A 144,179-nucleotide genomic window follows, 5' to 3' on the forward strand; every position below is an offset into this window, starting at 1 on the left:
CCCGAGTTAAAAAAGAGACCGCCTTCCCAGCCGAAAATTCAAGGGTCAAGATGCAATGTCCATTTAGTCTCGTATCAGAAACACACAGATTATCAAAGTTATAAAGATAATATTCATCAGCTACAAAAGATTGTGTCAATAAACATTTAATCGAGCTCAGGTTACAGCAGCCGATATTCAGGCCTTGTCTTCTTGATAGGACGGTAGCTAGCATACTTTTCGACGAGAACGCCATTCTCGTCGCATTGCATAATACCGGGGATGCCGTAGCCAAACTTTTAATCATCATATTTGTCATCATAATTGAGCGTTTCTTGGGGATAAGGTACATCAAAAGGTCCCCAGTCTTGTGGTCACCCAAAGGGAGTTGGCCATCACCTTGCTCGGCGTGGAGCTCGGTGATGTTTACATTCCTTCACCACTTTGAGGTGCGTTAGCAGACTTCCTATGCAGCCTTGGGACCAAGAGTCAAGCCTCATTGCCTGGATGCCCACCACCGCCGTGGAAATTTCCAGGCTCAGCTACCCCTTTGCTCCCACTTAGAATCAGTAATAGGCTTCAGAAGGCTTATAATATCAGCCATATGCACACGGCTACACGCCACACGGATTTACGCGGAACGTGCGAGCAGGGAATGGCCATTCACTTCTTCTTTCCAGCCTTCTCAGCGGCCTTGGTGACTTTGCCACCAGCAGTAGGTAGATCCTTGAAGTTGACCGACTTGATGACAAACGACAACCGTAGGATAGAAGAAAAAGATGGATTTGATAGTTCTAGCATACCACATTGGTTAAGACTTTAGGTCTACAAAAAATTAAACAAGAAAAACGGGTTTTAATTTCTATAAAGCAGTGAATACATGCTTTATAGACACTGCTTTATAGAATTTTATGTATTCACTGCTTTATAGAAATTAAAACCCGATTTTCTAGTTTAATTTTTTATAAATGGAAAAGCTGTGGGGTCTAAGAAATTATTTAAAACTTTAGGTCCTATTCGGTTGATAAATGGTGCTTGCGAAGGGCACAAAAACATCTAAAAAAATCCCCAAGCCGTTACCAAAGCTTAAAAGTAAAGTACAAATTAAAAAAAAGTAAAAAAAAAAGAATAAAATAAAGACATTTGATTTTTGATTTTAAAAATGCCCGAAAAGTGTCCTTTATTTCAAAAAGCTGCCTTTTTTGATCCAATAGTGTCCCGGTGTCCTTCAGAGTGAAAAAGTGTCCAAAAGGCACTAAAAGTGTCCATTTGGCATCCCAGCCCCAGGGCACAACTTGCAAGGGCTGCCCCCGGGCCCTGGGTTGTTGTGTCGAAAACGGATTTTTTTTTTATCTGACCTTTGAACTATTTTTAACAAAATTTATTTCTGAAAATTTTTATTGATCACTTTTGACTTATTAAAATTGAACTAGAACTTTCAATTCCCAATCAAATCACACTCTTTGAAGTTTACACGAACATCCCTTCCATAAGAACCTTATATCCCCCCACGGCATAACTTACAATGCCTGCCCTCGGCCCTGTGGGGCTGGGTCGACACCGGAATTTTTTTGTTATCTGAACTTTGAACTATTTTTAACAAAATTTTTATCTCAAAATCTTTATCTGATTCATTTGGGAAATGGGGTGGGGGGGGGGCTAGCTGCCCTCCGATAACTTTTAATTTGCAAAAAGTGAAATAGAACTTTCAATTGCTAATCAAATGAGCCCTATTTGAAGTTTACGAGCATCCCTTCCATACGAACCTTATATGCCCCCAGGTCATAACTTACAACCCCTTTCCCTAGACCTTGGAGGGTTGTGTCAACATCAGAGTTTTGTTATCTGACCTTTGAAGTATTTTTTAACAAAATGGCTATCTCAAAACTTTTATCTGATGCAATGGATACCTCAAATTTTCCATCGAATATATTTGGTGAAAAGGGGCTGGGGGGGGCTAGTTGCCCTCCGATCACCTTTGACTCTTAAAAAGGGCCCTAGAACTCTCGATTTCCAATCATATGAGCCCCTTTTGAAGTTTATACGACGACCCCTTCTATATGAAGTGCCCCTGAGAAAAAATAAATGGAGTGTCGGGGGAGGCTAGCTGCCCTCCAGTCACTTTTTAATCTTAAAAAGTGAATTAAAAATTTCAATTTACAGTCCAATGAGCCCTCTATGACGTTTATACGAGCATTCCTTCCAATACCACCATATATGCCCATAGGGCATAATTTACAACGCCTACCCCCGAGCCCTGGTGGGCTGTGTTGACACCGGAGTTTTTGATATCTGAACTTTGAACTATTTTTAACAGTATGTCTATATAAAATTTTGATCTGATGCATTTAAGGCTTAGAACAAAGGGCTAGTTGCCCTCCGATCTCTTTTGACTCTTAAAAAGTGAACATGAACTTTCAATTTCCAATCAAATAAGTCCTCTGTAAATTTTATACGAGCATCCCTTTTCTAAGAACCATATATGCCCCAGGGCATAACTTACAACGCCTGCCCTCGTGCCCTGGTCGGCTGTGTCGACCCCGGGCTTTTTGTTATCTGACTTTTGAACAATATTTAACATAGTGGCTATCTCAAAATTAGTATTGGATGCATTCAAGAAATACGGGCGTTGGGGGGGGGGAGGGGGGCTAGTTGCCCTCCAATCTCTTTTGACTCTCAAAACTGAACTATACCTTACAATTTTTAATCAAATGAACCCTCTCTGAAGTTTTTACGAGCATCCCTTCCATAAGAACCATATATTCCCCCAGGGCATAACTTACAACGCCTGCCCTGGGGCCCTGGTGAGCTGTGTCGACCCCAGGGTTTTTGTTATATAGTCTTGAAACTATTTTTTTAAAGGGTTATCTCAAAGTTCTTATCAGATTGGGGCCTGGGGGGGGTTGTGTCAACAACGGAGTTTCTGTCATATGATATTTGAACTATGATTAACAAAATAGCAATCTCAAATTTTTATCCGATGCATTTGGGAAAAAAGGGCGTTGGGAGGGCTGGTTACCCTCCGATATCTTTTGACGTTTAAAAAGTGAACTAGAACTTTCAATTTATAATCAAATGAGCCCTCTCTGAAGCTTATACGAGCATTCCTTCCAACAGAACCATACATGACCCCAAGGCATAACATATAACCCTTGCCCTGTAGACTGTGGGAGGAGTGCCCTGCTCAAAATTATATTTTCCAGAACTTTCAACTACGTTGAAAAAAATGGCTATCTCAAAATTTTTATTGGATGTGTTTGGGGAAATAGTGGTCGTGGAAGGGGTGTTAGTTGTCTTCCAATCACTTTCGACTATTTAATGGGGCACTAGTCATTTTAATTTCCAATCGAATGAGTCCTTTTTGAAGATTCTACGACAACACTTTCTATAAAAACCTTATATTCCCCCAGGGCATAACTTACAACCCTTGACCTGATGACTGTGGGCGGGGGGAGGGGGTTGTAATCCTCAAAGACCTAATTACCAAAATTTTAAACTACGTTGAACAAAATGGCTATCTTAACATTTTGATTGGATATTTTTGGGGGAAAGGTGGGCGTGGAGATGGGGGTTAGGTGCCCTCCAATCACTTTAGACTATTAAAAAGGGCACTTGCCCTTTGAATTTCCAACCGAATGAGCCCTTTTTGAAGTTTCTACGACAAAGCTTTCTACAAAAACCTTATATGTCCCGAGGATATAACTTAAAACCCTTGCCCTGAGGGCTGTAGGGGGAGTGTTCTCCTCAAAAACATAATTTCTATCTGGACATCCACTACGTAGAATAAAATGGCTGTCACAAAATTTTGATTGGATGGGTTTGGGGAAATGGTGGGCGTAGAAGGGGTAGTAGTTGCCTTCCAATCACCTTTGACCCTTAAAAAGAGCACTAGAGCTCTTGATTTCCAATCGAATAAGCCCACTTTGAAGTTTATACAACGGCCCATTCCATATAAAGTGCTTCTGGGAAAAAATTAATAAATAATAAAACATTGGAGCCGTATGGCTTTACTATAGGCAACTCTATAGCGTTGCCATGAATCTGATAATATATTAAATAAAAAGAACAAGTTGTTTAAACTGAAAGTAAGGAGCGACATTAAAACTTAAAAATGACAGAAATTTTTCCATATATGAAAGGGGCTGTCCCCTCCTCAGCACCTTGCTCTTTACGCTAAAGTTTTTTATTTTTTTTTAAAAATAAAGTTGTGAGACAGAGTCAAACTTTAGCGTAAAGAGCAAGGAGTTGAGGAGGGGACAGCCCCTTTCATATACGGAATAATTTCTGTTCGTTTTAAGTTTTAATGTCGCTCCTTACTTTCAGTTTAAAAAACTTGTTTTTTTTATTTAATTTCTGGTCGTTTTTAGTTAATGCAGCTTTTATTTTGGCTCACCGTCATTGAATAAGTAAACAAAATTTGCATGAAATTTTACTTTTCGTTTGCTAAATGGCTGTCTATAAATTTGGTTCTGATGTAATTTACAAATTAACTTACGTAACCCTAGTCAATACCTTGCTCTTTAAGCTAAAGTTCGAATTTTGTTCCAATTCTTTAAAAAGTATCCCTTAATCACAAAGGCCATTAATTAGAATAAATAGCACTTATGAAAGTACTAAAAAATCTTTGGCTTAAAGAGCGAGGCATTGACTAGAAGGTGAACCCAATCATATAGCTAATATTTTTTGTTCGTTTTAAGTTTTGATGTTGCTCCTTACTTTCAGTTGAAAAACTTGTTTTTTTATATTTAATTTCTGATTTTTTTAAAATAATGATGGGAAATCCGACGCCCCCTTTATAGCAACATCTTCAACATACCAGAAAAAATTCTCCCTGAAAACGTCTGTATACTTCCCAATAACCAATACTATATGTGAACATTGGGTAAAGTTCATAATTTTCAGCCCTCCCCCTGGAGGCTTCGAGGGATTAAGTCATCCTAAAAGACATAGTTATAATATTTTCGACAATGCTGAACAAAATGGTTATCTCAAAATTTTGATCGGGTGACTTTGGGAAAAAATGAGCGTGGGAGGTGGCCTAGTTGTCCTCCATTTTTTTTGGTCTCTTGGAAAAAGTACTATAAATTTTAATTTACGCTCCAATGTACCCTCCAACGATATTATAGGACCACTGGGTCGATAAGATCATCCCTGGGAAAGAAAAAAAAAAACAAATAAACACGCATCCATGATCTTTCTCGTGGCAAAAAATTGCAAAATTCCACATTTTTGCAGATAGGAGCTTGAAACCTCTACAGTAGGGTTCTCTGATACGCTGAATATGATGGTGTGATTTTCATTAAGGTTCTATAGCTTTTAGATGGGTAACTTTTGATGGTTAAAATTAAACTTGATGAAACTTATATATTTGAAATCAGAATTAAAACTTGATTCTTTTGATGTATCTATTGGTATCAAAATTCCGTTTTTTAGAGTTTCGGTTACCATTGAGCTGGGTCGCTCCTTACTTACAGTTTGTTACCACGAACTGTTTAATGAGCTTGAAACCTATGTAATAGGGTTTTCTGATATGCTGAATCTGACGGTGTGATTTTCATAAAAATTCTTTCACTTGTAGGGGATGTTTCCCCCCTCTTTGAAAAATCAGGTAAATTTTCTCAGGCTCGTAGCCTTTGATGAGTAATACTAAACTTAATAAAATTTATATATTTAGAATCAGCATTATAAGCCCATTCTTTTGATGCATTTATTGACATCAAACTTCCGTTTTTAAAAGTTTCGATTGCTATTGAGCCGTATCGCTTGTTTTTTTTTTTATTATTGTTTTTTTTTATTAAGTATATGTTAGTAAGTATATGAGGGGGTTAAGTCATCCTAAAGAAACATCCTCCACGGAAAGATTCTCTCAAGTAACCCCCTCCTCCAGCCCCCCCCTCCACAAGAAAAAAATCCTTCCTCAAAATGTCTGTATACTTCCCAATAACCAATACAATATGTAAGCAATGGGCAAAGTTCATAACTTGCAGCCCTTCCCCTGGGAACTTTGGGGTATTAAGTCATCCTAAAAGACATATTTATTAGATTTTCGACTATGTTGAACAAAATGGCAATCTCAACATTTTAATTGGGTGATTTTGAGAAAAATATGAGCGTGGGAGGGGGCCTAGTTGCCCTCCATTTTTTTTGGTCACTAGAAGAGAGCACTAGAAATTTTAATTTCCGTTCTAATAAGCCCTTCTAAGATATTTTAGGAACACTGGTTCAATACAATTATCCCTGGGAAAAAGAAAAAAAAACAAATTAAAACGCATCTCTGACCTTTCTTCTGGCAAAAAATTAAAAATTAAATATTTTTGTAGATAGGAGCTTGAAACCTCTACAGTAGGGTCTCTAATACGCTGAATATGATGGTGTGATTTTCATCAAGGTTCTATAACTTTTAGGGGGTCTTTCCCCCTTTTTTAGAAAATCAGCCAAATGTTCTCAGGCGCGTAACTTTTGATAGGTAAGATTAAACTTGATAAAACTTATATATTTGAAATCAGAATTAAAATATGATTCTTTTGATGTATCTATTGGTATCAAAATCCGTTTTTTGAGTTTCGGTTACCATTGAGTTTGGTCGCTCCTTACTTACAGTTCGTTACCACAACCTGTTTGATGAGCTTGAAACCTATGTAATAGAGTTTTCTGATACGCTGAATCTGACGGTATGATTTTCATTAAAATTCTTTCACTTGTAGGGGATGTTTCCCCCCTCTTTAAAAAATCAGGTAAATTTTCTCAGACTCGTAGCCTTCGATGAGTAATAATAAACTTAATAAAATGTATATATTTAGTGTCAACATTATAAGCGCATTTTTTTGATACATTTATTGACATCAAAATCCCATTTTTAAAACTTTCGATAACTATTGAGCCGTATCGCTTTTTTTTGTTGTTATTTTAATTCTATATGTGATATTACGTATATAAGGGGGTTCTCCCCTTAGTCAATACCACGTTCTTTACGTTAAAAGTTAAAAAAAAATTTAATTCACAAACCCCTGAATCACAAAGGCCGTTTAATTAGAATAGATAGCTCTTTTGAAAGCACTAAAAAAAAACTGTAGCGTAAAGAGCGAAGTATTGACTGTGGGGAGAACCCCTCATATAAGTAATAATTTCTGTTCGTTTTAAGTTCTAATGTTGCTTCTTACTTTCAGTTTAAAAAACTTGTTTTTTTTTTAATTTAATTTCTGATCGTTTTTTAATTAATGCTTGGAAATCCGGCGTCCCCTTCATAGAAATGTCCCCTACCCCAAAGAAACATCCTCCACAGAAAGATTATCCCGAGTAACCCCCTCCTCCATCCCCCCAACCAGAAAAAATCCTTCCTGAAAATGTCTGTATACTTCCCAATAACCAATACAATATGAAAGCAATGGGCAAAGTTCATAACTTGCAACCCTTCCCCTGGGAGCTGTGGGGTATTAAGTCATCCTAAAAGACATATTTATTAGATTTTCGACTATGCTGAACAACATGGCAATCTAAAAATTTCAATTGGGTGTTTTTGAGAAAAAAATGAGCGTAGGAGGGGGCCTAGTTTCCCTCCATTTTTTTTGGTCACTTAAAAAGGGCACTAGAACTTTTAATTTCAGTTCCAATGAGCCCTCCTACGATATTCTAGGACCACTGGGTAAATACGATTACCCCTGGGGAAAAGAAAAAAAAAACAAAAAAAACAAATAAACACGCATCCGTGATCTTTCTTCCGGCAAAAAATAGAAAATTCCACATTTTTGTAGATAGGAGCTTGAAACCTTTACAGTAGGGTTCTCTGGTACGTTGAATATGATGGTGTGATTTTCATTAAGATTCTATAACTTTTAGGGGGTCTTTCCCCTTTTTTCGAAAATCAGCCAAATTTTCTCAGGCGCGTAATTTTTGATGGGTAAGATTAAACTTGATGAAACTTATATATTTGAAATCGAAATTAAAATCTGATTTTTTTTATGTATCTATTGGTATCAAATTTCCGTTTTTTAGAGTTTCAGTTACCATTGAGCCGGGTCGCTCCTTACTTACAGTTCGTTACCACGAACTGTTTGATTCCTTCAAGATTCTCCAAGGTTTCACCTTAACGCTCTTAGCCTTTTCGGATGCGCCCAGAATCGAATATTTCTCCTTTTCCTAATGATAAGTCCTGCATGTAAACAATGGGAAAATAACATAATTTACAATCCTTGCCCTGGGACTATAGGGGTATGGCGTTCCTAGAAGTATAGCTATTTGAATTTTTCGTTAGTTTGAACAAAATGAAAGTCTTGAATTTTCGATCAGTACTGAGCAAAGGAGGCACATAAAAAGAGCAACCAATATCTCCTTAACTAACCTTGAATTTTCTACTCACTACCCTCTGTTGTTGTTAAGATATTGCTGATACTCCCTTTTCACAACCAGAAAGCACATGGAGCGTTTTGATTGTGCCCGAAGTCCTTCTCAACTTTTCAACAACCTCAGAAGCAAAGTTATTTGGACTATCTTGATAAAAAAACTATGTTAAAATTTTGACCAGAAACGTTTGCGGAAAAGGAAACGGATAAGGTGCTAGTTGCCCTTTGATCACTTCAGACCCTTAAAAAAGGAACTAGAACTTTTGACTTTAAATTGAAGGAGCCCCCTCTAAAGTTTTTACAACCAAACCTTCCACAAAAACCTTACATGTTGACAATGGGCAGCTTGCATAAGGGACAGCCCTTACCACGGGGGCTGAGGGGGATTTGTCGACGACTATACGGTTATAATTATTTGATTTTTGGATAATGACAACAAAATTACTATCTCAAAATTCTGATCGGATGCATTTAGGCGAAAACGGGATAAGGGTGGGCGGAGGAGGGCTGGTTACCCTCCGATCACTTTTGAATCATAAAAAAGGGCATTAGAACTTTCAATTTAAAATCAAATGCGAACCCTTCAGAGTTTTTACAACCAACCCTTTCATAAAAAACCTTATATATTAACAATGGGCAACCAGCATAACTTATAGCCCTTGCCAGGAGGACTGAGGGGTTTTTAAATCTGGAACTGTAGTTTTTTGACCTTCGAACTATTTTCGAACAAAATCACTATCTCAAAATTTTCATCGGAAATATTTTGGGAAAAAAGGGTGCGGAAAGGAGACTGGTTCCCTCCGATAATTTTTGACCCTTCAAAAGAGAACTAGAACTTTCGATTTTAAATCTAATGAACCTCCTACGAAGTTTGTACGACCACTCCCTCCATAAAAACCCTATGTGCTGACAATGGATAACTAGCAGTACATACAACCCTTGTCCTAGGGACTTTGGGGGGTTTTGTCGACCTCGGAGACATAACTATTTGACCTTTGGACTATTTTGAACGAAATGGCTATCTAAAATTTTATCAGATGCATTTGAGGAATAGAGGGCGTGGGGTGGGGAGCTAGTTTTTGAAAATAATGCATCCCATCTCGAGTACCTGGTTTTATATTGATGATAGATCCCCATACTTCGATAAAATTTAGTTTTAACTAGTCTTAGCTTCCAGGAATTCAACAAGTTTCGGCAACACTTATCTAATAAGAGTCGGCAATGCGGACAACAGCGCATGCCACCTAGAGTACACGGACAATAATATTAGCTGCAGGTGCCCCCTCCCCTAGTTTTCTGACGTCTGGCATTAAATTCCTTTTATTTTATAATTTTACACCCCTATTAAGGTACCTTAATAGGGGTGTACCTTAATAGTAGTTACCTTAATAGTAGCTAGCTAATATTAGCTAGCTACTATTGTGTGGTGACCACTGGAACTACGTTCCCGCTCATGGTTTAATATTGATGATGTGTAACCAAGCTTCATTGAATTTGAGTCTTTAAACAGGGGCGGATCCAGGATTTTTTTTTAGGGGGGGGGGCGCAAAAAAGTTTGATCCGAAAAATTTTTTTAAGGGGGGGACAAAATAGGTTTATCCGATAAAGTTGCGTTAGGAGCAAGTTTAATTAACGCAAACTTGAGTTAATTAAGTAAATTACGCTAATTTAAACTATGCTAAGGGGGGGGCACGTGCCCCTCACCCCCCTCTGGATCCGCCACTGTCTTTAACTAGACTGACTTAACAGGAATTCAACAAGTTTCGGCAAGACTTACCTAATAAGAGTCTGCAAGAGTCTGCTTCCACCTAGGACCAAAAACCGGGTAATTATTAATAAATTTCTTATTCCTAATATTACTGAAAAACTGGAAGCACTACACAGAAAACTTTCAAATACTGCTTGTATCCGTTTTTCTCCGCACCATCACCTTATCAGGTTTTTTCAGTCGTAAATTATTTTTCTTTTATATGTTTAGTTGTTATTCTCTGTTTGGTCATTCTACATTTTTTAGTATTGTAAAAAGTGAGTAAAAATCAAATAATGATAGTAATAATGACAGCTTGTGTCCATATTTCTGCATATTACTGCTTATTAGACTCTGCAAGTTGTCAGTTTTTTTCTCTCTTCCTCTTTTCTTCCTCCTTTCATGCTATTTCTTTTTTGTTTTAGTTTCTTTTAAATTATTATGTGTTACACTGTAAGTGGTAATCTTTGATTTATATATTGATTTGTTTTGCATTTTATGTGTTTTTTCTCGTGATACTCCACGTATTGTACCTCTGTACAGTGTCGGTTAGAAATAAATAATAATAATAATTGCGGAAATATTGACAACAATGCATCTGACCTAAAGTATGTGGACAATAATATTAGTGGACTTGTCAATAATATTGTGAGTGTGATGGCAACTGAATATGACATTCCCGCTGATAGTTAAATTTTGGTGATAGACACCCAAGCTTGAACGAAACTGAGTTTTTAACCAGTCTGAGTTGCCAGGAATTCAACCAATTTCGGAAAGAACCACCTAATAAGAGTCAGGAATGCGGAAGTATTGACTATAATGCATCCCACTTGACTGACAAAAAAAATAAGATCATCTAGCTATTATTGTCAATAATATTATCAGCGTGGGGATTATTGAATCTTTGTTTCATCCAATGGTTTTAGGGTCGTCAAAGACATACACGCTTGAATAAAATTAAGTTTCAAACCGATCTGAGGCAAGGGAATTCAATAAGAATCGGCAAAGTTTTTGTTATTTACCTTTTCTTTTGGCAGATGACAAGCGTTTTAAATTAAAATGTAAGGGTAATTCATGGAAGATTTTTATAACAGACCTGAGTTTTCAAAAGCAATAGACTATATTCTTCCATTTTAGCTTGAATTGAATGAGAAACTGCGTTTATAGCATTTTTGTTTTTGTTCACCATTGCGTGAATGACCATCTTATGCGTACTCGGCTGATTGCCAGTCGTCAATATTTGGAAGATATTGAAAATTTTTTGAATTGTTTTTGAGCCCTGAAAAAGACACGATTTTGTTTTTTTATGTGATCAGTTTGCAACTCACTTGGCCCGTAGAGTGGGCTAAACCCTGTAAAAACTTAAACAGTCACGAACGCAAAAATCTTTCAGGGAGGCGTGTTTCGTGACTCTCGCCCCCCCCTGTGAACGTCCCTGTTCAGCTGTTTAGTTCCCTTATTATATATACTCTGTTTGTTATATTATTATCACCCTATTGTTATTCATAATTGTTATGTTGACTTTCTTATTGTACTCCACATGATGATTTTATTTTATTTTATTTATTGTCTAATTTTAAAAGTGTCTTCATGCTGTTTTTCGTGGTGTTTAATAAATGAAGATATCCAAAGGATGTATCTGACATTTTTACACTTCTGGGATAGTTGCCAGAACTGTTTGCTAAGCAACTCTAATAGGGAGGATCACTAAGATCCTATATGTTTCCTTGAACCAGTCCTTGAACGAAGGCAAGTTTGGCCTTGAACATGTATTACCTATTTATTCTATAACTACCCACAGTTTCTTATGCTAATTTTTTCATATTCATTTTTTTTTAGGCTCCTGAATATAAGTTTTAAGCAGGATTTGTGTGCATTAATAAATGAGCGAGAAGAACGCACGCTTTTGTATTGGAGAATTACTCAATCACCACACAACTCCTTCATATACATTTCCTATTCATACAAATCCTACTTCGCAGCTGCAAATTCAGAAGATTTGCCACCACACTACTTCTCGCTCACATAACTCCACAGTTCATATAATTATCCAGTATGATCATTCCCTATCTCACCCATTATAAAAACCCGGACCGGGGTGCGAGTGCTCCAGAGAACGTAGAAACATAAGCGTCATCAGATCTTTTCACGGGTAGACCAGTCAGACGCGAAACAGTCGGAAACAAGTGGAAACCCGCTATTACGAATAATGCACTTTACGCGAAACAATCGGAAACAAGTGGAAACCCGCTATTAATAACTGAACGAAGAAGTGGGAGGAGCTTTTTGTTCGCACCGAGAACGAAGACCAGAAATGATCTGCGATAAGCTTACTGGATAATTATATGAACAGTGCATAACTCCCTACCGTACTTCGAAGCCCCATCACTTTTAATATGTTTCTACAAATTCTTATAAGTTTGAACCATAATATAAATATATTTATATTGTGTTTGCAACACTGCATAAATACATTAGCAGTGGCGAAAAGTCCTATACTCTCCATTAATGGTTTTTGACACACATCAGACTAAACCTCTCTTCATGACTCCGCCTTCACGCACGCAAAATGATAAACTTTAATATATTTATACTGTATTCGCAACATGATCACCGTTGAATAATTTATAGTTTTTCGGTAAGGAGAAGTCCCAAGAGAAACACTGCAATTTAAAGTTTTTGCACTAGCGTGTTTCACATCACCAGCCTCGTCAAGAGTTCTCAATATACTGAAACTGGTTCCATTGTAACTGAAACCCCGTGTAACTGAACCCCAAGCAACTGAACCCCCGTGCAACTGATCCCCCGTATAACCGAACCCCTGTGCAACTGAGCCCCTGTGCAATTGAACACCCGTGCAACTGAACCCTCGTACTACTGAACCCTCATGGAACTGAACCCCCTTTAACTGAACCCTCGTGCACCTCAACACCAGTGCAACTCAACCCCATTTAACTATACCCCCGTGTAACTGAGCCCCCCCCCCATGTAACTGAACCCCCATGTAACTGAACCCCCTGCATTTCAACCCCCGTATAACCGAATCCCCATGCAACTGAACCGTCGTGCAACTGAGCCCTCGTGCTACTGAACCCTCATGCACCTGAACCCCCTTTAACTGAACCCTCGTGCAACTCAACACCAATGCAACTCAACCCTATTTAACTAAACCCGCGTGTAACTGAACCCCCATGTAACTGTAACTGTGTGTAACCATGTAAACATGTAACTGTATGTTAACAGAACACAACTGATGAGCGAAAAGTGATGAAAGAGAGGGATAATACCGAACTCTCAGCTACCATTCTTGGGAGACATCTGACAGTTTATAAGTGATCATGGAATTCCTGTGTTGTTTTAAAGTCACTTTTCTTTGAATAGGCAGCGTGGCGGCAGAGTGCAGCTGGGGACGCTAATCACATCAGTCCAGTTTTGTCAGGAAAAAGAGCTCTTTTAGCAGAGGTCGTAGTAGGAGCAGTAGAAGTAATAATAGTGTTGAATTAGTAGTAATAGTAGTAGTATCAGCAGTATTAATAGCAGTAGTAGCAGGTAGATGCCCCAGAAGTTTCATCTTGATACGCTAAGCTGTTCCAAAAAAAATTGCTGATACACCTTTATCAGCAATCTCTATGTTATTGCAAGTTACCAATTGTTCAAATTTAAGGTTTTTATAGAAGGGATGATCGTAAAAACTTTGAAGGAGGCTCATTGGATTGGAAATTGAAAGTTCAAGTTCAATTTCTAAGTTTCAAAGGTAATAACTGGGCAATCATCCTTTCCCTCTTAACCGACACCCCCCCCCCCCCACAAATAAATCCGATCTAAATTTTAGGACGGCCATTTTATTTAAAACAGTTTAAAGGTTAAATAACTATACCATAGTTAAATAACTATGGTTCATAACCTTATTGTGTTTTGCCCAATGATAGTACGGTGGTTGAGTTGCACGAGGGTTCAGTAGCACGAGGGTTCAGTTGCACGGGGGTTCAGTTGCACCGGGTTCGGTTATACGGGGGTGCAGTTGCACGGGGGTTCAGTTACATGGGGGGTCAGTTACACGGGGGTTTAGTTAAATGGGGTTGAGTTGCACGCGGGTTGAGTTGCACGAGGGTTCAGTTGCACGAGGGGTTCAGTTGTATGAGGGTTCAGTTGCACGGGGCGTTCAGTTGCACGGGGGCTCAGTTGCACAGGGGTTCAGTTGCACGGGGGCTCGGTTATACGGTGGCTCAGTATCACGGTGGTTCGATTATACGGGGGTTTAGTTACACGGTGGTTCAGTTACACGGGGGTTCAGTTACAGGGGCTCAGTTGCTTGGGATTCAGTCACACGGGGGTTAAGTTACATGCACACCACTGGAACTTCCTAATCTAGTTTTAACGCTGGTTTCCTGAGTCTGTTAAACTTTTGCTCGGCAAAATTAATAAACAGCTTTAAGATACAGCCCTCTCAGGGTTCTTGGAGAAACCTTTTATTTTAGCGTACGTCGTGCCACCAGTCTCGCCACGAGTTCTAAATTTGCTGAAACTTCTTTTTCAAGTTTTGAAACTGGTTTTCCTTAAGTCTGTTAAACTTTCACTCAATGAAATCGACAGACTGCTTTAAGATATAGCCCTCTCAGGGTTCTTGGAGAAACACTACAGTTTATACTTTTTATATTGGCGTACTTCGTGTCATCAGCCTCGTCGCGAGTTTTCAATCTGCTAAAACTTATTTATCAGGTTCTAACGCTGATGTTCCTGAGTCTGTTAAATTTTTGCTGGACTAAATCGACAAATAGCTTTGAAAATATGGCCCTCTAGGACAAAAAGTCTCAAACAGATATGAGTAATATAGCTATATGTAATACTGGGGGCACATCGTATAAACCTACCAGAATATGATATAAACCGACCAAAATGATATACAATACAGATGAAAATTATTCAAATGAGATACCTTTTGATACTTGTATTTATATAGGTCAATGACCCAAGTTATGGTGTTCGCCCAGTATAGCATAGCCATGCCATAGCAATCATCCATAGCAACCAGATTCAGTCTTAACTCAGGATATCCAGATAAAACCAAAAGATAATAATAAGAAAACATTTTTTTTTTTATTTGCATAGAATGAAACTGGTAAAGGATTGAAATTTTAATCGCTTATCAACTAAAGGTAAGTCTGAGGGAATGGTGACTCCCACGTAACATTATATGGAAATTAGAATATGATTAGAATGTATTTATTCTTTCACAATTCGATTGACCAATCGAAGTGATTCGATTGACCTAGCTTCACTTCTTGCCTGTGGTGGCTATAATACACAAGTACCAAATGAGAAATCCTGCTAATATAAAATACTGTTTGTTATTGGAGTATGCATAAATTAAAACCAATAAAGTCGTAGGCATCGAGAAAAGAATTTCTATATAGAAATCCAGAACAATCCCTAGTAATATCGTACAATCCTTAGAAATCAAGTTGTGAGGTGGTTATTGATTTAAACCACCAATACCACAATTATCAACGACCTCAACCACCAAGGACCCCAACCACCTGACTTGAAATTTTCTGACCTGGAAAATTATTCAAGTTTTTTAGTATTTTTATTTATGCGGCTGTATGAGTGGTACTCTATGGCTACTCATCGACACTACATAGTTTATTATATATTTTCAATCAGTGGTTTTTTACATAGAAAGGATGAAGACTTGAATCATATTTAAAAAAAAATAAAGATGGCTATCTTTTGTCCTGATATTAATTGCTATGTTGCTACTGTTGGTCCAAGACAAATGGCTCATGGAATGGACTATTACAAAGGTCATTTATCAATGGCAGGCTATGATTTTTGCAGTTGATTTGGAAAGATGTGGGAAAGCCATAGTTATGGCCTATTTACTACAACCAGGACTTAATTTATTCATCGCTATATGCGACAATACGTCCTGAATACACTTCATTTATTCGCTGTCCCAGAGATATTCTATGGGTGCTCATCGACCCTACCTAGTTTATTGTATATTTTCAATCAGTATTTCTTGAACAATGGTAGGATAAAAACTTGCATCATATCTTTAAAAAAATGAAGATGAAAAAATTGAAGTGAAAGAACGGTTGTGCCCATGTTAAAGTCATTGTTGCGCTGAATGCTGACAAAGAAAAATATCTGAATTACAAAACAAGATCTATTGGAGATCGCACTAATGTCAAAAACCATATCTTGTCTACGTGCCAGAACTGCTACCTGTGTAAACAGGGTAATAGATAATATTACCAAAATAATGTGGTAATAGACAGTGAAATCGGAAGCAGAATAAGAAGAGCAATGGTATACCATATAACAACGGAGTATAATGATGAATTAATGGAAAAAAGTATATGTGAATACTATTGCTACCTTTGATCATATACCAACTGATAAAGTCAATGAACCGTATAAGATGAATTTCAAAACGTATATTGAGCCTATAGCTGACACCCCAGTAAAAATTGTGTATGATTCAAAATCAGCTAATGGTTATTCTACTGGTCACGAACTAAGTGAAGAGAGTAGACCATGTCAACTTTAATTAATCTTTTCAAACTTTATATTCAACAGGGTCAAACCTTTTAATCCTAATGAAAGTTCAAGGAAGAAACCAGATCAAATTTAATTCATCTCTTCATTTTTGGGGAAATTCACTGAATAAACCACATCAAATTTAATTCATTAGTTCAAATTTTATAATCAACAGAGTTAAACCTTTTAGTCCTTAGGTAAATTTAATGATAATACCATGTCAAATTTAACTCATCAGTTCAAAATTTATACTCAACAGACTTAACCTTTTAGATCTTAGGAAAATTGAATGAATAAATTGTGTCAAGTTTAATTCATCTACTCAAACTTTATATTCAATAGGGTTAAAGCTATTCATTCTTGCGAAAATTCAAGCCTTTGAGTCCTTAGAAACATTCAATGCATAAAAATTGTAAAATTTAATTCATTTATTAAAACTATGTAATCACCAGAGTAAAAGCTCTTCAATCTTAAGAAAATTCATTAAATAAACCACGTCAAATTCAATTCATCAGTTCAAAGTTTATACACAACAGAGTTATATCTTTTTGTCCTTAGGAAACTTCATTGAATAAACCATTTCAAATTTGATTCATCTTTTCAAAATTTATGATCAACAAAATTAAACCTTTTAGTCCTTATGAAAACTCAAGGAATAAACCACGTCAAATTTAATTCATCTTTTCAAACTTTGTAATATACAGATTTAATACTATTCATTCTTGTGAAAATTCACTGAATAAACCACATCAAATTTAATTCATCAGTTCAAACTTTATACACAACAAAGTTAAACCTTTTAGACCTAAAAAAAAATTCAAGGAATAAACCATGTCAAATTTCATTCATCTGTTCAGACTTTGTAATATACAGAGTTAATACTATTCATTCTTGGGGTATTCACTGAATGAACCATATCAAATTAATCAACAGTTCATACTTTATACTCAACAGAATTAAACCTTTTAGTCCTTATGAAAATTCAAGGACTAAACCATGTCAAATTTAATTCATCTTTTCAGACTTTGTAATATACAGAGTTAATACTATTCATTCTTTGGGTATTTACTGAATGAACCATATCAAATTAATCAACAGTTCATACTTTATACTCAACAGAATTAAACCTTTTAGTCCTTATGAAAATTCAAGGACTAAACCATGTCAAATTTAATTCATCTTTTCAAACTTTGTAATATACAGAGTTAATACTAATCATTCTTGGGGTATTCACTGAATGAACCATATCAAATAAATCATCAGTTCATACTTTATACTCAACATAATTAGACCTTTTAGTCCTTAGGAAAATTCAAGGAATAAACCATGTCAAATTTAATTCATCTTTTCAAACTTTGTAATATACAGAGTTAATACTATTCCTTCTTGGGGTATTCACTGAATGAACCATATCAAATAAATCATCAGTTCAAACTTTATACTCAACAGAATTAAACCTTTTAGTCCTTAGGGAAATTCAAGGAATAAACAAAGTCAAATTGAATTAATTTTTTCAAACTTTGTAATATACAGAGTTAATACTATTCATTCTTGGGGTATTCACTGAATGAACCATATCAAATAAATCATCAGTTCAAATTTTATACTCAACAGAATTAAACCTTTTAGTCCTTAGGGAAATTCAAGGACTAAACAATATCAAATTTAATTCATCTTTTCAAACTTTGTAATATACAGAGTTAATACTATTCATTCTTGGGGTATTCACTGAATGAACCATATCAAATTAATCATCAGTTCATACTTTATACTCAACAGAATTAAACCTTTTAGTCCTTAGAAAAATTCAAGGACTAAACCATGTCAAATTTAATTCATCTTTTCAGACTTTGTAATATACAGAGTTAATACTATTCATTCTTGGGGTATTCACTGAATGAACCATATCAAATAAATCATCTGTTCATACTTTATATTCAACAGAATTAAACCTTTTAGTACTTATGACAATTCAAGGAATAAACCATTTCAAGTTTATTTCCTCTGTTCAAACTTTGTAATATACAGAGTTAATACTATTCATTCTTGGGGTATTTACTGAATGAACCATATCAAATAAATCATCAGTTCAAACTTTATACTCAACAGAGTTAAACCTTTTAGTCCTTAGGAAAATTCAAGGACTAAACTGTGTAAAATTTAATTCATCCGTTCAAACTTTGTAGTCAACAGAGTTAATACTCTTTTTTAAACAGAGTCATATTTGGGAAAATCCACTTAATAACCCATGTTTAAGATAATTAATCTGTTAAGACTTTATATTCAACAGAGTTAAATCTTTTAGTTTTTAAGAAACGTCAAGGAATAAAATATGTCAAATTTGATTCATCTGTTCAAACTTTGTAATCAAAAAAGTTAATGCTATTTATTCTTGTGAAAATTCAATGAATAAATCACATCAAATTTAATTCATCAGTTCAAACTTTATGCTTAACAGAGTTTAGCCTTTTAATTCTTATACAAAATTCAAGGAATAAACCTCGTTAACTTTAATTCATCTGTTCAAACTTTGTAATCAACAGAATTAAATCTATTCACCCATGGGGAAATTTATTAAATAAAGCATGCCAAATTCAATTCTTCTGTTCATGCTTTATATTCAACAAAGTTAAAACTTTTAATCATTGGGAAAATACAAGGAATAAACCAAGTTAAATTTAATATATCAGTTCAAGCTTTATACTCAACGGAGTTAAACCTTTTGGTCCTTAGGAAAATTCAATGAATAAAATGTGTCAAATTTAATTCCTGTATTTAAACTTTGTAAAGCAACAGAGTTGAAGCTATTTATACTTGGGAAGAGTCACTGAATAAACCATGTTCAGTTTAATTCATTTGTTCAAAATTTGTAATCAGCAGATGTTAACCTTTTAGTATTTCTGAAAATTCAAGTCAAAATTTAATTCATCTCTTCAAACTTTGTAATCCATATAGTAAAAACTATTCATGCTTGGGAAAATTCAAGGAATAAACTTGTCACGATTTATTTATTGAATTTCCCTAAGATCTAAAAGGTTTAACTCTGTTGAGTATAAAGTTTGAACTGATGAATTAAATTTGACATAGTATTGTCATTCAATTTTTCTAAGGAGTAAAAGGTTTAACTTTGTTGCGTATAAAGTTTGAACTGATGAATTAAATTTGATATGGTTTATTCAGGGAATTTCCTCAAAAATTAACGCATGAATTAAATTTGATATGGTTTGTTCCTTAAAAGTTACTTAGGACTATAAAGTTTAATTCTGTTCAATATAAATTTTGAACTGCTAAACTAAATTTGAGACGGTCTATTCTCATCTTTTTTCTTAGTTCGTGACCAGTAGAATAATCATTATTTGATTTTGGAGTGATACACAATTTTTACTACGGTTTCCTCTGTAGGCTCAATATACGTTTTGATATTGATTTTATATGGTTCATTGATTATATCTGTTGGTATACGGCCAAAGGTAGTAATAGTGTTCACATGCGCTTTGTTTTCCATCAATTCATCATTATACACCGTTGTTATATTGTATGCCAACGCTCTTTTTATTCTGGTTTCGATTTCACTGTCTATTACCAAATTATTTTTACAGTGGTAACAGTTCTGGCACGTAGACAATATATGGTTTATGACATTAGTAAAGCAGCATGCCTTTCTTCTTTTGACCTTCCTTTGAATGCTAATATCTGAAAGCTGTCGATAGAGTTTATCACTGGGTAACGTGTTGCCGCAAGCACTAGCAAGAAGATGCCCCTTCTTATCAACCATTATTTTTATGTTTCCATTCTCTTTGAACACTATCATCTCTGGAAATGATCCTCTCGCATATCCACCATCATTATTTGTCCATTTCGAACAATTCGTCTTCACTTTTTTTAAATATGATACAAGTGTTCATCCTTCAAATATACAAAAAAATACTTATTGAAAATATACAATAAACTATCTAGTGTCGATGAGCAGCCATAGAGCATCACTAGGACAGCGAATAAGTAAAAAATTTTCAGGACGTTTTGTAGCCTATAGCGATGAATAAATTACGTCCTGTTTGTAGTTATTAGGCCTCCCCTATGGCGTTCCCACACCTTGGCAAACCAACTGCCAAGACCACAGCCTGACAATAATGAAAGACCTTTGCAATAGTCCTTTTCCATGAACCATTGGTCTTGGATCAAGAGTAGCAACATAGCAATCAATATTGGGATAAACGAATGCCATCTTCATTTTTTTTAATATGATGCAAGTGTTTATCCTTCTAATGTCCAAAAATACTGATTGAAAATATATAATAAACTATGTGTTGTCGATTAGTAGCCATAGAGTACCACTGATACAGCCAAATAAATAAAATAATAATAAAAAAGTTGAATAATTTTCTAAGTCCAAGAAATTCCAGGTAAAAAAAATTAAAGTGTTACTACAAACATTATTTTTCTAGTGGTAAAAATCACGAGTAACATATCTATATCATTTTCATTTTGTATTTCAAAAATACTAAATGCATTATTTTGTTTTAAGCATATTTCATGTCATTTTTAAGACATGTAAAACATTTGAAAGAAAATTTATATGTTAAAAAATATAAAAAATTAATGTTAAAAAAAGGTAAAAAATACAATTGGACTTAAAAAAAATGTGTAAAAAATAGGGGGGCCAGAAAGTTGGAGGTGGGGGTATTGGGGTCCTTGGAGGTGGGGTCCTTGATGACTGTGCTCCTTGATGGCTGAGGTCCTTGGCGGTTAGGGTCCTTGAGGGTTGTGGTCATTGGTGGTTTAAATCCATAACCACCTCCCTACTTTATTTCTAAGGATTTTACTTGATTTCTAAGGATTGGTCTGGATTTCTATATTAAAATTCTTTTCTAGGCGCCTAAGACTTTATTACTTGTGTATTATACTTATGTATTATGACAGTAGTTAGGCCATAATACATTTAAGGACATGCCCTCCCTTTTTCCCAGGACATGCCCTCCCTTTTCCCTTAGAATTTCTAGGATATGCCCTCTGACGTCAAGACAGCCATAGGCAAAATAGCATTGGATTTCTAGGACTTTCCATCTGACGTCACAGCACCCCTATCAAGATTTCTACGACAGCCCAGGCAAGATTCCCGTCAGAGCCCTTCTTCCAGGCTGGATTTCTACCGGAGTCCTCTGACGTCACAGTATGCATAGGAAAAAAGGATTAGATTTCTATGACAACCCTTTGATGTCACGGCAAACTTGTTTCTAGCTGGCAAGATTCTTACCCCTGGCAAAATTCCTATCCCTGACAAGAGTCCTGGGTTTTTCAATTACTTGTAATGTGGTTGGTATAATACACATGTAATAATAACAGGGAGATTAATAGAGGATTTCTGGAAGTCGGATAAGTGAAGTTCCTAGCCCCTTGCACCTGTACAATGCGGTCAGCTGTTTCTACCAGAGCCCTCTGAGGTCACGGCAGCAATATGGGAAATAGTATTGGATTTCTGTGACATGCATTTTGACTTGAAGATACACACTCCTTTTCCGAGCACGCCTTGTTTCTAGGCACTATTACACGTCCAAACATGCCCTCCCCAGGTGGTAAAAGCCATTTTATTGATCGAAAGTCAGTTTCTTTTTACAGGTGAAAGAGGAGTGTCAGGATTAAAATGAATAAATTGGACAGACTGAAACTTTTAGGTAATCTTGTTACTTTCGAGAAATGGTTAATTTTAGATGATAATTTTCAAAGATTTTTGGTGCAGAAGAAAATCCTCACTAAGAGGATGATTGATAATATAATGAGAAATGAGTCTCCATCGCTGGACTATTGCCTGAGACTTATGTGTCGTAGTCCCCAGGCTTTTACTCAATTTATAGGTATATTGATTGAGAAAAAAAACAAAATGATATTGCATATCGGTTTGAAGATTACACAGAGTTTCAGTTACTCCTCCCATTCCTCTAGTGACTCGATAAGTTAAAACCGATAGCAAAGAACATTCATTGACGTCGAGTCAGTGTATTTTTGGAAGTGACATAGTCAACATCGAAAAATGTTCTACTCATGCCCATTATGCTTGTATACTTTGGGCAGCTGGTCTTCGTATGAGAATTGTAGTTTTGCTGATGACTATAATGAAAAGTGTAAATTATGCAATCCGTATAAATTACATAGAGGATATGCAGTGCAAATTAAAGAATGTAATTCATGTCTTGAAGAGATTTGTGACTCTCATTATAGACGATTATTATGTTCCAACTGTCACTATGATAAATGCGATCAATAGGAAAGCACTTACCCTGGTCTAATTGTGAAAATATTGTTACTGCTTTAAACTGTTTTGGGAAGAAGAACCAGGTCTACGCTTCAATTGCTGGATTAACAAAAGAGTCTGATTTTTACGAAACCGCTCTGAAGATACTGGCTACTTTGATTATAAACCTACAGACTTTTATTTTGCTGTTAAAGAAAGTGATTCTTCATATGAGAATTTTGTATGCGATATTGCTTCAAATAAGCAAATTGGAACTTTATATATATATATATATATATATATATATATATATATATATATATATATATATATATATATATATATATATATATATATATATATATATATATATATATATATATATATATATATATATATATATATATATATATATATATATATATATATATATATATATATATATATATATATATATATATATATATATATATATATATATATATATATATATATATATATATATCTCTCTCTATCACTCTCTCTCTCTCTCTATATATATATATATATATATATATATATATATATATATATATATATATATATATATATATATATATATATATATATATATTTATATATATATATATATATATATATATATATATATATATATATATATGCAATTTTATAATATGAATCAAAGTAGTATTATTGACTTTAAAAAGAGAATAAATGAAGATGAAGTTACACTATATTGTAGAAAATGTGACCCTGATTTTGCACATCAAGATGAATACAATTTGAATCCTGATGAGCTGTCACCACTTACTGGTAGAAGAATAAATCTAAAAGGGACACAGTGTTTTGTATATATACAAATTTTATAAACAAATTTACATACATTTTTAAAGCATTTAAATTTTAGGACACCGAAATTTATATTATAGAGGTAGGAAATGGTATTTACAACTAGAAAGTCGTTCAACCGAGGATTGTCTCCACAAATTTTGAGGAATTCCATGTAAGTATCCACGACTTATAAAAATACATAATAAAGCATGAAATAAAATATATAATAGAGCATGAAAACCACAGCTATTCGTTGATAGATCTTGTATCTGCTTCCAATTTGGAATAATATATTTTCCACTCTGCTGAAGAAAATTTTACTATGAGGTATATAGAATGTATACGGTAGTCCAAGCGGGTCGAAAAATTCTGTATTGCTTCTTATTTGAAAGATGCATAGCCAATGCCCCGTCTTTACCGTTGATGGACTGCTATTACAATAATAATGGTATTGTCAACATGTTAAATAGGCTGTAAGAAATATGAATGTATGCAATAGGATTTATGTTTCGACATATATGGGTCCATATTGTACACCCTGATTATTTGATTCGTGTTCATAGCACCAAGTCTAATAAAAAACTGCCGTCAGGTGTAATTTCCCACTAGGTTTTAAATTTATTTAGCGAGATTAATGTAATACTTTCCTCCAATGGTTTGGCAAAGGTACACTCTAATCGCATATTTCTCGACCGGACAATACTCATATCTTGAGTACCAGACAAATCCAATACAATAATGCCATGAGTTTTCGCAAACATTTCATCGGTTATACTATTTTCGAATAATTGAGAATCTTGATTTAGGAATTGCATTGTCCATTCATAGAGGGTCTCGTAGGATTTATCAAAGAATCAATCTTAGAACGGGATTCCATTTACTTTACACACAAGTGATGAAAGTCCAAACAGTTCAAATTTATGCGGGGAATTTGTCCATGATCCAACAGCACTAGAACTTTTTACAAACAACAATACTAATTTTGAAGTAATTTTCCTATTGATAAATGACGATTCTGTATAGATACGCGTACCTGTACAATATGACGTTGATTCGCAATTGTATGGTTGTTGAATAACTTTCTAAGTCCAAGATATTCCAAGTAAAACAAAATTAAAGTGTTACTATAAACATTACTTTTTTAATAGAAAAAATCACGAGATACATATCTATATCATTTTCAGTTTGTATTTCGAAAATATTAAATGCATTTTTTTTGTTTTAAGCATATTTCATGTCATTTTAATACATGTAAAAAAAAGTTGGAAAAAAATTTCTATGTTAAAAAAATAAAAAATAAATGTTAAAAAGAAGTAAAAAAAGAATTGGACTTCTAAAAGAGTGAAAATAGGGGGGCCAAAAAGTTGGAGGTGGGGGTATTGGGGCCCTTGAAGGTGGGGTCCTTGATGGTTGTGGTCCTTGATGTTTGAGGTCATTGGTGGTTTAAATCCATAAATACCTCACTGCTTGATTTCTAAGGATTTTACTTGATTTCTAAGGATTATTCAGGATTTCTATATTAAAATTCTTTTCTGGGCGCCTACGACTTTATTACTTTTGTACTTGTGAATTATACTTATAATTATGGCAGTAGTGAGGCAATAATACATTTAAGGAAATGCCCTCCCTTTTTCCCTGAACATGCCCTCCCTCTTCTCATAGACTTTTTAGGAAATGCCCTCTGATGTCACGGCAGCCATAGGCAAAATAGTACTGGATTTCTAGGAATTGCCCTCCGAGATCACAAAACCCTATCAAAATTTCTATGACAGCCTTGGCAAGATTCTCGTTAGAGCCCTTTTTCTTCGCTGGATTTCTACCGGAGCCCTCTGAAGTCACAGCATGCATAAAAAAAATAGGATTGGATTTCTATGACAGCCCTCTGGCGTCACGGCACACTTGTTTCTAGCTGGTAAGATTCCCACCCCTGGCAAAAATCCTACCCCTGACAAGAGTCCTGGGTTTTTCAATTACTTGGAATATGGTCGGTATAATACACATGTAGTAATAACAGGGAGATTAATAGGGGATTTCTGGAAGTCAGATAAGTGAAGTTCCTAGTCCCTCGCACCTGTACAATGCGGTCAGCTGTTTCTACCGGAGCCCTCTGATGTCACGGCAGCAATAAGGAAATAGTGTTGGATTTCTGTGACATGCCCTATGACGTGACGGTACACACCCCTTTTCCGAGCACGCCTTGTTTCTAGGCACTTGTACATGTCCAAATATGCCCTCCCCAGGTGGTATAATCCATTCGAGAGTCAATCTCTTTTTACTGGTGAGAGAGGAGTGTCAGAAATGAATGAAGTGGACAGACTGAAAATTTTAGGTAATCTTGTTACTTTGGAGAAATGGTTAATTTTGGATGATAATTTTCAAAGAACATCGTTACAGAAGAAAATCTTCACTAAGAGGATGATTGGTAATATAATGAGAAATGAGTCTCCACCACTGAACTATTGCCTGAGACTTAGGTGCTGTGGTCCCCAGGCTTTCACTTAATTTATTGATATATTGATTGAGATAAAACAAAATGATATTACACATCTGTTTGAATATTGCACAGAGTTTCAGTTACTCCTCCCATTCCTCTAGTGACTCGATAAGTTAAAACCGATAGCAAAGAACATTATTGACCCCGAGTCAGTAGGTTTTTGGAAGTGACATAGTCAACATCGAAAAATGTTTTACACACGCCCATTATCCTTGTATACTTTGGGCAGCTGGTATTCCTGTGATTATTGTACTTTTGCTGATGACTATAATGAAAAGCGTAAATTATGCAATCTGGGTAAATTGCATAGAGCATATGCAGTGCAAATTAAAGACTGTAATTCCTGTCTTGAAGAGATTTGTGACTCTCATAATAGAGGAGTCTTATGCTCCAATTGTCACTAAGATAAAAGAGATCAATGGGAAAATACTTACCCTGGTCTGATTGCGAAAAAACCTAAAAGAGATTTCAGTTTTTTTTTTAAGAGACTGGTATCGTCACGGCTTTAAGCTGTTTTGGGAAGAAGAACCTGGTCTACCTTTCATTTGCTGGAATAATAAAAGAGTCCGGTTCTTACGACACCGCTGTGAACATACTGGCTACTTTGATTTTAAACCTACAGACATTTATTTGGCTGTTACAAAAAGTGATTCTTCATATGAGAATTTTCTATGCGATATTGCTTCAAATAAGCAAATTCAAACTTTAAATATATATATATATATATATATATATATATATATATATATATATATATATATATATATATATATATATATATATATATATATATATATATATATATATATATATATATATATATATATATATATATATATATATATATATATATATATATATATATATATATATATATATATATATATATATATATATATATATATATATATATATCAATTTTATAATATGAATCATAGTGTAATTGACTTTAAAAAGAGAGTAAATGAAGATGAAGTTACACTATATTGTAGAAAATGAGACCCTGATTTTGCACATCAAGATGAATACAAGTTTAATCCTGACGATCTACTGCCACTTATTGTTTCTTATGATTACCCATATGTAGAAGAAGAAATCTAAAGAGGACACAGTGTTTTGTATATATATAAATTTTATTAATAAACCAACTTATATACATTTTTAACGAATTTCACTTTTAGGGCACCAAAATTTATTTTATAAAGGTAGTAAAGAGTATTTTCAAATAGAAAGTCGTTCATTCGAGGATTGTCGCCATAAATCTTGAGGGTTTCCATGTCAGTATATCCACGACTTAGAAAAATGAAATATATAGGGCATGAAAACCAAAAGCTTTTTGTTTATAGATCTTGTACTTGCTTCCGATTTTGAATAATAGATTTTCCGCTCTGCTTAAGAAAATTTTTAGTATGAGGTGTCTAAAATGTATACGGTAGTCCAAACGGGTCAAACAATTCTATATTGCTTCTTGTTTGAAAGATGCATAACCAATGCCCCGTCTGTACCGTTTAGGAACTGCTATTAAAAATAATAATGGTATTGTCAACGTAATGAATATGCTCTAAGAAATATGTAGGTATGTAATAGGATTTATACTTGGACATGTAAGGGTCAATATTGAATAGCCTGATTATTTGATTTCCCAATAGGTTTCAAATTGATTTAGCGAGATTAATGCAATACTTTCCTCCAAGGGTTTGGCAAATGTACACTCTAACAGCCTATTCCCCGACCGGACAATGCTCATATCTTGAGTACCAGACAAATCCAATAAAATAATGCCATGAGTTTTCGAAAACATTTCTCCGGTTATGCCATGTTCGAATAATTGAGAATCTCGATTTAGGGATTGCATTGTCAATTCATAGAGGGTCTTGTAGGATTTATCAAAGGACAAATTGTAGACAAGAATTCCATTTACTTTACATACAAGCAATGAAAGTCCGAACAGTTCAAATTTATGTGGGAAATCTGTCCATGATCCAATAGCACTAGCACTTTTTACAAATGCCAAAGCTAATTATGAAGGAATAAATGACGATTCGGTATAGATACGTGTACCTGTAGCAATATGATGTTGATTCGTGATTGTATGAGGCACGAGCAATTTGATACTATTTCCAGCAGCTCTTAACTTTTTAATTGCCAAAGCAGGAAAACCCATAACTTGTTGTTTTCGTACAGGAAGTATTGCCCATGGGGGTTACATCGGATGCAGCGCCCAATACTTTTCACATAATATGGTTGGATGGTGCAAGTTGTAAATTTATATCAATCTTTATATTAGGAGGCAATCATTGAGGTATATTAAATATCTCATGATTTAGTTTCCACACTAAATATAAATCTTCAGTTGTCGCCTCTCTAAGAATATTGGTAGTGTCAGTATCTTTTTATACTCATAACGCAATGCTTGTCCCCTCAACTACTTATAGAAAACTGGAGTCATCAACATGATTTGTATATTACTTGCATAATTTGAAAGATTATTGCTCGTGCTCACCAGTGTTCCATTTATGTAGACATTTATTTGTCAAAATAAATTTATTAGTACACAATTTTCGTAGGATAACCCCTCAGCTGCAAATGATTTTTCAATGTTAGATTTTTTAGCGATGACATTTAAATCTATAAAGGCCGAATTCAAATCGATAAAGTAATATTCACTGGAATAAAAATGACCGTGAACATTTTAAGAGAGAGGTTGTTCTGGATAAAATTGTTCATAGTATCCATGTTTTACACTGACATCTACATTTTCCGCATTGAAAAGATTTAGAGATGAGGTGACTAAAGGGTTAGAAACTGTATCTGATAGATATGCCATTTTTTCTAGGAAAAGAAATCCTTTTAGGATCTTTTTGTTTTCTTTGATGCTTTACGCTTCCGGACTTACTTGAGACTAATGAGTGGTGTGGTAGCCTTTTTAAACCTTTTCCACGTTGTTTAAATCGATCACCAAGGGATTGCGTGCTCAATCTGAGGTTTAGCGAAACACTTTCTTGAATATCTGTCCCAGAGCCCCAATCATGTAATGTAGAGGACGCAAAGTCCACTGCAACCGGTGCAGTATATTTTCTAGCCAAGGATAGTACAGAGCAAAAAAGCTTAGCAAACAGACGGCCAAGACAGTACCCGGACACTGACGAAGGGCCCCTATAACAGTCCATTCAATGGCCCAACTACCGTGGTCCAAGAATAGCAACATAGCAATCATTATCAGGACATACAAACTGAGTTCTATTATCCAGTTCACTGAATGGGTCAGAAATGACATGTAATTACAGCCAAACCTTTTGTTATTGCTAGAGGATCACCCGATTCCCTTCTTAATGTTAACTGACTGAGCTCCAAATACGAAGTAATGACTGGAGCAAATAACATGCGAAGTAATGACTGGAATTGAAGGTGCTTTATATTGTAGTGATGAATATGGTCATTAGATGTTTTTCGTTCAAGAACACGTAAGAGGGGAACATTGGTATTACCAACTCTTGACCTCTCGACAAAGGAAGGGTTAAGAAATATACAAATGTCCGAGAAGAAGGCGGGTGGATACTCTGCGAAAATGACACGATTCAAACCACTAGCATTTTCTGCACTTTTACCTTTGAATACATTATGTTTAAAACCAAGAACTTCTCTTAGATTATCGTTGCGAATAACCTTTTCATTTTCAATGGTTGAACTAATGTAGATTTTGCCCTCTTCCTTTGAATAGTTGAATCGAAAGGCACCATTTTTACGATATAATTTTTTTTTGTTGATACCACAGCACAAATTGCTCATAGTCCCAAACTCCTTATATGATTGTTTGACAAAGCGGTATTCAAATAAATTCCTATTCTCAATTGCATATTGATTGTTAACGATTGGCCAATCGAATGGTCTAATTTGTATATCATATGTACGATCCTTTCTTAGGATATCATATGTATATTTAAGAATACAATCTAAAAGAGCAACTTCATATCTTCCATGAAATTTAATGGCAGGGCAAAATTTTGTCCAAAAATCGCTCGTTTTATTCAAATCGTCATAAAGAGGATCAGAAATAATTGGACATGAATGTCACATAAAAACCTTCAGACATTATGAACAGCAGGTATCCACGAATCTAAATCGGAGTTGTATCATAGCCGGCGAACAAGCAACTTTCACCTTCCATTATGAGTACGAGTTATTCCTACCTTTTCAATTTGATAGATTTCACTATTTCCAACTTTTTGTAATTCATACTCATAAAAACCACCAATAATCTCTTCATCTTTCATATCACGAAGCCTGTTTTGCCAGACATGGACGGTTGGCAAAGAAATGATCTAAATGGTGTTTTAAATTGTTAAATACTTCTCCAATGTCAAAATGCAACTAACCAAACCTAACCTCAATCTGTTGAATATATATTCAAAATAAATAGAATACATGGCTCCTTTAACTCACATATATTTATAGAGCATCATAAAATTATATATTTACAATAAATATTTTCAAAAACATTAAGAGGCGGCCAGCGAGTGGGCCAGCACCCGTGGTGGCAGTGGCAAGATAAAATAAAAACTTAATAAACACTTGAAAATGACCGCTTTGCGCAACGAAAGAATTATAAATATAAATGACTAGATAAAAAGGCAATGCTGAGCTGGCGAAGGGAAAAACATCCCTCCCCCCCCCAGACGGCCCTCCTCCCCCCTCTCACAACTGTAGAGCTATCTCCAGACCGATTTGTTTCCTATAATTTACACATTCAACTCGATCTGAAGTAAGGTGATGGTCATGTGGAAGTACTTTCACACCACCTTCGAGTACATAGACTTTGTCCGATGTGGTGGATATGGCATTTTTCAACCCGAACTGTATAGTTTTTAATATTATAAAGAGCGAACGGCCATGACACTCGCTCTTCGAACTAAATTATTTTCTATACAGTTCTTATAAACACTTATGGTGACATTTTTCCTTTACATAGTATGATCGAACCCCTTGCAGACTGTTTTGGTAGTCTCATTGTGTATTTCCACGCAGTACACGTTTGGACCGGGAAACACACCATGCGATACGAAGTTGCTCTCCGTATCTGATTTTAATTTCAACAATTGATTCGGGGCCTGGTTTTCAACCAGCTCCGAATATAGTAACTCCTCCCAGTGTGTATAATCCATCCGAGAGCTAATGTACTCTCCATTTTCAAATCATGTAAGAGATTATCTGTTTTAATTTACAACAGGAGTGAATCGGCAATGTCTTTTGTTTAATTTGTTTAATGTTTTTGTTTAATTCTATATTTATCTTTTTACTCTGTAAAAGGACCATATTGGAGTCTATGGTCGTTAATGATTTAAAGTTTTGATCCGCAATGATACTGGCACATTCTTTTGGGTTAGTTTCAACGTCACAACGACGCCTGTTACGCAAACTCTCACACATCTTATTTGGTAGGATTTATGAGGCAAGATTTCCTCTTATGAGGTAAGATTTCGTAAGATTATTAGGTCTCAGGCCGAATTTAAAATGTGTTTAAAGATTTATTTTTCGACCTTTGTTTTCGCTTGAGACCACTTGTTGACAAGAGTGTCAACAAACTTCTTCATGTAAGGTTTCTGGTCAAACTGGAGGGCTCTATGAATCTTTGTGAGATTGAACCCGTTTGCTAGCATTCACCGCAAAAGAACGTGATGTACCAAAATATTCCATTTCGGCTCAAGGTCGGCAATAAGTTTTGTTTTGAATGTTTCCAGTTCATGTTTTTATTCTCTACCAAAGGTAAATCGTAGGGACTTAAAGAGTCCCTGGGCACCGGTCTATTGATGCAAGGGAAAAAAAAGTTTTTTACCGAGCCATGAAGTTCCAGGGGTATTTCACCGTCAATTTCGAAAAACCATTCCTGTGGTCAATTTTACTTAACAGTGTGAATATTTGGGAAGTCTGGAGCAGAAATATTGTTAAGCCATTGGTATTTCCCATATGGCAAATATAAGTTAGACATTTCCAACGGATAAAGGGAATTCATATCCATGAAAATTGTGTCAGACTTTTCACCGGTGCGATGTCAAGTCTGGTCGGTTCAAGGATACGATCCCCATGAAAAACATACCCTCCCCGCATGGATCTCTCTATAAACAGGTGCTGATCTACCTCAGTGATCAGACCTATTTCTGCTTCACTGATTTCAGGAAGTAAATACATCACCAGATGAGGAGTGGAAAAATAATAGCCCAAATTAATCATAAATATTATCCATGTTTTTACAGACGATATCCAACAACGTCAATACATCACTTGATAGTTACATTTTACAGTAATCCCACCCATTGTTTCACCCTCCCTTTGTCCAAACCTTCTTGGCACATTCATAATCGGTAGTGGTGCATTGATGATCGCGAAGTGAATCATAAAACTCTTCGATGGGAGTTAATTCTTCCTCACTTACCTTCGAGGCGGAGCCGTAATACTCGTATGGGTATATGCCCTTACATATTAATACATCATACAGTTCCTCATCTGGAAAGTGCTGTTTAAGGAGGGGAAAACTATTAAATTAGTTAATTCTTTTTACTTTAATCAATTGCCTTGAAGATTTGGGGAAAAACCAAAGGAATCAAGGAAACAGATTTTATTCAAGTACGCTTTACCATTATCAATTGCTTACCATTTAAATCCTACGACTAGCAACTTTTCAGAGGATTTTGGTATGATGCTATATGAAAAAGAACAATTTATCCATACCCCATGTACAACTTCACCTTTCTGCAATCATGCTAATGCTGGTAGTATAAATTTAAAATTGTAGTTGGAAGTGTGAATGTAAAACCGGTAAAGCGTGTTGCTGTATTACATTTAAATCAAACGAATTCTCAGCAACCCCCCCGAAAGTTATTCCCCATTGATGAAATTTACTGCCATAAATGATCATAATCGTGGGCTTTCGCATCACAACTCATTAATTTTTTGGCAAAACAAACAAGTTTTTTTGTTTTCAATAGCTAACTCGTCTTCTAGTGATAGATTCATTGGAAAGTGTGTATGACGCAGCCGTGAAACTGCCTCACTTGCTGCTTTAATAAGAGCAACCATAGCTGTGCCAATACAATCTTATGCACCCAACGTCTCAACAAACTCTACCAATTGCATGGTATTACTTCAATCTCTTCGCAAATGCGCAAAAGAGATCACAATGGCTTCATGTTTTTCACACATTTCAAATTTGACGGATTCGACCCATCCGTGAGCACAGCCTCAATGTCCAATGATATATTGTAGCTCTGCAACAGTGTGTTCTGAAATCTTTTTAACCGCAAGGTGACAATGTCCCATGAAACCGTTTCCACAGACTGGTACCCATGACACTTGCAGTGTCCCTAATGATGACTTAATTTTAATTCTGTACGGAATCTTGAAAGACACATTGGGCAGTAGTAGCATGTACCGTTCCCGCTTTACCCTCAGTTAAAACCCTGCTAATATGTGAAATCGGAAAAAATGTCCAATTGATTCAGGATCTTTGGCAGGTTCGTAAAGAAGCCATACCCAGTGTTTTACTGATTCAATGGACGGTAAACTTACGGAATATATTCCACCCTTTTTATCATTAAGTTCCCCTTCTTTATATTCTTCGTCAAACTGTAAAACTGTAGTCTAACTTTTAAATGTTCATTTGCCTTTCAAAAATGTCAATCCCCTTAAGTGTTATTGGATATTGTCCCATTAAACTATTAAAATCTACTTAAAGAAATTCAGACCGTTCTTCACCGCCATTTACTGCCGAATCGTCCAGCATTGTCTTACTAACAGCATCCCTCTCGGGCTTATGTCCCACCACAAGCACTGAATATTTGAAATACTCCGAGCCCCTGTCGAAACGAAAGTGGCGTACACCTCTATACCCCTTTAAGTTTGTATTATATTTTTTAAAGTTAGCTTGTCCGATCCCCCTCCCGCCTCTCAAAACAAACTCCTTTCTTAATTTAGTAATATTAAGCTCTAATTTTTCAATAAATAAAACCGATAATCCACTCACATTCTCATTTTAACTCTCCATCATATTAAAAATTTCACCCACCAAATTCAAAAACACACCCTCAAAATTATGCAAGTCTGGATGCAACTTCTGCATTCTTGTCTGTATATAATGCTCGCGCAAAAAAAACTAACTTGCATTTAAAAAAATGATTTTAAACGTGATGGATGCTTTTATTGAATCTCGTCCTCCCGCCTCCAACATAAGCTTTTCGAGAAGTGCCTGAATCATGCTGCCACAGGAGTGTGCGCGGTGTATAGGATCCGTGTGAATACTACCACTTGATAGGGAATTGAATGGATCACCAAACTTGGCCCTATACACGTGAATGTTGCGCAAAGCGCTATCAGATAAATAAAGATTAGGCGGCACTAGGGGCGAGCCATCTCCTCTTTGCTCCCCTAATTTATTGTCCATGGGGGGTGTTGTCTTGACCCCACTGGATGGCACTTGTTTTACCAATTCGTATTCAATATCGAGGCCGAGAACCCTCACAAAACTGTCTAAATTAAACTTAGTGGGAGCCAGACTAGCCGGACTCGCCCCCGCAGTTACACCTCCCTAGCGTTTACTAGTCTCCGGGACCTGTTCCATGTTTATAAGAGATTCTATATCCTCGTAGAGGTTGTAGGTCCCAGTTGTAGGTGTTTTGTCAAACTAAAAGAATATTAAGAGCATATTAGCTCATTAGAACACGTTGGCCTTATGAAAAAGAGAGAATGAGTATAGAATGCATCATTGTATCATGGTTACCGTGAGTCCTTCAAGTCATAGAACCTTACTACTCATTGAAATGTTTCATTAAATTATGGGTTCCATGCACCCTTGAACTCACAGACCCCCAGTACTAATTGGAAAGTATCATTGTATTATGGGTACCATGACCCCTTGAACTCATAAACCCTTACTAGTCATTGTATTATGGGTACCATGTATTATGAAGCATTGAAAGGTATTTCCACACTACTATGTCCAAACTACAGCCAATAAATGTTACAAGGCTCTAAAAGATCATTTTTGGTTGAATTGAAAACTTGGAACTCCTAACTAGCAGTTAAGAATTTAAAAGCTTATGTTTCAAAGAGTCTTACCAAGGGGGAATTCGGCTCTGGGCATTTGGCAATAAAGGCATTGGCCCATGCCAACAATTCCTCGGAGGCTTCCTCGGCTGCTTCAACCCTTTCACTAATGAATTGAGTAATTAATTGGTCGACCTCGGTCTAGAAAAGGCAAAATTTTTTGGTATGAATGGAACTAGCAGGGGATCATATCTCCCTAAACTCTTCGAGTCATATTCTTAACTATTTCCTGATAATGAATGTCCCCATTTTCCCATTATTAGGAACCCTGAAATAACCTTCTTAGCGAATAACCCTTTTAATGTCTCTGAGACACAAAAAAAATAGTTATATTAGCATGAAAAATGATTAAAAACAGTCTTATTTACTTATTTCTGAGGGGGCCGAGTCTCTTGAAACTGGGAGGGGGGTTCAAATAAGCAGACACTGAAAGATTAGAAAGGAATGCAAAATGACATCATTTATGGGGGGAGCGTTAATAAGTAGACACTTAAACATTAGAAAAAGTGGTTTCCTTTACAAGTAAAAAAATGATATCATTAGAGTGAAGTGGTTAAGAACAACATTATTTTACTTATTTATCTTGGGTAGATCCTTTTAAAACTAGGGGGGAATTTAACCTGACACTTCAATATTCTTGCAAAAAGGTCAAATATAAAAAGAGTAAGCTCTTAAATGAATAAAAGAAATTAGAATAAAAAGCTGACAATGTTTCTGACAAGTGAGAAATTGTCCTAAAATGTTGAATAGAGCCTTATTTAGAGTCCTTCAAAACTAAGGATGGAGGACTAACATGTAGGTTAGTCCATTAATATTCTAGGGACAAGCCATAAATATTGATAAACCTAACGAGTAAGCACTTATTAGCGTAAAAGTATCCTTCAAAGCCTGAAAAATGTCAATATGTTGTGAGGGGGTCTGAGTCTATTAAACTACGGGGGGGGGCTTAAATAATCTGAAAAGTCAAAAGTAGGCACTTAAAGATTAGAAAATAGCGAGAAAATGCCATTAGTAGACTGAGAATATAAAAGACATCATTATTAATTTGATAAGAAAGTAATAAAAGCCTCTGTGACAGGTAAAAATTAGCTTTTATTAGGTTGAAAAAATATACTCATATCTTGAGGTTCCGTCGATAGGGCAGCGTCAATATCTTGGACGGTTGTCAGAGGTAGGGGTATGACATGAGTGGAGTCACAGCGCTGCATAGATTACCCTGGGTCGTCACGGACTTGCGTAGGTGGAACGGTGGAGCTCACCTTCATAGGAGCGACCACCCACTCTCTTTTTAGCTTCCTGACAGCCGGGGCAGCGATTTCAAATGAGGCTGCGGTATTCGAAGGCAGTGCAGCTTGCTGGCGGGAACCTTGAGTGGGGTCATGGCCTTGTACAGAAACGTTATGTTATTGCACAGATTGGACTGCGGGTTGCGCTTGCAGCGCTGGTCTTGAAGGGGGAGCATATTTAATGACTGATGGCCTTGCGACTTGCACTAGATTTGGCTCAGTGCTAGGTCTCTTACTTGGAGGACGGAGAGAATGGAAATTGTAGAAGACAAGACAGAATTTAGTATAAAATAGCGTCCCCCTTCTACAGAAGAAAACAAACTTAAAATAAATTAGTGCCCCCTTCTAGAAACCCCCTACAGCAGCCCCAGAAACCAGAATCTTTTTTGCTATTGCTATTCAAACCCTGTTAAGCTTTTAAATAGGTCAATCCTATTCAAGAAACAAAAAAGTAAGCTTAGAAATGAAACATTTTTATTATACAACTTGTGAGAAATAAACCCGACAGTCAGTAACCATAGAATAGAAATAACCTTTCCTATTTTTACCATTTAAGAGCAAAAAAGAGCTAAGGTGTACTTAAAGCTTTAAAAAACTAGCATTATTCCTCTAGGCCCAAAAGGGCATCAAATCCGGGCCAATAATTTGAAATAATTTAGATCATTTAAATAGCTATAAAAAACTAGATTTTTTGTCTATACTTAGGATGGAAATAAATGTTTTTTTTTATGTTCCGCATGCTCCTGTTAGAGCCCCCGCCATTTACATAATTTCGCAAAACCCTAAAATAAGACTAATCATATAAAATGATTCGCTCCTGTAAAATCTATTATGTGACAATTTTGCCGAGGAAATAGCCTCCTAGGACCTTCATGAAGAAACCAAGCACCAGAATTTGCGAAAAGTAATAACTAGGTTGATTGAAAATGGATCATCCCCGTCAGGTATAACTGACAGCAAGCCAGTCCCTCTCCAAGAGAGATTAATTGTTTACAACGCAAAGCCTCTCACACATGTTTTTAGTTTGAGCCATAAGAGACAAGAGTCAAATTTCACAGATTCCTGCTTCTAAAGCACGAGGGTGAAAACTCACCTTAATTCCGTAAAACGAAAGGTATGAACAAAAAGAATGATTTCTTTGATAGGATACATTGGTAACGAATGGATGGGAGATGTATTTTTACCCAGCGAAAAGAGGGTATTTTATGCTTTAAAACTAGTATAAACAGAGCATAGTGGAAGTATTTTTTTTGGTGGGGGAGGGGGGATACTACAAAAAGGCACTTACTTCATTGTAGGAATTGTGACGTTAGAGGGCATGTTCTAGAAATTCAATGGGAAAAGGAAGGACATGTCCTTAAATGTATTGAATGAATGAATGAAAGAATTTTATTAATGACCTGTCTTACAATAAACAGAAAAAGACAGAGCACAAACTAGAAAATTTGTCTACAGAGCACAAACTCGCCACTTATGGCAACCACAACGAAGAAGTGAATCTAGGTTAATCGAAATAATTGACTTCTGAAAAGATGGCATATTATAATCCTATTCTAACCTTTATATAATTTTTGCGGGAGTCACCATTCCCTCAGACTTACCTTTAGTTTGTAAGTAATTAAAATTTCAACCCTTTACCAGTTTCATTCTATCTAAATAACGAAAAAAATGTATTCTTATTATTATCATTTGGTTTTAGCTAGATATCCTGAGTTAAGACTAAATCTGGTTGCTATGGCATCGATATGTTATACTGAACGAACATCATAATTTGGGCCATTGACCTATATAAATACAGGTGTCAAAAGGTATCTCATTTGCATAATTATTATCTGTATTGTATATCATTTTGGTCGGTTTATATTTTATTCTGGTCCCTTATTGCGATCTAGCGCATTAATGCATTGACCTGTATAAATACAGGTATCAAAAGGTATTCATTTGCATAATTCCTATCTGTATTGTATATCATTTTGGTCGGTTTATATCGTATACTGGTAGGTTTATACGATGTGCCCCCAGTATTGCATATAGCTGTACTACTGATATTCAGCGTCAAATACTTGGATATTTGCCTCAAAATTACATTCGAATAATAGATCACACTATTCGATACGCAAATCTCACGTAAGACACCAGATTCGGATTTTGTACATATATTACAATAACTAAAGCCGTACAAAGCCGAAGTAAACTTTCACCCGGAGAGAGCGTACGTGATAGGTAGAGACATAATGTCAGGGGGATATATCAAAAATTTTTAAGGAGTTCTTGCTATCTGAACCCATAACCTAAACATCTCACTTAACCATAACTATACCTAAAGATCAGCAACCTAAACATCAATACTCAAAATCTCACTTTTGTGATTTGCAATGGAGTATGATATTTTCAAGCTCTCTTTCCAAAAATTCTCCTCCTCACTTATGGCGAATGAACCGAGAAGACAAGCACTGACGTCTCCTGAAACGTTGCCTAGTTACAGTAGTTGGCCTGTAGGGGTTCTATATTTAGCCTGCCCCACTGATATTATTTTGGATTCTCTATAATTCAGCCAATTTTGGAAGCCCCAATATAAAATTTGTAACCATTATTGCAAATGAGTTTTTTTGCATGATTTACTTGGAGGGAAGATTGAGCAGGATAAACAAAAGCTTTTCTAGTAGAGATTTTTGACCACAATACAGCTTCCCACTCCAGAACTCTTCGCCAGACATTTGCCCATATGAACCCCCACCGCACATATCCCTAGCCCTCAGTGCTCGCCACCGCGCAAGATACCATCGATGCCGTTCCTAAGGACACAACTCACCGCCAAAACGTTGCTCATCAACCAATTTCTCACCAGTCAAAAAGAAAAAAATCTGGTTTGTTTGGATTTTTATTCCGAAACTGTCACTGTTTGTCATGTGACTGTAATAAGGCAAAAGACAGTAAGTGCGTATTTGACGAATGGCATTTGGTCGCGTTAAAATTGGTGATAAAAGGCTTTTGAAGTCACTACTCCTTTTTTATACCTACTCTTTTATATATCTCAAACTCGAGACGCGACGACTAACCCGTATTTACGGGTTGATTCAAGACACCGCTGTAGAGAAATACAATGTATAGCGTGGTCTTAATTGCGTATACGATATTTAAAGTGTTGTTTTTGGTTTTTTTTTTGGGAGGGGGGGTACCTAGGTTAGGTGATGTTACATATTTAATATATGCTATGCTTTGCCCTCCATCCCCCCTCTAATGTGCAAATATATAGCCCAAATATGTTTCTAAACCATTATATATTCATCCTATTTTATTTCATTAGCATTAACCAAACTAGTAGTATATAAAAGAGTAGGTATTACATAAGAGTACCCTAATTTTAAATACAAGCTGGAAATTGCAATTTGAGCCAGTTAAAGAAAAGTACAGCATACAACCTTCATAAATAAGTTCTTTTGCCGCGGACACGAATCTTGATTGAAGAGTCGGGATTTGTGCCACCTGTTTAGGGAGACAGTCAACGCCTTTTATCCAAGCTCAATAATAGATGATAGTTCAAAAGCCATTTAACTACTGGAGCAACATCGAAGCACCTACCACACAAGCTCGCTTAAGAAAATACATGAAATTCTTTTTTCCAAAAATCAAAAATAAAAAAAAAATCATTTTTTATCTTTTTCACTCTCAGGTAGACAATCAAAAATTTTGAATCCATACAGAGTTCGTCGTGTAAACACCTTGTTTTTGGATACTAATCTTTTAAATAAAGTAAGATTTCAACCTGTGTGTTTCCCTACAGACATTTTATAATCGGCTTATTTATTCTCTGGCTATTGACTTTTTTTACTGTATATAAATTCCCTTGAGATTTAGTGATTTATTAAGTACAGAGACTCAGACAGAAACATTTAATTACCCTAGAGGATTGTATTCTTTATGGACAGCAGCGGTATGGCCGAAATGAATTCCAGATCTAGCTGCGTTGCCAGAGCTTGATTGTTGCGCTGTGGAAAGTGCGCCCGAATTTTTAGAGCAGTGTTGCCACCTACTGTACTGACTGAATATAAGCCAAAATTCTAATAGTAGTTTCCGAAACAGAATATTGATTGATAACATATACTAGACAACAAGCAGAAGAGGGGAGGGTTCCTGCCGCAAGCGCCGTATGTACCTGCCGGTATTTAGTTACCCTTAAATTGCGGGGAATTGGTGAGTGGGTCCCGACACTTCCCTTGTTCCTAGTATTGTGTGGACGGAGGCATTTGAAGTCTCAGAGGCGTTTGTCTGTGCAAACAAACCAGAAATCGTCAGTCGTGCGCGCAATATCCCAAGCTGCTGTGCATAGAGCTTGTTACGTCATGATGTTTGAACAGAGTGAGAATTTGCATTATTCGCCCGTGTTGAATTTCGTTCAGCGAAACAAGGAAGAGGGAATAGATGATGAGACTATCAAAAGATTTGGAGCGGAGTTTTTTGATTGCGAAGTGATTGTGATCGCAAAGAAATGGCTGGGCTTGAAGCTGGATCCTGATGCGCCATTTCAGAAGCGAACCGGAACGAAGGCACCATCTAGTCACCTTGGTGATATCTTGGAAATGCTGAGAAAAGGTGATTCAGATTGTTTTACAATTCCGACTTTCGTCATTCGAAGCCCTTCGGAAGTGCCTGTTATCCCGGCTTCGGCTTACTCGGCTTTGCTCTCGAAAGTCAATGAACTGAACTTGCATCTAAAAACTATATCCAATCAGTTTGAGTCTTATTCAGCCAATTTTCCACCGCTACCCCAGCCTGGGGATGCTGCTTCTTCACTATCGAGTAGCCATGCTACAGTGATTGTTTCAAACCTTCCGCAAACAATTTGCAACCCCAAAAGTCGAAAGGAATTCTTAGACCAAGTGTCAGGTCACGAGTCAGTTTCCAGTGTCCGCCCACGAGGTGACAAGTTGTATGTCAACATTGAGAAATCTGTTATTTCGGATTTCTGCAATTCGATTAGTGCAGCCGCATCGGGTGCTACCACTAAAACTGTGCTTAAGCGTCACCTTGGGATTGCTAGAGGTATCCCTGAGGATTTTGACATTGCTGGACTAAATTCGTACCCTGGTGTGACTGAAGCCACTCGTTTCGGCTCTTCACAAACAATTAAGCTAGAGTTCTCGGATACATTCGCAAAAGGCAATGCCATCAAGAACGGCCTGAAAATAGGTTACGAAATATTCCGTGTGTACGATTTCATCAGTGTACCCCGTTGCTGCTTCAAATGCCGATCCCCAGATCACATGATGAAGGATTGCACCAGTCCTGTTGATAAATGTGCTCGTTGTGCCGGTAATCATACTGCCACTAAGGAAACGCCTTGCCAAAATAGCCCCAAATGTGCAAACTGCAACGGTGATCATACATCCTTTAGTTTGAAATGTCCAGTGCTCAAGTCTCGCGTTTCGAGTAGTGCCCGAAAATGATGCAGTCCCTTTCAGCTGTCTCGTACAACATAAATGGTACCAGAAGAAAAGAGCATGTTATTGACGAACTTGCATGTAACTATGACATTGTCTGTTTGCAAGAACACTTATTATCGTCGGCTAATACAAACCTGCTAAAAAGAAGTGCTAATCACGTCGTGTTCGTATCGGCGGCACGAACTACTTTCGGACGGCCGTCGGGTGGGCTTGCGTGTATACTGAACCGAAATAGTGTTGCTTGCTACTCGCCTGTGCTTTTTCACAGTGATCCTAACATTTTGGCCGTGCGGATTAACGATTTAGTGATCGTAAATGTTTACTTGCCTTGTGACAGAAAATCGGTTCAGTCTCTTAACAGATTCGCTAAGACTTGCAGTGTATTACAGAAACTTTTGGAATCCGTCTCAAATCAAGGTTATCGTTTTTTGATCGCTGGAGACTTTAACGCTGACCTGCTGTCATCGAATATTCGCTCGGATTTGATATTTGATTCGCTGCCGCAGTTTAAGCTGGTTGAAAAAACTTGTATATATTCTTATCTTCATCATTCCGGTAGTCAAAGTAATATTGATCATGTTGTTTGTTCTCCGGGCCTACCCGTTTCTACTGTAACTGTTCATGAAGATCATTGCGATTTAGATCACCTACCGATTTCGTTTGTTTTTCAAATACCGATTTGTACTAATCGTAATGCTTTACAAGCAGGACGAAGATGGGTTTTCCGTCGAAATTGGAATAAGATAAATTTATCGCTGTATATTTCTACGCTAGCTATGCTACTTGCTACAATTCAAGTTCCTTTCCACCTTCTACAGCTTAGTTGTAAGTCTTCAAATGATAAAAATACTCTAAATGATTATTATCTAAAATTAGTATCTTGCCTTAAAACAGCTGAATTGACCGCTGTACCACAGGAGCGAGTCAGGCGAAACACGCGTAAACCGGAGTGGTCGTGGGATCCTGAATTGAAATCGATTAAAAATAAAGCAAAGTTTTGGTTGCGGATTTGGGTTTCTTGTGGTCGTCCGTCTGAAGGGGTTATTCATCAAATAAAGCAAAAGACAAAATTAGAATATAAAAATTACCTGCGCTCGACTAAATCAAAAATATCGAATTTCCCGTTAAGTAAATCTGATTGGCAAAAGGTAATTAATTCTGAAAAACTTGATGATTCTTTTGCTACAAGCCCGATTAGTGCCGGTGCATGGCATAGTTATTACAGTAAAGTTTTTAGTTCAGTGAATTATCATGTCCATTCGGTTTTTTCGAAACTTCTTATTGCCGCACTTCCCGTATCGCTGAGCCAAACTCAGATTTTGCCTGTAGAGCTCTCTGTGGTTCAGCAGGCAGTAAAAAGGTTGAAATCAAATTCCCTCGATTGTGATGGCATTTCTGCCAACCATTTAAAAGTTGATTGCCCACTTCTTTTTCAACACCTGCAGTTGCTTTTCCAAATGTGCTTGTGTGCGTCTGCGGTACCGGATAGCTTCCTATGTGGGTCTGTAACATCAATTCTTAAAAGAGGGAAACCTCCTAGCGATTGCTCGTCGTATCGGCCAATAACTGTGTCATGCAATCTCAGTAAAGTTTTTGAATATGTTCTTCTTCCGTCCATATCGAGTGCACATTTTGGCGAAAATCAGCTTGGATTTTCGTCTGGGGTGGGGTGCCAGCAAGCCCATCGAGTTCTAATTAATCTTCTTATCGATGCGACTAAAAAGGGATATGAACTCCATCTTTGCGCCTTGGACCTTTCCAAGGCTTTTGACAACGTCGTCCACTCACAAGCTCTGTTTTCCCTTTTTAGTCACGGCATTAATCTTTCTCTGGTTTCTCTCCTTCGTTATTGGTATGCCAATTCTTTTCTACGAATAAAAGCTGAAGGGGTTATTTCCGATTCTAAAATTCCGGTTCGGCGTGGTGTCAGACAAGGTGCTGTCCTTTCCCCTTCTATCTTTAAACTTTGCATTTCTTCTGTTTTATCTTCTATCCCAACCACTTGTATTTTTCAGGCGATTAATCTTTCTTACATAGCGTATGCTGATGATATACTTCTAATTAGTAGGACTAGAAAAGGTCTTTCTGTTTCTGTATCTTCAGTTGCAACAAACCTTAGTAAGATTGGTCTATCACTGAATTTTTCTAAATGTGAATATCTTTCGTTTAACAGTAATTGTAACTCGCCTTTAGATTGCGCTTCTTTTTCTGTCCCATGTGTCTCTTCTTTTCGGTGGTTGGGTATAAATATTGCTAAAAATCTTAAATCTCTCCGAGAACAAGCCGTGGCGAATTGTAAGAAAAAGATCCAAGTTTCTTACTCCAAAATTGTTGCCAATCGGGGGAAATACAGTAGGAAGACCCTTGCTAAATTGTATTCTGTTTTTACTGATCATTCAATTTTGTTCCTTTCTGGTGTTTATCCCATTCTTGGGCGAAAAAATACCCGGTCATTACGTTCTTATTATTTTCGGTTCTCGCGTTTTCTACTGTATTTGCCTCCGTGGTACCGGAACCGTAACCTTGTCTCAGTTTTTGGGCTTCCAGATATAACTGAAAAGCTAGTTGAGCTTGCTGACAAACTCCCCCATACAGTGAAGGCTCTCCCAGCTCATCATGGGTTTGTACGCCTCCTTCATTGATTTAGTGTCTTTACTGTGTATTTAGTCGATTTGTATGTATTTTTTCTTTTCTTTTATTTATACTCCGCTTTTGTTACCTTAGCGGGTTAAAAATAAATTATTATTATTATTAGTAAAAAATTACTTAATCAAAAACGATTAATTAAAAAACTACCAATTAAATTTAAAAATTTAACTAAATTAAAAAATAAGTATTTTTATTCATTAAATACTTAATAAATTATAAACAAATATTGCTAAAATAAATATTAATTCAACTAATTTTCTAAAAAAATTTACACATTAATCTGAGAAAAATAAGTTGTAGTTTTTAAAATCACTGAAAATACAACATTCGTCAGACAACAACGATCCCTCATCCATCAGTAGCTCGTGTCATCTCGCCGTCAATTTGAATCTCTGTCGTAGAGAGAACTACCCACTGTGTAACCTACCCGCAGGTAGAACGATAGGACTGCGGTATGCCCTGTACCCGAAGCTAGCCTTGGTTAGTTGTTAAGTTGAAATGGATGGTGATTAAACAGAGACTGGAGTTTAAGAGGATTTAGATTGGAATATACCCCTGCTAAATTATTACCTACAAGGTACAATTCAAATTCTAAAGAGAGGGGAGGGGGTCTGCAAATATAGTTCCAGGAGTGAGAAACTCCTTGTTCATTCAGTGTCAGATAGGAATTACTGGGTAATATCTATTTGATCTTTGCTTTTCTCGAATGGCCGTCTCGCGTGTTTCCCAGCTAATAGAACAGTACCATTTTGTCTTTTCAAAATGTTGATGAGGATAATGCCAAACCCACAAAATCCGTCTAAGCCTATATATAAGGCTTTATATAGTCTAAAACTATATATGTCCTCTTTGGGGGTATGAGACATGGACAATATTACAATGGCAGCTAGTGTTATCAAACAGTTCGTGGTAACGAACTGTAAGTAAGGAGCAACCCGGCTCAATGGTAACCGAAACTCTAAAAAACGGAATTTTGATACCAATAGATACATCAAAAGAATCAGATTTTAATTCTGATTTCAAATATATAAGATCAAGTTTAATTTTACCTATCAAAAGTTACGCGCCTGAGAAAATTTGGCTGATTTTCGAAAAAAGGGGGAAGACCCCCTAAAAGTTATAGAACCTTAATAAAAACCACACCATCATAATCAGCGTATCAGAGAACCCTACTGTAGAGGTTTCAAGCTCCTATCTACAAAATGTGGAATTTTCCATTTTTTGCCAGAAGAAAGATCACGGATGCGTGTTTATTTGTTTTTTTTTCCCCAGGGGTGATCGTATCGACCCATTGGTCCTAGAATATCCTGGGATGGCTCATTGGAACGGAAATTAAAAGTTCTAGTGCCCTTCTTAAGTGACCAAAAAATTGGAAGGCAACTAGGTCCCCTTCTACGCTTATTTTTTCCCAAAGTCACCCGATCAAAATTTTGAGAAACCCATTTTGTTCCGCATGGTCGAAAATATTATAGCCATTTCTTTTAGGATGACTTAATCCCTCGAAGTCCCCAGGGGGAGGGCTGAAAGTTATGAACTTTACCCAATGTTAACATATAGTATTGGTTATTGGGACCCGGCTCAATGGTAACCGAAACTCTAGAAAACGGTATTTTGATACAAATAGATACATCAAAAGAATCGGATTTTAATGCTGATTACTCATCAAAAGTTACGCGCCTGAGAAAATTTGGCTGATTTTCTAAAAAAAGGGGGAAAGACCCCCTAAAAATTATAGAACCTTAATGAAAATCACACCATCATATTCCGCGTATCAGAAAACCCTACTGTAGAGGTTTCAAGCTCCTATCTACAAAAATGTGGAATTTTCCATTTTTTGCCAGAAGAAAGATCACGGGTGTGTGTTTTTTTTTTTTTTTTTTTTTTTTTTACAGGGATGATTGTATCGACCCAGTGGTCCTAGAATATCGTGGGAGGGCACATTAGAATCAAAACTAAAAGTTTTAGTGCCATTTTAAGAGACCAAAAAAATGGAGGGCAACTAGGTCCCCTTTTACGCTCATTTTTTCCCAAAATCATCCGATCAAAATTTTGAGAAAGCCATTTTGTTCCGCATGGTCGAAAATATTATAACTATGTCTTTTAGGATGACTTAATCCCTCGAAGCCCCCAGAGGGAGGGCTGAAAGTTATGAACTTTACCCAATGTTAACATATAGTATTGGTTATTGGGACCCGGCTCAATGGTAACCGAAACTCTAGAAAACGGTATTTTGATACAAATAGATACATCAAAAGAATCGGATTTTAATGCTGATTACTCATCAAAAGTTACGCGCCTGAGAAAATTTGGCTGATTTTCTAAAAAAAGGGGGAAAGACCCCCTAAAATTTAGAGAACCTTAATGAAAATCACACCATCATATCCCGCGTATAAGAAAGCCCTACTGTAGATGTTTCAAGCTCCTATCTGCAAAAATTTGGAATTTTCTATTTTTTGGCCGAAGAAATATCCCGGGTGCGTGTTTATTTGTTTTTTTTTTTTTTTTTTTTTACAGGGATGATCGTATCGACCCAGTGGTCCTAGAATATCGTGGGAGGGCTCATTGGAATGAAAATTAAAAGTTCTAGTGCCCTTTTAAGCAACCAAAAAAATGGAGGGCAACTAGGCCCCCTCCCACGCTCATTGTTTTCCCACAGTCACCTGATCAAAATTTTGAGATAGCCATTTTGTTCAGCATGTTCGAAAATATCACAAGTATGTCTTTTAGGATGACTTAATCCCCCGAAGTTCCCGAAAGGAGGGATGAAAGTTTGAACTTTACCCAATGTTAACATATAGTATTGGTTATTGGGAAGTATACAGTACAGACGTTTTCAAGGGAGATTTTTCCTGGTATTGGGGGGGGGGGGTCGGGGGTTACGTGGGAGTATCTTTCCATGTAGGAAGTTTTCATGGGGAAGGGACATTGCTATGAAGGGGACGCCGGACTTCCCAGCATTATTTAAAAAAATATCAGAAATTAAATATAAAAAAGCAAGTTCTTCAACTACAACAGCAGCAACATCAAAACTTTAAACGAACAGAAAATATTACATATATTATTGGGTTCACCACCTAGTCAACACATCGCTCTTTAAGCCAGAGATTTTTTAGTACTTTCATAAGAGCTTAATTAACGACCTTTGTGATTAAGCGGTAATTTTTAAAGAACTGGAACAAAATCTGTACCTTAGCTTTAAATGCTAGGTACTGAATAGGGGCCGAACGTACTAATATAAGCATTGAGAATACATGAATATAGAATTTTATTACGTAAGTTGATTCGTAAGTTATGTACATTTATTACTTATAAAAACGTTCGTAAACAAAATTAAACAAGTTTCGAGAAAGCCATTTAAACAAATAAAAGTAAATTAATATGAAAATTTTGTTTTAATTATTCATTTACTGTGAGCCAAGATCAAAACCTGCATTAATTCAAAAACGTTCAGAAATTAAATAAGAAACAAGTTTTTTTTTAACTGAAAGTAAGGAGCGACATTAAAACTTGAAAAGAACAGAAATTATTCCGTATATGAAAGGGGATGTCCCCTCCTCAACGCCTCGCTCTTTACGCTAAAGTCTTTTATTGTTTAAAAAAAAGAGTTGTGAGAAAGTCAGACTTTAGCGTAAAGAGCGAGGCGTTGAGGAGGGGACAGCCCCTTTCATATACGGAATAATTTCTGTTCGTTAAGTTTTAACGTCCTTCCTTGCTTTCAGTTAAAAAAACTTGTTTTTTTTTAATTTAATATTTAGAAGGAGAAATGAATGGAGAATGCACGGAATAGTTCTTTTTCTCCTATTTGTGATCCGGGTAAAATACTACTTTAGCTACTTTTGGCTATCTTGGAAAGGGGTTAGGTTAGAAAAATGAAGCTTCCAGGGATGGGTCTACAGGCCAAAGTATGTCCTGGGAAGCTATTTTGAAGTGCGTACCTCCACTCCTTCTCCCCGTAGAGGGTCATGACCTTTGATGAACTTTATAAAACTGTGTGTCATGAAAGTGAAACCTTGCAAAATAGATCTTCTGCTTAAATGAAGAACAACAAAATTGTTTTCTGCTCCACATCTTTGCTCAATCCTAATTTATAAGGTTTTAAAGATATACAAATACATTTCCTAGATTTTGAAAAAAGAACATTGATATGGTTTAAAATTCTATCCAAATAACAGGAATTGCATTTTCAGAACTAAAGCCACAGAAGAAGAAACTGATAACTTAAAATTAAGGTAAAATTTTGTTTTGTCAAAATTTCAAGTTCATACACTTGTCATGTAGGCAAATTTCAGGACCCACTAGAGGGAGAAAGAGTGGAGGTAGGTATTTCAAAATACCTTCTTGGGACATATTTTAGCCTGTAGACCCATCCCTGAAAGTTGTATTTTCCTAACCTAACCCCTTTCCAAGACAGTCAAAAGTAGCTAAAGTGGAATTTTACCGTGATCTGCCTTATACTATGCTTTACTGAATTTCTTGTCTATGAAATAAGCAAACAAATAACTAAACTTTTAGTATAAAATATTATTCTTTGTAAATATATATATATATATATATATATATATATATATATATATATATATATATATATATATATATATATATATATATATATATATATATATATATATATATATATATATATATATATATATATATATATATATATATATATATATATATATATATATATATATATATATATATATATATATATATATATATATATATATATATATATATATATATATATATATATATATTGTTAAGAATCCAGTAGTCACACGATAAGTGAAGTTTTGTTAATGCAAATGAAATAAAACAAAATAGGATGAAAATATAATAGCGTAGTTCAGAAATAAATTTGGGCTTTTTATTTGCACATTAGGGGGGGGGGGTAAAGCAGATCAAATGTTAAATTCCTAACTTAACCTACCCGATGTACCTTGTTTTGCTCATTCAACCCAAAAAGAATTAAAATTAAAATCTTTGTCTCTAAATAAGCATTAACTCACAATTCAGCGAATATCTACTTTTCATACAGCATCTTTGAGATTTCGATGCGGTCTTTCTCGCGTGTTTACTGGATTCTAAATAAGTATCTATTTTTTTCATAAGGTGAGTTGCAAAAATCTTTTAACCTTGTACCAGTTCGCGGTTAAGAAATTACGAAAATCGACGAGCTAGGCTAATTAGGCTAAATTTGTCGAAGTTTTGATTAACTTGCGTAATGAAAGCTGAACGTGCTATTCACCTCACCATCTGCATCTTTATCCAAATATCACAATTGCTACCGTCAAATTTGCGTCTTTCCCCCCGCCCCCCTCGATGCACTTAGTTTACATTAAAGTTTTGTATTATTTCTCATTATCAGTTGGTTAAAAATGGAAAATACACAAAGATGTATACAGGGGGGGTTAGGGGGTTTGAATTCCCCCTCCCCGAAATGTTTGTCCGACTCGTAAAAAGTAATAAAAATGAATATAAACAAATTTCTTATGTGTTTTTTTGTGTACATCCCCTCCCCTTCCCCCCGAAAAAATCATTTTGCAGCCCCTCCCATCGAAAAAATCCTGGATACGGCCATGAAAATATTATAGATTTAAACAAATTAACAGAGCTTAGTATAAAGGGACTTCCGAAATCCCCAGTTCGTAGCAACGGAATGTAAATGTAAAGGTTGTAATGGTGTAAAGGTAAAACATGCTACAACAAAAAGAGACACATTTTTATATTGCTAATTTCATACTAATTTCATGCGTTTTCAACAATTCATCCCCAACCTCCCTAATGATCTCAATATCGTCCTAGGCTATGTAAAAATAACAAAAAACCTAACATGATAATTGATGAAAACTGATTCAAAACAGATAAAAATGGAAAAAAAAACATCAATATAGGATTCATTTATGCTTGCTGCATATTATAAGGTAAAAACTCAATCAAAGTGGTTATTTTTTGTGTAGCCTAAGGCTATATGAAACCATTAGAGGGGTTCTGGGGTGAATTATCAATAACACAAATAAAACTAGAACAATAAGCATGAAATTAACAATTCCGAAATATACCTCTTTTTGCTATAGCACGTCTTTGAAGATATTTCAATACTTACATGTTATAGCGACCACATTCTGTTCTTGAACTGTAATGAAGCCAGTTTTTTGTGTCGACATAGTGATAATCAGCTTAGCCTAAACGAGATAAACGGTATACATGCAGGTATATTTTAACTAAAATTTAGCATTTAGAGGTGTTTAGGTTAGGTATTTAATATAACGCGTTCTGGGCGGCCTGCTTTCTATAATTCTCTGCTGTAGTTTTCACAATTTTGTTAATAAAGTATTATATTTTCATCATATTTTGGTATATTTCATTAGGTTTAGCCTAACTTTACTTCTTAACTTTAACTTAACTTTAACTTTTACTTCTTAACTTAACTTAACTTTACTTCTTGTTTAAAAAATAATGAAAATTTATATTTTTTCCGAGAAGGACGATACCGAAGTATGTTATTTGTTTATTCGTTTGTTTGTTTTGTTTCCATTGGTGATTGAATAGCACCAAGGATTCTAGAATATCGGGAGAGGTCTTATTTGAGCGGAATTGTAAGTTACAATTCTGTTTTCACGTAGCAATGATTGCACCATATTAAAGTGGCATAATATTCAATTTTGTGACAAAATATAACAATTACCCATAAGAGGGCCTAAATCCTTTTGAGTCAAAATTTTGAGATAAAATTATCGAATCATTGATTTAGAGTTATCGACAAATTATATAATAAGCTTTCCTGTTTCGAAGGCCACAAAGCCTCGCGAAGGCGCTCTGTTCGTATTAATGCTCTGTGCAAGATATTGGCAATTATTTTAAAACTTTATTTAACTGATCTAATTCAATTGAGGCTTGTTAAAATCGTTTACCACAGTGTAAAATAGAGTCAGCTATTACGGAAGAAGACCAGTGGATCTTTTTATGGGTGCAATGGGGGGGGGGGCAGAGCCTTAAATAGTACATTTTATGTCCAATTTTATAACTTTCATCAGTCCTCCTATTAAGGGTAACCTTAGAATGATATTAAGACAAGATTTATTCATATTGAACAAAACATAGCATGGATACATGACGTTATACTGACGTTATAATCATGACGTTTAAAAGTATGACGTTATAATCCCCACAAAGGCTCCTTTGTTTTCGAAAGTGGGGGGAGACACACGAGTCTTAACACAACGTAACTAAGAAAAAAGGCGTTATGGATAATAAGGAATGTAAGATCACATAAGGAGAAAAAATCAATAGGCCTAAGTAAATTGACAGTGAATCCTTGACAAATAAAGGTAACAGATGCCAATTTTTTGCAATTTTGAAGAAGTTAAACGAGTGACACCTTCGAGCTGATTCAGGTATCATGTTCTTTAAAATATGAATTGACGTTAAATGAATTTAAATATGATTTATATTACGAAAATGATAATTAGTCCAGATAAGGACTCAGAAAGGTCGTCATGGAGCAAGAATCACATTTATTAAAAAGGTACAGAAATTAAATTAAAAAAGTGGTATGTTAGCGGGAAACTAAATTTAAAAACAAGTTTTTTTTTTCAGATAAAGCAAAGAGCGAAATTAAAACTTAAAAACCAACAGTGATTCTTTATCTTTTTGAAAACCCCTCATACGAAAAACAAGAAGACGGAGCAAAAATAAAAAAGGAACAAAAGAATAAAACTTAAAACATTAAAAACACAAATTTAACGCTTAAAACACACCACAGCTTCAACAGATAACTGTGTCAGTACCGGTGTCCAAAGATGATTCAGTTTTGATAAACAGGAATAATACTTGGAAACTTGCATTTGCATGGTAGCAATCGGGTCAACAATATTAGAATTTCTTACAAGATAAGAATTGCGGGTCAATGTGGGGAAACGTAAAACATATTTCATAAAACGAAAGAAAGCTGATTTTTTTTTTTCGACTTATCTTGATTTCTAAATAATTTCCAAAAAGGTGCAATGTACAGATAATGCGGCAAGGTAACAGAATTAAGAATTTTCAGAAGAAGACGACGGTCCGAAACGTAAATTAGGTTTTGCAGAATATAAACCTGTCTACAATATATATATATATATATATATATATATATATATATATATATATATATATATATATATATATATATATATATATATATATATATATATATATATATCAGTTACTTGACAAGTGACTTCAGTTACCAGTGTCAAACATGTCAAAGAAAAAGACTTATGTACCATACTGTAGGTTTTGTTTCAAGTATATATATTGTGGGAAATCAGAGTTCACCAGGCATGCTCTGACCAAGCAGCATATAAAAGCAAGCGATGAAATTGAGACAAAGGTTGGCAGTGGCAAAATTGAAAAACTTCTGACTGCAAACAGTAATTCCAAAGGAATTGAGCAGCACATCTGCATATTTTTCGCAGGGCACAATCTGCCCTTACGTCTTGTAGACACACTGATCCCTCTCCTAAGAACATTATTTCCAAAAGACTAGGCCCTAGCATTTATCACTCTGGGTAAACAGAAAGGTAAAAACATTTTGCAACATAATTTTTCCTTGGTACTACACAACCAGTTAGATGGTTGTGTAGTAGCTTGCTCAAAACTAATTTCTTCTCTGTGATAATTGATGAGACCACTGATTGTACTGTTGATAAGCAGCTAGCTATCATTGTAGTATTTTTAGTGAAAAAGATCTTAAACCTCCTGTCGAAGTTTTGGTAGTGATGGCTCGGCTGAGGGTCGGACTAACTGCATCAAACAAGTCATTGAAAAAAACTCGATTCCCTGTCAAAATAATGTTGGATTTTTGTGAAAATACTACTAACGTCATGTTTGGATCCAATAGATCTGCTTCAACGCTAATCAAAGACATGGTGCCCCATATCTTGAATGTGGAATGCTCATGCCATCTTATTCACTTATGTTCATCCTATGCATGCTTGTTACTTCCCAAGACACTAGAAGACTTGGGGCAAAATATCTATGCTCGCTTTTTCAGAAGCGCTTCCAGGCGAGATAAGTAAGCTGAATTTCAGGAGTTCTTTCAATGCAAAGCACTCTCAATTCTTGCACCAGGAGAGACCCGTTGGTTGTCCCTTCAGACCTGCATAAAGAGGCTTATTGAGCATCGGTTTACTATTGCTAAGTATTTCGTAGAAACCACGTTTGACGATCCAACTGCAAGCAATGACCTTATATTGTCAACAGTACAAAGCAAGTTGACAAAGCCGTACCTTGAATTCATGGACTACTTTCTTGGCCTCTCCAATGAATTCAAAAAAGTTTTTCAATCTGAGCTTCCAGTTCTTTACTCCCTAAGGGTAATTGGCAGCAAACATGTGAATGATGTTGCGTCTGACTTCATGAAACTGGACTATATTCGCAATGTTGCTTTGTTTACCGAACTGGATCCTTACCTTTCAAGTGAGTACCTGCCTTGAAACCAGACATATATGGGAATAGCTGCAACCAATTCAATGCAAGGACTCGTAGATGCTCAAGGGCCAAGTGATAATATTGATCTCTTTTACCAGTCTTGTTGAAAATACTATATAGTCTTAATCAAGCACATCCAAGACCGTTTCAAGTTTGAAGACGAAATTTATGACATTTTGACTTTGGTTGAACCAAGGAATTTAAGAAATTGGAAGCCAAAATCTCTAAGGCCACTACTTGCGAGATTTCCTGTTCTATGAAAAAAGTGTTGCCTCCAGAAAATGGACGCAGAATGGAGGTCACAGGCAATGACTGATGTCACTGAGCTTCATTTGGGAGATGCCCAAGTTCAAGACCTGTCAGTTGAGCAGTACTGTATAAAGATATTTAGTCTGGAGACTCGCAGTGGCGAAATCAAGTACCCGGAATTGCGGAAGCGCATATCACCGATCTTCTCTTTATCTTTTAATAATGTACCAGCTCAGCAGTTGTTTATTCTCCTGCAATTAAACAAAACAGACATCCAAAATAGTCTCGAGAAGGTCACACCAGTCTCACTTGTTAGAGTCAATTACTGGTTGAAAAACGAAGATTAAAACTTCATCAATGTGTCCTCGGTAGTGTAAAAGAGGTTGTATATATCATTATCTGAAGCAAAAAATAACAATTTGATGCTGCGCTCTGTTTATTTTAAGTGGATTGTATGGAAATATAAAGCAAAGTATCCCTTCTTTCTAGGGAGAAAAATAGGGAAAAATCAGACCTAAAGACAGAGAATTTTAGGGAAAATTGATATAAAAATATGGAAAATTGAAATCTAAAAGTGAATGCACTCACCAACAGTTACACTGTGGTGCCGACTCTGTCCTCTGTAAAAACCCAAATGCCAGTTTGTTTGTGGTATGTGATGCCAATTTTCTAGTTGTTGGTTAAAATGCCAACAAATAAAGGCAATTTTACCCTTGACTTGATTTACACAAATGCGTTACTTTCTATTGCCCGCCATTCCTTGTTCCCTTTAGGGGGAATCTACCATGTTTGTTTACCAATGAAATCTCTTCAGTTTTAACCAAACATTCTCTGTTTCTGAATTCTCTTATCGGCCAATTATAGTGGGTAGTTTTTGATTTTCAGTTTTGGATCAAAAATGAAAACTGGTCGTCTGTCATGGGAACAATGAGATTTATGATTAAGTTTTTAACTTTCAGAAGCTGATTAAAACAAATACACAAACTCCTTCCCCGAGAGAAAGGTGAAAATATTATATAACGACTCACCATACATCACAAGTCAATTGAAAAAATGAATTAGATTTAAAGTGAATTTACTGAAGCATGGTAAAACATCCGAAACTTACGCACTTCATAGACACATTAAAAAAGAGATACGTAAATCTGCTTCTTCATATTATAAGCATCAAATCAAGGATTTATCCTCTACTAAGCTAAATAATGGTATAATAGAATAAAAAGAATTTGTGGGGAAACACAAAATAACATCAATTTCCTTCCCCACAAAGAACCCTCGGTTTCTGCCAATGATCTGAACAATTCCATTTCTTCCATAGTACACAGCCTTTCTCCCCTCGGTTTAGACACTCCTCTTAGTTTGAACTCTCTAAATTTCCCCTTTATCTCGCCCTAGACGTAGAAACAAAAATTAAGAACATGAAAATGCAGTCCTTGTCCGCTTGATACTCCGAAAGCCTTTGCTGACATTCTTTCAAAATCTCTATCCATACGTTTTAATAAAATTACCTCATCTGGTAAATTCCCAAATTGTTCGAAATTAGATTTTGCTACTCCCGTGAAAAAGAAAGGTAACAAGCAAGATTTTCAGGGTGTCCACCCCATTACACTTACTCCCGGTTTCTCTAAATTATATGAAAGATTTTTAGCAGAGTGGATGAAAGTAAAAATAATCCCAAATGTTGACCAAAGACAATTCCGAAACTTACGCTCCACATCTACGACCCACTATATTGTTCACCTCATGGACACATTAGGTAGCACACTTGAAAAACCTAATACCTGGCTCAATGTTATTTCAGTGGACTTGCAAAAAGATTTTGATTTAAGCAGAAAAACTATCCAATGAATTTCAAGCTGACCCTAATTAGAATAATTGTGTCTTTTTTCTCTAATAGAATCCAAGTTGTCAAAGACCTTAATGTATATTCTGATCTCCTAATTTACAATGGAGTACCCTAAGGAACCCTCTTAGGTCCAATTTTATTTCTTGCAATGGTAAATAACCTTGGTGTCAACTTGTCTGATAGATGAAAATTTGATGATGATCTAACGGTCTTAGAGTCTTGTTTCAAAAATCTAAAAAGTAGACTAAATGGATATCCTGGAACAAATATCAGGTGAAGCTGCGACTAACGATATGACAGTCAACCTTTTAAAATCAATAATATTTACAATTCATTTTCTTGAGACTCCCCCTTCTTTTTACTTCCCCATGCCCTCTTGAAATATCAGTTAGCACTATGAATTCACTGTGTGTTACCATCTCAAGCGACTTAAAATGGGATCATCATGTTAATGATGCTTTAAAACGCGCAAATAAAACATTGTTCGAAGAATTGTAGGGCCTCCAGTTAGTTTTTGTAGTTACTCAAGTTTTTGTGCAAAAAATGTCCTATCTCTGACAATTTTACATCTTTTTCAGGATTCAAAATGTCTGAAAATCCCTTGCTTGACATAATTAGTGCTATAAAAGATTTAAGTGAATCTGATGAATATGACGATAGTGGACATAGTTCTAACCCTCAATCAAGATGCTGGGGTTTCAGAAAGCCCGACGTGGATTCAATCGGATATGCAGGGACAAATACAAATGACTCTGGTTACAAGAGTTTTTGTGCTACACCTGATGTTCCTGAATATGCAGATTATGATTTGCAAAAGGTAAAAGAGATACCGCATGATTGTTCAAGTGAAGAGCAAATACTGAAACTGCGCAAGGCTCTGGAGTGTGCATTATCTCGTTATAAGCCCAAAGTGTGTGACAAAACCAACTACCTCAGACCTAGAAAGTGCTATTGTTCTGTTTCATGTCATGTATGCCAGTCTAAGACTCAAATTGACTGTTGTTCATCTACCCAAAGAACTATAGAAATAGACAGTGCCCATGTTAATACTACGAAACCCAGCGACATCTATGGCATGGCGAGTGTTTCTGAGCAGTTGGATATGATTTTATACCGATTGCCACCTGGTAGGTGTTTAATTTTTTTTCTCTACAAAAATTATATGGATTTATATTTAGCCTATATATTATTCCTTAGATTTTGTTGAATTATGCTATCCATGGCAGCAATTTTTTAGCCATGGATTTAGAAAAGGACACTATACAATAATTCATTGGGGTCAATTCATGATAATTTAGGGGGGAATATATTTTTAGTCAGGGGGATGTATTTTCAGTGTCGGAAGGAGGGGGAAAATGTGCCGTTTTTCTATGAAAACACCAAAAAAGTATTTTTTCAATGAAAATACCCCAAAAGGGTATTTTTTTTTTACAATCTAAGGGGAGCAAAACAATTCAGTGGGACACAGACCCCTCCCAATTGATTCCTCTGCAATAATTCATGGAAATTTATAGGCTCTTGTAAGGGTGTGTATTATTATATAGTCTGTGTAGGGTGGGTATGTCAAGTAGTCTTAGAGCTAGCCAGCCACAACTAGCTGGTATCTTTTACCCGCCACACTCTTATGCAGTAAATAGTTATCAATGATTATATGCTTCTTAAACCCCGAGAACTCTTATAAGTAGCTCGAATTAGTTTTAAATGCGACAACACGTGGTTATTCTTCGTTCTGGATAGGAATTAATTACAAAAAAACAAGTTTTTTTTAACTGAAAGCAAGGAGCAACATTAAAACTTAAAACGAACAAAACAAGTTTTTTTTAAATTAATTTCTGAATGTTTTTGAATTAATGCAGGTTTTGATTTTGGCTCACCGTACATGAATAATTACAACGAAATTTGCCTATTAATTTTACTTTTTTTGTTTAAATGGCTTTTTCGAAAGTTCTTTAATTTTATTGACGAACGTTTTTATTAGTAATAAATATACGTAACGTACGAATTAACTTCCGTAACGAACTTATATATTCATATATTTTAATACGTATATTAGGGGGTTCGCCCCCTATTGAATACCTCGCTCTTTACGCTAAAGTTCGAATTTCGTTCCAATTTTTTAAAAATTATCCCTGAATCACAAAGGCCGTAAGTTAGTATAAATAAGTCTTATGAAAGTACTAAAAAAAACTTTAGCGTAAAGAGCGAGGCATTGATTAGGGCGCGAACCAAATCATATACGTAATAATTTCTGTTCGTTTTAAGTTTTGATGTTGCTCCTTACTTTCAGTTGAAAAACTTGTTTTGTTCTTTTATTTAATTTCTGATCCTTTATTCCTCATTTTTGTAGATAGAAGGTTGAAACCTCTACAGTATGGTTCTGATATGCTGAATCTGATGGGGTGACTTTCATTAAGGTTCTATGACCCCTTTTATCAAAAATCAGGCAAATTTTCTCAGTCGTGTAACTTTTGATGGGTAGGACTACTTGATGAAACTTATATAGGCCTATTTGAAATCAGCATAAAAATCCAATTCTTTTGATGTTTCTATTGGTATCAAAATTTCGTTTTTGAGAGTTTCGGTTACTATTGAGCCGGGTCGCTCCTTACTGACAGTTCATTACCACGAACTGTTTGATTTAGCGATAAATCAAAACAAAAACCAACAACATATCTTATGTAGCCTACATAAACTTTTATGGCTTCAAATCTACAACAAGCGTTCGCTGTGCCAGGTTTGAAACACAGTTATAGAACCTTAATAGGCTTTGTTCTCAATCATACCTACGTCATATTCTTAGGGGGGGGGGAGGAGAATTTTAGTGGGAGAGGGATGCTTCACAAAGGGGGGATTTACGTCAAAATAACAAAATCTTTGACGGGGGGTCTTTTAAGTCCTCCTCCTTCACCTTTTTTCCCTAAAGGTGAATTGACTCCCCATCCTTTCTCGATCAAAATTTTGCCATTGGTCAGCTCATTTTGATCAGCACAGTTTAAAGGGTCAATAGCTACCCCTTTGGGTAAATTATGACCCCCACAGCCCTTGGGAAAAGGGCTGTAAGTTATAAAATGTGCCCATTGTTTACGAATAATATATGCTATTAGAAATTATCCAGGTATTTTTCTGGAGGGGGGGGGGGGATTTTCCATCGGGTGAATTTTCTGTAGGAAGAAAAACTTCTGGGGGGACTTTCCAGGAGAAATTTGCGAAAGTCTTTGTATTTGTCTTACTCTCTCTTTGCCTATTAAATTTTACATGTGAAGATGACCCGGGGAAATTGTCCAGAGGCAATTTTCAAGGGGGTTGAAATTGTTGGGAGAATCTTTTACATAGGGGAGGGGGATTTTCCATAGGGGAAATTTCCACGGGAGAACAGTCTGCTACCGTTTAGGTAGCCAAACCCCTGTCAATTCGATACGGAAAACAAATTACTCCGTATATGAGGAGGGATGCCCCCACCTCAATGCCTCACTCTTTACACTAAAGTTTGACTTTTTGTTCCGATTGTTTAAGAGAAACTCCTGAAATAAAAGGGCCATTTAATTAGAAAGTGAAGCATTTTTAGAAATACAAAAAAAAATTGCGTGAAAAGTGAAATATTGAGAAGGGAGGGGTAACCTCCTTCAGATACGGAATAATTTCCGATCGTTTTAATTCTTAGTGTTGCCCCTTATTTTCAGTTGAAAAAACATGTTTCTTTATTTAATTATATGTTGCAAAATGGGAGCAATTATGTTTATAAATATTTCAGGGATTTTCATGCACATAATAAGAAAATAAACATTAAGTCAGATATACATTTCTGAACAAGGGTTCAGATATACATACATATAAGTTTTGGAAAAGCCTACAAATTGCCGACAAAAAGTCTATACAAAGCCTAAAAGCCTAGAAAAAGCTTAAAATGCTTACAAGCCCATAAAAAGCCTAAAATGCTTACAAAAGTCTACAAACAAGAAAAGCCCACAAATGATACTCCTAATTTTAAGATTAATTTTTCATGTCCGCTGGACAGGGACGGAGGGGGTCGGAATGTCAATCCGAACCTGCTGAGGTTGGATCCAGAAAGAGGGTGATCCCCTTGGCTTGGGTGTACTTTATTCGGTACTCTTCTATTAAACGGACTCTTTTATCTAGTCTATATGGAATGTCAAACTGTAGATGTGACGAAAAACCCGTTTTTACGGGATGATTCAAGACACCGCTGTAGAGAAATACAATATATAGGTTGGTTTTAATTGCGTATAAGATATTAAAAGTGTTTTTTTTGTTTTTGTTTTTTTTTTGGGGGGGGAGGTACCTAGGTTAGGTTAGGGTAGGTCACGTATTTAATATATGTTATGCTTTGCCCCCCCCCCCTAATGTACAAATATAAAGCCCAAATTTGTTTCTAAACTATTATATATTCATCCTATTTTATTTTATTTCAGTAGCATTAACCAAACTAGCACTATATAAAAGAGTCTGTTTAATAGAAGAGTACCCTTTATTCTTATGACGCAACAGCATTTGTATGGTTTTATCGAGCAAGAAAAGTTGGCAAAATTCTAAACATTTGCCCCATTATCAAAAAATTCTGAATCTACCGCTATTCTATACACCCAGATTCAACAATTAACCTCTTCTTCATTTTTATGCGAAAGTAAATTTATTTTTGGTCCTACAACAAATGGTTTTTGTCAATTAACTTTCATGTATTCAATGCCTTTGACAACTTGCTAAAAGGTTAGGATCCCAAAAGCCAATACCCCGCTGTTAGAGATACCCGATTTGAAACAGCACCTGTACAAAAGTAATAAATCGTTTATATAGCAATGCTGTTGGCCGACAAGCTAATTCAGCCTCCATTAGTGTCCCATTTTAAAAGGATCAGCTACATTCAGGTCGTTTTACCTCCTTCAATGACTTCTTGGTTGAATGGATTGAACAGCAATAAAGGAGTTAAGGAATTGAATCAATCCCAAGTTTCAAATACCGAAAATATATTCTAATTACAAATCCAGGGTTATTTAGCAAGAATGGAAGGAAACGTACAAAATTCTTTCATATTTTTTCTTTTCCCTATTTTGTTCTGGACGGCCATGAGAAATTGAGGAAAGAAATTTAGTTACTAAAAAGACTGAGACCTGAGAAAATATGAATGTCTTGGCCTTAATGTACCTTATTATAGCTATACTAATTATATATAGCTATACTTCTAATTATAGCTATACTTCTACTTTAGGCACGGATATGGGGGTGGGGGAGGGACCTAACTTCCTATCAAATCCTAATTTTTCCCAAATATCTGTGCGCTTCTAATTCCAATTCTCAAATGTTTTGTTTGTACTAACCTCCCCCTCCAAAAAAAGAAAAAATCACACGTATTTGCCTAGTCTGTAGAACTTGCATAGCTGTGAACGCAGAAGGAATGAGCTTACGGCCCATTTCCAATGAAATATCTTGATTTTCGTGATTTTTTCCGTGTGCTTGTCAGTGGCGTAATTTTGTCAAAATTCTGGGGGGGGGGGCAAAGCTGGAGCCAATCTTCCAAAATCAAACGAAAATGACAGTAAAAACCAAAAATTAAGCCATTTGGTACCATAAAGGTACTTTTATAGTACTGTAAAGGTAAATTTGTACTAAAAAATACTGATGTGTTTCTGTTGATGCTTGAAATATGCAGGTTTATCTTATTTTTGACAAGATTTTGGAAGAAACTAAATTTCAGCTGGAAGGGGGGGGGTGGGTCATACCGAGGTTCGGGAAGGGTAGTTGCCTCCCTGCCCCACGAAAAATTATGCCCCTGGTGCTTCTAATATATATAACTCACGCACACACATACACACACACACACACACACACACATATATATATATATATATATATATATATATATATATATATATATATATATATATATATATATATATATATATATATATATATATATATATATATATATATATATATATATATATATATATATATATATATATATATATTATATATATATATATATATATAGGAGGTGTGAAGTGGAGGCCATGGATAAAATTGCCGAGGATCTGGAAGATGCAGCTCGACGGCATAATAGTAAAATATTGTACTGGCACGTTAACAAATTGAGAGGGAGGAGTCAATCCGGACTTGTCCCAGTTAAAGATAGGAATGGGGTCGCAATTAGCGATAAGGAAAAAACTAAAGAGAGATGGGTCGAACATTTTGAGAACTTGCTTAACCGAGATAGAGTTGCAGGAAAAAATATAGAGGAAAATAAAAAAGTTTGTGATACTTTGGATGTGAAGGGAGATTTTCTTTTGTGAGGAGGAATTAGCAACAGTACTAAAAGGATTAAAGAATAATAAGGCTCCTGGTGCTGATAGGGTGGTAAATGAATTTATTATATATGGTGGCTCTGAGGTTATAAATAAGTTACTGAAGATTATGGATATGATTTTTGAAAAAGGGGAAGTACCTAACGATTTTAGGAAAACCTTAATCAAGCCACTTTATAAGAAAGGTGATAAAAGTGAGTGTGGTAATTATCGTGGCATTAGTCTGGTCTCTGTATGTAGTAAATTGCTTAGTAATATAATACTCTTTAGACTGAGAGATGTAGTAGACAAATTCTTAATAGAAGAACAATGCGGGTTTAGAAAAGGCAAAGGATGAATTAACTAAACCTTTACTCTTACGCCAAGATTTGAGAAGTACCTGGTTTTTCAAATGCTTTTAGTCTTCAGTTTTATAGATTATGAGCAAGCGTTTGACTCTGTTGAAAGAAGAGCTTTAGTGAAGGTTTTATCCTTGTATGGTATACCAGACCAACACCTTAAAGTGATTAGTGCTATGTACGAGAATAACACTGCTGCAGTTAAGGTAGGAAATGAGGTTAGCATCTGGTTTTGTATTAAATAATGAGTTAAGCTGGGTTGTGTTTTATCCCCCTTTATGTGGGTCATTTTGATGGAATTTGTCTTGAGGAGCAGAGGAAAGGCAATGGGAGACCACGGAATCAAATGGGGAGAAAAAGTCTCCTGGACTTGGATTATGCTGATGATTTAAGCATCCTAGATGAAATTGTGAGCAAAATGAATGAAGTTTTAGAGGTTTTGCGAGTTCAGGGTGCTAGAATTGGTTTGAAAATTAATGTTAGGAAGACTAAGTCAGTAAGGCTAGGAATAAGTGAAGATGAAAAGGTGACTCTGGGTAATGAAAAGACTGATCAGGTGGGCAGCTTCACTTACCTTTGTAGCATTATTAGTAAAGACGGTGGGATGAGTGAAGATTTTCAATGTAGAATAGCCAAGACTCAGGGTGTTTTTTCAGAGTTAAAAATAGTTTGGAAGGACAGGAAGATAAGTCTGCAAACCAAGATTAGAATCTTAGAAGCTACAGTGATGACAGTGGTCAAATATGGCTCTGAAGCATGGACGCTCCGAAAAGCGGATGAAGATTTGCTAGATGTTTTCCAGAGAAATTGCTTAAGGATTGTTCTGGTGACTGACCGTATTTCAAACAATACGCTATACGAAAAATGTGATTCAATACCGCTCTCTAGGGCTATAATGAAAGAAAGGTTGAGATGGTTAAGGCACGTTGTACGGATGAAGGATGACAGATTGCCTAAGATTATTCTTTTCGGCCAACCATCTAGGGCTAAAAGGAAAGCAGGTTGTCCCCGTCTTAGGTGGGAGGACGTCATAAAGAAAGATTTAAAGGAAATGGGAACTTCGTGGGCGGGTGTAAAAAGGGAGGCTTTGAATAGATTGGGGTGGAGGAGGATCGTGCGTAGCTGTGTTGGCCTCCAGGTGGCTTGGTGCTGCGGTGAGTTGTTAGTAGTGTGTGTGTGTGTGTGTGTGTGTGTGTGTGTGTCTCTCTCTCTCTCTCTCTCTCTCTCTCTCTCTCTCTCTCTCTCTCTCTTTTTTTTTTTTTTTTTTATATCTCTCTCTCTATATATATATATATATATATATATATATATATATATATATATATATATATATATATATATATATATATATATATATATATAATTCACATCGGAATTTTCCCTCTCCCCCCAAAATTGGATTATTCATCAACATTCTCAGTTCAGATACGGGTAAATAACCTTATGTCTTTCTGCAATTGGTTGCCGAAAATTAAGGAATGTATAAGGAATTTCGAGCTTTTTTAGAGGGGCTCAGAACCCCCCCCCCCCCCAGTGGTTTCTCGGGGCAGACTTGGCTCTGACCAATGACGTAATTTTGTCAACATTCTGGGGGGGGGGGGGCAAAGTTGGAGCCAATTGTCTCAAATCAAGTGGAAAATGACAGTAAAAACTAAAAAGAAAGCTATTTAATGCCATAAACGTATTATTTAGTACTATAAAAGTACTATGAAGGTACTTTATAATACTATGAAGGCAAATATGTAGTAAAAAAAACTGATCTGTTAATGCTTGACTGTTGATGTTTATGTTGATGCTTGAATTATGCAGGTTTATCTTAGTTTTGACACGATTTTGGAAGAAACGAAATATCATCTGGGGGAGGGGGGAACCACGATTTAGGAGGGGCATTTGCCCCTGCCCCATAGCAAATTATGCCGCTTGCCCTGATGGCCTAATGATGAAGTTTTAATGAAGAACTTGGCCTGTCAGTGCTTTCTTTTTCAGTCCTTTTTCGAAATTAAAGTTAAAAAAAACAAGTTTTTTACGCTAAAGTGTTTTATTGTTTTAAAAAATAAAGTTGCGAGACAGAGTCAAACTTTAGCGTAACGAGCGAGGCATTGAGGAGGGGACATCCCCTTTCATATAAGGAATAATTTCTGTTCGTTTTAAGTTTTAATGTCGCTCCTTACTTTCAGTTAAAAAAAACTTGTTCTTTTATTTAATTTCTGAACGTTTTTGAATTAATACAGCTTTGATTTTGGCTCACCGTACATGAATAATTAAAACGAAATTTGTATATTAATTTGTAATTTTTTTTAGCTAAAGGGCTTTCTCGAAATTTTGTTCTGACGTAACTTACGAATTAACTTACATAACGAACTTCTAAATTCGTATATTTTTATTACGTCTAGTAGGGAGTTCACCCCCTAATCAATACATCGCTCTTTACGCTTAAGTTCAAATTTTGTTCCAGTTCTTTAAGAATGACCCCTTAATCACAAAGGCCGCTAATTACAATAAATAGCTCTGATGAAAGTACAAAAAAAAATTAATTTCTGATCGTTTTTTTAAATAATGCTGAGAAATCTGGCGCCCCCTTCATAGCAATGTCCCATCCCCCATGAAAACTTCCTCCATGGAAAGATCCTCCCACTTAACACCCGACCCACCCCCACCAACTACCAGAAAAAATCCCCCCTGAAAACTTCTGTATACTTCATAATATCCAATACTATAAGTAAACGTTGGGTAAAGTTCATAACTTGTAGACCTTCCCCCGGGGACTGTAGGGGATTAAGCCATCCTTAAAGACATAGTTATTGTATTTTTCAACCATGCTGAACAAAATGGCTATCTCAAAATTTTGATCGGGTAAGTTTGAGGAAAAATGAGCGCGGGAGGAGGCCTAGTTGCCCTCCATTTTTTGTCATTTAAAATGGGCATTAGAACTTTCAATTTCCGTTCGAATGAGCTCTCCCGCGAAATTCTAGGACCACTGGGTCAATATGATCACCCCTGGGAAAAAATAATAATAATACAAAAAAAACTAATAAACACGCATCCGTGATCTTTCTTCTGGCAAAAAATACAAAATTCCATATTTTTGTAGGTTGGAGCTTGAAACTTCTAGAGTAGGGTTCTCTGATTAGCTGAATCTCATGGTGTGATTTTCATTAAAGTTCTATTATATTTTCAAGTTCTATTCACATTTTCTTGGAAGTTATAGAAGGGTTCAGATCTTTTCAGATTTATTATAAAGTTATATTATGATTTTCATTAAAGTTCTAAAATAAGGCAAATTCTCTCAGGCGCGTAACGTTTGATGGGTATCTAAACTCGATGAAACTTATATATTTGAAATCAGCATAAAAATCTGATTCTTTTGGTGTATACATTGGTATCAAAATTCAGGTTTTTAGAGTTTCGATTACTATTGAACCGGGTCGTTCCTTACTTACAGTTCGTTACCACGAACTGTTTGGTCTTTATGGCGCACGAGCAGTGTAACAAAGCATTATTCACTTGTTGTAAGAAAGATTTAAAATGATAGGGTTCATTTTGATGCATTTTCTTTAAGCGATACAATTTCAGTTCATTCGGTCTCCACTTCATGACCTTGACCTTTTTTTTCTTGGAAGTGATAGAACGGTTAAGATCTTGCACTTTTGGATAAAAGTCTAAAACCCTTTATTTAGAGATATTTTCCACGGGAAAAAATGTGCTTGGCACCGCAGCAGGGGCGCCATAGAAAAATGTATGGAGGGAATAATTGTTTCATCTTTCTTAAATGAAGACAAAACAATAAGTATTTGACTATTTTTCCAAATCCAGGGGCGGGATATTTTGTCGCTTTTTTAGTTTTTTTTTAATAAAAACACAAGATCAAGTATTAATATCACCGGGAGAGGCAATTGCCCCATGACCCTTCCATGATTACTGTCCCTGCACCACACAGTTCTCATATATCTGGAATGAAATGGCAACACTGAAGAGTGTCTCAGCCCCTTAAATTGCGCCTGGAAGACCCCAGAAGTGGCATAGTGACCGAAAGAAACCCACCAAACTTCACCTATATAGTGAAAACAAAAAAAATTGGCACAGAGTGGTATTTTAAATTGACTCTTCCTAGTAAATAAATGTGGGTGTGGCTCCAAACAGGGGCAAGTTTTTGCAAAAGTTTATGGAGAAGAAAAATGTAAAGTCCAGAAATGGAATATTCTCCCCCTTTCTATAAATCAATTGGCGAAGAGGTACTTGTATATTAGTCAGAACACACTCTAGAATTTTGGTCAGCAAAATCTGACAAAAATAGGTTTAGCTATCTGTACTCGGGACAATTAGCTTAGGTTCGGTGGAAAACTACGCTGTAGTTAAATTTCAATTGAATATTTAATGCATATGGCTGGTATTTTGGTTAGGTTACGTTTTGCTTGTAGCCCCGCTATACTTAACCCCCATTCCCCCCTAATGTTCAAATATATAGCCCAATTTACATATATTATATCATCTCCCACTGCGTCTTAGTTTCACGCTTGGTAGATTATTTTATTTTATTTTTGATCATATTTGTGTAATGGAGTTCTTTACTTTTCTTTGAAAAACTTATTTTGTGGAAAAAGTTTTTTTAATTAGTATACTATGAAAGATCATATCCGTGTTACAGAGTTTCACGATAAAACAATAGATTTAGAGTACAAATTTACAAAGCAGCTAAAAACTGTTCACCGTGAAAAATAAAAAAGGTAGAGTTCTTTGTGCTCACTTTCGGGTTTCAGATGACAGTGAAAGAGAAGTTATTTTCTATATATTTTTGCCCTGACACCTTCCGTTAATTGGTTTTTATTTAGAAAGAAAATATTAAGATAATTTTGTATTTTAGGATTTAAATCATTAAATATTTGCATTTATAAGATTTTGCTTCAGGAATGACGTGATTCGTATTGCATGTCTATTCTTGAAATATAATTACTTCCTAAATATTATTGCCCTGAGGTATTTTTTTAATTGGTTTTCATTCAGAAAAAAACCATTAAAATAAATTTGTGCATTTTCAGAGTTTGTAAAACTATACATATATATATATATATATATATATATATATATATATATATATATATATATATATATATATATATATATATATATATATATATATATATATATATATATATATATATATATATATATATATATATATATATATATATATATATATATATATATATATATATATATATATATATATATATATATATATATATATATATATATATATATATATATATATTGTTCAAAAACAATATTAAAACCAAGGTAAGATAAATATAAAACAAGATTCAAAAGGAGCTTAAGGTGACATACGTACGAGCCTGTAACAGACTCTTCTTAATAATTTGTTTAATTAAATCATTTTCTTGATTTGGTACAGCTGGCAGTTTTTCAGGGCCTACAATTATTCTGTTTCATTAAAAAAAACGCATGACAGACATATGGCGTAAATTAAATAGAAATTTTGCATAACAATGAACATGTCAACGAAGACAAAAAGATGGCATAGTAGATAATGAGACTAAAAACAAAAGATAAGATTTTGCAACAATAGAAAATTAACACGAAAAATAAGCAAAAAATGAGTGGAAAGTTTGAAACAAGCCTTAGGTTTTAACCCAGTTGTGATGAATCCTGTTCGTCTAGTTAAAGTCTATCTTTCTAAAATAAATTCTAATAGTTTCAAAGGTAATTTGGTAGTGTGAGAAATAAAGTTCAAACTTCGAAGTTAAAAATCCAAACGGAAAATTTGATCGAATTTAGTAATCAGATTCATCACATAAAGTCACTTTAAAACATATGGCGAGAAAGTAGGCAAATCGGAGCCTCACTTTTTTAGACACTTCTTTATTGAATCTCGTTCTCATATTAATTGACTGACTACTACTACTACTAACAACTCACTATAGCACCGAGCGACCTGAGGCAAACGCAGCTGCGCACGCGCCTCATCCATCCCAATCTTCAAAGCTTCACTCTTTATCCAGTGGCGGTTCTAGGTCCGGGCGGGTAGGGGGTAGCTGCCCCTAACCAGTTTTTCTGACATAAATTCCTTTTATTTATATGTTTCTAGACTCCTATTAAGGTACCTCCCCCGATTATGAGGCCTAAAACTCCTACTGTCTTTACCCCTTCCCATGAAGTTCTAATTATCTTTAAATTTTTTCTTATCATATTTGTGGCAATGTTTATTGCTTTTATCGCCATTCTCAAAAAAAATATTCACAAGAAAACCCAACCTGACGAAATACCAAGCACGATTATAATTGATTAAAGCGTTAATATTCACCAATTAGGGCAGCTATTCTTACCTAAAAATTTGCCCCCATCCCTAGATTATGATTTTTTTTTGTATTTTCAATGAAAAAAATGAGTGCCCTAGATTTTTGAAATTTTCTTGTATCTTCATTGGAAAAATAAATAGAAAAAAACAGTCTTTTTCCTCTCCCACACGGTGTACAAAACAAACATTTGCTACTTATTTATTGATTTTATAACCGTAGGGAGGAACGAGCATGCATAAAAAAATGAATAGCGTAAAAATTCCCTTGAAAATTATGTGAGGGAGGGAGCCAAGGCCGCATCCAGGGGGGAAGGGGATTGGAACCCCCTCCCCCGAAATGTTTTCCGACTCATCAAAACATAACAAAAATGAATATAAACAAGTTTTTATGCGCTTTTAAAAGTATTGTTTGCCCCCCCTTAAGAATAAGTTATTTTGAAAAACCCCGAAAACAAATCTTGGTTACGGCCCTGGAGGGAGCAAAAATTTATTTTTCAAAATTTAGGGGGCAGTTTTGTTGTTTAAAATAGAATACCAGTCGTTTTTTTTTTAATGAAAATACCAAAAAAGACTTTTTTTCAAATCTAGGGGGAGACAGCATAAAAATATTTTGGGGAACAAGTCCCCCCTCCCGCTAGTTGACACCACTATGTGGAGTCAACATAGGACAATTCTATGAAAAACACTTTATAATACTCAGAATATAGACGGTTCAGTTTAAAACACACCTTTAACGAGCGATAAGTCCCTTTTAAAAAGACAAACTCGTCATTCAATATAGTTAAATTTTGAATACAATGGTTGATACTGAATGGTAATTTACTAATTTTATTACTTCGAAGCACAAAATCGATTCTGGACAATGTGCACAGCATGCACAGATCAAAAGTAAATTTTCAATAAAATAATAAAATGTATCACATAATCGTGTTGAATACATTTTCGTTAAAAATTCAATCGAACATTTAACTTCAATAGATTAATATCAAATGTCAATCATTGACCGCATTACTACTATGGTTACAAGCAGTGTTTCCACTTATCTTTTCAAACAATCTGTAGAATCTTGACAATTTTCAGGAGAAAATCGGGAGATGGCTCTCAGGATTTAGGAGAAAATCGGGAGATGGATCTCAGGAATTAGTAGAATTTTCAGTTTTGTGTATTTTGTATTGAGTTTTTGGAGGTGTTCGAGCGATTTGAGCATAAAGTACCACATTCTAAATGTTTGGAGTGCAGATTTACTGGAGCCAGCTGAAATTCCGGAAAGAAAATTAGTCGATTAACTTTGTCAAAAATGACAAAAGGAAGCATCTAGAATCTTGAAATCTATTTAATTTTGAAACTAAGTGCAGTTATATTTCATTCAGACTCTAAAGCTGTTAAATTAAGACATTTTTCTTCATCTACCCCTGCTTTTTTTCGACCTTCGAGATCCCACGCCAGAGCCCACTAATTTGAGGGCTGGGACAGAAAATCGGGATGAATTACGGACACCAGGACTTTGACAATTGAGTCTGAGTTAAGTGGACATTTTTTTTTTTTACCACCATCCCCAGAGGTATTCACAAATGATAAAGAGAAAACGCAAAGTCATAGTTCAGTAGTATTTATATAACTGAAAAAAAGTATAAAAATAGCAAAACTTTCAGATACATATACCACATTACATTCATAATATGTGTCTATCGCATGGCTTTTTATGTGAGAAGCCTCCTCTGATCATGCAGTAACTCAGCTTCGACTGCATACTCTATTCCTCCTTTCAACCTCATTTTCAGGGGTTGGTCAACCGTCAGTGTGTCTGTTGTAACTCCGTCTTGTTTCATTTCAAGTGTCGTCTGAATCTTGGAAGCCAAAGTTACTGTTACCAAATGATTCCTACTGTCTGTCTTTACTTCTTGAGTAAGCTGAACAGTCTTTCTGAAGCTACGTTCGAAAATGGCAAGGAAAAAAAGTATTGTACAAACTTTGCTAAGTTTGGTTTCCACGGTGGTCCCTCGCACTCAAAGTCGATTTCCAGTAATCCACGGCTGTCAGAGTCACTGTTTTATCATCATTGGCACTATCGGAATGTTCTTGCCTTTCTTTGTCAATGGCACAGAAAGTTTTTGTACTCGTTTTCATCCTTTCTTCGCAATTTTATGTTTTATAATACACTGAAAGGCCCTGGTGGACTATATTCGTCACTTTCTGCTTACCCAGTCTTTCTTTATCAGTAACATTCTTATGCGGTATATTTTTCAGGAATGGGACTAACTTGTCAACCAGCAAAAATCGTAAATTGCTTTCAAAATGCTGCAGTTTTCGTCTCAGTTTCTTGTATTGGATCATTTGAAGCCAACCCCTTCAGTTCTACAGAGCAACTGCAGACAAAGTCTAATTGTTGTCATATTTCTTGAAATTTGTAGTAACTCTGGATCCTTTAGAACCTTATAAATCAGCTGGACCCACATAGTGCTAGTTCTCATCTTCTTGGTGCAAGCCAACACCTGTGGTTAGTTTATGAATTGAAAATTTTTAGTTAAGTACAAACCTTGAAGGTGTTTAAATGATCAAAAACAGAAAATCAATGCAACCACTGTGGAATGGATAATGGGCAAACCTATGCCAATAAATTCAAAATCGCAGTGCCTCAATTGCCTGGGACGTTAGGAAAAATCCCTAAAAGACCACAGGCAATGGACAGGTAAATAAAATAAGAATGACCACAAAGTAAAATGTTTCGGGGATTAAGTTTTCTGGAGATTTTCGGGAGATTCTTCATTTTTTGTCGGGAGATTGATTAGAAATTCGGTAGATCTCCCGAAAAATCGGGAGAAGTGGAAACACTGGTTACAAGTATGGTTATTACTTACATTCCTCTGATAACTGTTTATTATTGTCATAATTAATCACGAAGTCAATTAATATGTTGATATGGAACTCTGTGCCTGGCTAGTAAAGTAAGCTAAGTACCAAGGACAGTGAAAGTAACGCCTTATTGTTTAATTGGTTAAATGGAAGTTTATAAAACCGCACATATATTAAAAAAAGGGGACAAATCTAGAATTAAATTTTTTTTTTTCACTAAAAACAGGCTTCATATGCAGTTATGCAGTTTTTGGCTATAGCGGGTGCTAAATTAAAAAAACATAAACGTGGGTGAAAAGTCAGCCAAATAATAGGTCAAAACGTACGGCACCAAACAGCTTAAGAAAGGTGTAACTTTCCTTTGAAAACGTTGCTGTCTTTGGTAATAAACAGATTGTTAGGTTAATTTTGCTTATTATTTATCTTCACGGTTGAACATGGCAACACTGACAAAAATGTGGTACTGTTCCAAAAATTCCACAGTTTTGAAACTAATAAAAGAAAAAACATGAGAAATTTATAATCTTCGTGTAGAAACAGACCTAGAATGAGCCTAGGGGACAAGAACTTCTATTTTAATGTTCTTGGTACTTAAAGGCAAGGGTGTATTCAGGAGGGGAAGCTAAGTGGTTTGAAACCACACCTCCACGAAATTTCTTTCCGACTCGTAAAAATGAAAAAAAAGCATATAAACAATTTTTGATGTATTTTTTAAAGTTTTTTGTACCCCCTCCCCGAACGAAAATTATGGATACGGCCTTGCTTAAAACTATTCCTTATACCGTCACTGTACGCCTTAAGTTTGTATGTAAAGTTTTAAAACTTCTGAAATATTTGCCTGAAATCGTTTGCTAATCTGGTTTCAAGGGTATATGGGCAGATAAATGTATGTTCAACTGTAATTTGATTCTCTTGATCCATGGATGTCCGCAGGGGGCAACTTCCGACATCGTAAATTTTCCGGAGTTTCTGGGTACATCTTATTCAAATTATCAGTAGAGGAGGGGGTACCAGTCGTGTCAGGGCTCCTTTTATGGGCATAGAATACTGACAGGGCTCCAAATATGGGCATAGAGTCATTAGGGAGAACACGTGGTTAATGGGGTCAATGACCTCTTTTTACAAGGTCGATTTATTTGATGTTTATGTGTGTAATAGCTCCGGGGCGAAGTTTGCACATGCGCATTGAATTCTAACGGGAACAATGTTATTGATCTAGGACTCGAAGGGGAAGTGAATTTCCGAGAACTTGATTGCGTAATCGAAGGGGAAATGGATTTCCGAGAACTTGATTGAGTAATCCATTGGGAATTTTATTGATCCGATAACGGGAAACAGGATCACGTGTATCCTAACGAATCAGGGTCAGTCTAGAGTCAGCAGTCAGAGTGAAAGGATTAAAAAATGAATAAATTTGAGAAAGAGAGAATTAGATCAAATCTAGTGTTTATGGAAAAACATTTGATTTTGGATGATGATTTTCTCGAGTTATCTCTTAAACGCAGGATATTCTCATGTCAGGGAACACTTGAAAATATAATGAGGAGTGATTCTCCCCCATTGGAATTTTGTATTAAAATTTTAAAATTTTATTCAAATGATTAGTCAATTTATTTATATATTAATTGTAACAAGGCAGAATCATATTGTGGATATACTTTTGAAAACACTGCCAATGGATTCAATGTAGATGGCTCCCCAATCATTCGAAAGAGGTAACGGCACAGAGTTACTCCTCTCTCCCCCATTTCCCTGTCGTTGAATTTATCGAACGAAGAGGATCAGTTTCGTTTTAGCTGTGAGTGAGTTGACATCGGAAACCGAAAAATGTTCTATATATATCCATTGTGCATGTACACTCTTGGCAGTTGGAACCAATGCGAGAATTGTAGAATTTTTGATGACTATAGTGAAAAATGTAAATTATGTAATCCTTGTAAATTACATAAAGGTTATGCAGTACAAATTAAAGGATGTAATTCATGTCTTGAGGAGGTGCGTGACTCTCATCCTAGAGGGCACCTGTGCTCCAATTGTCACTATGATAAATGGGATCAGTGGGAGAATACTTACCCCGCTATGATTGGAAAGAATCCCAAACGTGATTTCAGTTTATTTCTACGAGATTGGTATCGTCGTGGATTTAAATTATTCTGGGAAGAGGACTCAGGTCTACGATTCAACAGTTGGAGTAACAAAACAATCTGGTTTCTACGTCACCGCTGTGATGACACCACCTACTATGACTATAAACCAAGTCATTTTTATTTGGCAGTTACCGAATGTGATTCACCACTTGAAAACATTGTATGTGATATTGCTTCAAATAGACAGATTGAAACTCTTGAATTTCATAATATGAATGCAAATAGTATAATTGACTATGCAAAGAGATATGACAAGAGTGAAGTTACATTGTACTGTAGAAAATGTGACCCTGACTTTGCAGTCAATCAAGATCAATATACAGTGAATCCAAATGATTTACCAACATTAGTGGTTCACGATAGTTGCCTATACATCGAAGATGAAGAAATCTAAAGTGAAGATTTAAAGACATTGTTGTATATATACGCATTTTATTAATAAACAAATTCACAAACATTTTTAAAGCACTTTACTCTTAGGGCCCTGAAATCAATACTATATAGGTCTGAGAGGATATTTTCCAATAGAAAGTCGTTCAGACGGGGATTTTCAAAATAAATGTGGAGAAACTGCTTGTAAGTATATCCAGGACATTGGAATACAAAATATAGTAGTGCATGGAAGCCAAAGCTTTAAGTCGTTAGATCCTGCACCCTCTTCCGATTTTGAATAATAGTTGTTCAACTGCTTTCAATATAGTTGTTAATGTGGGGTGTGTAGGATGTATAGTGTAGACAAAGAGGGTCAGAAAACTCAATCTTCTTCATCGTTTGAAAGATGCACAACAAATTACCAGTCAGCACAGTTGATGGACTGCTATTAACAATAATCAAGGTATTTTTGACACTTTGAATTTTTCCTAGATAGTCTGAGGGTAGACAATATCATTTGTACTGGGACATGTAGGTGTCCATATTAAATACATTGATTATTTGACTGGTGTTCGTGGCGCCAAGTCTAGTAGAACACTGCCTTCGGGAGTGATTTCCCAATAGGTTTCATATTGATTTAGTGAGATTAGTGCAATACTCTCAGCCAATGGGTCGGTAAATGTACACTCTAAAGGCACACTCCCCGTACGTACTATAGTCATATCCTGTGTACCCGACAAATCCAGTACAATGATACCATGTGTTTTAGCAAACATATCTTCGGTTATACCATTTTCAAATAGTTGAGAGTCATGATCTAGGGTTTGCATGGTCAATTCGTACAATGTTCTATAGGATCTATCAAAAGATAGATTGTAGAGTGGGATGACGTTTACTTTGCACACAAGAGATGAAAGTCCAAACTTCTCGAATTTATGTGGGCATTCAGTCCATGATCCTATTGCACTGGCGCTTTTTACAAAGGCCAAAGCCAATTTCGACGGAATTTAGCCATTGATAAATGATGAATCGGTGAAGGTGCGTGAGCCCATTGCAATATGACGCTGATTGGTGATTGTATGAGGAACAAGTAGTTTAATATTGTTGCCATTGGCTCTCAGTTTTTCCACGGCCAAAGCAACAGAACTCATAACCTGTTGTTTGCGTACATGTAGTATCGCTGAGGTGAGGGAGAGACTTACATCAGGATTACCAGCAAGTTCTTTTCTCAATATGAAATTGGAGGGTGCAAGCGTTAGTTTTATATCCACTTTAACATTGGGCGGCAGCCATTGGGGTATATTAAATATTTCATGATATATTTTTCCGACTAGATGTAATTCACTAGTTGTAGCATTTTTAAGTGCATCAGTACTATCAGTATTAGTAATATATTCATATCCACTAGAGGCGCCTCTCAAGTCCTTGCATGACTTGGGCGTCATCAGCATGAATTGCATAGAGCTTGCATAGTTTGAGAGATTGTTGCTTTTGCTCACCAGTGTGCCACTGATGTAGACACTAATTTGACGAAATAAATTATGTAATATACAGTTTTCATAGGATATTCCATCGGCCCGAATTAGCATTGTATTTTCGGATTTCCGGACTTTCATTTGCAAATCTATAAATGTGGACGATAAATATATGAAGTAGTCTTCATTGGAATAAATGTGAAAGTGGATATTGTCGGAGAGGGGTTGTTGTGGATAGAATTGTTCATAGTATCCATGCTGGACACTCACATCAACATTTTCGGCAGTGAATAGATTCAATGAGGCGGTGATTGAAGGTTGAGAATCCTTATGCGGTAGGTAGGACATTTTAGGAGAAGAAATCTAGTTTCGATCTGACAATTCTATTCTTCCTGGGACTTCTGGTTACAGCACGTGTCGGCTTTTTCCTTCTTTTCTTTGACAAAAGGAATGTCTTACGTTTCCGTCCTGAGTGGAGACTGATGAGGGATGCATTGTTTCTTGACCTTTTTAAGCCTTTGCCATTCTGTTTTAATTTCTCGCCAAGGGTTCGCGCACTGGACCTAAGATTTTCCGTAGCACTTTTTTTAAAATCCTTGCCAGAGCCCCAATCGTATAGTGTAGAGGATATATTTGTAGGGCGCATTGTGACGTTGTTGAAGTACGTCTAAAGTTAAAAGATCTGTTTGCATTATATGCAGAGGGAAAAAGGCTTTAGTTTGTCGATATTGTTTGCTGCGAAGCCTGTGATTCCGATGTAGTGTGTAACTCGATTCATTTTCTAGATACTCTTTTGCATTTTTCAATGTGGTGCCGGAGACAGCTTTGGAAAGCGTTTTGGGGGAACTTAAACTTCCCGCTTCACCAATATTTTCATAAATACCTTTCAAAATTTCATCCATTTTGAGCTTAAACATGTAGTGTAATTTCCACTCCCCCTTTGCACACTGGTGGGCGAATCAATTCGTCTTCGCATTTGACTAGCAGCCACAGGTGTTGTAAAATCATTGCTGCTGCTGATAGTATCTTCAAATATTGAATCTTCTTCTTCTTTTTTAAATGGTGTTGTTGGAGGACTATATTCTCTTAGTTTCTTTAGAATTTGCTTATTGCCAATAAGACTTTTGGGAAAGTTTGATACACATAGAAAGGTGTATAGATTATCGTCAAAGGATAAGAGACCTTTACGATTCGTCACCATATCACAAATTAAATCAACTAGATTATAACTTTTTCCTTGTATTATAATTCGTTTCCCTGTGCTCTCGACTTGAACTTGATCATCAGTTTCCAACATGAGATAGGATAATACTCTTTTACTCTGTTCTCGATAGGTCAGTGGCAATAGGTTTCCAATTTTCATTACAATCGAATTCAATTCCTTCTCGATTGATGCTGCTGCAGACTCTTGAGGAGTTGATACCTGTTTGGAGGGATCAGCAGCGGTGGGTCTCTCACGATATGGTTTATGCTTTTCCACACGTCACATTACATCTTGAAGTAAAAGCAGTTTTTTGTCATCGGCAATATTCTCATCGTTAATGAATTTGCTTAGATTGTCTTCAAAATGTTCGATGGGCGAGAGGACAAGTTCAAATGGTGTCAATTTATAGGGTTTTGCCATTCTCTAGAGAAAACTGTTTACAAGTCCTGCAATTATTGGCAGTAAAAGTGTGAAGAAGCTACCACCTGCTTGAAGGAGCCGTTTTCTTTTAAATTTTTTTCATTTTTTTTTTAAATAACCTTCACGGAACCTGGAACGATGTTGCTTTGTCTGTTGTCTAACACCTTCTGGCAGTTGAACATTACCCTCAGTTAAATTTAAACAAAGTTCAGATATTAGATTAATGAAATCATTGTCAACAACATGTCTGAGTATAGCCTTCCTAAGCAAGGGTTTTGAAGTGCTTAAAACGGAAAACAGATGCCGTTGTTCGTGTAGTTTCTTCAGTGTCATAATGGCGACTAATAGTCTTTTCTAATGTTAACAGGAAGATATACTGTAATTTCATTGTTGAAAATGTCGGTGACTACACGTAGATCCTCGGGCGTGCTCTGATTAAGATCCAGCAAAATGTAACCATAGTGCTTGCTTGTCGCGTGTGTGTACGCTTACAACATAATTTTTGGCGCGCGGGGGTATATCTGATTTTTGAGTGTTATGAGCGAGCTAGAAACACCCACGACTCGATAGATAATATAGACGGTGCAATTCAAAGCAAGGGTTCACATACATTTGCTCTGATGAAACAGATTGTGTAGAACCAGAGTAACAGAAATGTGTTCATGATGGGAGCGAACGGTGAACAGTTGTAGCATTTTCTGTGAGAACTGTTCAATGGATTCAGCCAAATCATCAATAATCAACCACGAGTTCGATTCAATACTATTGAAAACATCAAGTCCTCGTATGAATTGTATTGGTAGGGTTGTGTCAATAGCTTTTATTTTATCATAGGACTCTTGCCAAATACTACAGCAATAGTAGATTTTTTTTAGTTTTTCGAAAAACATTTTATCACAATTTTGAATTATTCTAGATAAAAGCGTTGTTTTCCCCGACCTTGAAGGACCATACAGAAACGATCTGAAGGGTGTTTTAAATTGATCATTCTTCTGACAATAGTCGGACTACAACTAACTGTAAATCGTATGTGCTCAATGAATAAGTAGTAATTTCCCCATAGATCTATCTATTCAAGAGCAACAAAAAACATTATTTCATGGCAGCATTCATTTCGGCACTGCATAAAAACAAATATTTGCAGTCAACATGAACAATGATAAAAAAAATAACACTTGTTCAACAAGAACAGTTGACAAAATTTCATGGTCAACATGAAAACTCTATTTGCAGTCAACATGAACAATGATAACACTTTATAAATAAGCACTTATTGTCTTTAAACACTTTTCTGTACAATACTTTATGTACAATTAAAAAACACTTTTTGTCGATCATCAACAACACTTTTCTGTACAACACTTTTTGTCAACTTACACACTTTGCTATACCAGACACTTTCTATACAACAGAAAATACACACACACACACTTGGAACAATAGCACAGTTGAACATTATAGTGAATTTAAAGGTGTGGGTTCCCCCCTCCCCCCGGGGACCGCGGGGCCGAAGGCCGGCCGGCCGCGGGCGGGGCCCCCCCCCCCCCACCCCCTGGGCGGCCGCGGGAAGGGATCCCCCCCCCCCCCCCGGGAGCGGCGATGGAAAAACAATAGTTGCCGTCACTGCTACAGGTTAGTGGATGGGTTAAGCTAGTGAGATTGGGATTAGTTAATTTATGAACTGGTTGGGGGGTGGTTAGTGGTTAGTCAGATTAGGTTAATTTATCCAGACCAAGTTGATTGCGATAGTCTATGCATTCAACTCGGTCTGAAATACGGTAGTGGCCGTAACAGTCACACCATTCTCGAGCACATAGACCTTGTCGGATATACATGACATTGCATTCTTTTCCACTCTCACAGTATAATTTCTATACTGTAGAGAGCGAATTGCAAGCACTTGTGCTCTCGGCACTTGGCTACTTTCGACACAGTCTCTGTACACGTTCATATTGAAATTTCTCTTTACAAAATGTGTAAGCATCCCTTTACACGCCTTCTTTTCTTCCCGACTAGGAGTTTCAACGCAATAAACTTTGGGACCTGGGCACACCCCCCTGGATATAAAATCACTCCCAGTCTCTGATTTTAATTTTAATAGTTGGTTGGGGGCTTGACGTTTCACCAACTCGGGGTAGAGCGATGGATTCCAGTTGGTGAAATCAATCCGCGAGCTGATGTGCACCCCCTTTTCTAAATCACCCAATAAATCCAATTCAGTCCCATTTACCTTTAACAGCAGAGAATCTGTATCACCATAGTAAACTTGAACCTCCCCTCCCGTGGCCATTGCACCTTGCACACATTGTAAAAGAACGACAACATGAGCTTTTTTGAAATTTCTAGTACTGAACTGCCGCCTGCAATATTCTTGTTCAGTACTACATTTCGCTTTCGCCTGTGTAGAAGAACCATGCCGGCCTGTATGCTCATGAACGATGTAAAATTGGGGTCGGCAATAATTCGTGCACACTCTAGAGGGTCAGTCACGACGTCGCAGCGAGATCTATTACGAACGCTTTCACACATTTTGCCAAACGCTGAATTTAGAATGAGCTTATACATTTCCTTCTCCACCTTTGAATTTGCCCTAGAGCGTTTATCGACAAAGGTGTCGATAAACGTTTTCAAGTAGGGTCGCTGATTGAACTGCAGGACCCTGTGTATTTTGGTGATTTTGAAACCATTGCTCACCATCCAGTGCAAAAGCACATGGTGAACAACGATATTCTCTTTAGGGTCCAAATCAGCAATCAGTTTTTGTTTAGAGGGAGTCCAGTGCATCCCCATATCCTCAACCAATGAACGATTGTAGGGGCTCAGAGAGCCCCTGCTCACGGGCCGATTGATACAGGGAAAAACCAAATCTTTGACTGAGTCGTGAAGAGCCAGCGAAATGTGACCGTCAATTTCAAAGAACCATCCGTGCGGCCCGTTGTCCTCGACGATGGTCATGTCGGGGAACTCACAAGGATTCTCAAGCCATTGATAGTTCCCACACGGCAAAGAGTCGTGTGACATTGCCGAGGGGTACAATGAGTTCATGTCCAAGAACACTGCATTTGACTTTGCACCGGTGCTTTGTCCGCTTGGATCGGTTGATAAGACGCGGTCCCCATGAAAAACATACCCTCCCCGCATTGAATGCTCTACATAAAGGTGCTGATCTACGTCGGTGATTAGGCCTATTTACTCCCTGCTAATTTTTAAAATTAAATCCATCACTAAATGGGGTGTAGAAAAATAATAACCTATATCTAACCCGAACTCTGAATAGATTTGGTCTGTGTTCTTACAGAGTATATCTAACAGAGTTAGAACGTCACTGGCCAAGTACAGTCTACAATAATCCCACCCATTTTTACAATCCCCCTTGGACCACACCTTCTTGGCAAACTCATACTCCTCGACTGTGCATTCACTGTTGGTCAGTGAATTGTGAAAAGCTTCAATTGGAGGTAGTTTCTCCTCGCTTAAGCGTGCGCCAGAACAGTAATAGTCATATGCGTATACACCTTTGCAGGTCAACAGATCATACATTTCACTGTCTGGAAAGTTCTGTTTCAGCAAGGGAAAGCTATCGAACTTGTCGCTTTTTTGCACTTGAATCAATTGACTCAATGCCTTGGGAAAAAAACTAAAGGAATCTAAAAACCTGATTTTATTCCAGCACGTACGCCCATTATCCACTGCCTGCCATTTCAGTTCGAGAAGCAATAACTTCTCGGCTGATTTGGGAATTATGTTGTAGATAAAATAACTATTTACCCCTGGACAATATACTCCCCCTCCCTCCCTATGCATACGTGCCAGTGCCGGTAAAATAAATTTTAAATCATAATTGTAATTATGAATAAAAACAGGGATAAAAAACTGATGGCTAACATTTAAATAATACGATTGATGAGCACCTCCTCTAAAATTACTACCCCCCGAGGCTCTTTCCTGCCCCAAATGGTCATGTTCTCTCACTTTCTCCCCTCCCCCCCCGTGTGCCGGTAGTCCCCTTCTCCCCCGCTGCCCCCGCCCCCGGACACACCCCCCAGCGATTTTGATCTTAACTCGCGCGACGATCCACTGCAGACAACCCCAGTGGATAATGGGTATTTCTCAAACGAGAAATAGCACCATTAGCCGTGCCAATCAGTTTAGTCAATGCCTTGACCATGCACTCCCCCTCATCCAATGTTTCAACTATTTCTAACAACTGCATGGTGTTAGAATTGTCTCTTTGCGCGTGGGCGTAGGACACTGCAATAGCCTGATGTTCTTTGACTCGGTTTGGAAATTGGGGGTCATTCACCTCCACCAGCTTAGCCTCACAGTCCAAAGATATTTTGTTGCACTGGAGAAGGGTATTTTTGAAAATTTTTGAAACGTAGAAAGGCCCTATCCCCTGAAACCGTTTCCACTGTCTGATAGCCATGCCTGCTACAATGCTTCATATGATCCCGTAGTTTTATATCACTACGGAATTGTGAGAGGCATGTTGGACAGTAGAAACGTACCCCTCGATCCTTACCACCCCCCAGAACTTTACGAATGTCAGTGATCGGATCAAAATGACCGACTGTATTTGGTTGACATGGTGGTGTGTATAATAACCAAACCCGGTGTTTAACCAACTCGACCGACGAGCCCCTTACGGGAAAAACCACCCCTTTCTTTTTAGAGCGAGCCCCATCTTCAAATTCAGTCTCGTATTGGACCACAGTAACGCCGATATTTAAATGGGCATTAGCCCTTTCAAAAATGTCAATAGATCTTAGCGTTACTGGGTATTTTCCTTCTAGGCAAGAAAAATCTACAACTGGGAAAACGGACCCCTCCTTCCCATGTACAGCCCAGTAATCTAAATTCGTCTTGGTAGCTTCCCGAGCTAGAGGCTCGTATGCTGATATGAGGAAAGCATATCTGAAACACATTTGACCTGTTTCAAAACAGATCTTCGGGACACCTTTACAACCCTCTAGAGCTGGATTATAATTTAAAATTCTACACGTATCCCAATGACACCCTCTTAAAATAAAATCTTTCTTAAATTTACAAATATTTAAACTTAAATTTTCAATAAAAAGAACTACTGAGCCACTACTGTTTTCATTAAAGTTCTCGAGATGCGTTATAATTTGATTGACCCAATCACAAAAAACTCCCTCAAAATTTTCTAAATTTGAATAAACCAAACGCATCTCGGAATGTACAAAATGATAGTAAACCTCGCTTTTCCCCTCATTCAAATAAAACACCTTTAAAACAATGGAAACCTTAATTGAATCCCTACCTCCCCACAATTGAATTTGATTCTCCAGAAGTGCACGAATTTTGTCTACATAGTTGTGTACAATCTCTATAGGATCAAAAACAAATTTTCCCCCCAGTAGTGTATTAAAGGGATCCCCAAACGTTGCAGTGAAAACAACTATATTATTTAAAATTCTGTTGGACAGCTGAAAGTCTGGGAATGGCGTACCCCCCACCCCCGCGGGGTTATTTCCCCCGCCCCCCAGGTGGTCAATAATATCTGGCGAATGCTCCACTTCAGTTGTTCGAAGTGGAGTCGTTAGGGTATCGGAGGTTGGAGGTTAGGGTATCGGAGGAATTTGTAAAGTATTCGGGCTCAAGTCTACCAGTTCAACTGTGCTACTATCTACTTTAAAAAAATCAGCAAAAAACTCATCAATATTAAAAGGTACATCAATTGGATGTAAATCGTCCCATGTTAAATTGTTGGGGGACTCCACGTGTGCCTCCTCTTCTTCCCCTTCTTTACTGGACGGCGAATATGGGACCAATGCAAACTATAAATGAAAAAAATAGCTTATTTTCAAAGTGTTCAAATCATCCCTACTGTTAAAATTTGGATTATTATTGCTTAATAACATTTGGTTAATTCAACTGAAGATAATCTAAGATATGACATAGAAGGCAAAAATGTGGTGATTTATTTTCAAAGTGTTCAATTTTTTATTTTTTTTTTTCGTGGCACTTTCCCACAATGCACCCCTGTGGTGCTCCCCTGACCCGTGACGCTTTTCGGAGCCGCAGCGCATCCCTGTGGAGCTTCTCAGGGCCCGCATCGCTTTCCGCGATGCTTCTCGAGCCCGTGGCGCTCCCCTATGGCGCTTCCCTGTCCCGTGGCACTTTCCTCACCGCGCCCTGGAGTCATGGCGCATCCCGGTGGTACTTCCCTGACCCGTGGAGCTGTTCTGAGCCACAGCGCACCCCGGTGGAGCTTCTCGGGGTCCGCATCGATTCCCGCGATGCTTCTCGAGCCCGTGGCACTTCCCAGACCCGTGGCGCATCCCCCCCGGCGCGTCCCGAGCCTTGCCCCCCCCGCCCACCCCCGCCCCCTCGGCGCATTCCGGGCGCCGCGGCGCCCCGCCGGTTGCCTAATGCCCCACAAAAACGGAATGTTAGGCGGCATCAGTCGTTTTGCCTACTCCCCGTACAGGTTGTCTATTACTCCAAATGAGTCTAGATTATTTTTAATCTCGTGTCTGTTCTGTTTCCAAAGCGCATTCTCTGGGAAACAGTACAATTAAATTCGAGAACCGTTAACTCAGTATATCATCAACAACGTTTCCACATCACTAAAATATTGGCAAGGCTTTGTAAGATTGAAAGTTATTTTAAAATATCCTTGCGCAAATTAGGGGATCCATATGTGACAAATAGATAAATGTGAATAATCTCACTCAGTTCCTTCTCTTGAAACTTTGTGGTAATCAATTGTGAAAAATAGGGGATTTTGAGTTTCAAATGGTGAGCATTAATTGAAATTACCCATGAAAAATATTCGCTTATGAGATAGCGACGAAGAGATAGGGGGAATGCATAGAAAATAGCAAAGATTAGAAAAAATAGCATTTTGAGTTTCAAAGGCAGTGATTATTAATAGAAATTACCTAAAAATATTCACTTATGAAATATCGAAGCGATAGCAAAGATTAGAAAAGAGTGGTTTCCATGCAAAAAATTACATTTAGATATGTAATATGTGGTTAATATTTCACTGATATAAGTTATATTGGGATTGAAAAGGACTGAAAAATTGGAATAAAGAGAATGGTAGGAAAAAATGCTTACATTTTTATATCCCGGATGCACTTGGGCGCCAGCTGGTCCGGGTAGTGCGTGTTGGAGGGTGGACGGACCGGTGGCGTCGCTATGTTCTTGCGCCACTGGGCCGGCTATTTCACGATCTTGCATAGCTTCGGCATTGTAGTTAGCCACCCTCTCTCTCTCTAACTTAACCCCAGGCTGCCTTGGGGCTGGCACTGATGGGGCGGCCTCGACATCTCTGGCTTTCATGGAAGGGGGGGGCTCGCAGGCGTAAGAATTTTCCTTAAAAATAAGATAAAAAATTTTTTTCGAAGTAATTTTCCCCTTTTTTACAGAAATAAAGTTAGTATCATCATCCATGTAATTTTGTCTAGAAAGGCATTTATCACTAAGAAAGCACAACGTAAAAAAATTTCGTGAAATATACTAATTGCATCCTTTTTTGAATCTGAGAATTACGGCTCACTGAGCCCTTCAAAAGCCTGCCTATATAAATCGGCCTAATTTCTTATTTTTAAGCGTTTCTGTTCTTTTCTGGTTTTAATCTGCATTGTGCACGCCTTGTTTGATGCATTTAAAGTATTAACGGTATTTTTTATCTTTCCATATCCTTTTACGATAGCTGGTATTTATCACACACCCAGAAAAAACAGCCCACGGAAAATAACCCCCACGGCAAATATCCCTGAGCAAAGACATGGGAAAATACCCCCGCCCGCCCCCGAACGATATGGTCAAAATGCTCTTCAATTTACACATAATAAAGCAATGTATCTTTTTCTCAAACTCACCCCCCTTACCTTTCACACGACGAAAAAGTTTGTTTTCATTTTAAAATGATGGTGATAGAATTGAGGCATGGCCCCCTCCCCCTTTCACCAATGTCCTAAATATATTGTTTGATCTTAATTTGAAAATAACGAGATTTCAGCGGTTCTCCAAAAAGAGATTGTATATGCCTGCGCTTAATAAATTGCAATCTCTTTTTGATTAAAACTGTTTAATTTGACAGAAGAATAGTTCCATTGACCGCGTTTGTAAGCCGGAAAAAGGGTGACAAAGTAATTATATGCTTGCGGAAATGTATTGTCAAGTTAGCGGCTTAATAGCGAGGGGTGTCACAGAGAAAGAATAAATTTGAGTAAATGTATTTCTTTTTGCGGTGGTTAGCTTTCGATGGTAAAAGAATATATTTTCGTTTTCATTGCAAAGTGATGTTTGTATTAGAGTGGTGGGGGGTGGATTTAGCTGGAAATATAGAGGGAAGGAATTTATCAAAATGGTATTTCTTTTTGCGACAATTTGGGGGTGTAACACAAGGGGGGCGGGAGGGGGATATTGTTAGACCCTAATTCGAAAATAACTTGTTTCTCTACTTCTATATAGGTTGCATAGGCCTAGCTTAATTGTCTGCATGAAACCGTTTTAATTTGATAGGAGAAAAACATCCGATTTTGATCTGAGAAACCTTTTACAGGAAGTGCTTTAAAAGGGTGACAGCTAATTTTAGGCATTTGAGCGATATTTTCATTAAAAATTGACAGAAGTCTGCGGTCACTTTAGCTTTAAATATAGAAGCACGTATAATGTTTTCTTTTTGCTTTAATTTGTTTGTAGGACAATGGTGGGGGGGGGTTAGGTTTTGAGGGTAAAAGAATATATTTTATGTTTACCATTGATTATAATGATGTTTGTATGGTATGTGGGGGGGGGGGGGTTTACCCGAATATAGTAGAGGGCGACCACGGAAAACAATTTTATTTTGAAAATAAAAATAATGAAAACAGAACTTACATGGTAAATTGAAGTTGCCAAGGCTTCAAGTTCATCAATAATTTCAAGTGTTCTATCCATTGTGTCACAATACTTTCTGATAATTTAATCACATTGCATGTCCTTTATATACGAAATCTCAGGGGTGAATTGTTATGTAACGGGGAAATCATATCTAACAAGCCCTCTGATTGGCTGAGAAGGAGGATGTATCCGACTCGCTGATTGGCTGAGAAGGAAACACATGATCTAACTGTTTCCGGGAAAGTCATAACATTGGTGAGAGCAACAACAACAAATACTATTTCTGGACACCATGACATTCGCCTCGTGCATGCCAAAAACAACAACAACAACAAATACTATTTCTGGATCATAACATTCGCTGAGAGCGTGCACTTACAAAAACAACAACAAATAAATCGACCTTGACATTCGCTGAGAGCGTGCACTTAAAACATCAAATAAATCGACCTTGTAAAAAGAGGTCATTGACCCCATTACCCACGTGTTCTCCCTAATGACTCTATGCCCTTATTTGGAGCCCTGTCAGTATTCTATGCCCATAAAAGGAGCCCTGACACGACTGGTACCCCCTCCTCTACTATTATCAAACAAAATTTGTCCTTATTATTGCCCCCTCCCAAGAAAAAATCCTGGCTATATGTCTAGGTTAATCCATATTGCCCTGCTGACCTCCATCCTCTTTTGAGGAGATCTTAGAAAATGGCTTTTTAAAATAATATGAAAAGCATAATAATCAAACAGTTCGTGGTAACGAACTGTAAGTAAGGAGCGACCTGGCTCAATGGTAACCGAAACTCTAAAAAACGGATTTTTGGAACCAAGAGATACATCAAAAGAATCAAATTTTAATTCTGATTTCAAATATATAAGTTTCATCAAGTTTAATTATACCCATCAAAAGTTACGCGCCTGAGAAAATTTGGCTGATTTTCGAAAAAAAGGGGAAAGACCCCCTAAAAGTTATTGAACCCTAATAAAAATCACACCATCACATTCAGCATATCAGAGAACCCTACTTTAGAGGTTTCAAGATCCTATCTACAAAAATGTGGAATTTTCCATTTTTTGCCAGAAGAAAGGTCAGGGATGCGTTTTTATTTGTTTTTTTTTTTTTTTCTTTTTCCCAGGGGTAATCGTATTGACCCAGTGGTCCTAGAATATCGTAGGAGGGCTCATTGGAACGAAAATTAAAAGTTCTAGTGCCCTTTTCAAGTGACCAAGAAAATGGAGGGCAATTAGGCCCCCTCCCATGCTCATTTTTTTCCCAAAGTCACCCGATTAAATTTTTGAGATAGCCATTTTGTTCAACATAGTCGAAAATCTAATAATTATGTCTTTTAGGATGACTTAATCCCCCACAGTTCCCAGGGGAAGGGCTGCAAGTTATGAACTTTGCCCATTGCTTACATATTGTATTGGTTATTGGGAAGTATACAGACATTTTCAGGAAGGATTTTTTTCTGGTGGGGGGGGGGGGTGGCTGGAGGAGTGGGTTACTCGGGAGAATCTTTCCGTGGAGGATGTTTCTTTGGGGTAAGGGACATTTCTACGAAGGGGGTGCCGGGTTTCCAAGCATTATTTAAAATAGGATAAGAAATTAAATTTAAAAAAAAACATGTTTTTTCAACTGAAAGTAGGAAGCAGCATTAGAACTTAAAACGAACATAAATCCTAATGTATATTAGGGGGTTCTCCCCCAAGTCAATACCTAACTCTTAACGCTACAGTTTTTCTTAGTGCTTTCAAAAGAGCTATCTATTCTAATTAAACGGCCTTTGTGATTCAGGGGTTTGTGAATTAATTTTTTTTTAACTTTTAACGTAAAGAGCCTGGTATTGACTAAGGGGAGAACCCCCTCATATACGTAATAACATATACGTAATAAAAAAAAACAATAAAAAAAAACAAGCGATACGGCTCAATAGTAATCGAAACTTTTAAAAACCGAATTTTGATGTCAATAAATGTATCAAAAGAATGAACTTATAATGTTGATTCTAAATATATACATTTTATTAAGTTTAATATTACTCATCAACGGCTACGAGCCTGAGAAAATTTACCTGATTTTTTTAAAAGGGGGAAACATCCCCTACAAGTGAAAGAATTTTAATGAAAATCACACCGTCAGATTCAGCGTATCAGAAAGCTCTATTACATAGGTTTCAAGCTCATATCTGCAAAAATATGCAATTTGGTATTTTTTGCCAGAAGAAAAATATACGAATATAGAACTTCTTTATGTAGGTTAATTTATAAATTACGTCTGAAGCAAATTCAGAAACAGCCATTAAGCAAAAGAAAAGTAAAAATGTGATTTAAATTTTGTTTGCTTATTCAATGACAGTGAGCCAAAATAAAAGCTGCATTAACTAAAAAACAATCAGAAATTCAATTAAAAAAACAAGTATTTTAAACTGAAAGTAAGGAGCGACATTAAAACTTAAAACGAACAGAAATTATTCCGTCTGTGAAAGGGACTGTCCCCCCCTCAATGCCTCGTTCTTTACGCTAAAGTGTGACTCTTTCTCATAAATCTATTTTTTTAAACAATAAAAAACTTTAGTGTAAAGAGCGAGGCACTGAGGAGGGGACAGCCCCTTTCATATACGGAATAAATTCAGTCCGTTTTAAGTTTTAATGTCGCTCCTTACTTTCAGTTTAAAAAACTTGTTTTTTTTATTTAATAATGTTAGATGAAACCGTACCCAGGATTTTATCCTGGAATGTTATACGTATCTTCTTCCTCTTTAAATTGCAGCTGTAAACTTGCTGCTAAATTGCAGCACTCAGTAGTTGTTGCGTCAGTAGTGACGTACGTAAGCCCTAAACTACCTGAACATTTTATTATGTGATTACTATTTAAAATAATAATAATAATAATCTGTATAGGACGTAATAACTATATTATATTATGTGATTATTATACAATGAGTATTACGGGATATACCAGTTTTAATTCATGAAATTTTTGATGAACTGACCATAATTGGGTACTTTCCCATTATATGGGTCTCTAGGGTTAACCGCTGTAGAGTAGGCAATGATAAAACCCGTTTTTGACGTGTTAGCTGCTTTAGAATAGGCAATGATAGCGTGGTTTTCATTGCGTATACGGTATTAAACTGTGGTTTTTTGGGTTTTAGGAGGCGGGGGAGGTACCTAGGCTAGGTTAGATTACGTATTTAATATATGCTATGCTTTACCCCCCACCCCACCTAATTTGCATATATATATAGCCCAAATTTGTTTCTAAACTATTATATATTCATCCTATTTTATTTCATTAGCATTAATCAAACTTGACTTTTTAGAAAGGCCCATATAATGCGAAAGTACCCATAATTGAGAGCTAAAACCATCTACTGTATAAACAGATTAGAATTTAGAAATGCTGAAACATCGATTGATGGAACTACTTGGGAATTTAACCAAATATGAGCGAATCCATACACAACTGGAATTTTTAGTTTTTGGCATAAATATTGGGTTATCTTACCTCGAGGGCCTTACCTCGATCAGATCCTTTCTTTACAAACAACTGTTCGTCAATAATAATTGAAAAACTCAGGATGTACTTTTATTTTTCTATTCTGAAAATTTTAAATTAAAATGAAACACACATATTGAAGAACAGGTAAAACTTTTCAATAAAACAGAGATATTTATTGTGTAACATATCACATTCTCAAGTACTGTAACCGAAATACTTCTATATAAAAATAAAATCAAGATAAATAATGGGAAGAATTGTTTTATGACTTCAATAGTTGTTGTCCTATTAGTTTTCAGGAAATTGTAAGCTGAAACCACCATCCCCTCTCCTCTCCCCAAGTTAAAGCTGTATGGACTTGTGATTCAGTTACAGTGCTCAAATTCTGGGAAATTCGATGATCTGAAAATAGTCGAGATCGGACGGTGGGGGCTAGTTTTTGGAGGGGTACGAAAAAACTTTTTAAAAAGCATCCAAAATTTGTTTATATACATTTTTGTTACGTTTTTATGAGTCAGACAAAACTTTGGGGGGAGGGATGAAACCCCGTTGTCCCCCCTCCAACCCTTGGTACGGTCTTGTTTAGATCCATTGCAGTAGAAGGAAATTAGAATTTTAAACTATACAAAAAAAAACTCAATTGAAGAAATTACTTGGGAATTTCACCAAATGTGAGTGAGTCGACACAAAAGCTGAAACTTAATCTTTACAAAAAGACAATGGAAGAAAGCAATTACTCGTGGACACAAAGTGATATTTTGCATGATCTATTACGCATTCTTATGTAGAATAATTTAATTTTTTTGTATTATTTAGCAGTTATACTGGAAAGTAACTCATTTTTTATGATGTAACACAAAATTATGTCATAATAAAAATACTGGTTTTTGATGAAAAGTTACCTTTGGCGTAAATATTCTTCTGGTTTCACAAATAAAGACATGGATATTTATTGATTCCCATGGATACTCACATAAATGTCCTCCGGGATCTAGGAAGGGAGGATAAATTTAAAGAATAATTCTAAGGAGATAAAACTGCATTTTATCTCCTTAGAAAAACGTTTTTTTTTCGAAGAGTTGGTTTTCGAGATTTACGAAATAGTCCATTTTTAAACGCTATTAATATTCTAGGATGAAAAAAGGGCTGAAAGATTCACAATTGTTCTTCGTGAAATATATACACTCTCAAGTTGTTCCTTACTTGTTATTCGTCGAATATTTAAATTATCTAAATTGAAACTAGCTGATTTGAGAGTTGGACTCTAATTAATTGAGCTTAAAAACTAAATAACTGAATACAAATTTGCACATTAAAGAATCTAATTTAGCCAATTCCAAATATGTAAGATTTAATATAAGAATATTTCCACAATTCTAGAAAAAAAACTATTGAATTGAACATTTCTGAGAACCCTTAAACGGAGTCCTCTTTCTTAAAGAAAAAATTGTTCTTTTGTTAGAGTGTTCATTCTGGAGGCATAGAAGTATAATTAGAAGTAAAGATGAAGTAAAGAAAAGTAAAAGGAAAGTAAAGGAAGTAAATTAGAAGTAAAACTTTAGGGTTGAGGATTGCAGCCCATTATTACATAAGGTGATATCTCTTCGTTTCCAGTGGTGTCAAATTCATGAAAATGTAGGGTCAAAATGTATTTTTCAAAAGAGGGGCGTTTTTTTCAAATTTCTATTCAATGAAACTACCAAAAAAGGCATTTTCAACGAAAATGCCCTCCCAAAATGGCATTTCTCAAATTCTAGGGAATGCAGGGGGAATCCAGGGGGGGGGGGCAAAAGTGCCCTATGATTGATTCCACTGTTTGTTATAAGTTCTAACCTTTGCCTTTATTTTCACTTGAAAAAAAAACTTGTCTGTTCAGTAGTTTTCATTCCTTTTTAATATCACGAGTTAAAATGACATTAAAATGACATTAAAATGACAATAAAATGACATTCGGCTAAATATGTTGATGAAGGGCTGATACATCGTGACAGATGTATCTCTTTATAAATATTTTCGTGAAGATTCATATATAAGTACATTTTTTCTTTTTTATTTATTTGTGTTTTTTTGTTGGTTTTTGCTATATATATGTTCCGTTTTTTTTCCTATGGCCGATGGCTTTTTTTGGAAATACAAACATATATTCAGGCTTATTTGGGCCGAAAATGCAAACAAGTGAAAACAGAAAATTCTTCAGGTAATCATAAAAACCTCGAGATTTGAGAGGTGGCATGGGTCTAAAGTCCTTCATAAACATAACTTGGGGAAGAATGTTCTAAAAAAATGTGGAGGTTCTTTCTGTTACTCCGTTACCGGTACAAATGAAAAAAATTATATTATTGTACACGAATATGACCTATCACCGAAGCCAACATATAAGATGGAAATCCGCATTGAACGATTAAATTTCTTTTTTAGATAGAACCGGGCCGAATAAAATACAAAAGTCGACCGAATTAAAAAATATATAAGTAAAGTGGGCCTATATCCAAGATACCTGTAAAAAGGAAAAGTAATTTCAAGACAATTGCAAAAGAGGTCATTAAGCAATTAAAATTATTGATAAAAACATGCTTTAAAAAGGAGGTACTTCTCAATTAGCTGGAACCCTCGCGATATATTGTATACGGAAGATGCTTAAGAAACTAGTCAAACGGGTTTCTGTCAACAGAGAATTGTATTGCAAACCGTGGTTTGTCATTGCGTTTACAATATTGAAACTTCTGTTTTTTGGGGTTTAGGGGAAAAAAGGTACCTAGGTTAGGTTACGTATATGCTATGCTTTACCCCCACCTCCCTAATGCGCAAATATATAGCCCAAATTTGTTTCTAGACTACTATATTTTCATTATTATTTTTTTTTCATTAGCATTAACCAAACTTGACTTCTTGAATGGGTTTTAGCTAATTAACAAGTACCAAAAAAGTATGCTTTCGTAGTGAGTTTTAAGCGCTTCGGGAATTTTATTCAAACGTTTCCAATACTCCCCTTCTTAGAATGACAGTTGGAGGTACGGTCGAAACGACCAGTAATTTTTTTTATGGATGAACAATATAAAATTTTCTCCATTTTACGTGTTTGAAAACCTAAAATAATGGAAGGACAAAAAGATGATTATTTCTAAAGTCAGCCCATAATTATGTAATTAACGTCATGATAATTTCGAAAAAAAAACATTTTCTATTTGTTCGTCTGATTTGAATAGATATTTTCTTTAACTAATTTTAATTATATTTTTTTCTAGAGATACCTTCGTCTTCGGTTGCCGACAAGACCTCAAATAAATCTAGTCAGCCGGTTTTTGTTACCAACCATGAGCCAGACACGTCAAATTCAAACCCGCCACAACCCCCAAGCATTCGATCAAAAGTCAAATGTTTCAAAACAGCGTCAAATTCCTCAGCTGACACTAGTGATTATCATTTGTATGAGGAAATTGTTTATGAATTAATGACTTCAAATTCCAAATCAGAACCAGACGAGCCCCCTCCTTTACCTGAACGGCCTAAGGCTCTGAAGAACTCTAAGCAGAAGAAGAGGAATAAATTATTTCAGTTTATCCAAAAAAGAAAACAACCACCATCAAATGCAAATGTGGATGATGACTATGGCTTCTGCTCAACAGCCAAAAAGTGAATATGGTTTCATTTTTCAAAAATATACAGAATATTTAAAACTTCGTGACAACAGTGAAAGTTTTTAATATTTAAAACGGGGGCGTAGCAAGGATACAACTCGGAAGGAGTTCGACTCATTTCAGAGTTTTCAACAGTGAAAAGGGTCTTTTTAGCCACTGTGTGTGTTTAAAGTAAATATTTAACCGAAGTTTTCAAGGCTCAACTCTTAAGAACCCCCTACGGCTGCGCCACTGGTATATTAACCAATAATTTGTTCAGTACTGAAGAATCATCTTGCTATGAGACAGGTTAGCAAAATATCTTTCGAATCATAGTTTGGCAGAAACTCCATTCTCGACGGTTTTCAAATTTCTGGTTGTCCTGGTCTGTGTACTGTATTGACCGTTATTTTTAATATAAATTTGTGTTTTCGCAGTTGTTGGTCTCTTTGTGTCAAAAATGTACAAATATAAAGAAATTGTTAGTCAAAATGTGTTTAGCAGGCTCCGGAAAACTTTCTAGATTTCAGAATGATTATCGTCAACAATGTCGCGTGGATGAATTTACCAATTTGTTGGAGGAATAAATACATCCTGATGGGTCAAAATCAGGCTTGTCTTGTTTTTGCTTTATGCTAACTAACGAAATGGTAGGTAAATCATGAATTAAAAGTTTTAACTTTTCTTTCAGAAGAGTTATTTGTAATATTTCTATTTGCCAAGATAAAAAAGATATATTTTCCAATAAAAATCATTCAACAAACACCAAGTACTGACCCCTGCAACAGCGGCGTAATTTCGTCAAAATCCTGGGAAGGGGGGAGGGGGCTAAGTTGAAGCCAATTTTCACATATCCAGTAAAAATGACATGGAAAAATGAAAAATGAGTCATTCAGAACAATAAAGGCGAAGATGCACTAAAGAAAACTGACAGGTTTCTCTGGATGCTTGAATTATGTAGGCTTATCCTAATTTTGACAAGATTTTTGATTACACTAAATTTCAGCTGGGGGGGGGGGGGGAAGTAGGGTCTAGAGGAAACAGTTGCCCCACTCGCCCCATAGCAAATTTCGCTCCTGCTTCACAAAGGCTCCATGAGCTGTGAAGGAGAAGTGGATTCATTAATTTCTGTAAAGGCCGGTACACAGTGAGATTTTACTAATAACGAGGTTTTTAACTAGCGTTAATTTGAGCCAATAAGAATTTTCCATAGAATTTGTCAGCCAATCCAAAAATTATATGAAAAATTGGATTGGCTAAAATTAGCGCCAGCTAAGCTCGATATTAGTAAAAACTCATTGTGGATGCACTCTACCATTATCTGTCTTACCTATCTAAGAAACGGTTCACCGACGAGGGAAGGTTTCACTGATAAAGAGATACACATCTTACCGTGAGAGGTATAAGATAAAACTCCCGGAAATGGAGTCGAAATACTTGGATTTTTTATTACTTAAAGTTGGTTTGAATGTTTTTTTTTTTTGTTCCAGTGCTTTCTTTAAATATTATACCCATTTTTCTCTTTGTCTTTTTATTTATTTGATCCTGAGAGAGTTATAAGACCTGATTTTTTACATATAGAAGCAATCGAGGGTTACTGCATGAAGCAATGGAGGGGTTATTGACGTTCAAAAATCCCGAACAACAGGTAGTGCGTACTAAATGTGTTAAAAGTGTGCCAATCATAGCAGAACTGTGTCACGCATACCTTAGCTGTGCAGCAAATGTGGCGCTTTGAGATACACACCAGGTAAGGGAAAGTAGGAAACCCTCTGAAGCATTAAAAAAGTCTTAACAACTATACATATTATAAATTTAGAGGTCACAAATAAATCTATTCATACGAGGCTGTCAAGTGTTTGGAAATAAACTTTTGGTTTCTTATCATGGCAAATCCGTCAAAAATTCGTCTCTACACTTTGTATCCCCTTCTGAAGTCACATTCTAAATGTCAATGCATGTCGACTGCTGGAATCACAGTAGAGAGGATATATTTTCTATAATGTGGCTGGAATTCAACCGGCGTTAGGACCGAGACCCACTTAGCATTTTTTTTTTTAGTGTAATTTTTACCGCCCAAAGTGTCCGTCTTAATACTATCCTATACATCTCTAAGAAACGCTCCGTAAAAAAAAAAAAAAAAAAAAAAAAAAAAAAAAAAAAAACGCTCGATAAGAAACGCCAATTGTCTTTTGGTTTTGAGTTGAACCATTCTCTGATTAATTTAAAAAACTTTTCCACAAAACACATTTTTTCAAAGAAAAGCAAAGAACTCAATTAAGCTAAGAATTAGCAAAATTACAGTCAAATAATTTCAGTCTCCATCAGCTCCTTCTTTTTTTGGATCTCGATGGCAAAATCATCGAAGGTGAACTGAATGTTCAAGATGTATTTACTTCATATTTTGCGAATATTGGTAAAAGGACCGCTTCGGCTGTTGGTTCTTATCCTTCAGGATCCAACTTCAGGTCTTATCTTGGGCCACCTTGTATGAAGTCAATGTTTTTGGAACCAGCGACGGAGAAACAAATTGCTAAAATTGTTATGGGATTGAAAAATTCTTCATCTCTGGCCCTGATAATATTCCTACTAAAGTAATTAAGTTCATACTTCCTTCCATTATTTCTCCCTTAACAAAACTTATTAACCTCTCCTTTCAGCATGGTATTTTCCCGAGTAGTCTCAAGCGTGCTCGAGTCATCATATTATATAAGGGGGGACACGAAATGGTCCAGCCAACTATCGGTCAATTTCATTGTTGTCTGTGTTTAGCAAAATATTTGAGAAGGCGATGATTTCTCGCCTTAATAATTTTCTTGGTTCTAAAGATTTTATTTCACAATTTTTACTTTGGTTTTCTGAGCAAATCATTCGACTGAGCATGCTTGTGCAGTTTTACTGAATTATGTTCACTCTGCCCTAGATTCCCTTTTGATTCCTGCTGCTTTGTTTCTGGATGTTCGTAAAGCCTTTGATTCTTTAGCCCCTAGTGTTCTTCTATTTAAACTTTCTCATTTTGGCGTAAGAGGTAGTTCGTTTTATTGGTTCAAGTCTTTCTTGTCTGGTAGAATAATTTCTGTTGATCCACTTTTTCGCTCACCATTAAGTGTTGACCAGGGGGTCCCTCAAGGGTCAGTTTTAGGGCCGGCACTGTTTTTAATTTATATAAATGACCTAATTTTTGCAGTTAGAAATAAAAATCCTCTTTATTGCTGTCGTCTATGTCATCCAACAGTCTCCCTTACCCATAACTATAGTTTGCATACCTTGGATTCCCTTGTTACTTTTGCCGATGATACCACCCCTATTGCTTCTGGGAGAACAGAGGATGAGGTTCGTACAAAGTTAGTGGACCTCTTTGAGAGAGTTTCAATTTGGTTTGATGCTAACTCTCTTGCCTTAAATGTTTCTAAAACTAGTTTTTTAGTTTTTTCTGGTATATCCCATGCTTGTCCTCAATTATCTGAAATTCATATATCCAAAGGCTTTTTTAGTAGACCAAAGGATGGCCATGTCCGTTTCCTAGGTATCCTCCTAGATGAAAATTTATCTTTTAGACACCATATTGATTTGATTAAAATGAAGGTTTGCAGAAACCTCAGTAATCTAAGAAAACTAAAACATGTCTTTCCAGGACCAATTCTAAGAATCCTATTTCATAGCTTAATTCATTCTTATGTTTCCTATTGTTCAGTCATATGGATGTCTACTCTTCCTTCTTTTCTCAAACCGCTTTCGAATACTTAAGATAAAGCTATAAATCGTATCCAGGATGTAAGTCGTTTGGCAACTAAACCGTTACTAGATATTAAAAACTTTATATTCTTTCCTGTGCGTCTATCACTTTTGTTGAGCCCCATGGTGATATTCCTTGGTCCCTTAGATTTACGTCTTCTTTTGTATCTGATCGGTCAAATTATCAACTCTGTAGTTTTCTAAATATCCAAATTCCCCATAAACCGACAATAAGATCCGATTTTAATCCTCTTGTTGCGTGTCATTTGACATGGAACACCTTTCCCGATTTGGCTCAAGTATGCCACTCGTTTGGCACCTTCAAAAGACTAGTAAAAAAATATTTGTTTTCATGTGATTAATTTTCTTTAGTTTTGTTTGCTGCCATTAGTTTTTTTTCATTTAATTTTTTTTTTTTTTTTTTTTTTTTTTTTTTTATAGATGTTGTGATTCACTATAGTTTGATAAAGCTTATTTAGTTAAAAATATTTGTTTTCATGTGATTAATTTTCTTTACTTTTGTTTGCTGCCATTAGTTTTTTTTCATTTAATTGTTTTTTTTTTTTTTTTTTTTTTTTTTTTTGTTTTTTTTTATAGATGTTGTGATTCACTGTAGTTTGATAAATCTTATTTAGTGAACTCTCCTTTTTTTATGAAGCAAATGCTTTACATGTTAAAAGTTCACATGCTTATGTTTATATGTTTAAATATTAATGTTATGTTTATATTGTTTAAATCTTAAGCGTTTAAATGTTTAATGTTTATTTAGGCCTGAGATCGTCTGTGCAGGATTTCGACTCTTGTTGATAGAAGAGCATCGCCAACTGCTGAAAACCATCTTGTGACCAAGATGGGCCCAGGATTGCACAAAGCCCCCATTCATGGAGGTCCCAGGGACTTCTTGCTGTCCTGTTCTAAGCCGGCTTAAGCACTTCGGTGTAGACTTGAGAAGATATGTGATCCCCGTCCTGCACTGGTATCCGGGATCAGTGCTTTTCCTGAGGCGAAACAAATTTCAATGATTTAAATAACATGAAAATTGGAACTTGGGATGTTACGACATTAAAAAATGACTATCGTATTGACATTTTGACTGACGAATTCAGACGATTTGAGCTGGATTTATTAGAAGTTTCAGAAACTCGTATTCCGGGGGTAGAAAGCCTGGAATTAGGTGCTACAGAATTTATTTACTCAGGCAGGACGGATGGGATACATAGACAGGGAGTAGGGCTCATGATGAATAAGGAAACTGCTAAGTCTTGTTTAGGCAAGGTATTAATGATAGAATACTAATTGCTCATTTCATGACTAAAAAGTTCAGGGTATTAGTTATAGTAGTATACGCCCCTGTAGAACCGACTGATGGAGATACTAGTGACTCAGATGAATTTTACTTACAGTTACAGGAGCAAATAGACAAGGTCCCAGGTAGAAATATGATGTTATTGATGGGAGATTTTAACGCCCAGGTTGGTAGAAATAAGGATAGATGGTATCCCAGCTTAGGTAAATTTGGTGTAGGAAAAGAAAACAGTAATGGATACAGACTTCTGCAATTTTGTAGGTATAACAATCTAGTTATAACCAAAACAGTGTTTGGTCACAAAATGGCTCATAAGTTAACATGGTATTCACGTGACGGTAGGACAGCAAACCTTATTGATTATATTATAGTAAACCGAAGACTGGCAGGATCAGTACTAGATACTAGGGTATATAGAAGCGCTGTTATTGATGTTAAAAGTAAAGATCACCATCTAGTAGTGTCAAGGGTTAATTTAAAGCTAAAATATCGGAAGGGTAATTACCTCCCTGGAAGTTATGATGTTAGTAGACTCCAGGATGAGAATTTGAGAGAAACTTTCCAGGAACAGTTGAATACTAACTTTAGAGTGTAAAATTTGATAATCTGGAAGATGGTTGGAATAATTTTAGAAAAATAATTTGTGAAGTAGCTGAAAGTGCATTAGGGAAGAAAGCTAGAATTGCAGCTAATAATATTGCTGAAAAAGCTTTATGTTTAATAGAAAGGAAAAAGGACTTGTACAAGAATAATCTGAGTGATAGATGGTATGAAAACAAAAGAAATGTAAAGGAAGTGGAGAAAGCATTGAAATATGAACTAAGGAGGTGTGAAGTGGAGGCCATGGATAAAATTGCCGAAGATTTAGAAGATGCAGCTAGACGGCATAATAGTAAAATATTGTACTGGCACGTTAACAAATTGAGAGGTAGTAGTCAATCCGGACTTGTCCCAGTTAAAGATAGGAAAGGGGTGGCAATTAGCGATAAGGAAAAAGCTAAAGCGAGATGGGCCGAAAATTTTGAGAATTTGCTTAACCTAGATAGAGTTGCAGATAAAAATATAGAGGAAAATGAAAAAGTTTGTGATGCCTTGGATGTGAAGGACGATTTGTTTTGTGAGGAAGAAATAGCAACAGTACTAAAAGGATTAAAGAATAATAAGGCTCCAGGTGCTGATAGGGTGGTAAATGAGTTTCTTAAATATGGTGGCTCTGAGATTAGAAATAAGTTATTGAAGATTATGAATATGATTTTTGAAAAAGGGGAAGAACCTAACGATTTTAGGAAAACCTTAAATAAGCCACTTTATAAGAAGGGTGATAAAAGTGAGTGTGGTAATTATCGTGGCATTAGTCTGGTCTCTGTAGGTAGCAAATTGCTTAGTAATATGATACTTTTTAGACTGAGAGATGCCGTAGACAAAGTTTTAAGAGAAGATCAGTTCGGTTTTAGAATAGGTAGAGGATGTGTTGACCGAATTTTAACTCTTAGGCTAATAATTGAGAAGTTCCTAAGTTTTAAAACAACTTTGGTCCTCAGTTCTATAGATTATGAGCAAGCGTTCGATTCTGTTGATAGAGGAGCTTTAGTAAAGGTTTTATCCTTGTATGGTATACCAGACAAATACATTAAAGTTACTAGTGCCATGTAAGAGAATAACACTGCTGCGATTAAGGTAGGAAATGATGTTAGATTCTGGTTTGGTTTAAGATCAGGAATACAGCAGGGTTTTGTTTTATCCCAATCTACATTGGTTATTTTGATGGACTTAGTTTTAAGGAGCACAGGAAAGGCAATGGGAGACCACGGAATCAAATGGGGAGGAAAGTTTCTCCTGGACTTGGATTATGCTGATGATTTAAGCATCCGAGATGAAAGTGTGAGCAAATTGAATGAAATTTTAGAGGTTTTGGGAGTTCAGGGCGCGAGAATTGGTTTGGAAATTAATGTTAGGAGGACTAAGTCACTAAGGCTAGGAATAAGTGAAGATGAAATGGTGACATTGGGTAATGAAAAGATTGATCAGGTGGGCAGCTTCACTTACCTTGGTAGTATTATTAGTAAAGATGGTGGGAGCAGTGAAGATGATAAAAATAGAATAGCCAAGGCTCAGGGTGTTTTTTCACAGTTAAAAAAAGTCTGAAAGAATAGGAAGATAAGTCTGAAAAACAAGATTAGAATCTTAGAAGCTACAGTGATGACAGTGGTCAAATATGCCTCTGAAGCATGGACGCTCCGAAAAGCGGATGAAGATTTGCTAGATGTTTTCCAGAGAAATTGCTTAAGGATTGTTCTGGGTACCCGGCTGACTGACCGTATTTCAAACAATAGGCTATACGAAAAATGTGATTCAATACCGTTTTCTAGGTCTATAATGAAAGAAAGGTTGAGGTGGTTAGGGCACGTTGTGCGGATGAAGGATGTCAGATTGCCGAAGATTGTCCTTTTCGGCCAACCATCTAGGGCTAAACGGAAAGCAGGTCATCCCCGTTTGGGATGGGAGGATGTCATAAAGAAAGATTAAAAGGAAATGAGAACTTCGGGTGCGGATGTAAAAAGGGAGGCTTTGAATAGATTGGGGTGGAGGAGGAGCGTGCGTAGCTGTGTTGGCCTCAGGTAGTTTGGTGCTGAAGTGAGTTGTTAGTAGTTAGTAGTAGTATCTAATCTCCCAAGCGTAAAACTATTACAAATCACTATCAATAAATAATTGAAAGTCAAAACGAACAGAAATTACAATAGATAGCCGAGTCAAACTCAAAACGAGCAAAAATTAACATGAGTAGGGCTGAAAACCCCTATGCCTTCTCCTGACCAGAACACAATTTACGCTTTACTAAAGAAAAAAAAACAACAAACAAATGACAGGGGATTGTCAGTTTAATTGACATATACTGACATTTCTTTCTTAATGTTTTGATAATTTTTTCATTTATTAGAGTAAGAAAGGTGAAAACATTTCAAACATATTTTGTTTTCAGTAAAGCACAAATTGTGCTCTGGTCTTGAGAAGGCATAGGGGGTTTCAGCCCTATTCATGTAAAGTTTTGCTCGTTTTGAGTTTGAAACGGCTATTTATTTTAATTTTTGTTCGTTTTGAATTTCATTTATTTATTTATAGTTTTACGCTTGGAAAATTATTTGGCTTTAATTTTGCTAATTCTTGGCTTAATGGAGCTCTTTACTTTTCTTTGAAAAACTTGTCTTGTGAAAAATGTTTTTAAAATTAATTTCTGTTCGTTTTTTATTGAGATAGTCTTTTTCAAGGAAAAAATAATATTATATATCTATGTTTTCAGTTTTCTACCATAAAAATCCATAGTATGGGTTGCTATTTGTATGGTGGAGAAACTTTTCGACAATTTTTAATCCTGACACAAACAGTATTTTTAATTTAATTTTATAGCTTCTGAAAATTGCCTGAAAAATAAAACTTGATATCATTCCCAAAAGTTTCTATCTATGCTCTTTGGCAACCTGAACACACTTACACTCTTTTTATTTATTTAAATTGTAAGAGTAGAAGCAGTAGCCTAATAGTAGTAGCCCCAAAAGTTTCAACTTAATGCCCCCAACCGTTATCGATATATTGCTGAGGTGTCTTGTTGACAACCATAAACACAATGCTTTTTTATTTATTTAAAGTAACATTTAGTTTTAAAGCATAATGGACATGCCTAATATCCCTAAAAACATAGTTGCTGGATCGTTCTACTATGCTGAACAAAATGGCTGTTTCAAAAATTGTAGTGGCTACGTTTGGAGAAGGAATGGGCTTGAGAGAAGGGCTGTTTGCTCTTCAATTTTTCGTTACTCTTAAAAAGGGCACCAGACACTCGTGCTGTAATTGGAGTGCAAGGGGGAGGACTTTCCCCTTCATATACCTAGTGAAAACATTTTAAACAAATGAAAACATTTTAAATGTATTTTGTTTTTAGTATAATGTAAATTATGTTCTGGTTTTGAGAAGGCATGGGGGTTGTCAGCCCTACTCATGTTAAGTTTTGCTCATTTTGAATTTGACTTGGTTATTTATTATATGATTTAAATAAAAACAATAACTTTAAAATGTTTTAACTTTTTAAACTTTAATAAATTAAGAACTATTAAAACTGTAAGGAATATATGTCAGTATATATGTATACTAAACTGACGATCCACAGCCATTTCTTTTCATTAAAGTGCAAATTATGTTCTGGTCTTGAGAATGTATGGGGTTGTCAAAGATATATACCTTGTAAATTTACCTTATATGCCCCCAGAACATAACTTACATTGCCCCCAGGGCTGCTGGGGGGGGGGTCGTCATCCTCAAAGAAATAATTTCTTGTCCTTTCAATTACGTTGAACAAAATGGCTATCTCAAAATTTTGATTGGATACGTTTGGCGAAACGATGGGTGTGGGAGGGGGGTTAGTTGCCCTCCAATCACTTTTTACTATTAAAAAGGGCACTGATCCTTTTAATTTCCAATCGAAAGAACTGTTTTCGAAGTTTCTACGACAATAAATGACCATCTCAAAATTTCTATCAGATACATCTCGAGAAAATACGAGGTGTGTGTGTGTGGGGGGGGAGGTATCCATCCTCCGATCCCTCTGAATCTTAAAGGGGGGCTAGAACTTCTGACTACGAATCCATTGAGCCCCCTCCGAAGTTTATACGATCACTCTTTCTATATACACCTTATATGCCCCCGAGGCATAGCTCACAACTATTGCCCCGAGAGCTGTGTGGGGGTCGTCATCCTCAAGGACATAAATTTTGGACCTCTCAATTACATTGAACAAAATGGCTATATCAGAATTTTTATTGGATGTGTTTAGGGAAATGATGGGAATGGGAGGGGGTTTAGTTGCCCTCCAATCACTTTTGACTATGAAAAAGGACACTGGCCCTTTCAATTTCCAATTGAATGAGCTGTTTTCGAAGTTTCTACGACAACAAATGACCATTTCAAAAGTTCTATCAAATGCATTTCGGGAAATTACGTGCTGTGTGTGTATGGGTCGGTATTCACCCTCCGATCACTCTGAATCTTAAAAGGGGCACTAGAACTTCTGATTACCAATTCAATGAGCCACATCCGAGGTATTCACGATCACCCTTTCTATATATACCTTATATGCCCCCCTGGGCATAACTTAAAACCCTTGCCCTGAGGGCTCTAGGGGCGTTGTCATCCTCAAAGACATAATTTCCGGACCTTTCAACAATGTTGAACAAAATGGATGTCTCAAACCTTTGATTGGTGTGCTTGGGGAAATAGTGGGAGTGGTAGGGGGGATAGTTGCCCTTCAATCCCTTTCGACTATTAAAAAGAGCAATAGCCCTTTCAATTTCCAATCAAATGAGCTCTTCTTGAAGTTTCTACGACAAGAAAGGACCATCTCAAATTTTCAATCAAATGCATTTCGGAAAAATACGAGGTGTGGGGGTATTCACCCTCCGATCACTCTGAATCTTAAAAAGGGCATAAGAACATCTGGTTTACAAGCAAGTGAGCCTATTGCAAAGCTTTTACGATCACCCTTTCTATATTTACCTTATATGCCCCCAGGGCATAACTTATCACCCTTGCCCTGAGAGTTGTGGGGGGGGGTTTGTTATTCTTAAAGACATAATTTCTGGACCTTTCAATTACGTTGAACGAAATGGCTATCTCAAAATATTGATTGGATGTGTTTGGGGAAATGATGGGCGTGGGAAGTAGAAAGGCCCCTATTGACACCACTGCTGCCATCTACAATTTAGTTTAATGCCGACGGGAATCCGTATATGGGCAAAGAGTCCCTAGGGAGAACACCTGTGCTGTCAGTCCGACGGGGCACCATATATGGGCATGGAATCCCCAGGGAGAACACGTTTCCGAGAAATTGGTGTTCGTCCAGGAGAATTGTTTCCGGAGCGAAGTTTATTAATGTCTTTGGAGTTTGTCCTGGAGAATTGTTTCCGGGCGAAGTTTATTAATGTCTTTGGTGCTCGTCCAGGAGAATTGTTTCCGGGTGAAGTTTATTATTTTCTGACGGATGATGTCAAGGTTGATTGATTTGTCACGAAAGGGGTATTAATTTGTTGTTTCTAAGGGGAATTATTCATCTACGACAGGGGAATTAATTTGTTGTTTCTAAGGGGAATTATTGATTCACGAAAGGAGAATCAATTTGTTGTTTCTAAGGGGAATTATTGATTCAAAAAAGGGCAATTAATTTGTTGTTTCTAAGGGGAAGGTGGGGAAGAATGTTTTTATCTTAGGTTAGGTTAGGTTAGGGATGCATACTATACATACAATTGCTACTGATACTTGGGCCCCAAGTCCTACCCCTATCCCTCAACCCTATTCCTCCACCCTCCCTCTATCCCCTCCAACCCCCCCCCCCCCCCCCGGGGCGTATGACACATGACACATGAGGCAAGACACATGACACATGACACATAACACATGACACGTGACACATGACACACCCCATCCCCCACAACTTTTGGCTCCCCCCCCCACCATTAGTGTTTTGTTGTCGTTTACCATATCACAGTTACATTCTCTTGATTTTTCAAAGTTAATTTTGAATTTCTTTCATTGAAATGCAAGAGTTGGAATATTTCAGTGGTGTTTTGTTGTGGTTTACCCTGTCACAGTTGCATTCTCTTGATTTTTCACAGTTCATTTTGAATTTCTTTCGTTGAAATGCAAGAATTGGAATATTTCAGTAGTGCTTTGTTGTGGTTTACCTCGTCACAGTTACATTCTCTTGATTTTTCAAAGTTCATTTTGAATTTCTTTCGTTGAAATGCAAGAGTTGGAATATTTCAGTAGTGTTTTGTTGTAGTTTACCTTGTCACAGTTATATTCTCTTGATTTTTCAAAGTTCAATTTTGGATTTCTTTCGTTGAAATGCAAGAGTTGGAATACTTCAGTAGTGTTTTGTTGTGCTTTACCTTGTCACAGTTACATTCTTTTGATTTTTCAAATTTCATTTTGAATTTCTTTCGTTGAAATGCAAGAGTTGGATTATATCAGTAGTGTTTTGTCGTGGTTTACCTTGTCACAGTTACATTCTCTTGATTTTTCAAAGTTCATTTTGAATTTCTTTCGTTGAAATGCAAGAGTCGGATTATTTCAGTAGTTTTTTGTTCTAGTTTACCTTGTCACAGTTACACTCTGTTGATTTTTTCAAAGTTCATTTTGAATTTCTTTCTTTGAAATACAAGAGTTGGATTAATTCACTAATGGTTTTTTGTAGTTTACAATGTCACAATTAAATTCTCTTAAATTTTTAAAGTTAATTTTGAATTTCTTTCGTTGAAATGCAAGAGTTGGATCATTTCAGTAGTGTTTTGTTGTGGTTTACCTTGTCACAGTTACATTCTCTTGATTTTCAAAGTTCATTTTGAATTTCTTTCGTTGAAATGCAAGAGTTGGAGTATTTCAGTAGTGTTTTGACGTGATTTACCTTGTCACAGTTACATTCTCTTGATTTTCAAAGTTCATTTTGAATTTCTTTCGTTGAAATGCAAAAGTTGGAATATTTCAGTAGTGTTTTGTCATGGTTTACTTTGTCACAATTACATTCTCTTGATTTTTCAAAGTTCATTTTGAATTTCTTTCGTTGAAACGCAAGAGTTGGAATATTTCAGTAGTGTTTTGACGTGGTTTACCTTGTCATAGTTACATTCTCTTGACTTTCAAAGTTCATTTTGAATTTCTTTCATTGAAATGCAAAAGTTGGAATATTTCAGTAGTGTTTTGTCGTGGTTTACCTGCTCACAGTTACATTCTCTTGATTTTTCAAAATTCATTTGAATTTCTTTCATTGAAATGCAAGAGTTGGAATATTTCAGTAGTGTTTTGTTGTAGTTTACCTTGTCACAGTTGACATTCTTTTGATTTTTCAAAGTTCATTTTGAATTTCTTTCATTGAAATGCAAGAGTTGGAATATTTCAGTAGTATTTTGTCGTGGTTTACCTTGTCACAGTTACATTCTCTTGATTTTTCAAAGTTCATTTTGGATTTCTTTCGTTGAAATGCAAGAGTTGGAATATTTCAGTAGTGTTTTTGTCGTGGTTAACCTTGTCACAGTTACATTCTTTTGATTTTTCAAAGTTCATTTTGAATTTCTTTTGTTGAAATGCAAGAGTCGGAATATTTCAGCTGTGTTTGTCGAGGTTTACCTTATCACAATTACATTTTCTTGATTTTTAAAAGTTCATTTTGAATTTATTTCATTGATATGCAAGAGTTGGAATATTTTCCAGTAGTGTTTTGTTGTTGTTTACCTTGTCACAGTTACATCCTCTTGATTTTTCATAGTTCATTTTGAATTTCTTTCATTGAAATGCAAGAGTTGGAATATTTCCGTAGTATTTTGTCGTGGTTTACCTTGTCACAGTTACATTCTCTTGATTTTTCAAAGTTCATTTTGAATTTCTTTCGTTGAAATGCAAGAGTCGGATTATTTCAGTAGTGTTTTGTTGTGGTTTACCTTGTCACAGTTACATTCTCTTGATTTTTCAAAGTTCATTTTGAATTTCTTTAGTTGAAATGCAAGAATTGGTATACTTCAATAGTGTTTTGTCATGGTTTAGCGAGTCAAAGTTTTATTTTCTTGATTTTTCAAAGATCATTTTGAATTTATTTAATTGTGATGCATGAATCGAAATATTTCAGTAGTGTTTAGTTCTGGTTTACGTTTTCAAAGTTAAATTATCTTGATTTTTCAAAGTTCATTTTAGATTTCTTTCTTTGAAATGCAAGAGTTGGAATATTTCAGTAGTGTTTTGTCGTGGTTTACCTTGTCACAGTTACATTCTCTTGATTTTTCAAAATTTATTTTGAAATTCTTTCCTTGAAATGCAAGAGTTGGAATATTTCAGAAGTGTTTTGTTGTGGTTTACCTTGTCAAAGTTACATTCTCTTGATTTTTCAAAGTTCATTTTGAATTTTTTTCATTTAAATGCAAGAGTTGGAATATTTCAGTAGTGTTTGGTCGTGGTTTACCTTGTCAAAGTTATATTCTCTTGATTTTTCAAAGTTCATTTTGAATTTCTCTAGTTGAAATGTAAGAGTTGGAATATTTCAGTAGTGTTTTGTTGAGGTTTACGATTTCACAGTTACATTATCTTGATTTTTCTAAGTTTATTTTGGATTTCTTTCACTGAAAGGCAATAGTTGGATTATTTCATTAGTGGCTTGTCGTGGTTTTCCGTGTCACAGTTACACTCTCTTGATTTTTTCAAAGTTCATTTTGAATTTCTTTTATTGAAATGAAAGTGTCGGAATTTTTCAGTAGTGTTTTGTTTTGGTTTACTATGTCACAGTTACATTTTCTTGATTTTTCAAAATTCATTTTTGAATTTCTTTAGTTGAAATGCAAGAGTTGGAATATTTCAGTAGTGTTTTGTGGTAGTTTACATTGTCACACTTACATTCTCTTGATTTTTCAAAGTTCATTTTGAATTTCATTTATTGAAATGCAAGAGTTGAAATATTTCAGTAGTGTTTTGTCGTGGTTTACCTTGTCACAGTTACATTCTCTTGATTTTTCAAAGTTCATTTTGGTTTTCTTTCATTGAAATGCAAGAGTTGGAATATTTCAGTAGTGTTTTGTCGTGGTTTACCTTGTCACAGTTACAGTCTCTTAATTTTTTCGAAGTTCATTTTGAATTTCTTTCGTCGAAATGCAAGAGTTGGATTATTTCAGTAGTGTTTTGTTGTGGTTTACCTTGTCACAGTTACATTCTCTTGATTTTTAAAAGTTCATTTTGAATTTCCTTATGTGAAATGCAAGAGTTAGAATATTTCAGTAGTGTTTGGTAGTGGTTTACCTTGTCATATTTATATTCTCTTGATTTTTCAAAGTTCATTTTGAATTTCTTTCGGTGAAATGCAAGAGTTGCAATATTTCAGCAGTGTTTTGTTGTGGTTTACCTTGTCACAGTTACATTTTCTTGATTTTTCAAAGTTCATTTTGAATTTCTTTCGTTGTAATGCAAGAGTTTGAATATTTCAGTAGTGTTTTGTCGTGGTTTACCTTGTCATAATTACATTTTCTTGTTTTTCAAAGTTCATTTTGAATTTCTTTCGCTGGAATGCAAGAGTTGGAATATTTCAGTAGTGTTTTATTGTGCTTTACCTTGTCACAGTTACATTCTCTTGATTTTTCAAAGTTCATTTTGTATTTCTTTCGTTGAAATGCAAGAGTTGGAATATTTCAGTAGTGTCTTGTCGTGGTTTACCTTGTCACAGTTACATTCTCATAATTTTTCAAAGTTCATTTTGAATTTCTTTCGTTTAAATGCAAGAGTTGGAATATTTCAGTAGTGTTTTGTCGTGGTTTACCTTGTCACAGTTACATTCTTTTGATTTTTCAAAGTTCATTTTGAGTTTCTTTCGTTGAAATGTATGAGTTGGAATATTTCAGTAGTGTTTTGTCGTGGTTTACCTTGTCACAGTTACATTCTCTTGATTTTTTCAAAGTTCATTTTGAATTTGTTTCGTCGAAATGCATGAGTTGGATTATTTCAGTAGTGTCTTGTTGTGGTTTACCTTGTCACAGTTACATTTTCTTGATTTTTCAAAGTTCATTTTGAATTTCTTTCGTTGAAAGGCAAGAGTTGGAATACTTCAGTAGTGTTTTGTAGTGGTTTACCTTGTCAAAGTTACATTCTCTTGATTTTTCAAAGTTTATTTTGAATTTCTTTTATTGAAATGCAAATGTCGGATTATTTCAGTAGTGTTTTGTTTTGGTTTACTATGTCACAGTTACATTTTCGTGATTTTTCAAAGTTCATTTTGAATTTCTTTCGTTGAAATGCAAGAGTTGGAATATTTCAGTAGTGTTTTGTCGTGGTTTACATTGTCAAAGTTACATTCTCTTGATTTTTAAAAGTTCATTTTGAATTTCTTTCATTGAAATGCAAGAGTTGGATTATTTCAGTAGTGTTTTGTCATGGTTTACCTTGTCACAGTTACATTCTCTTGATTTTTCAAAGTTCAGTTAGGATTTCTTTCATTGAAATGCAAGAGTTGGAACATTTCAGTAGTGTTTTGTTGTAGTTTACCTTGTCACAGTTACATTCTTTTGATTTTTCAAAGTTCATTTTGAATTTCTTTCATTGAAATGCAAGAGTTGGAATATTTCAGTAGTGTTTTGTTGTGGTTTACTATGTCACAGTTACATTTTCTTGATTTTTCAAAATTCATTTTTGAATTTCTTTCGTTGAAATGCAAGAGTTGGAATATTTCAGTAGTTTTTTGTAGTAGTTTACATTTTCACAGATAACTTATATTTATTTTTCCAATTTCATTTTGAATATCTTTCATTGAAAGGAAAGAGTTGGATTATTTCAGTAGTGTTTTTTCGTGGTTTACCTTGTCACAGTTACATTATCTTGATTTTTCAAAGTTCATTTTGGATTTCTTTCATTGAAATGCAAGAGTTGGAACATTTCAGTAGTGTTTTGTCGTGGTTTACCTTGTCACAGTTACAGTCTCTTAATTTTTTCGAAGTTCATTTTGAATTTCTTTCGTCTAAATGCAAGAGTTGGATTATTTCAGTTGTGTTTTGTTGTGGTTTACCTTGTCACAGTTACATTTTCTTGATTTTTCAAAGTTCATTTTGAATTTCTTTCGGTAAAATGCAAGAGTTGGAATATTTCAGTAGTGTTTTGTAGTGGTTTACCTTGTCATAGTTATATTCTCTTGATTTTTCAAAGTTCATTTTGAATTTCTTTCGGTGAAATGCAAGAGTTGGAATATTTCAGTAGTGTTTTGTTGTGGTTTACCTTGTCAAACTTACGTTCTCTTAATTTTTCAAAGTTCATTTTGAATTTCTTTCGTTTAAATTCAAGAGTTTGATTATTTCAATAGTGTTGTGTCGTAGTTTACCTTGTCATACTTACATTTTCTTGATTTTTCAAAGTTCAGTTTGAATTTTTTCAGTTGAAATGCAAGAGTTGGAATATTTCAGTAGTGTTTTATTGTGCTTTACATTGTCACGGTTACATTCTCTTGATTTTTCAAAGTTCATTTTGAATTTCTTTCGTTGAAATGCAAGAGTTGGAATATTTCAGTAGTGTCTTGTCGGGGTTTACCTTGTCACAGTTACATTCTCATAATTTTTCAAAGTTCATTTTGAATTTCTTTCGTTTAAATGCAAGATATGGAATATTTCAGTAGTATTTTGTCGTGGTTTACCTTGTAACAGTTACATTCTTTTGATTTTTCAAAGTTCATTTTGAGTTTCTTTCGTTGAAATGTATGAGTTGGAATATTTCAGTAGTGTTTTGTCGTGGTTTACCTTGTCACAGTTACATTCTCTTGATTTTTTCAAAGTTCATTTTTAATTTCTTTCGTTAAAATGCAAGAGATGGATTATTTCTGTATTGTTTTGTTGTGCTTTAACTTGTGAAAGTTACATTCTCTTGATTTTTTCAAAGTTTATATTGAATTTCTTTCGTTGAAATGCAAGAGTTGGAATATTTCAGTAGTGTTTTGTAGTGGTTTACCTTGTCAAAGTTACATTCTCTTAATTTTTCAAAGTTTATTTTGAATTTATTTAATTTAATTGCAAAAGTTGGAATATTTCAGTAGTGTTTTGTTGTGGTTTACTATGTCCCAGTTACATTTTCTTGATTTTTCAAAATTCATTTTGAATTTCTTTCGTTGAAATGCAAGAGTTGGAATATTTTAGTAGTGTTTTGTTGTAGTTTACCTTGTCACAGTTACATTCTCTTGATTTTTCAAAAGTTCGTTTTGAATTTATTTCATTGAAATGCAAGAGTTGGATTATTTCAGTAGTGTTTTTTCATGGTTTACCTTGTCGCAGTTACATTCTCTTGATTTTTCAAAGTTCAGTTAGGATTTCTTTCATTGAAATGCAAGAGTTGGAACATTTCAGTAGTGTTTTGTTGTAGTTTACCTTGTCACAGTTACATTCTTTTGATTTTTCAAAGTTCATTTTGAATTTCTTTCCTTGAAATGCAAGAGTTGGATTATTTCAGTAGTGTTTTGTTGTGGTTTACCTTGTCACAGTTACATTCTCTTAATTTTTTCAAAGTTACGTTTGAATTTCTTTCGTCGAAATGCAAAAGTTGGATTATTTCAGTAGTGTTTTGTTATAGTTTATCTTGTGACAGCTAAATTCTTTAGATTTTTTCGAAGTTTCTATTAGATTTCTTGCGCTGAAATGCAAGAGTTGGAATATTTCAGAAGTATTTGGTAGTGGTTTACCTTGTCATATTTAATTAATGATGATTATTCAATGTTTTTTTTAAATTTATATCGTTGAAATACAAGAGTTGGATTATTTCAGTAGTGTTTTGTTGTGGTTTACCCTGTCAATGTTACATTCTATTGATTTTTCAAAGTTCATATTGAATTTCTTTCGTTGAAATGCAAGAGTTGGAATATTTCAGTAGTGTTTTGTAGTGGTTTACCTTGTCAAAGTTACATTCTCTTAATTTTTCAAAGTTCATTTTGAATTTCTTTATTTGAAATGCAAGAGTTGTAATATTTCAGTAGTGTTTTGTCGTTGTTTACCTTGTCACAGTTAAATTCTCTTAATTTTTCAAAGTTCATTTTTGGATTTCTTTCGTTGAAATGCAAAAGTTGGAATATTTCAGTAGTGTTTTGTTGTGCTTTACTTTTTCAAAGTTACATTCTCTTGAATTTTTAAAAGTTAATTTTGAATTTCTTTCATTGAAATGCAAGAGTTGGAATATTTCAGTAGTGTCTTGTCGTGGTTTACCTTGTCACAGTCACATTCTCTTGATTTTTCAAAGTTCATTTTGGATTTCTTTCATTGAAATGCAAGAGTTACATTCTCTTGATTTGTCAAAGTTCATTTTGGATTTCTTTCGTTGAAATGCAAGAGTTGGAATATTTCAGTAGTGTTTTGTCATTGTTTACCTTGTCACAGTTACATTCTCTTGATTTTTCAAAGTTCATTTTGGATTTCTTTTTTATTGAAGTGTAAGAGTCAGGTTAGGTTAGGTTTTTTGAAGAAGCGCAAAATATTGAAGTTCTCTTCTGAATTTTCTTAAAGAAAAGAAAAAAGCTATTGTCCAATTCTAATTTTTACCAAAGAAAATAAAAAATCTCCAACCTTTTAATAAACATTCTAAGCGTTTGACATGCTAACATATCCTAAAATAATGGAAATATAACAATGACACACCCCATATAGATTAAGGCTAGATTAAGTTAGGTTATATTAGGTTAAGTTAGGTTAGCCTACGTATGCGCACAACAAAACACTACTGAAATATTCCAACTCTTGCATTTCAACGAAACAAATCCAAAAATGAACTTTGAAAAATCAAGAGAATGTAACTGTGACAAGGTAAACCACAACAAAACACTACTGAAATAATCCAACTCTTGCATTTCGACGAAAGAAATTCAAAATGAACTTAGAAAAAATCAAGAGCATGTAACTGTGACAAGGAAAACCACAACAAAACACTACTGAAATAATCCAACTCTTGCATTTAAACGAAAGAAATTCAAAATGATCTTTGAAAAATCAAGAGAATGTAACTTTGACAAGGTAAACCATAACAAGACACTACTAAAATATTCCAACTCTTGCATTTCAATGAAAGAAATTCAAAATGAACTTTGAAAAATCAAGAGAATGTAACTATGACAAGGTAAACCACGACAAAACACTACTGAAATATTCCGACTCTTGCATTTCAATGAATGAAATTCAAAATGAATTTTTGAAAAATTAAGAGAATGTAACTGTGAAAAGGTAAACCATGACAGAACACTACTGAAATATTCCAACTCTTGCATTTCACGAAGAAAATCCAAAATGAACTTTGAAAAATCAAGAGAATGTAACTGTGACATGGTAAACCACGACAAAACACTACTGAAATATTCCGACTCATGCATTTCAATGAAAGAAATTCAAAATGAACTTTGAAAAATTAAGAGAATGTAACTGTGACAATGTAAACCACAACAAGACACTACTGAAATATTCCAACTCTTGCATTTCAATGAAATAAATTCAAAATTAACTTTGAAAAATTCAAGAGAATGTAACTGTGACAAGGTAAAGAACAACAAAACACTACTGAAATATTCCAACTCTTGCATTTCAACGAAACAAATCCAAAAATGAACTTTGAAAAATTAAGAGAATGTAACTGTGACAAGGTAAACCACGACAAAACACTACTGAAATATTCCAACTCTTGCATTTCAATGAAAAAAATTCAAAATGAACTTTGAAAAATTAAGAGAATGTGACTTTGACAAGGTAAACCACTACAAAAAAACTACTGAAATATTCCAACTCTTGCATTTCAACGAAAGAAATTCAAAATGAACTTTGAAAAATCAAGACAATGTAACTGTGACAAGGTAAACCACAACAAAACACTACTGAAATAATCCAACTCTTGCATTTCGACGAAAGAAATTCAAAATGAACTTTGAAAAAATCAAGAGAATGTAACTGTGACAAGGTAAACCGTGACAAAACACTACTGAAATATTCCAACTCATACATTTCAACGAAAGAAACTCAAAATGAACTTCGAAAAATCAAAAGAATGTAACTGTGACAAGGTAAACCACGACAAAACACTACTGAAATTTTACAACTCTTGCATTTCAACGAAAGAAATTCAAAATGAACTTTGAAAAATTATGAGAATGTAACTTTGACAAGGTAAACCACGACAAGACACTACTGAAATATTCCAACTCGCGCATTTCAACGCCGTAAATTCAAAATGAACTTTGAAAATAAGAGAATGTAATTGTGACAAGAGAATGTAACTATGACAAGGTAAACCACAACAAAGCACTACTGAAATATTCTAACTCTTGCATTTCAAAGAATCAAATTCAAAGTGAACTTTGAAAAATTTAGAGAATGTAACTGTGACAAGGTAAACCATGACAGAACACTACTGAAATATTCCGACTCTCGCATTTCACGAAGCAAATCCAAAATGACCTTAGAAGAATCAAGAGAATTTAACTGTGACGAGGTAAACAATGATAAAACACAACTGAAACATTCCGATTCATGCATTTCAATGAAACAAATTCAAAATTAACTTTGAAAAACCAAAAGAATTTAACTGTGACAATGTAAACCACAACAAGACACTACTGAAATATTCCAACTCTTGCATTTCAATGAAAGAAATTCAAAATGAACTTTGAAAAATTAAGAGAATGTAACTGTGACTAGGTAAACCAAGACAAAACACTATTGAAATATTCCGACTCTTGCATTTCAATGAAAAAAATTCAAAATTAACTTTGAAAAATTAAGAGAATGTGACTTTGACAAGGTAAACCACTACAAAAAAACTACTGAAATATTCCAACTCTTGCATTTCAACGAAAGAAATTCAAAATGAACTTTGAAAAATCAAGACAATGTAACTGTGACAAGGTAAACCACAACAAAACACTACTGAAATAATCCAACTCTTGCATTTCGGCGAAAGAAATTCAAAATTAACTTTGAAAAAATCAAGAGAATGTAACTGTGACAAGGTAAACCGCGACAAAACACTACTGAAATATTCCAACTCATACATTTCAACGAAAGAAACTCAAAATGAACTTTGAAAAATCAAAAGAATGTAACTGTGACAAGGTAAACCACGACAAAACACTACTGAAATTTTCCAACTCTTGCATTTCAACGAAAAAAATTCAAATTAACTTTGAAAAATTATGAGAATGTAACTGTGACAAGGTAAACCATGACAAAACACTACTGAAATATTCCAACTCTTGCATTTCAACGAAAGAAATTCAAAATGAACTTTGAAAAATCAAGAGAATTTAACCGTGACAATGTAAAGCACAACAAAACACTACTGAAATATTCCAACTCTTGCATTTCAGCGAAAGAAATTCAAAATGAACTTTGAAAAATTAAGATAATGTAACTATGACATGGTAAACCACGACAAAACACTACTGAAATATTCCAACTCTTGCATTTCAATGAAAGAAATTCAAAATGAACTTTGAAAAATCAAGAGAATATAACTGTGACAAGGTAAACCACAACAAAACACTACTGAAATATTCCAACTCTTGCATTTCAACGAAACAAATTCAAAATGAACTTTGAAAAATCAAGAGAATGTAACTGTGACAATGTAAACCACTACAAAACACTACTGAAATATTCCAACTCTTGAATTTCAACGTAAGAAATTCAAAATGAACTTTGAAAAATCAAGAGAATGTAACTGTGACAAGGTAAACTACAACAAAACACTACTGAAATATTCCAACTCTTGCATTTCAACGAAAGAAATTAAAAATGAATTTTGAAAAAATCAAGAGAATGTAACTGTGACAAGGTAAACCACTACAAAACACTACTGAAATAATCCAACTCTTGCATTTCAAGGAAAGAAATTCAAAATGAACTTTGAAAAATCAAAAGAATGTAACTGTGACAAGGTAAACTACAACAAAACACTACTGAAATATTCCAACTCTTGCATTTTAATGAAAGAAATCCAAAATTAAATTTGAAAAATCAAGAAAATGTAACTGTGAAATGGTAAACCACGACAAAACACTACTGAAATAATCCAACTCTTGCATTTCAATGAAAGAAATTCAAATTGAACTTTGACAAATCAAGATAATGTAACTGTGACAAGGTAAACCACGACAAAACACTACTGAAATATTCCAACTCTTGCATTTCAATGAAAGAAATTCAAAATGAACGTTGAAAATCAAGAGAATGTAACTGTGACAAGGTAAACTACAACAAAGCACTACTGAAATATTCCAACTCTTGCATTTCAACGAAAGAAATTCAAAATGAACTTTGAAAAATTAAGAGAATGTAACTGTGACAATGTAAACCACGACAAAACACTAATGAAATATTCCAACTTTTGCATTTCAATAAAAGAAATTCAAAATGAACTTTGAAAAATCAAGAGAATATAACTGTGAAATAGTAAACCACAACAAAACACTACTGAAATAATCCAACTCTTGTATTTCAACGAAAGAAATTAAAATGAACTTTGAAAAATCAAGAGAATGTAACTGTGACAAGGTAAACTACAACACAACACTACTGAAATATTCTAACTCTTGTATTTCAATGGAAGAATTTCAAAATGAATTTTGAAAAATCAAGAGAATGTAACTGTGACAAGGTAAACCACGACAAAACACTACTGAAATATTCCAACTTTTGCATTTCAATTAAATAAATCAAAAATGAAATTTGAAAATCAAGAGAATGTAACTGTGACAAGTTAAACCATGACAAAACACTAATGAAATATTCCAACTCTTGCATTTCAACGAAATAAATTCAAAATGAACTTCGAAAAATCCAGAGAATGTAACTGTGAAATGGTAAACCATAACAAAACACTACTGAAATAATCCAACTCTTGCATATCAACAAAAGAATTTCAAAATGAACTTTGAAAAATAAGAGAATGTAACTGTGATAAGTTAAACCTTAACAAAACACTGCTGAAATATTCCAACTCTTGCATGTTAACAAAACAAATCCAAAGTTAGACTTGAAAAATCAAGAAAATGTACCAACAAAACACTACTGAAATAATCCGACTCTTGCATTTCAACGAAAGAAATTCAAAATGAACTTTGAAAAATCAAGAAAATGTAACTGTGAAAAGGTAAACCACGACAAAATACTACTGAAATATTCCAACTTTTGAATTTCAATGAAAAAAGTCCGAAATGAACTTTGAAAATAAAGAGAATGTAACTGTGACAAGGTAAACCACAACAAAACCCTACTGAAATATTCCAACTCTTGCATTTCAATGACAGAAATTTAAAATGAACTTTGAAAAATCAAGAGAATGTATCTGTGACATGGTAAACCACAACAAAACACCACTGAAATAATCCAACTCTTGCATTTCAACGAAAGAAATTCAAAATGAACTTTGAAAAATCAAGAGAATGTAACTGTGACAAGGTAAATCACGACCAAACACTACTGAAATATTCCAACTCTTGCATTTCAACGAAAGAAATTCAAAATGAACTTTGAAAATTCAAAAGAATGTAACTGTGAAATGGTAAACCACAACAAAACACTACTGAAATAATCCGACTCTTGCATTTCAACGAAAGATATTCAAAATGAACTTTGAAAAATCAAGAGAATGTAACTGCGACAAGGTAAACCATGACAAAACACTACTGAAATAGTCCAACTCTTGCATTTCAACGAAAGAAATTCAAAATGAACTTTGAAAATCAAGAGAATGTAACTGTGACAAGGTAAACTACAACAAAACACTACTGAAATATTCCAACTATTTCATTTCAATGAAAGAAATTCAAAATGAACTTTTAAAAATCAAGAGAATGTAACTCTGACAAGGTAAACCACGACAAAACACTACTGAAATAATCCAACTCTTGCATTTCAACGAAAGAAATTCAAAATGAACATTGAAAAATTAAAAGAATGTAACTGTGACAAGGTAAAGCACAACAAAACACTACTGAAATATTCCAACTCTTGCATTTCAATGAAAGAAATCCAAAATGAACTTTGAAAAATCAAGAGAATGTAAGTGTAACAAGGTAAACCACGACAAAACACTACTGAAATATTCCAACTCTTGCATTTCAATGAAAGAAATTCAAAATGAACTTTGAAAAATCAAGAGAATGTAACTGTGACAAGGTAAACTACAACAAAACACTACTGAAATATTCCAACTCTTGCATTTCAACGAAAGAAATTCAAAATGAACTTTGAAAAATCAAGAGAATGTAACTCTGACAAGGTAAACCACAACAAAACACTATTGAAATATACTCTTGCATTTCAATGAAAGAAATTCAAAATGAACTTTGAAAATCAAGAGAATGTAACTGTGACAAGGTAAACTACAACAAAACACTGCTGAAATATTCCAACTCTTGCATTTCAATGAAAGAAATTCAAAATGAATTTTGAAAAATCAAGAGAATGTAACTGTGACAAGGTAAACCACGTCAAAACACTACTGAAATATTCCAACTCTTGCATTTCAACGAAAGAAATTCAAAATGAACTTCGAAAAATCAAGAAAATGTAACTGTGAAATGGTAAACCACAACAAAACACTAATGAAATAATCAGACTCTTGCATTTCAACGAAAGAAATTCAAAATGAACCTTGAAAAATCAAGAGAATGTAACTGTGACAAGGTAAACCACGACAAAACACTACTGAAATATTCCAACTCTTGCATTTCAATGAAAGAAATTAAAAATGATCTTTGAAAAAATCATGAGAATGTAACTGTGACAAGTTAAACAACAACAAAACACTACTGAAAGATTCCAACTATTGCATTTCAATGAAAGAAACTCAAAATGAACTTTGAAAGATCAAAAAAATGTAATTGTGATAAGGTAAACCACGACAAAACACTACTGAAATAATCAAAGTCTTGCATTTCAACGAAAGAAATTCAAAATGATCTTGAAAAATCAAAGGAATGTAACTGTGACAAGGTAAAGCACAACAAAACACTACTGAAATATTCCAACTCTTGCATTTCAACGAAAGAAATCCAAAATGAACATTGAAAAATCAAGAGACTGGAACTGTGACAAGGTAAACTACAACAAAACACTACTGAAATATTCCAACTCTTGCATTTCAACGAAAGAAATTCAAAATGAACTTTGAAAAATCAAGAGAATGTAACTGTGACAAGGTAAACCCCAACAAAACACTGCTGAAATATTGCAATTCTTGCATTTCAACGAAACAAATTCAAAATGAACTTTGAAAAATCAAAAGAATGTCGCTGTGACAAGGTAAACCACGACAAAACACTACTGAAATATTCCAACTCTTGCATTTCAACGAAAGAAATTCAAAATGAACTTTGAAAAATCAAGAGAATGTAACTGTGATATGGTAAATTACAACAAAACACTAATGGTGGGAGGGGGAGCCAAAAGTTGCGGGGGATGGGGTGTGGGGTGTGTCATGTGTCATGTGTCACGTGTCATGTGTCATGTGTCATGTGTCATTCACCCCGGGGGGGGGGGGTTAGAGGGAGGGTGGAGGGATAGGGTTGAGGGATAGGGGTAGGACTTGGGGCCCAAGTATCAGTGGAAATTGTTTTTCTAGTATTCATCCCTAACCTAACCTAACCTAAGATCAAAACATTCTTCCCCACCTTCCCCTTAGAAACAACAAATTAATTGACCTTTCTTGAATCAATAATTCCCCTTAGAAACAACAAATTGATTCTCCTTTCGTGAATCAATAATTCGCCTTAGAAACAACAAACTAATTCCCCTTTTGTGACAAATCAATCAACCTTGACATCATCCGTCAGATAATAGTAAACTTCACCCGGAAACAATTCTCCTGGACGAGCACCAAAGACATTAATAAACTTCCCCCGGAAACAATTCTCCTGGACGAACTCCAAAGACATTAATAAACTTCGCCCCGGAAACAATTCTCCTGGACGAACATCAATTTCTCGGAAATGTGTTCTCCCTGGGGATTCCATGCCCATATATGGTGCCCCGTCGGACTGACAGCACGAATGTTCTCCCTAGGGACTCTATGCCCATATATGGACCCCCGTCGGCATTAAACTAAATTGTAGATGGCAGCAGTGGTGTCGTCTCGTGTCAATAGGGGCCTTTCTACTGTGGGAGGGGGTTTAGTTGCTCTCTAATCACTTTTGACTATTTAAAAGGACACTAGACTTATCAATTTTCAATCCAATGAGCCCTTATTGAAGTTTTTACGACAACAAAAGGCCATATCAAAACCTCTATTCATTTCGGGAAAGTACGAGGTGTGTGTGGGGGGGGGGGTATCCACCCTCCGATCACTCTAAATCTTAAAAATGGCCCTTAGACTTGTGATCCAATGAGCCCCCTCCGAAGTTTATATGATCACCTTTTCTATATAAACCTTAAATGCCCCCAGGGCAAATCTTACAACCCTTGCCCTGAGGGTTATGGGGGTTGTCATCCTCAAAGATATCCCCTCCTCAACACCTTGCTCTTTACGCTAAAGTTTTTTAGTACTTTTAAAAAAGCGTCTTAATGCTCTAAATAAACGGCTCTTGTGTTTCAGGAGTCATTCTGAAAGAATTGGGACCCACCTTCATGGGGGAAACCCCCTTCATATACGTAATAATTTCTATTCATTTTAAATTTTAATGTTGCTCCTTACCTTCAGTAAGATTACTTTCATTAATCTGGCCCCACCGCTACGGAGAAACCCCCTCCCCACGGAAATATCCTCTTGGCAATTCAATCCCGGTGAAAATTTACGCCGGACAATTATTCCGCGCCTAAAATTGGGACGGAAAAGAGAAAGCAAGACCAATAAAAAGAATTTTGTTTTAGAATTCTGGCACATACCCACAGTGTATAATTTCCCCTGACAAGCTCACTCCCTGGGAACTTCTCTCCCTATGGAAAATACACCCTTGGAAAAATACCCACCAAAAAATTTGCCCCCCCCCACCTAAAAATGTATGCATACATCCAAATAAAAAATACTATGCATAAACAATGGGCAAATCTTATAATTTAAAAACCTTTTCCCTGGGGCTGTGGGGAGGGGGTGGGGATTATGTTATACCTGAAGGCATAGTTGTTGGGCCTTTCAACTATGATGAACAAAATGGCAAAATCTCAAAATTTTGATCAGACAATTTTCGGAAAATAGGGGCGGGGAGGGGGCCTAGTTGCCCTCCTGTTCAAATGAGCCCTCTCCTGATATTCTAGGAACACTGGGTCAATACAATCACCCCTGGGGAAAACAAAAATAACCAAAAAAACACGCATCCGTAATCTTTCTTCTGGCAAAATATACAAAATTCCATATTCTTGCATATAGGAGCTTGAAACCTATTCAATAGGGTTCTCCAATACGCTGAATCTGATGGTGTCATTTTCATTGAGATCAATTGACTTTTTGGGGGCGTCTCCTTTTTTCGAAAATCAGGAACATTTTCTCAGTAACCTTTGATGGGTTAAGACTAAACTTAGTGAAATTTATATATTTGAAATCAACATAAAAAGCTGATTCCTTTGATATATCTATTGTTATCAAAATTCCGTTTTTTAGAGTTTCGGTTACCATTGAGCCGGGTCGCTCCTTACTTACAGTTCGTTACGATGAACTATTTGATAACTGTGGTGATTAAGGTATCTCCATGAAGTTTTAACTTGCACTAAAAGGTTCTAATTGTTCACGGCTGAAGATGCATTCTGCATTAGGTATTTGCCAGTTATCACGACCACACTCAAGTTCTTGATCTGAGTAAAACCAGTTTCTCTGTTTGTATCCATAGATAATTAGATTAGTCTCAGTGAGATAACGCATTATATTTAATATAATGCGTTCTGTGGGGCTTATTTTCCATAATTCTTTGTTGCAGTTTCCACGATTTTGTTTATAAAGTATTATATTTTCATCCTATTTTGGTATATTTCATCATGATTAACTTAACTTTACTTCTTGAGTGTGGTCGGGATAACTAACAAGTACCCTGCATTAATTAGGGGTCTAAAAATTAATTTTTTCGTACTACGACTTTGTTTCCCGAATAATCCTCTGCAAGTTGCTTGAGTTTTGGCTACTATTATCAAACAGTTCATGGTAACGAACTGTTAGTAAGGAGCAACCCGGCTAAATGGTAACTGAAACTCTAAAAAACGGAATTTTGATACCAATAGATACATCAAAAGAATCAGATTTTAATTCTGATTTCAAATGTATAAGTTTCATCAAGTTTAATCTTACCCATCAAAAGTTACGCGCCTGAGAAAATGTGGCTGATTTTCGAAAAAAGGGAAAAGACCCCCTAAAAGTTTTAGAAACTTAATGAAAGTCACACCATCATATTCAACGTATCACAGAACCCTACTGTAGAGGTTTCAAGCTCCTATCTACAAAAATGTGGAATTTTCAATTTTTTGCCAGAAGAAAGATCACGGATGCGTGTTTATTTGTTTTGTTTTTTCTCCCAGGGGTAATCGTATTGACCCAGTGGTCCTAGGGTATCGTAGGAGGGCTGATTGGAACGGAAATTAAAAGTTCTAGTGCCCTTTTTAAGTGACCAAAAAATTGGAGGACAACTAGGCCCCCTCCCACGCTCATTTTTTTCTCAAAGTCACCCAATTAAAATTTGAGATAGCCATTTTGCTCAGCATAGTCGAAAATCTAATAAATATGTCTTTTAGGATGACTTAATCCCCCATAGTTATTGGGAAGTATACAGACGTTTTCAGGAAGGATTTTTTTCTGGGGGGAGGGGGGGGGCTGGAGGAGGGGGTTACTCGAGAGAATCTTTCCGTTTTGGATGTTTCTTTGGGGTAAGGGACATTTATATGAAGGGGGCGCCGGATTTCCCAGCATTATTTAAAAAACGATCAGAAATTAAATTAAAAAAAAAGTTTTTTCAACTGAAAGTAAGAAGCAAGATTAGAACTTAAAACGAACAGAAATTATTACGTATATGAGGGGGTTCACCCCCAAGTTAATACCTCGCTCTTTACGCTACAGTTTTTTTAGTGCTTTCAAAAGAGCTATCTATTCTAATTAAATGGCCTTTGTGATTCAGGGGTTTGTGAATTAAAAATTGTTTTAACTTTTAACGTGAAGAGCGTGGTATTGATTAAGGGGAGAACATCCTCATATACGTAATAACATATACGTAATAAAAAAAAAACAATAAAGAAAAACAAGCGATACGGCTCAATAGTAATCGAAACTTTTAAAAACGGAATTTTGATGTCAATAAATATATCAAAAGAATGGGCTTATAATGCTGATTCTAAATATATAAATTTTATTAGGTTTAGTATTACTCATCAAAGGCTACGAGCCTGAGGAAATTTACCTGATTTTTAAAAGAGGGGGGAAACATCCCCTAGAATTGAAAGAATTTTAATGAAAATCCCACCGTTAGATTCAGCGTATCAGAAAACCCTATTACATAGGTTTCAAGCTCATATCTGCGAAAATCTGCAACTTTGTATTTTTTGCCAGAAGAGAAATACACGAATATAGAAGTTCGTTACGTAAGTTAATTTGTAAATTACGTTAGAACCAAATTTAGAGACAGCCATTTAGTAAAATAAAAGTAAAATTTTTATGCAAATTTTGTTTACTTATTCAATGACGGTGAGCCAAAATAAAAGCTGCATTAACTAAAAAACGATCAGAAATTAAATAAAAAAAGTTTTTTAAACTGAAAGTAAGGAGCGACATTAAAACTTAAAACAAACAGAAATTATTCTGTATATGAAAGGGGTGGTCCCCTCCTCAACACCTCGGTCTTTACGCTAAAGTTTGTCTCTGTTTCACAAATTTTTTTTTTTAAACAATAAAAAACTTTAGTGTAAAGAGCGAGGCGTTGAGGAGGGGACAGCCCCTTTCATATACGGAATAATATCTGTTCGTTTTAAGTTTTAATGTCGCTCCTTACTTTCAGTTTAAAAAACTTGTTTTTTTTATTTAATTTCAAGTTTTAAGCCACTCCACTTCTCACATTGAAAAGGTTGACATAACGGTTAGTCCATAACCAACGAACCATTACATTTAAAATGTATTTTAGCCTAAATAATGGAGACAAAAGACAGCTATTTTTAGTCCATTCAGCAAAACATATTTTTGAAAATGCCCTGAAATATATTCAGGGTATGATACTTTGGACATATAGGATAAGATGCAGATTTTAATAGGGACATACAGAATAAGATTTTATATATTAGCTTAATTCACTCTTTGTGTCAAACAAAATGGAACAGTTAATACGAAACTTGAACAAAACAATAAAATTAAACAATACCCACATAAAATAGAGCATTTGTTAAGTGGCAATAAGAGAAACGGAAAAGATAATAAAAAAAACCACAAGTAAATAGGAGAGAGGGAAACAATGAGGTCAATTTACAAAAAAAGTAAGGGGGAAGCAAAATTGATTTCTCTAAATCTATGTGGGGTAGTTTTTTCTTCAATTAAAACATGACAATAGTCATTTTCAGTGGAAATACCAAAAAAGATATTTTTCGAAATCTAGGAGGTGCTGTCAAAAAGTCAAGGGGATAGTTTCCCTCCCCCAATTGATGTGTCTGGAGGGGAAGTGGAAGGTGGTTCTGTCTATGGGTTTCCACAACCCTATTAGCTAAAGGATTCTTAAGGACTCATCTATTACAAACTCATTGCAGCGCATAGACATCTGCAAAGCGTGTCAGCTTAGTCACTCCCTATTTTTATATCAAGGATCGCCACTCCTTGAGGGAGATGGCCTTATGACTGCAACAGTGATCCTTGAATGGTAGTCCTGAAATTCCCAGTTTGAGTTTTATCCACTGCACTGTCAAGAGGTCATGGTCTAACCCTGATCATACATTTTGCATATGTAAATAGGGACTGAATCAGAAGAGCCTAAACGCAGATTTTTATTTTCTTTTTTTGCTTTAAGTTTTTTTAATCGCAAGCGAAGTAACACAATAAGTCCGCAGATGACAATAATTACAAAAAAGAAGAAGTTATAATCTTCTTCTCCTTTGAAGTTCGCTCTCATACACAATAATATACTTTAAGAAAAAAAGAATACAACTAAGACACCTACATCCGGTAAATTAAGAGCCTTGAATTCAACTTTATTGACACAACTGGTTTAAATTGGGCAAACCCTGACAATAATGGAAACTTAAACTCGAGCTAAGTAATTTATTGCTATGGAATTGTTTTGTTGCAATTGACAAATTCAGTGACAGGTTACCAAGCGTAACAGTTAAGTTACTGCAAATAGTTTAGCTTCAAATGGCAAGTACTATATTTGTGCGCATTGCCTTGAAAACGAGCCGTATGCAGGGCCGGAGAAAGGGCCACCAAAATAAAAAAAAAAATTTATCGGAACTTAAAGTAAATTACTTTTTACGATAACGGAAACATTATGAATCATTTAAATAATCAAAAATATATTTATTTAAGTTTGCATTGCTGGATAAGATGTATTTATTGTTTGATGTCTGATTAATGTGATTTTTGATATATTTACATTTATATATATATATATATATATATATATATATATATATATATATATATATATATATATATATATATATATATATATATATATATATATATATATATATATATATATATATATATATATATATATATATATACTCAATCTGACTTGTTTTTAAGCATTTAGTGTATAAAGAGGGCCCTCAAAAAAAAAATAATCGGGCCCCGTGCCTATTCGATCCGGGGCTTGGGCACATGCCTCCCATGCATTTTTTGCCCGACCAATTCGTAGAGAAGGTCGTAGTAACTTTCGAGGGAAGTCATTCGGTTGGAAATTGATAGTTCTTGTGTTCTTTCAAGGGTCAAAAGAGATTGGTTGGCAACCAACCTGCCTTCCCTGTGACCTTTTTTGCCTCAGGGTAACCCGATATGGTATTAAAACTTTAAGAGAGCCATTTTATTCAAAAATAGCTGAAAGGTCTAATAAGTTTACCTCCAACGTCTACATTACATCCACAGCTCCTAGGACAATGGCTCTAAACTGTGTACGTTACTCAATCTTCATAGATTCATTTTAATAGAAAAGGTGGGCATGTTTACTTTTGGTTATTCAATCAGCTTGGGACTTTTGCTCGCTAGGAATAATGGCTAGACTAAGATTGTCCAGAGCTTCCTGTTGGGATACTCCTGAGACAACACGCATACCAGAGTAAATAAAAAGATAGCATGTGCATCTGAGCTTTGGAAACACTGCACCTGCGACATCCTGGGAATGTCTTAATTATCGAGCTGAAACTTTCAGCGAGCGTTGGTAGAGGGCTATGTCACCACAGGTTTTAACTTTGGGGATCAAGTATCAGGGATTGAGCTGAAAATCACAGAGCTTTGGGAGGGGGAGGCAAGGATATTTCAAAGTTTTTACTTAGGAAGTAAATGAGGGAACCAAAGGTTTCATATGTCTTCCAGCCACCTGAAATCTTTTACGGTGTATGGCCCGGTGGAACTCAAAATCTATTCGCATTGAAGTCAGTGCTTCCACTATTTCTTAATTTCCGGTGGAATCTTCAAATCTCTCCAGTATTCCCCTAACAGTGCTTCCACTTTTCGATCTCAATTTACCCTAATTTTTTTATCAATTTTCCCTAAAATTCCCTGTATTTAGGTCTGATTTCTCCCTATTTTTCTCCCTTGAAAAAAGAGAATATTTTGCATTACATTTCCATTCAATCTACACGAAAAAAGATAGCGCAGCATCAAATTGCTATTTTTTACTTCAGATAGTGATGCATGTAACATCTTTTACACTACCGAGAACACATAAAAAAGTTTAATTAATTGTCATCTCCAGCACTTCATCACACTTTGCGTTTGCTTTCGTCTTGAAGCCAGCGACAGCTTTCGGTATGCTGAAAGTGGATAAAGTTTTATCTTCGTTTTTCAACCAGTAATTGACTCGAATAAGTGAGACTAGTGTGAGATTTTCGACACTATCTCGGATGTCTGTTTTGATTAATTTCAGGTGACTAAACAAACGCTCAGCTGGTACATTGCTAAAAGGTAAACAGAAGATCTGTGAAATTCACTTTCACAATTCCGGGTACTTGATTTAGCCACTGCAAGTCTTCAGACTCAATATCTTCATCCAGTACTGCTAAACTGACAGGTCTTCAACTTGGGCATCTCCCAAATGAAGCTAAGTGACATCAGTCATTGCCTGTGACCTTCATTCTACGTCTGTTTTCTAGAGCCAACACTATTCTCTTAGAGCAGAAAATCTCGCAAATAGTGGCCTTAGAGAGTTTACTTCAAACTTCTTGCATTCTTTGGTTCAACCAAAGCCAAAATGTCATAAATTTTGTCTTCAAACTTGAAACGGTCTTGGATCTGCTTGAGTAGGACTATATAGTGTTGTTGACAAGACTCGTAAAAGAGATCAATATTATCACTTGGCTCTTGAGCATCTATCAGTTCTTGCATTGAGTCGGTTGCATCTATTCCAATCCAGTTCGGTAAACAAACCAACACTGCAAACATAGTCCAGTTTCTTGAAGTTAGACGCAACATCATTCACAAGTTTGCTGGCACTTGCCTTAGGGAGTGAAAAAGTGGAAGCTCATATAGAAAAACTGTGTTGAATTCTTTAGAGAGGCGGAGAGAGTAGTCCAAGAATTCAAAGTATGGCCTAATCAACTTTCTTTATAATGTTGATAAGATAAGGTCATTGGTTGCAGTTGGTTTGTCAAATGTGGTTTCTATGAAATACTGAGTAGGACCAACCCGACGATCAATAAGCCTTTTTATGCAGGCCTGAAGGGACAACCAGTGGGTCTGTCTTGGTGCAAGAATTTAGAGTGCTTTGCATAGAAAGAACCCCTGAAATTCAACATACTTATCTTATGTGGAAGCGCTTCTGGAAAAGTCGGCATAGATATTTCGCGGCAAGTCTTCTAGTGTCTTGGGAAGTGACAAGCATGCAAAGGATGAACAAAAGTAAATAAGATGGCATGAGTATTTCAACAATATTTTGCCAGGAAATCGAGTTTTTTTCAATGACTTGTTTGATGCAGTTAGTCAGACCCTCAGCCGACCCATCACTACACCCAACCATTTCCAATGCTTCGACATGAAGGTTTAAATCTTTCTCATTAAAAAAACACTGCAATAATAGCTAGTCGTTTATCATTAGTACAATCAGTGGTCTCATCAATTATCACGGAGAAAAAAATTAGTTTTGAGCAACTCCACTAACTGGTTGTGTAGTACCAAAGAAAAATTTTGTCGCAAAATATTTGTAGCTTTCTGTTTACCCAGAGTGACCTATGCTAGGGCCTGGTCTTTTGGAAATAATTTCCTTAGGAGAGGGATCAAGTTGTCTGCAAGACGTAATGGCAGATTATTTTCTGCCGGAAATATGCAGATGTGCTGTTCAATTTCTTTGGATTTACTGCCTACAGTCAGAAGTTGTTCAATGCTGCCACGGCCAACCTTTGTCGCAATTTCATTGCTTGCTTTTATATGCTACTTAGTCGGAGCATGCCGGGTCAACTCTGATTTCCCTCAATATTCATACTTCAAACAGAACCTACAGTATGGTACATAAGTATTTTTTTTTACTTGTATGACACTCTTTTATCTACCAAATTTTTAAACATTGGTACCTTAAGCAACTTGTGAACAAACTTTTGATCAATTTTTTTCTTTTGGCAATTCTTAAAATCATTAATTCACCCAAGATTTCCCTGATAATCTTTACTTTACCCCAGATTTCCCTTTATCCTTAGATTCAAAATAACTGTCCCTAAAAGAAGTGATTTCTCCCTAAAATAGGGTAATATCCCTAGGAGTGGAAGCCCTGTCCCCTAAAGAAAAATGAGTTGCCGGATCCTTTTTTTTTTTTTTTTTTGCTATTTTGATTATAAGAATAACTTCAGTATTCTTTTTAGAATTTACAAGTATTTTTGGCCATGATTATGGCTTCCGATAAAGGCCAAAACTCATTTTTTATTCTTTTTTTGCGTGGAAGAGGCAACTTTATTTACCGCGAAGGCATCCTCTTGTGATTTCTTTCGGGAAAAGCCCTGCTAATTGAGGATAAATGATTCATAAAGTTAAATGATTAATAAAACGCAAATGACACTCTGGCCTTTAGAGTTCTAGGAGGCGATAGTTCTACTGATATCTGCGGTAATTCCTGTTCTATTTGATTATTCAATGCAGATTTTGCTCGTTTTAGAATTCATCTATTCATCTATAATGGTATCTGTATTCTTTACGTTTGACATGGTCTTTCATTTTCTGTTCAATTTCTCAGTTTTCTCAATTTTTCAGTCCTGTTCATTTTCTGTTCAATTGTCTCTTCGTCATCCAATTTCTGTTTGCTTGGGGTTTCATTAACTTAGTCATAGTAATTTTTGCTCCTTTGAAGTTTGAATTGCAGCTTTCGAACTATATATGAATTAATTAAATATATTAATTAATTATATTAAATAATTAATTAATTAAATATATTTATTTATTATATATTTAAAATATATTTATTTATTATTTATATTTATATATATTTATTTATTAAATATATTTAGATTGGTGTGGCTCTTTCTTTTTATTTTTTGGCTCTTATTTTGGTGTGCTCTTATCTTATTCTTTTTATTTTTTGGCTCTTAGATTGGTGTGGCTCTTTCTTTTTATTTTTTGGCTCTTTATTTTTTTGGTGTGACTTTTAGTGTGGCTCTTTTCTTTTCCTTTAAAAATTTCATTTTCCAAAAACTTTTTTTATATTAATTTTTTATAAGCTAACTGTGCTACGCAGGCAGAATGTGCCTTCCGTTTTTTTTCTCTCTCTTTGTCGTGATCAGTTATAATAAGACATAACTCTCTTTGTCGTGTTACTCAACAATAAGACATAACAAAGTAAGATAAATTCCAAGCAGAGCTGTTCAAAGGGGGGGGGAGCAGCTGCCCGGGAACCATGACTGGGGGACGAGGAAATTTTATTTTCAATGCAAATGAGACCTAAACTTCAAATTTACCCCCCCCCCCCTAATTTGCAAATATTTACCCTGAATTGGTATAAATAGTGACGAAGACCACACTGCCTTTCCATCATAAACAACAAGTAGAACAATAGGGAATTATTTTTTATATAAGACAGTGGAACGCAACTTTCAATGAATATTTCAACCCTATATCCAAGGGCCGTCCTCAGCAAAACAAATATAGAAAAATGAATATAAGAGAACTCACATTAAAATACAATCTTTAAACTAAAATATTTTCAAAACAGCCTCGTTTTTTCTACATTTGTTTTGCTGAGGACGGCCCTTGGATATATGGTCAAAATATTCACTTAAAGTTGCGTTTCACTGTCTTATATAAAAAAAAATCCCTATTGTTCTACTTGTTGTTTCTGAATTGGTATATATAGGGGTGGGGGTAAAATTCATTTGCGGCAAAAGTGATTATTATATATGGAAAGAGCATAAGAAAAGGCATCGAGTGGTATGTTCACTTTATTCGTAGGTCAATAATATGAACAGCGAAATATTTACCAAATTGTTTCTTAGGAAATAAATAATATCTTAAATTTTGACTTTTTTCTTTCTTTTAATGAACTCTTCAATTTTGATTTTTTGTTAAATTTTAGATTAACACTTGAAACCCTATTTCAAAAGCAGACTGATAAAGTCACAGCTTTGTATTGAATAGTAAGAGGGGAAGGACATGTATATACGTGGAAATTGCTTGGGGGGAGAATAAAAAGAAATTAGCAAAAATTAGAATAGGAAGTGCCAATAAATTAGGAAAACTTAGCATTTTTGGCCATCCCAGGCCAAAAGCCCCCACCCCCCCCCCTCATTGCGTACGTCCCTCAACAAACCGTACCGCCAAGACAGATTATATCTGGAAACTTATGGAAACTCATAGCTTCTTATGAGGCTTCACGATACAATAAATAGAAAGAATAAACCACTGAGGAGGTTGCCAAATTTAGCTCATCCCCGTTCAAAATGTGAAAGCAGTTTTTTATTATAATTATTATTGTTATTATTCTACGCGGAATGGCTATTGATAACACAGTTTAAATCAATTCCGTATCCAAGAAATTATATTTTAAAAAGCATATTAAGCTTACATGTTATAATTATTAACGTACTATTTATATATTAAGATTTTTTATAGCTTGAGTTTTTCCGTAAGTGAATCTTGGAGTGTTGTTAAATTCCCTTTGGCAGCCCTGATTGTGGCCACCTCGTCCAGACTCATGGCCACCGCAAGGTAGCATTATGTCCAGGGCCGTACCCAGTATTTTGCTCGTGGGGAGGTTTTTTTTCGGGGGGAGGGTGGTAATAATTTTTTTGAAATACATCAAAAATTTGTTTTATATGCATTTTTGTTACGTTTTTCTAAGTCAAACAAACTTTTTAGAGGGGGTTGTTAAGACCCCCTAATCATCCCCTTAGATACGGCCTTGATTACGTGGTATGCACTGTCTTTGGTCACCAATTTGTAATTAAAGGTTTTTTTTCTGTTCCTTTTAGCAATCTATCCTAAATGGTTATAATATAAAATGCAAATTACACACATTAATAACGTTGATAACACATACAATGTTTTTAAATTGTTTGGCAAGTCTGGGTAATGTTTTATACGAAGTTACCTGATGCAAGAGATTGGCTATAATGAATGGATGATGAATAATTTATAAACAAATTCAACAGAACATCTATAAAAAGCAAAAAAAAAACAACAACAAATTAACATAATCAAAACACCAGAAGCCAAGATCTTTACACCTCAAACAAAACTCCAGACTCTTCTACTTGTCGGCAAGGCCATGTCCAGGATTTTTTCAGGGGGGGGGGGGTATATTTGTTTGGTGGGAGGGGGAGGTTTCGCAAAAGAAATCTTTACAAAACACATGAAAAATTTGTTTATATGCACTTTGTTACTTTTTCACAGGTCGGACAAAACTTTTGGGAGTGTTGAAACCTGGTAACCCCCCTGGATACGGCTTTGCTTGTGGGTACAAAGGTATAATATAGAGATGAAATTGCTATGTAATAGTCGGAGTTCGAGCTATAAAAAGTATGCAGACTTTTTACAGAATTTTTTAGATTGGTAAAAACATTACCTGCATAACCAATGTGTATAGTAACTTTGTGCTCCAGACTTCCATCGGAATTTATGATGCTTCCAAGATACTTGAATTTTGCAACCTCCTCTCGCTCATTAGAACCGACATTAAGTATAGATTAAGATAAAATATGCTTAACTTTCCTTTTAATTTTTCTTCTAAGAATCACCTATCGAGTCTATGGAAGCTCCTCCCCCTTGCACCCATTATACTGGTATCAGGTCTCCTAGACAGTGTTTTTAATTGTCCAGGAGCCCGGCGTTGTATTTACGCTATTGATTTGGTATTTTGGGTACTGATTGACAATCCCACCGGCCTGGTTTTGTTTGAGAGTTATGTAATGTTGGCTATAAGTCTTCTCTGAAATGAGATTAATTAAAAAAAAATTTTTGCACAAAATCAGTTCTTAAAAAAAAAGCAAAGAACTCCATTAAACCAAAAATGAAAAAAAATAGAATCGAAAATCTACCAAGCGCACAACTACCACAAATCATTATCAATAAATAAATGAAACCCAAAACAAACAGAAATTAAAATAAGTCAAACAGTTCGTGGCAACGAACTGTAAGTAAGGAGCGACCCGGCTCAATAGTAACCGAAGCTCTAAAAAACGAAATTTCGATACCAACAGACACATCAAATGTACAAACTTTAACGCTGATTTCAAATATATAAGTTTCATCAAGTTTAGTCCTACCCATCAAAAGTTACGCGCCTCAGAAAATTTGCCCGATTTTCGAAAAAGGGGGGAAACACCCCTTAAAGTTACAGAAACTAAATGAAAATCAGACCATCAGATTCAGCGTATCAGAAACCCTGCTGTAGAGGCTTCAAGCTCCTATCTGCAAAAATGTTAAATTTTGCACTTTTTTTTTGCCAGAAGAGAGATCAGGGATGCGTGTTCATTTGTTTTTTTGTTATTTTTTTCCCAGGGGTGATCGTACCGACCCAGTGGTCCTAAAATATAGTGGGAGGCCTCATTTGAACAAAAATTAAAAGTTCTAGTGCCCTTTTTAAGTGACCAAAAAAATGGAGGGCAACTAGGCCCCATCCCACGCTTATTTTTTTCTCAAAGTCACCCGATCAAAATTTTGAGATAGCCATTTTGTGCAGCATGGTGAAAAATATAATAAATATGTCTTTTAGGATAACTTAATTGCCCAAAGTCCCCGGGGGGAGGGCTGAAAGCTATGAACTTTACCCAATCTTTACATATAGTATTGGTTATTGGGAAGTATATAGACGTTTTCAGGGGGGATTTTTCATGTAGTTGGGGGGTATGTGGGAGGATATTTCCACGGAGGAAGTTTTCATGGGGGAAGGGGCATTGCTATGAAGGGGGCACCGGATTTCCCAGCATTATTTAAAAAAAGATCTGAAATTAAATAAAAAAAAATAAGTTTTTCAACTGAAAGTAAGGAGCAATATCAAAACTTAAAACGTACAGAAGTTATTACGCATATGATTGGGTTCGTCCCCTAGTCAATTTCTCGCTCTTTAAGCTAAAGATTTTTTAGTACTTTCATAAGAGCTATTTATTCTAATTAACGGCCTTTATGATTAAGAGGTCATTTTTAAAGAATTGGAACAAAATTTAAACATTAGCGTAAAGAGCGAGGTATTGAATAGGAGGCAAACCCCCTAATATACATATTAAGAATATATGAATATAGAAGTTCGTTACGTATGTTAATTCGTAAGTTACGTATACTTATTACTAATAAAAACGTTCGTAAATAAAATTAAACGACTTTCGAGAAAGCCATTTAACCAAATAAAAGTAAAATCAATATGCAAAAATTATTTTAATTATTGATCTACGGTGAGCCAAAATCAAAACCTGCATTAATTCAAAAATGTTCAAAAATTAAATAAAAAAACAATTTTTTTTAACTGAAAGTAAGGAGCAACATTAAAACTTAAAACGAACAGAAATTATCCTGTATATGAAAGGGTCTGTCCCCTCCTCAACGCCTCGCTCTTTGTGCTAAAGTTTGACTCTTTCTCACAACTCTATTTTTTTAAACAATAAAAAACTTTAGCGTAAAGAGCGAGGCGTTAAGGAGGGACAGTTCCTTTCATATACGAAATAATTTTTGTTGATTTTAAGTTTTAATGTCGCTCCTTACTTTCAGTTTAAAAAATAAGCTTGTTTTTTTTATTTAATCTTTCTCAAAACGATCAAGGGCGGATCCAGGATTTTTTTCGGGGGGGGGGGGGTACTAATTTTTGACTATTTCAGGGGGGGTTACTAATTCTTGACTCAGTTTTCGACTAATTTTACTGATTTTTACCTAGGTTTTACTAATTTTCGACTTATTTTCGATTCGGTCAAAATTTCAGGTGGGGGGAGGGGTTCAAACCGGGTAACCCCCCCCCCCCTGTATACGGCCTTGAAAACGAGCAGAAATTAATCTAACTAGGGTTCTAAACCCTATGCTTTCTAAACGTCAGAATATACGGTAATTTGCACTTTACTGAAAAAAAATTCAAATGAATTTACTGAAAAAAATGCGCATTGTCAGTTTAATGCACGTATGCCGATATTATTCCTTAAAATCTTAATTAATTTTTGATTTCTTAAAGTTATAAAAGTGAAAACATTTAATAAGAATTTTTTTTTCAGTAAAGTATAAATTAGATTCTGGCTTTTATTTCTGTTTGTTTTGGGTTTCATTTATTTATTGATACTAATCTGTGGCAGTTGTATGCTCGGTAGATTATTTTATTCTATTTTTATTCATTCTTGGTTTAATCAGGGGCAGATCAAGGATTTTTTTAGGGGGGGGGGTGTGCAAAATAGGTTGATCCGATAATTTTGCGTTAGGAGCAAGTTTAATTAACGCAAACTTGCGTCAATTAAGCAAATTACACTACTTTAGTCTATGTTAGGGGGAGGGCGCGTACCCCCCTGGATCCGCCATTTCATCTTTACATTTTTTTGAAAAACCTATTTTGTGCAAAAAGTTTTTTTTATTAATTTCTGTTCGTTTTATATTAACATAGTCTTTTTCAGGGAGAACGACTGAGCTTCTCTGAATTTAAACAACCATCCCTTCCATAAAAACCTTTAATACCCCCTGGGCAAAACTTACAGCCGCTGCCCCTACTATCTAGAGTTTGTTTCAACCGCAAAAGCCCTTTCTTTGAATGTTTAGATTATTTCGTATAGATTAAGTGTCTCAACAGCTTAGACTGGTGGAATGTAGGACAATATGACATGTGTCTAGGGTGGAGAGGGTATCTGCCTTTTGATAATTTTGACTCTTAAGAACAGCACTTGAGCGTCTAATAACAGATCCAATGAGCCCCCTTCCAAGTTTACATAACCTCACTTTCTATAAAAACCCTATATGTCCCCAGGACATAACTTACAACCCTTGCCCTTAGGGCTGGGGGGGAATTGTTATACTCAAAGACATTATTTCCAGACCTTTCTGATAGGTTGAACAAAATGGCTATACACAAATTTTTATTTGAAGTGTTTTGGGAAATGATAAGCGTGGAGGGGGGATTTGCCCTCTGATCACTTTCGACTAATAAAAAAAGAAACTAGTCTTCTCAATTTCCAAGCGAATGAGGCCTTTTTGAAACTTCTACGACAAAACTTTCTATAAAAACATTATATGCCCCAAGGGCATAGCTTACGACCCTTGTTCTGGGGGCTACGGGAGAGGGTTGTCATCCTTAAAGACATAATTTCCATACCTTCTAACTACGTTGAACAAAATGAACATATCAAAATGTTGATATGAAATGTATAAGGAAATGTTGGGTTTGGGGGGAATTCTCTCTCCGATTATTTTCGACTATTAAAAAGGGCAATAGCCCTCTCAATTTCAAATCGAAAGAGCCTTTTAGAAGTTTTTGCGGCATCAATTTTTATAAGACATTATATATCCCCAGTTCATAACTTACAACCTTAGGTCTGAGGGCTGTGGGGGGTTGTCATACTCAAAAACATAATTTCCAGACCTTTCAACTACGTTGAAATGTCGAAGTCTTGATCGGAAGTATCTGGGGGAATGATGGAAGTGGGGAGGGGGCATTCACCCTCCGATTGCTTTTGACTATTATTAAGTGCACTAGCCCTCTCAATTCTCAATTGAATGCGTCCTTTTTGAAGTTTCTACGAAAACGCTGGCAAAGACCAAATTTCCCGAACCTTCAGTTACGTTGAACAAAATGTCTATCTCAAAATTTTGATTGGATGTTTTTGGGGAAATGGTGGGCATGCAAGGGGCGTTAGTTGCCCCCCAATCACTTTCGACTATTAAATAGGGCACTAGCCATTTCAATTTCCAATTGAATTAGGCCTTTTTGAAGTTTCTACGGCAACGCTTTCTATAGAACCTTATATGCCCCCAGGAAATAACTTGCAGCACTTGTGCTAAGGGCTGTGGGGGGAGTGTCATCCTCAAAGACATGATTTCCGTACTTTTCAACTACGTTGAACAAAATGGCTATCTCAAAATTTTTATTGAATGTCTTTGGGGACATGGTGGGCGTAGGAGGGATGTTAGCTTTCTTCCAATCACTTTTGACTATTAAAAAGAGCACTAGCCCTTCGAAGTTTCTACGGCAATGCTTTCTATAAATCTTAAATGCCCTCAGTGAATAACTTACAACCCTTGCCCTGAGGGGTCTGCGGGGGGGTTTATCATCCTCAAAGACATACTATGAACTTTCAACTACGTTGAAAAAAATGGCTATCTCAAAATTTTGAATGGATGTATTTGGGGAAATGCTAGGCATGAGAGGGGGGTTAGTTGCCTTCCAACAGTTTCAACTAGTCTATTAAAAAGGGCACTAGCCCTTTCAATTTCCAATTGAATGAACCATTTTTGAAGTTACTACCACAACATTTTCTATAAAAAAAAGCTTATATGGCCCCAGGGAAAACTTACAACCATTGCCTTGAAGGCTGTGGGGGTGGGGGTTGTCATCCTCAAAGACCTAATTTCCAGAACTTTCATCTACGTTGAACATAATGGCCATCTGAAAATTTCGATTGGATGTGTTTGGGGGAATTTTCGGGCGTGAGAGGGGGGTTAGTTGCCCTCCAATCACTTTTGACTACTAAAAAGTGCACTAGCCCTCTCAATTTCCAATCGAATGAGCACCTTTTGAAGTCTGTGCGAAAACGTTTTCTATAAAAACCTTATATGCCTCCAGGGCATAACTTACAAACCTTTCCCTGAGGGGCTTAGGGGGTTTGTTATCCTCAAATACATAATTTTCAGAACTTTCAACTACGTTGAACAAAATGGCTATCTCAAAATTGTAATTGAATGTGTGTGGGGAAATGATGGAAGTGAGAGGGAAGCTAGTTGCTCTCTAATCACTTTCGACTATTTAAAAAGGCACTAGCCCTTTCAATTTTCAATCAAATGAGCTATTTTTGAAGTTTCTACAATTCAATCAATTCAATTCAATTTTATTCAAGAAAAAACATAACACAGACATAATAATAATAAAGATCCTAGAGGATAACTTGTTAAGGACCAAAAAAAGATTAAATTAAAGTAACACTGAAAAAAATAGAAGAATAAAACATAGAGAATTAAAGCAAATTGGTTAACAATGGAAAGATTAAATTATATTATCAAGTTTTGTTATATTTTTATACAACTTGCAGAAACTTGTTCAATACTGGAGGGTATTTTGTTCCATTGAATAATAGATTTGTAAATGGGAGATTGCTGGGCATCACTAGAAACGCATTTAGGAATTTTAAAGGCTCTATTGGATGAACGGAGACAGTGGACTTCCGAATTATTAATATTATAATAGGTTAGTAGTTGAGGTGGAAGATTATTGTGGAAAGCAGAGTAAGCAAGCGACACGTTTAGTTTTTGTATGATTTGATCAAGTGGAGCTATATCAAAATCTGAATACAATTCATGGGTGGGATATGGACGGGGAAGCCAAAAAACTGCTTTAATGGCATGGTTTTGGGCAAATTTAAGTTTTTTAGTGAAGAACTGCTTTGTATTTCCCCCAATTGATCTACAATAAGAAAGGTAAGAAAAAGTAAAGGAATCAGAGAGAGTAACTAGGATGTCAGGAGGAAGAAAATAATTCACACGGTTAACCATAGCTACTTGTCTCAAAATTATTGCTGTGATGTAAGAAATATGATTAGAGAATGATAAACATGAGTCAATAAATACACCAAGAAACTTGGCAACTTCCACATGTGGGAGGATGTCGGAGGAGTACTTGAGACCAAGAGCAGGTTGAATTACGTCTTTGTTGTAGAGGGTTCTGAATAATACTATTTGACTTTCGTAATGCACCACGCCTGGACTCTGTTCAGGAGGACTTGGGCAGAGGATATTGCCGATGGTAAATTGGTGCCAGTGACGAAGAAGTTGCTGTCATCAGCAAATAATACAGGATACACCAAAGGGCCCAGGTCCATAAAAAGATCATTGATATATAGGAGAAATAAAATAGGGCCTAGAACGGAGCCTTGCGGGACACCCCTCCGAACAGGTAAGGGCTGAGAGGATATTCCACCTAGGCTCACACTCTGCACCCTTCCAGATAGATAAGAATCAAACCAAGAGAGGGGAACACCACGATTACCGTAACTATTTAATTTACTTATTAAAATACTATGATCGACCATGTCAAAGGCCTTAGAAAAATCCAAAAATAACCCTAATACAGTTTTTAAGGTCGAGTTGTGAGTGTATGAACTGTGTGGCGTCAATTAGAGCATGAGAAGTTGAAAATTTCGGCCTAAAGCCATATTGGTGAGAAGAAATCAAAGAAACGGAGTGCTGACTGTCAAACAGAAAGGGAGACAGACGTCTGAAAATGATTCTCTCGAGGACTTTGGATATAACAGGAAGAATTGAGATTGGACGATAATTACCTATCTCAGTTTGATCTCCCTTTTTAAGAACTGGAATAACGAGGGCTGACTTTAGTAAATCAGGGAAAACTCCATGGGTTAAAGATAGGTTGGCAATGTGCTTGATGGGCTCGTGCACAAAAGGGGATATGGTCTTCAGGAGCTTATTACTTAGTCCAAGACAGTCAGGACTAAAACTAATAGGGAGAGAACTGATGATTTGAAGTACCTCATTGCTATCAGTTGGGCAGAAAAACATGGATCTAGGATTGAAGCAGGGGAATACAGCCTGTAAGGAGGAGCGGGAGTCAGTATGAGGAACATTAGAAAAATAATTATTAAATGCGTCAGGTGCATGTAAGGGGTCAATTAATCTACCATTTATGTCTTTAATACCACAACACCTTCTATAAAAACCTTATATGCCCCCAGGGCATAATTTACAACTCTTGCCCTGAGGGCTCTGAGGGGGCTATTATCCTCAAAGACCTAATTTCCAGAACTTTTGATTACGTTGAACAAAATGAACATCTTAAAATTTTGATTGCATGTGTTTGGGGAAATGGTGGACGTGAGAGGAGGGTTACCCTCAAATTACTTTCAACTATTAAAAAGGGCACTAGCCCTTTCAATTTCCAATCGAGTGAGCCCTTTTTGTTTTTACGACATTGCTTTCTATGAAAACTTGATATACCCCCAGGGCATAACTTACAACCCTTGCCATGAGGGCTGTGGGGGGGGGGGCATCATCCTCAAAGGCCTAATTTCCAGAACTTTCAACTACGTTGAACAAAATGGCTATCTAAAATTTTGATTGGATGTGCTTGGGGAAATGGTGGGCGTGAGAGGGGGGCTAGTTGCCCTCCTATCACATTCTACTATTAAAAAGGGCACTAGCCCTTTCAATTTCCAATCGAAGGAGGTTTTTGTTTGAAGTTTCTACGACAACTTTTTCTATAAAAACCTTATATGCCCCCTAGGCATAACTTACAACCCTTACCATGAGGGATCTGAAGGGGCTATCATCCTCAAAGACCTAATTTCTAGAACTTTAAACTACGTTGAACAAAATGGTTATCTAAAAACTTTGATTGCATGTCTTTGGGGAAATGGTGGCCGCGACAGGGGGGTTATTTGCCCTCCAATAACTTTCAACTATTAAAAAGGGCACTAGCCCTTTCACTTTCCAATCGAGTGAGCCCTGTTTGTTTTTACGACATTGCTTTCTATGAAAACTTTATATGCCCCCAGAGTAAAACTTACACCCTTGCCCTGAGGTCTGTGGGGGGGGGTCTCATCCTCAAAAACCTAATTTCCAGAACTTTCAACTACGTTGAACAAAATAGCAATCTAAAAATTTTGATTGGATATATTTAGGGAAAAGGTGGGCGTGAGAGGGGGGTTAGTTGCCCTCCAATCACTTTTGTCTATTAAAAAGGGCACTAGCCCTTTGAATTTCCGATCTAATGAGCCATTTTTTTGGTTTCTAAGACAGCACTTTCTATAAAAACCTTACACGTCCCCAGGCATAACTTACAACCCTTGCCCTGAGGGCTGTGGTGGAGAGTCCTCCTCGAAAATATAATTTCCTTCTGAAAATCAACTACGTTGAACAAAATGGCTATCTTAAAATGTTTATTGGATGTGCACTAGCCCTTCAAATTTCCAATCGAATGTGCCCTTTCGAAATTTCTACGACAGCTCCTTCGATGCGAAGTACCCTGGTCTAAAAAAAAAATACAAAAAACTATACATTGTACCAACATCGTTCTTTACTTAAGCAGCGCTATTGGACTGAAAGGAGTGTAATTTCATCAGCAAAATCACCATAAATGATAGTGCGGATCTCATTCAAATAAACCTCTCCAACTAACTGATTCTACAAGAACATTCTGCATTCTTCAGATCGTTTCTGCAAGAACATCTCTTGCCCTTGGTGAGTTTGAACTCCCTTTGCATGAGTAAAGAACATTTGGTTTTCGCTAGTGCCCACAAAACTTCCGAGAGATCTTCGGGCGGGCTGGCCTGCCTATTAAAACAGAAAGTAGTCCCAATATTCCCTGTTTGTTATCATGAATGTGATTATTTCATTACAATCTGTTTTGCTAACCTAGTTCTTATTAATGTATACCTCCTTTGCAACCAAAGATCATTTTCCTCTCTAACAAAGTATACTAAAGCATGTGCATCGCTAAAGAACCTTCTTGTTAGTGTTGAGAGAAATGGATTGGATCCTGTTAGGTAATATGAACTGGGATATAAACTCTACCTCAGCACGGACTGATTTATCTTAGGATTAATCAAAAAAAATTTTTTGCAAAAAAATAAGTAAAGAATTTCCTTAAACCAAAAATGAACAAAAATAGAATCAAATAATCTACCAAGCATACAACTACCACAAATCAATATCAATAAATAAATGAAACCAAAAGCAAACATAAATTAAAATAAGTCAAACTCAAAACGAGCAGAAATTAATCTGAGTAAGGTTCTAAGCCCTATGCTTTCTAAAAGCCGAAATATGATTTGTACTTTACTGAAAAAATTCAAATGAATCTATTAAAAAAAATTTTACATTGTCAGTTTAATATACATACATATGCTGATATTTATTCCTTAAAATCTTAAATAATTTTTGATTTCTTAAAGTTATAAAAGTGAAAACATGTAAAAGAATTTTTTTCAGTAAGGTACAAATTACTGCATTACCTTCTGATTTTAGCTAAAAGGCCGAGAAGCGATATTTAACAAAGATTGTCAAAAGTTTATTAGAATACGAGTAACAAAGCTTGTCGCAAATTTCATTTCGGTTGCAATGCTCAAATAACATTTAATAAGCTTATCAGTCTTTTTTTAGATTTTTCTAAACAGCACAAAACATTTCCAATAATAACAAAGTTTATTTTTAGGAGTGACAATTTTAGAAAATTGTCACCGCCAGTTGATACCACTGGTATTGATCAAGAGCGTTAATTCATGGGAATTAGAGGGCAAGGTCGGATCCAGTGCCTCCCCTCCGATATTTTTCTCCGACTGTCCGACATGTTTAGGAGTATTAAGGTGGAATTTATCACTCTAAATATTAATTCCTGAGAGACATTTTGAGCATTGTTTAAGACGGGGGAAAAAAATTCGCATACTGACCAATAGTCTGCGTAGCGCAGGCACCGATTTCCTGATTCGATGCTTTTGGCCGGGAGTGCAATGCGTGGTTGGGGAAAAATCAGCTGACACTTCCCGTATTTTTCCCTCAGATTTTTCCAGGCACCCATTTAGAGCTGGTTCGAATATGGCTGAGCTTACTAAGTCACACGATTGACCTCCGTTCCAAACCAAATAACTAGTCAAACAGTTCGTGGTAACGAACTGTAAGTCAGGAGCGACCCGGCTCAATGGTAACCGAATCTCTAGAAAACAGGATTTTGATACCAGTAGATACATCAAAAGAATCAAATTTTAATGCTTATTTCAAATATATAAGTTTCCTCAAGTTTAGTCCTACCCATCAAAAGTTACGCGCCTGAGAAAATTTTGGCTGATTTTCGAAAAAAGGGAAAAAGACCCCCTAACAGTTATAGAAACTTAATGAAAATCACACCATCATATTCAGCGTATAAGAAAACCCTACTGTAGAGGTTTCAAGCTCCTATCTACAAAAATGTGGAATTTTGCATTTTTTGCCAGAAGAAAGATCACGGATGCGTGTTTATTTATTTATTTATTATTATTGTTTTCCCAAGGGTGATCGTATTGACCCAATTCTCCTAGAATATCGTGGGAGGGCTCATTGGAATGGAAATTAACAGTTCTAGTGCCCTTTTTAAGTGATAAGAAAATGGAGGGCAACTAGGCCCCCTCCCATGCTAATTTTTTCCCCAAAGTCACCAGATCAAAATTTGAGATAGCCATTTTGGTCAGCATGGTCGAAAATATGATAACTATGTCTTTTAGGATGACTTAATCCCCCGAAGTCCCCGGGGGGAGGGCTGAAAGTTATGAACTTTACCCAATGTTTACATATATAGTATTGGTTATTGGGAAGTATGCAGACGTTTTCAGGGGGGATTTTTCTGGGAGTGGGGGTGGGGGTGTTGGGTGGATCGGGGGTTATGTGGGAGGATCTTGAAGGAAGTTTTTATGGGGGAAGGGACATTGCTATGAAGGGGGCGCCGGATTTCCCAGCATTATTTAAAAAAGATCAGAACTTAAATAAAAAAAAATAAGTTTTTCAACTAAAAGTAAGGAGCAACATCAAAACTTAAAACGAACAGAAAATATTACGTATATGATTGGGTTGACCCCCTATTCAATACCTCGCTCTTTAAGCAAATGATTTCTTAGTACTTTCATAAGAGCTATTTATTCTAATTAACGGCCTTTGTGATTGATGGGTCATTTTTAAAGAATGGGAACAAAATTCGAAATTTAGCTTAAAGAGCAAGGTATTGACTAGCGGGCGAACCCCGTAATATACGTATTAAAAATATATGAAAGTAGAAGTTTGTTACGTAAGTTAATTCGTAAGTTATATATATTTATTACTAATAAAAACGTTCGTAAATAAAACTAAACAAGTTTCGAGAAAGCCATTTAACCAAATAAAATTAAAATTAACATGCAAATTTTGTTTTAATTATTCATGTACGGTGAGCCAAAATCAAAACCTGCATTAGTTCTAAAACGTTCAAAAATTAAATAAAAAACAAGTTTTTTTTATTTGAAAGTAAGGAACGACGTTAAAACTTAAAACGAACAGAAATTATTCCGTATATGAAAGGGGCTGTCCCCTCCTCAACGCCTCGCTCTTTACACTAAAGTTTGACTTTCTCACAACTCTATTTTTTTAAACAATAAAAAACTTTACCATAAACAGCGAGGCGTTGAGGAGGGGACAGCCCTTTTCATATACGGAATAATTTCTGTTCGTTTTAAGTTTTAACGTCGTTCCTTACTTTAGTTAAAAAAACTTGTCTTTTTTTATTTAAT

General features: G+C 35.7%; 1 protein-coding gene across 1 annotated transcript; it reads left to right on the plus strand.

Annotated features, from left to right (window-relative positions):
• Positions 1 to 45,084: 45,084 nt before the first annotated feature.
• Positions 45,085 to 95,129, plus strand: LOC148944706 (uncharacterized). Its single transcript, XM_089100077.1, has 3 exons — positions 45,085 to 45,214; positions 56,788 to 57,336; positions 93,252 to 95,129. Exons 2-3 carry the CDS (start codon positions 56,796 to 56,798, stop codon positions 93,641 to 93,643), a joined length of 933 nt encoding a protein of 310 aa, XP_088956203.1. The 5' UTR covers positions 45,085 to 45,214; positions 56,788 to 56,795; the 3' UTR covers positions 93,644 to 95,129.
• The last annotated feature ends 49,050 nt before the right edge of the window (positions 95,130 to 144,179 follow it).

The sequence above is a fragment of the Artemia sp. Qi Xiang Cuo genome, chromosome 14 (assembly GCF_049724085.1).
Source record: "Artemia sp. Qi Xiang Cuo chromosome 14, ASM4972408v1, whole genome shotgun sequence".
In the NCBI taxonomy this organism is placed as follows: Eukaryota; Metazoa; Arthropoda; class Branchiopoda; order Anostraca; family Artemiidae; genus Artemia; species Artemia sp. Qi Xiang Cuo.

Bases quoted from the DNA above. Each gene is read 5' to 3' on its own strand.
- LOC148944706 (XM_089100077.1), top strand. From the start codon at position 56,796: ATGTCTGAAAATCCCTTGCTTGACATAATTAGTGCTATAAAAGATTTA. The intron at 57,337-93,251 runs GTAGGTGTTTAA...ATTTTTTTCTAG, and splicing joins TTTATACCGATTGCCACCTG to AGATACCTTCGTCTTCGGTT.